Source organism: Trematomus bernacchii, unplaced genomic scaffold, assembly GCF_902827165.1.
Source record: "Trematomus bernacchii unplaced genomic scaffold, fTreBer1.1, whole genome shotgun sequence".
Lineage (NCBI taxonomy): Eukaryota > Metazoa > Chordata > Actinopteri > Perciformes > Nototheniidae > Trematomus > Trematomus bernacchii.
In genome coordinates, this window is record NW_022987973.1 from 20,855,193 (window position 1) to 20,971,126 (window position 115,934).

At 40.0% G+C, this 115,934-nt stretch overlaps 9 protein-coding genes across 12 annotated transcripts in view; 3 read left to right on the forward strand and 6 right to left on the reverse strand.

Moving 5' to 3' along the window:
• Positions 1-3,117, reverse strand: part of nqo1 (NAD(P)H dehydrogenase, quinone 1) — a 4,788-nt gene extending 1,671 nt beyond the window's left edge. Inside the window, exons 1-3 of the mRNA XM_034116303.1 lie at positions 2,934-3,117; positions 681-848; positions 351-481 (exon numbers count right to left, since the gene is read on the reverse strand). Of these exons, the coding sequence (XP_033972194.1) occupies positions 351-481; positions 681-848; positions 2,934-2,937 (303 nt within the window). The 5' untranslated portion in view covers positions 2,938-3,117. The remainder of the gene's footprint in view (positions 1-350; positions 482-680; positions 849-2,933) is intronic.
• A 25,637-nt stretch (positions 3,118-28,754) lies between these two features.
• Positions 28,755-33,974, forward strand: LOC117471714 (interleukin-17F-like). The gene is made up of 3 exons (XM_034116907.1): positions 28,755-28,908; positions 29,019-29,215; positions 32,451-33,974. Exons 1-3 carry the CDS (start codon positions 28,882-28,884, stop codon positions 32,686-32,688), a joined length of 462 nt encoding a protein of 153 aa, XP_033972798.1. The 5' UTR covers positions 28,755-28,881; the 3' UTR covers positions 32,689-33,974.
• Positions 33,975-37,335: 3,361 nt separating this feature from the next.
• On the reverse strand, positions 37,336-40,194 carry LOC117471216 (beta-1,3-galactosyltransferase 2). 2 transcript variants are annotated; one of them, XM_034116064.1, is made up of 2 exons: positions 39,698-40,194; positions 37,336-38,640 (listed from the first exon to the last, which is right to left on the reverse strand). In XM_034116064.1, exons 1-2 carry the CDS (start codon positions 39,720-39,722, stop codon positions 37,550-37,552), a joined length of 1,116 nt encoding a protein of 371 aa, XP_033971955.1. In that variant the 5' UTR covers positions 39,723-40,194; the 3' UTR covers positions 37,336-37,549. The 2 variants fall into 2 exon arrangements, with proteins under 2 accessions (XP_033971955.1, XP_033971954.1); XM_034116063.1 differs by having other exon boundaries at positions 37,336-38,756; positions 39,698-40,191.
• Positions 40,195-49,966: 9,772 nt separating this feature from the next.
• On the forward strand, positions 49,967-58,998 carry LOC117471220 (uncharacterized protein KIAA0895-like). Its single transcript, XM_034116069.1, has 7 exons — positions 49,967-50,155; positions 51,150-51,916; positions 51,996-52,139; positions 53,593-53,725; positions 54,540-54,845; positions 55,618-55,715; positions 56,342-58,998. Exons 2-7 carry the CDS (start codon positions 51,197-51,199, stop codon positions 56,501-56,503), a joined length of 1,563 nt encoding a protein of 520 aa, XP_033971960.1. The 5' UTR covers positions 49,967-50,155; positions 51,150-51,196; the 3' UTR covers positions 56,504-58,998.
• A 901-nt stretch (positions 58,999-59,899) lies between these two features.
• Positions 59,900-70,114, reverse strand: csnk2a2a (casein kinase 2, alpha prime polypeptide a). Of its 2 annotated transcripts, none has more exons than XM_034116070.1 (13): positions 69,852-70,114; positions 66,975-67,354; positions 66,012-66,123; positions 64,108-64,209; positions 63,908-63,958; positions 63,684-63,743; positions 63,124-63,207; positions 62,515-62,625; positions 62,302-62,403; positions 62,073-62,173; positions 61,308-61,456; positions 60,644-60,731; positions 59,900-60,360 (listed from the first exon to the last, which is right to left on the reverse strand). In XM_034116070.1, exons 2-12 carry the CDS (start codon positions 67,079-67,081, stop codon positions 60,658-60,660), a joined length of 1,053 nt encoding a protein of 350 aa, XP_033971961.1. In that variant the 5' UTR covers positions 67,082-67,354; positions 69,852-70,114; the 3' UTR covers positions 59,900-60,360; positions 60,644-60,657. The 2 variants fall into 2 exon arrangements, with proteins under 2 accessions (XP_033971961.1, XP_033971962.1); XM_034116071.1 differs by having other exon boundaries at positions 60,631-60,731.
• A 1,126-nt stretch (positions 70,115-71,240) lies between these two features.
• On the reverse strand, positions 71,241-75,929 carry LOC117471222 (zinc finger protein 319). The gene is made up of 2 exons (XM_034116072.1): positions 75,605-75,929; positions 71,241-74,641 (listed from the first exon to the last, which is right to left on the reverse strand). Exon 2 carries the CDS (start codon positions 74,494-74,496, stop codon positions 72,739-72,741), a length of 1,758 nt encoding a protein of 585 aa, XP_033971963.1. The 5' UTR covers positions 74,497-74,641; positions 75,605-75,929; the 3' UTR covers positions 71,241-72,738.
• Positions 75,930-79,835: 3,906 nt separating this feature from the next.
• si:ch211-146m13.3 (junctophilin-3) lies at positions 79,836-94,633 on the reverse strand. The gene is made up of 5 exons (XM_034116067.1): positions 93,330-94,633; positions 85,925-86,702; positions 84,888-85,012; positions 82,833-84,067; positions 79,836-81,751 (listed from the first exon to the last, which is right to left on the reverse strand). The coding sequence occupies exons 1-5, from the start codon at positions 93,709-93,711 to the stop codon at positions 81,671-81,673; spliced, it is 2,601 nt and encodes an 866-aa protein (XP_033971958.1). The 5' UTR covers positions 93,712-94,633; the 3' UTR covers positions 79,836-81,670.
• Positions 94,634-101,798: 7,165 nt separating this feature from the next.
• psmd13 (proteasome 26S subunit, non-ATPase 13) lies at positions 101,799-108,412 on the reverse strand. Its single transcript, XM_034116662.1, has 13 exons — positions 108,172-108,412; positions 107,447-107,525; positions 106,968-107,002; positions 106,803-106,858; positions 106,664-106,707; positions 106,487-106,573; positions 105,546-105,717; positions 105,368-105,447; positions 105,161-105,286; positions 104,566-104,628; positions 102,870-102,950; positions 102,550-102,666; positions 101,799-102,118 (listed from the first exon to the last, which is right to left on the reverse strand). The coding sequence occupies exons 1-13, from the start codon at positions 108,270-108,272 to the stop codon at positions 102,023-102,025; spliced, it is 1,137 nt and encodes a 378-aa protein (XP_033972553.1). The 5' UTR covers positions 108,273-108,412; the 3' UTR covers positions 101,799-102,022.
• A 6-nt stretch (positions 108,413-108,418) lies between these two features.
• Positions 108,419-113,295, forward strand: sirt3 (sirtuin 3). Of its 2 annotated transcripts, XM_034116663.1 has the most exons (9): positions 108,419-108,665; positions 108,746-108,900; positions 109,027-109,081; positions 109,516-109,704; positions 109,785-110,017; positions 110,129-110,229; positions 110,719-110,880; positions 111,393-111,602; positions 112,318-113,295. In XM_034116663.1, the coding sequence occupies exons 2-9, from the start codon at positions 108,807-108,809 to the stop codon at positions 112,339-112,341; spliced, it is 1,068 nt and encodes a 355-aa protein (XP_033972554.1). In that variant the 5' UTR covers positions 108,419-108,665; positions 108,746-108,806; the 3' UTR covers positions 112,342-113,295. The 2 variants fall into 2 exon arrangements, with proteins under 2 accessions (XP_033972554.1, XP_033972555.1); XM_034116664.1 differs by lacking the exons at positions 108,419-108,665; positions 108,746-108,900; positions 109,027-109,081; positions 109,785-110,017 and having other exon boundaries at positions 109,616-109,704.
• The last annotated feature ends 2,639 nt before the right edge of the window (positions 113,296-115,934 follow it).

Here is a 115,934-nt window from a genome sequence, read left to right on the forward strand (position 1 = left end):
TGGATGGCCTACCTGCCTGTCTGCCTTCCATCTGTGCACAAACTTATCTCGTGCCCTCATTGGTCATGTGCGCGTTCGTGTGTGTTGGAGGAGGGGCTCTGTAAGGAAGTGGCAGATTTTTTCCGGCTGTGTATTTTCAAATTCTAGCGCACTCGAGCTGGTTTCTCCAAAATTACCTACCCCACCTTTAAGTATACTATACCTATCATTTTACTATGTAAAAACAACAAACCAATGAATACATTCAGAAGAAGAGTTTTTCTAAATAGCAGAGCCAGAGTTAGTGTATACATGCTGTATAGAAATTGGGATTATGGAATAATAAAGTAGCAATGTGAGTGACCTCTGACCTGGAAGATGACGAGCTCGGCCTCCTCCACTTTGCGCTGCTCCGCCATGATGTCGTCACTTAGACGGCCTTCCATCCAGGCATGCATGGTCTCATCTCCATACTGGAAAAGCTCTGGATTCTTATGGTCACCTGAACACAACACACTGTCAGAACTTTATTGCATTATTATTTATAACTTTCAAGATTTACTCCTCCATTAGGAAAATAGAGCCACAGATAGGAGGTCAGAAAGAAGTACAAACACATCTTTTGTCTTTCAATTGGATTTGTCGACAATAAAAACTATACTATAAGAGTAAAATAAACTATATAAACTATAGGAGGTCACCGATGATGTCGTCCTGAGTGGCGTTAGCCCTGAAGTTCATGGCGTAGAGGTCAGACACGAGCACCTTGTAGCCCTGGGCCTCCAGCTCCTGCATCGCCACGTCACGCACCGCCGCGTTGAACGAGCCCGGACTCTGGTGGGCATACACGATCAGGGCCGTTTTCTGAGCTGTCACACACACACACACACACACACACACACACACACACACACACACACACACACACACACACACACACACACACACACACACACACACACACACACACACACACACACACACACACGCGAAGTTGTGAAAGAAGCATTCCTGGAGGCTGCCGACGCGCTTTTTGGGGACAGTAAAAATAACAGTAGCATTTCAACAGGTTTTTGATATAATAAAAACTCAAGTTAGATACCGTTATTAATCAGCTGTAAGTTTTAGTTTGTTTGAACTTATTCATTATAATTATTGTACAAAATGGTATAAGAATGCACACTTAAATTGATTATAGTCTATTATCAATTCAGGTTAAGAAACTAGTGTTGCTTGCATCCTATTTTAAAGGCATTTCTTTTTATACTCTACTAAAATGCAACAAAAAAAGGGTTTGATTCTATTAATTTTGTCTTTTTTATTGCACTTTGGCAGCAGATTCCTGTGTAGCTTCAGATCTGAGTTGTCTTATGAGTAAGCCTAATTTATACTTTTGTCGCAACACTATTTTTATATAAGGGTTCAGAGTCTTTTCTTTTTTTCCTGTGTCATATGTGGCAGCACTGTTCAATGTTTCTTGAAAACATTACCCACTGTAGTATGTGACGTGTGAATAAACTCCAACTCTGTATCAACAACACTGTTGTGTAACTTCAGTTTAATACTTTTATGTGTGTAGATTAGAAAGAGGTAAGATAAATGATCTGCAGTATTTTATGAAGTATTAATCGTACAAAGGTCAGTTTTATACAAGTACTGTAGAAGTGTGTATTTACCTGATAGTAGGCTGTCAGTAATGGCTACGCCTCTCTATTTGGACTGGTATCTCGGCAGACTGGCAACTTTAAAAGTAGCTCTCGGTTCAAAAAAGGTTGGGCACCCCTGTTTTAGAGTATTAAACCTCTATAAAAGAAAGTGAAATAACACAATATGCACTCGAAATATTTAAAAGATTCAAATAAAATGTTAATGTTAAAATGAGTTGAGCTGCAGATAAGATGGACACCAGCTGTTTAATGTCCTCAAATGTAAATGTGTTCACATTTTATGTATCATTTTTGTCCATTGGACTGTCTTTAATGTCATTGTATTTATTGGTTTATTCTGATACACACATCTAAGTCATGTCTGTCATTCCAGAGGGATTCCTCCTCGGCTGCTTTTCCTCAGGTTTCTTCTTTTATTTCCCCCACTAAAAGGGGAGTTTTTCCCTTCTCAGAATGGAGGGTCTAGGATCGGGGCTGCTGTATGCCTTACGGACTGTTAAGACCCTTAAGGCATTTGTGATTTGTGAATTGGGCTATATAAATGCAGTTGATTTGACATGACTGGCCATGGAATTGTTATCATAAAAGGTTAAGGGTTGAAATGAAAGCATCAGTAAATAATTTACAAACCAACTTAAAGCCATTTTATTCAACCTGTAAAGGGGAGCCTTTGAAGCAGTTGTATTGAGAGACAAAGCCAGAAATGAACTTCTGTACTGTAAAATAATTTCCTACAAGAATAAACAGCAACTAACAGAAACTTCAAATGAGAATACAAGCACTGGTGTCTCTAATAACCTTTGAGGTTATTTTCACATTAATCTGAATGATAATGCTAATTAAAGTTGATTATTTATGCTTTACTAAAACTATTCTGTTATATTGATATATTGCTATAGAAAAACTGTGACATATTCATTGGTGATAAAAACAAATGAAATGCATAATGAGCATTTTTATTTTTGATATTTTCAGTACATTTCGGTGATAATAATTCTGTCGCACATAAAGGTGTTTGGTTTCTGATGCGTGCTATTTTTCGACTAACAATGGAAAAAAGGCTCCAAAATCAATGCCAAAATGTGCCCGAAGTTTGATTTGTTCAGTGAGAATTTCTTTAGATATCATTACTAATAATATATTATAGTTATTTTACATAATTAAAGATTAAAAATGTTGCAAAATGTGCACAGAGTTTGGTTTGTAGTGCTGATAAGTATCATAGCAGCACTACAAACTGCAGCGGATTAACAGGAAGGGAACAAAGTAAAGAGAATATAGGCTCACCCATGCTGTATGTCTGCTGGATCGGTCTGAACTGTAGAGCTGGTCGCTGGGGGCTCTTATAGGCCCTGTGGTGTTCTTTGCGTGAGAAACATGGTCAGATATCAGATGGATACATGTGCCTCAAGTCACAACTACACACTGAAGAGGAAGAGGGAAAAAAACGTCTGCTGTCAAACTGTAAGACCGGTTTAGTGGAAGGTTTTGAAAGGGAGGAGTGTGTGTGTGTGTGTGTGTGCGTGTGCGTGTGCGTGTGCGTGTGCGTGTGCATGTGCGTGTGCGTGTGCGTGTGTGTGTGTGTGTGTGTGTGTGTGTGTGTGTGTGTGTGTGTGTGTGTATGTGTCAGGCTGTGGACTCGCTGGTGATAAGATTGGTTTCATTTAGCCTGGAAAAGAATGTTTGGGTCACTTTTAAGGGATTATCTGTCGGGGTCATGGGGCTTAATAAACTCTTTAATCCGACTTAATTTCACCTCGTTAGGAGAAAAGTGTATGAAGGCGTCAGTTTAGTAAACCCTGAGCTGTTCGGTCAAGTCCCTGTGTTTAATGTCACCTGTCACCAGTCTCTCTACAATCAGGCAGTTATTACTGACTGGGGGATAAAAGCTGGCAGAGTTTGTGAGAAAACTTTTGACACACTTCTGATACAATATGTTGTTGCTATGAGGCTTCCTTCTACACATATTTAAATATCAAAGAGAAAGTCAAATTAGTTAAATATTATACATTTTTGGACATTACTTACACAATAAGACCATTTAGCGCTTCCATTTAGTTTATTGTATCACATGATCATCACAAGATTAAGTGAACAGCTACTCATATATCATAATAATATATATTGTGGTGGGACTAATGGTAACAATTGGGGAAAACTGCCAACCAGTGTTGCCATGGGGACAATTGGTGTCACCTGTCGGCCAGTGTTGCCAAGGTGACAATCGATGACACATGCTGATCAATGTGCCCGTGGTGACTATATGCTTCACCTATTCAAAAAAACGGTAACAAAAGGTATAACCTAGACCAGTGTTTCCATAGTTACAATCTGAGACACCTGCTGACCACAGTTTCCAAAGTGAAAATTGGTGACACCTGCTGACCACGAGGACAAACACATATGCTGCTGACCAGTGTTTCCATGGTTACAATCAGTTCATTGCAGTAAACAGAGCTGAGCGGTTTGACGTGTTTTTTTTGGTTTGAAAAATGTCTTCTACTATGCATAGCAAATTATTCTTACTGAGATATTGTAAAACAAGATAGCTTTCTGCCCCAGATTAATTTTGATGTCTATCGAAAGCCTCATTTAAAGTTTATTCTGCAGTGAAGTCTTTATCAGTCAAGTCTCCATTTGTGAACCATTTCAATCGGGAGGTTATTGTTAGGCTTCACGTGGAAAGACTGGAGATGAGAACCCGCTATGCAAGCACTTAGACTGAAATTGTGGTGAAGTGTCAAAAATGGGCTTTATTTAGACCACGGCGCAGTCAAGGAGTTGGAGAGGACGCTGAATGGGAATCCTGGAACCAAGGTTCAGACCGAGGCGAGGAACTCAGAGAGGGGAGACGAGGAGCAGGACAGACCAGGGAGGTGGCAGGACGTGGCAGGCGGAGCGGCAGGTGTGTGGATCACTGAAGAATAAACGAAGAACTGGCGAAGACTGAGGATGAGAACCAGGGTTTTAAGCAGGTGCAGGTGAGTGGTGGCAATCAGCGAGATGATCAACAGCTGGAGCGGTGTGGAGACGGAACTCCAAATGTAGGTCAGCCACGCCCAGCTAGGAAGACAGACAACAACAGAGGAAAAAGAGGAAGGCCGCACTGTGGATCCTCACAGTACCCCCCCCTCAACGGGAGCCTCCTGGCGACCACCAGGCTTGTCGGGATGTGCCCTGTGAAAGGCCCTCACCATAACAGGGTCCAGGACTCGAGAACGAGGGACCCAGCATTGTTCCTCGAGGCCGTAACCATCCCAGTCAACCAGATATTGCAAGCCCCTGCCCCGGCGCCTGACATCCATGAGACGGTGCACAGTGTAGGCAGGATGGTCATCGATGATTCGGGGGGGAGGAGGGGGATGGATTCTCAAGGTTCTGGGAAGCTTCAGCCGGACAGCAGAGTGGTTAATGATGCTTTGAATGGTGAAAGGACCAATAAAGCGAGGGGACAATTTATTTGACTCAGTAAGGAGGGGAATATTCCTGGAAGATAACCAAACAGACTGACCTGGGGCGTAAGGGGGAGCAGCTTGTCTGTGGCGGTTGGCTGACTGTTGGTTCCGGGCAGAAGTCAGGAGGAGAGCAGAGCGAGTGTCTCTCCAGATCTTCTGGCAACGACGAACATGCTGCTGTACCGAGGGAACCGCTAGTTCTCTTTCCTCTTCAGGGAACAGGGGCGGTTGGTACCCTAAAGAGGCTTCAAACGGGGAGAGACCAGTAACAGAACAGGTTAACGCGTTATGAGAGTACTCAACCCAGGGAAGATGGGAGCTCCAGGTTGAGGGGTTACGGTCAACGATGCAGCGGAGGGCTGATTCCAGGTCCTGGTTGGTTCGCTCAGTTTGGCCGTTAGACTGGCGATGATAACCGGATGTTAAACTGACAGATGCACCAAGAGATTGACAGAACTCTTTCCAAACCCGAGAGGTGAATTGAGGGCCCGCGGTCAGAGACTATGTCAGAAGGGATTCCATGCAGACGGAAAACGTGTACAGTGAGGAGTTGGGAAGTCTCCAGGGCAGAAGGGAGCTTCGGTAGAGCTACAAAATGGGCAGATTTAGAGAACCGGTCAACAATGGTGGAGTTACCCTGGGAGGGAGGCAGGCCGGTAACAAAGTCCAAGGCGATATGTGACCAGGGACGGCTAGGGATGGGTAGAGGCTGGAGCAACCCTGCAGGTGTTTGGTGGGAGGACTTGCTCCTAGCACACGTGGGACAGGAAGAAACAAACTCCTGAGTGTCCTTGTTGACAGTTGGCCACCAGAAGTACCTCTTAAGCAAGGAGCGCGTGCGGTTAACTCCTGGATGGATGGAGAACCGGGAACTGTGGACCCACTTCGAGCGGGCAACATCTGGAACAAACTGGCGGTTCGGTGGACCGTTACCAGGGTCTGGTTGCTCTCTCAATGCCTCCTGGATAATGTTATTAATCTCCCAAGAGAGGGCGCCAACGACACAGCTCTTGGGCAGGATAGAAACAGCAGTGGGCTCGGGAACGTCAGGTGAGTACAGTCTGGATAGAGCATCGGGCTTAACTTTACGGGAACCTGGACGGTATGTGAGACTGAAGTTGAAACGGCTAAAGAAGAGAGCCCACCTGGCTTGTCGGGAGTTTAGCCGCTTTGCTGATTGGATGTAGGCGAGGTTCTTGTGGTCTGTCCAGACCAGGAATGGCTGCTTGCTGCCCTCGAGCCAGTGTCTCCACTCCTCTAACGCCAGCTTAACTGCCAGAAGCTCCCTGTTTCCAACGTCATAGTTGCGCTCAGCAGTAGAGAGGCGGCGTGAAAAGAAAGCATAGGGATGAAGGATGTTATTGGAATCAGCAGTTTGCGACAAGACAGCTCCCACCCCAGTGTCTGACGCATCTACTTCCACAATAAACTGTTTATCAGGATCTGGCTGGATGAGGATGGGAGCAGAGGTGAACAGGGCCTTGAGTCTGAGAAAAGCCTCATTAGCTTCTGGGGTCCAGAAGAACTTAATATTGACAGAAGTGAGTCTTGTGAGAGGTGCAGCAACCTTACTGAAGTTCCTGATGAAGCGGCGGTAAAAGTTGGCGAAGCCCAGAAATCTCTGAAGCTCCCTCCTCGTAGTTGGGGTTGGCCACTCCACCACAGCCTCGATCTTCCCTGGATCTGCCTCCACTCTGCCTTGCCTGATGATGTAGCCCAGGAAGCTGATCCGGTTCTGGTGGAACTCACACTTCTCAGTCTTGACATAGAGCTTGTTCTCCAGCAGTCTCTGAAGAACCTGGCGGACATGGTTCTCGTGTTCCTCCTGGTTCTTGGAGAAAATCAGAATGTCGTCTAAGTACACAAAGACAAAGCGGTTAAGGAAATCACGCAGGACATCATTGACCAGAGCCTGAAAAACTGCTGGAGCGTTAGTGAGACCAAAGGGCATGACAAGGTACTCAAAGTGACCTAAGGGGGTGTTGAAAGCCGTCTTCCACTCGTCCCCTTGGCGGATACGGATCAGGTGATAAGCGTTCCTAAGGTCAAGCTTGGTGAACAGGGTTGCCCCTTGGAGGGGTTCAAAAGCAGAGGTAAGCAGAGGTAACGGGTACTTGTTCTTAACAGTGATGTTGTTTAACCCACGAAAGTCAATGCAAGGTCGCAGTGACTTATCCTTCTTGTTAACGAAGAAGAACCCGGCACCCATGGGGGAGGAGGAAGGACGAATAATCCCAGCAGCCACTGAGTCGGTGATATATAGCTCCATAGCCTCTTTCTCAGGACGGGACAGGTTGTAGAGGCGGCTGGTGGGTAAAGGGGCCCCAGGAAACAGATCTATGGGGCAGTCGTAGGGCCGGTGGGGAGGAAGGGAGAGAGCCCTCTCCTTGCTGAAGACCCATCTCAGGTCGTGGTAGGTCGCAGGGACTCCAGATAAATCTACTGAAGCAGCAGAGCAGATGGCAGGGTTGGGGGAGACAGAGACAGAAGGCACGGCAGATAACAGACAGTTAGCGAGACAGTACTGATCCCATTCAATGATTCTACCCTTAGCCCAATCAATGTGTGGGTTGTGGGTGCGAAGCCACGGATAACCCAATACCAGAGGTGTGGATGGTGCGGAGATTACCTTTAACTGGATGAGCTCTCTGTGGTTCCCGGAGGTGATCAGTGTCACAGGGTTTGTCTGTTCTGTAACTGTGGAGATTATTTGCCCATTAAGTGCATAGGCTGTTAAAGGTTCATCCAATGGCTCCAGGCAGAGTCCCAGCTGTTCGGCTAGCTCACGGTCCAAGAAACTATCCTCATCACCCGAATCAATGAGGGCTTGGAGGGGCAAAGTCATGGTGTTAACACAGATCTTGGCGGGTACTAGAAAACGGCTCGGAAGTGGGTTGAGATGATGGCTGTGGACTCGTCAGGACCCCCAATCTCACTGACGATCTCCCACGTTTGGGCGTACTGGGCAGTTGGCAATGAAATGCCCGGCGTTGCCACAATACATGCATTGGTTAGCACTCATCCGGCGCTGACGCTCCTCCGGTGAAAGTCTAGCACGTCCCAGTTGCATAGCCTCCTCATGAGAAGTGGTGCGCACGCCGGGTGGCGAGAGGACGGAAGGAGATTTAAACACAGAGGGGACAGAGTAAGTGGAAAAACTGGGCTTACTGTGTGAGACTGGTGGAGTACGCTGTGTCCGCTCTGCTCGGCGCTCCCGCAAACGACAGTCCAGACGGGACACCAGGGAAAATCAAATCTGGGATATCCGCTGGAACGTCTCTAGCTGCCAATTCATCCCGGAGCTGATCCTTTAAACCAGGGGTTCCCAACCCCCGGTCCGCGGACCGGTACCGGGAAATAGCTCTGAGTTTATCGTAATATTTGCAGAATTATAAATATATAAAAATATTTTATCATAATATTTTTATGATAAAAAATAAAACTTTTAATTTTCGCACCTATGCCACCAGTCATATTATTTCATCCAGTAGCTATAGTTAATCTTTCACCCGAAAACCGTTGAAAATGGCTTTTATGATGTTCCGAGGGATTCGGCGGCTCAGCCTAAGGTCTCAGCCTCTTGTGCGCACGAGCATGTTACCGGTGCGCCAAGTAGGAAGAGGAGCGCACAGGAGACAACCGTTTGATTGCAGACTGTTATGTTTATGTGGGGAAATGGTGGTGCATACATTATTTGAGATATATTTCAAACTCGGACTTCATTTTAAGGACATGTCGGCCAGGAGTGTAGAGCTATTTGTTTAAGCACCGGATTGGCAAAACAGGAGAGTAAACCAGTCTGCCTTGATCTATGAATTAATGTCCGGGACTCTCACGGTATCTGCTGCCCGCAGCTGTTTTATAGAAGGAAACCCTCCTTCACTTCATGAAATGGCTGAAGCATCAGGAGGCAGCGGGACGTATACTCGGTAAAGAGCTGTGCCTTTTTACGCACCGCCTTCGCTGTGTTTAACTTAATCAGAACAGTTTAAGAGTGACTGCAGGCTGCTACGTGTTACCACACACACATCTACACACATCGAACTGCCCGATTACTCCCCCTTTTATTAGTTTTATGAAGGAGATGTCCAGTCAGTCACCAAGGCGCATGATGTGTGTGTGTGTGTATGTGCTCTGCTCAGCTCTGTGTGTTCGGTGTGTTTGTGTCTGTCCGACACCGGCATATATGCGGCTGTTCCCAAAATAAATTAGTTTAATCTTAATCTCGATGTAGTGCTAAATGCTGTCGGGAGTGCACCGGAACGAACGACACTATCATAATATCTTCTGAAAACAAATGCCAGTGACACACACACACACACACACACACACACACACACACACACACACACACACACACACACACACACACACACACACACACACACACACACACACACACACACACACACACACACACACACACACACACACACCCTGGCGACCGGACATCTCCTTCATAATGCGCCTTCTCCTCGTTTTCTCAGGATTATCCGTAAATCAACGGCGTGAGTGTGGAGGATATATGCACAGCGGCGTCTTGGTCAACGCCAGGCCCCTTCATAAAGTTTTATCTCTTGGACATGTCTGGCTCTTTCTCCGCGTCTGTGCTTGCTGGGGCAACACAGGACTGGTGAGGAGGGGGGGGGGGGCTGTGGGCCAGTGGGCACCAGTGACCCCCTCCCTGGGCGTAATGCGCTTACGTTTTTTCCGGGCCCCCTGGAGGGTCCCGGGGGACGTGGTGCGCACTCTCCGTCTGCCTATGGGCGGACGGGGGGAGCCCTCAGCACTGTTTTCCGAGCACACTTTTCGCGAGGTAAGCGCGTCAGAGTGTGCTCTGTCAGCCGCAGCCCAGACTTCTCCACGGTTACAACCGAGGTAGAGGTGAGTGAGGTACAGCGGCTGCTAACCAGAAAGCCGGGCAGTGGGGTGGAACGGTGTTGTTGGACGACAGCGTGTGTATACATCGGGGCTCTGTGAGAGCCTGTGAGAGATATAACGAGGGGTTACGTATGGTAACCCTTGTTATATAAGCACAGGCGGAGCCCTCTACTCGGGGCACTGTCTGTCCTATACCGCTCGCTGAAGAGAGGTGTAGGATGACAGTCAGGAGGCGAGGCCTTCTTTTATACGGTGAGATGCACGCGCATTCAGGTAGGCCCGCCCCGGGGCCGGCTACGTCTATAGAAGTCTCAGTAGGTGAATGCTTGCATGATAAGGTAGTACCCATAGAGTCCAGTAGAGGGCGGAGCCTGTGAGAGATATAACAAGGGTTACCATACGTAACCCCTCGTTTCTGAACATGCAACAGGTAAGTGTTTTATTAATAAAAACTAGTCCTATATTTATCTTTCCAATCACCCAGTGTCCTAACCACAGCTGAACTTGCTCTCAGTGAGTTATCCTGCGGTGGATCAAACACGCCTGCAGCACGGTGCGTTTCAGGCAAAACAGGCTGGAATGTGACAGGAATGTTACCTGAACACTTCTCTGTCAGGCATGAGGGAAATGTCTCTGATGAGATGTCTGCAGGTAAGAGGACATTATGTTACTGTTTGTACCAACAGATACAGTAAGAAGTTGGCCAAGTAAGTAAGGCAACTTAATTTTAACACCAAAAAAATCTGTAGTCAAATACCTTACTTTGGTAAAAGTGTATTAAAGACAAACAATTCCTTAAGCACAGAAAGTAAGTACTCATTATGCAGGCAAATATGTCAAGTGTCTCCCTATTAAGTAGGTTTTGAAGTTCAATGCTGCATCAAACGTAAATAATCAAGTAAAGTACAAAAACCTTTCATGTTTGTACTTCAGATCCCAACATTGAATAAATGTCCAAAACTCTCCAAATCCTCCATTGTTTGTAGCCTTTATTTATCCAGGTAAAAATCCCATTGAGATCAACGATCTCTTTTACAAGGGAGACCTGCCGCACAGTGGTTACACATGTAACAAAAAACAAAAAAGGACACATACAACATAATGACAGGGGTACAATTTACAAACTTATTCCCAAAGACAGGTGAGGTCCATAAATATCCTTTCAAAGAAAAAGTACCCAAGGATAAGCAGAACATACCGAAAGGATACTCATTCTGCTGTTAAATGTCTCCTGTGCTTATATTTGATCACATATGACGTATTAGATAACACTGCTGCATTAATGTGTGAGCAGCAAATTACTTTGTAAGTCTGAGGCCATCTGGTGGATCAACGTGATCTCAGCTCTACCATCATATTTGCCATTTGAGCCTTTTGCGTAGTATCTTGTTGCAGAAGGCTTTAACATTGCAACACTAAGTAAAATAAAAACAACTGAGGCAGCTGTTATGACAGTGGTGGTAATATCACAGTTATTACTTTAAAAATAATATTAAACGTAAAAGGTGGGGCTAATTTTGATGACGTAATATACTGCATGGTAACTTGTTAATGTACCCACAGTGAACAATACAGTTTTATCAAAGTAAAGAGTAACATACAAGAGAAATACTCAAGTACAAGTATCTCAAAATGGTACATTAGTTCGCTTCAGGTTTATTCATGTTCCACTTAGAACAAATTGTATTAACGTTGATCCATTAACTTTTCATCGAGCACCATCATCTGGCCAACACTGAGATGTTTCCAATGCTTTGGCTCACGGCCAAATACTTTTAGATCTAATGACATGTTGTGTTAAGGTTGATTAATAAACAATAATATATTATATTGTGATATATGCTTACTTTATTTTAATATATTTAATATGTTATGCTTTATTGCTCTAGTTGATGAAGATCCTTGCGGCTACTTGAACCACTACCCGGAGCTGCCCCTCTAGTTATTATACTAAATTACTACATTTCACCTTTTATTATATCTTATATCCCATAACGTAAAAATAGGCTAGATTATGTTAACATGGTATTAATCAATAAAGGCTTATCTTATATAATTAGCAAGTTAGCATGCACATTTTAGCGTTTAGTTAAAGCACTGCTTTGCTATACAACCTCACAGATCTGCTAGCATATTTTTTAAGCAGAGGTTGGAAGTACATTTCCTCGAGTACTGTATAAGTACAATTTTGAGGTACTTTACTTGAGTATTTCAATTTAATGCTACTCCACTACAATTTAGAGGTAAATACGTTACTTTACAGATTTTGATTAATGATGTGAAATATAATCAACACTTAAATAAGAGTTTAGTTACCTGGAGTAAATTCACAAACTACCCTGCAGTATACAAAACTAGCTGCATCTTTACCGGCATTGATAAACAATTGAATACATCAATAATTATAATCAAAAATATATAATATATATTATTCTGAAATAGAACAATCTGCATAATGAGTATTTTTACTTTTGGTGCTTTAAGTATATTCTGATGCTAATATTGTTGTACTTTTATTGCGTACCATTTTGAATGCAGGTCTTGTAACACAGTATTCCTACACTTTGGTACTTCTACTTTTACTCAAGTATAAGATCTGAGTATATCTTCCACCTCTGTTTTTAAGCCACAGTCTTTGCTTTAAACTCTACGGCCTGCTTGTTTCCTGCCTAACCTGCACAAGGTTAACCACAGTTTAATTTAGGACTTATTATGTGAAGATAAAACTGTTTTCCTGGGTTTCCAGAGACTGCGGCTGAATGTGTACGTCCTTCCTGCCTGTTTCTAGTTCATGCACCTCGGCGGTGACAGTTTTGTTTTTCAGTGTGCCCTGCAGGCCTCTCTAATCCAGACACGCTGAGAGCACACAGCAGAAAGTCTGATCCTGTCGTGTAACTGGATCTCATTATTTCCCTCCAACATCATTAGGTTTTATTCAAAGTGAATGCTGTGCCGGTGTTACAGTCTTTGTTTTTCAGAAACTTTAACAAGCCATAAATATCGGCTGCATGTGGTTCCAAAGGGTCAGGAAAAGGAAAGGGGAGTCAAAGAACACTCCTCTTTAAAACATGTAAGTTGTATGTTGTGCTCATCTCCCTGTGCTCTCCGTTGTCACAAATGTTTTCTATCTATTGGCGTAATGTAGAGTGGATGATTGAAAAAATTAAGTAAATAATTGCAAAATAATTAAACAGACGGCAAAGGTTAAGACAAACCCAGTCTCAAAGGAAAGAGGTTTAAAATGATATACTCCAGAGCAGGGGTCACCAACCTTGTTTAGGATGAGAGCTACTTTCACAAAATAAAACAAGTCGTGAGCTACTTTTACTCCTCTATTATAATTTTTTTGCAGTGTATATATTTAGCACATTTTAACATTATTATATGCTGACCTTTAACCTGTGTGTGCTGTTTGGGTCTGTGGGACCCGTTTTCAGTGTTTACTAAAAGAACATGTATGCAATTTAATTATTTTAACCTGCTTTATTTGGGGATGGACCTCACCTCCTCTAGGGGGGTCCTCACCTCCTCTAGGGGGGTCCTCACCTCCTCAAGGGGGGTCCACACCTCCTCCAGGGGGGACCTCAAATACTCTAGGGGGGATGTTTTTTTAAATGTTGAAGTGAAATGCATCATCTGGTGCACTTTGAGCACAACATGAATTGATGGATACAGCTCTCAACACTCAGATGAAAGGGAGCTGTATACTTTTCAATAATCCAAACATCTTTAGAATATGATCACAACCAATAACAAATCATTTAAACTTGTTTATTCTTATCTTATGTTACCTATAGCATTCTTTCTTTTTATTTATGCATATTTTACTAATCACTCCCCTTTTAAACAGTTTTTTGTTTTTTTTACTGTCCTATAGTACACATTGGAATGATTTCTTACTTTATCTATATTAAATAGATAAAGGTGTGCTCTCTAGCTCTCTCTCTCTCTCTCTCCTCTCTCTCTCTCTCTCATCTCTCTCTCTCTCCTCTCTCTCTCTCTCTCTCTCTCTCTCTCTCTCTCTCCTCTCTCTCTCTCTCTCCTCTCTCTCTCTCTCTCTCTGTTTATTTAGGAGCTTCGACCGGAGAATTCACAAAACAAGTCAGGAGTCAGAGGTCTGACTACACGGTAGAGTTGCCACGTCAATTCTGAAGAGCCTCTCTCTCGATAGACCTTTTAACTAGTTCAGAGAGAGTAATCAACATATTTGGGGAGATAGACTAAACAGCTGGGAACACTGAATCACTTGCGTCTGACACTTATGGCCTCGAAGATTTCACACCTTGGAGTCCACAAACCCCAAGAAGGAAGCGTTCCAGTGTACCCACAACAATAAACCATTTGTGACGAGAGTTGCCCGGTCATAAACTGGTAACAACAACATATGGCTGAAGCAGCCCCTTCTTTAAAGGGGACCTATCATGCAAAATGCACTTTTGTACGTCTTTTATACATGAATATGTGTTCCCCGGTGTTCCAGGGAACTCACCAAGTGTCAGAAAACACAACCCTCTCTATTTTCCTCCATACCCAAATCTCTAAAAAAGGGGCTGCAACGGATCTGATAAAAACTGATCCAGATTTGAACACTGTCCTGACGTCAGGACGGTGGCGCTACGGCTATTGGGCCAACTCCACCAATCAGGAGGAGACAGCCACGGCCATTGCCGTTCGAAAGCGCTGGAGACGCTGTAGTACATATGCCAGGCCTGTAGATGGTGCTGTTCTCACAGAATCAGCCCTTGCATAAACAGAGCTAGAAATTGTCAAATTGAGCAAAATGAGGCATGGCTAAAATGCATGATCTGTTTGGTATTTTGAAAAAAAAAAGTATAAATATGCCTTATATAGGTATGGTCCTACACTATATTATTCAAATATAGCATGATAGATCCACTTTAAGGGAGATAACAGACGTCAGGGTTAGTCATAAACGTCAAAGGGCAAAAGGTGGATATCTAGGAGAATTATTCCCTAACACATACAATTTGTAATTTGCCATGTAGGTACTTTTCACCACTTCTGTTTGTTAGAAGAAAATCAATCAGATGGTTTTGGCCAAATAAACGAAAGTCTGCTGTCCAGTAGCCATGCATTTAAATTTTACATTTCTTGTCCAGTCATATCTTTAATATCAATACAGAGTATGAATTCACAAAGACAGCCATTAATCATTAAAGTAAGTGATATTTGGTCACACACCCTGAACCCACTTATTTACAGGGTTCCTGCAGGTTTCGCCAACTAAAATGTAAGACTTTTTAAGACCTTTTTAAGACCACTTTGAATAGAATTTAAGACTTATTTTCCTATAAAGTATGAAGGAAAATTGCTATGAAAGAAGAAATACGTCCCATTCCCATTGAGTTCTGCAGGCCGAGATGGGTCAGCTGGAGTTGGCGGGACCAGGGGCGTTTCCTGGCCCTGGAAACATTCGGGGCTTAGCCCACAGTTCATTAAGGTACATTAAGGTACCGGGCGCTACAGTGGAATTTTCTACTGCAACACTCCCCACACGCAGATACACAGTACACCTGCGACTGTTACAATGAAGGCTTGATAATCAGCTCACGGCATATAGGTGTAAGCAGGGGTAAAGTGCTATTTTTTATAAGTGGGGGGCGGACCTAACCTCCTCTAGGGGGGTCCTCACCTCCTCTAGGGGGGTCCGAGGGCATGTTCCCCCGGGAAGATTTTTCTTTTTAAATGTTGAAGTTAAAAGCATCAATCTGGTGCACTTTGAGAGCAACATTAAGAGATATGGATACATCTTTCAACACCCATATGAAACAGAACTGTCAACAGATTTACTTTTTCTTTATGGATATTTTAAAAATCACTCCCCTGTGACTGTGTAATGTAAGGTAGCTTCTAGCTTCATATCGAACACTGACAGTAAGTCAACATTTTCCAGAGAGCTTTCTTTGAAATCACCAGGTAACGCTAAAAAACATAACATTTATATTGTATGACAAAGTGTTAATTTAATATCTCTGGCTAGCTATTGCTACTTGCTAACGGTTTAGCTTACCCGCGCGATTCAAAGTAACGTCAACATCGTAGCTGTAATTTATTCTTTGCTTACATGTTCGCATAACTTGGAAGTTTACTGACATTTACATACCTTGTTCCTTGTTGGCTCAAGTGGTGGCTCTGGGGTTGTTGTGTGAGCCACCACTTGAGAATTGTCGTCTTTTTTAAGAAACATTTGTCTTACGTCCATCTTCAAAAACTCAGAGTCCGACTGACAGTTTAAACATTGTCAATTTGTCACAGGATAGGTACCTGTCTGCCAATAAGACACGTTTATTTCATGGATGTATAATAAGAACTGGATACAGCGTGGGAGGCGGGGTCTCGTTCTTTCCTATGAGAGCTGTTCATTGGCGCATGAGGACAAAATGGCCCAACTTTTGAGAGAGCGAAATGTCACAGATTACCCGTCATGCCTGGCTGTCAGAGCAGAAGTACCCATATGTGCGCTCATAGAGCATGCACAGTTGAGTTGCCCCTTAAGCCCCGCCCCCGAGCTCCCACTCTCAGATGCGCGTTCATAAAGCCAAGGAAAATAACTCAGAATAACGTTATTAGCACATTTTACAACTTGAGGACCGAATATTTTTAATAAGGGCTATACAAATGTTCATACTGGGTAGTTTATTTAGTTTAAAAAAAATTATCCAACGATTTACAGACGTCTCTTTCCCAATGTAAGTCAATGGGAAAAAGTATTTCCGGGCCCAGCGACCGATACGGAAGTGTAGTACCGCCGTTTGGCCACAACGAATATTTTCCTCAGAGTCCAGCGCACTTCCTGGGGGCTTAGTTTATTTCCATGCAACTCTCTGGTGATTGGTCTGGTGTCTTGCCTCTGTTGCATTCACTGAACACGGGAAATTACAATCCTGCCGTCCTCTCTAGTGTCATGATGAGGTTCAGGTAAAGCATGGTTAATGTATTATATTATTGAGGGAGAATTGTCCGGGGCCAGGCCAGGCGACGCACCATGGGCGGGTATTTATTGTATCCTGTATGAGGAATGTTACATTTCTGTTGTTGATTCAGGAGGATATCACAAAATATGTTTTCCCATTAACTATTGTGAAAATATACAGCATAATGAACATGAGCAAGGGTGTTGATCAAGAAAAAGGAAACGAGTCACAGAAGTCCTCCATAAACACCATTGTTTAGTTTCTGCTTTTTTTTTGTCATTACATGATTTTAAGGGTGTTTCACATTAAAGGTGCAATACGTTGTTCTGATCCTCCTTCCACTAAGAAATAGGGTGCACAACTTAACATACAACATCTGACACTTGGTGAGTTCCCTGGAACACCGGGGACACATATTCATGTATAAAAGACGTACAAAAGTGCATTTTGCATGATAGGTCCCCTTTAAGTAAAAGTATTAAAGTACTTTTGTTAAATGCACAAAAAAAATATTTTTGAATATTATATTGCAAAAGGAGCAAATCTTCACATTTAAGAAGCTTGAACTGGGAAATAATTTCAAAACATAAAAGTTCTTAATTCCAATTAGTTTTCTTTTAATCGACTCGTGGTTTTAGTTCTTAAGTATAATGTTGAATGGTTTAATCTATACCAAACAATAATATTTTGAAAGTATTTCATATATTGTTTGTAAAAATCTGAATTTATAAAGTAACTAGTATATAAATCTGTAAAATAAATGTATTGGAGTAAAAAGTACAAAACGGTCTCCCAAAATGTTGTAGCGTAGAAGTATAGAGTAGTATAAAATGAAAGTACTCAGGTAAAGTACCTCAAATGTGTACTTGAGTGTGGAACTTGAGTAAATGTACTTAGTTACTTTCCACCTCTAAATTTAGCATGGATTGTGCTTGCTTCATCTGATAGTCAGGTAGGTGTCACCCCTGCTATGTTTGCAAGAGCATGTCCTGAGTTGCATCAGCCACTAAACAAAGGTGTGGAGTCTCCGAAAAAGTGGGCCAGCTCTGTCATTCAACTCATTCTGTGAGTCTAAAGACAGGCAACACACATTTATACTGAGGAGGAGGGGATTTCTGTGACGTTGCATCACCCCACTGACATCATTTGTATTCATGTTACCTGCCAACTATGTGATATAGTGTGGCAGCCAATCCCAGCAAAGGCAATGTTTGTTTTGTTGTGGTAAAGATTTCCTCTCAGGTAACATTACCCGGAGAGACACTGGGATACACATATTTTCACATAAACTGATTTGGTCCCCCTCATTAACATGCTTTTATATACAGATAATTCCCCTGGAAAGACGCTAGAATTGATCATCCATCAATGATATTGCAGGAAAAGACTAACCTAGTCAAGATTGCATTTTTTTTAATTTATTCAGTTTTAAGGTTCACTGTTGACTTTGGAAATTGATGTTTAACTTTACTTTTTTCTGGTTTACTTATTTACTTATCATGGAAATCATGATAACCAAGTGAAACATATTTAATAATTTGCTATAGCATATATAAAAGAAGAACATTTTCTCTATTTGAATTTCCAACACACACACGTTACTTCAGCCAATTTTTGTATGAAAGAGGCCTTCCCTTTCCTGTGGTCTGTTGTATAGGTTTGTGTGCATGTAAATGGTCTGCAAAGGCTAAAATCCCAAAGACTACGCCAGAAGGAGTTTTGGGCTCATCACTCCACAGATTTACATAGAACATTGAGTGAAGATCAGATCACTATCCCCCCCGAGCCTACAGGCGAGCAGCAGCAACATGACGCAGCAGTCTAAGGTATCTCAATTGGTCTCATCGGTTTGTTCACCATTTATGTAAACACATATTTCCAAGACACACCTTTTATAGACAGGAGAGGCTGGTTCAGGAGCCCAGACACACTCACCACTATACATTAACCGAAAATAATAAAATAAACAAGTTTCAATGTTTTGCTATTAGATATGGTATGTTATTGGTTATGGCCATATTCTTACGATTGTATGATTATTGAAATGTATACAGTTCTGTTTCATATGGGTTTTTCCATAGATCTAGTCTCTTTATTTTTGCCCTCAAAGTGCAACAGACTCATGCATTTAATTCCAAAATAAATTTAAAAAATCTTCCCAGGGGAGCATGCCCCCGGACCCCCCTAGAGGATTTGAGGTCCACCCCCACTTCAAATATGTTCACATGGATAGGTTACCAAATACAATTGCACACTTTTTAAAATAGTAACCTATGTCCATATGTTTCTATTTGGGTACTACATGTAAACTATAGGGCTATCACTATGGGCAGTGGCGCTGTAAATAAGACAAGATAAGATACAATGGACCTTTATTAATCCCCGTGGGGAAATTTAGCAACAGGGTGAGATTGACAAACAGGACAGCACAGATTCACACAAGATTAAAGATTAATACACTTAAAGGTGGGGTAGGTAAGTTTGAGAAACCGGCTCGAGATACACTTTTTGTTATATTCCATGGAATGCTCTTAACATCCCGATAGCAATGAATATCTTAAGTGCTTTGACAAAAAATCCATTAAAAAATGTAATCTGTGGAAGCCGTAGTACTGTAGAAAGCACGACCAATCATTTTAGCCGGCCCGGCTAAAATAACTGGATGGCCTACCTGCCTGTCAGCCTTCCATCTGTGCACAAACTTATCTCGTGCCCTCATTGGTGATGTGCGCGTTCGTGTGTGTTGGAGGAGGGGCTCTATAAGGAAGTGGCAGATTTTCTCCGGTTGTGTTATTTCAAATTCTAGCGATCTCGAGCCGGTTTCTCAAACTTACCTACCCTACCTTTAAAGATCAAATGAAAATGATATACTAAGTAACTGTTAAAATAAGAAATGAATTAAATGAACATATATACATATTTGAGTCACATATTAAATATATTTACATGTATGTTTGCTGGTAAAAAGTTATTGTGAAAACAGTGTGAATTTTATGTCCAGTAATTGTGTCACATTGTTGACCCCTTGTTGTGCACAAAGGACTGTCCCAGGCGCTTGGTGCTGTGCCGAAGAGGGATGAGTCTGTGTCTGAACGTGCTCTTCATCTTCACTAGCTCTGTATGGAGGGGGTGGGAGGGGTTCTCTAGATGCAGTCCAGCTTCCTCCTCGTCCTCCCCTCTGCCACCTCCTCCAGATTGTTTAACTCCAACTACATTTGGACTACCTATGTTGTAAATGTATTATCTTTTCAATTTACACACGGCATCTATTGCATGTCTGTCCGTCCTGGGAGAGGGATCCCTCCTCTGATGCTCTCCCTGAGATTTCTCCCATGTTCCCCTGTGGGGTTTCTCTGGAAGTTTTTCCTTGTACGATGTGAGGGTCTAAGGACAGAGGGTGTCGTATTGTCATACTGATATTCTGTACAAACTGTGAAGTCCACTGAGACAAATGTAACATTTGTGATATTGGGCTATATAAATAAACATTGATTGATTGATTGATAATACCCACTTTGAAAACTCTTTGAGCACCTCAGTTTTCCTAAAGGCCTCTACCAATACCCCAATACTCTGTGTTCTTTTTTTTAGATTTGTTTGTGACTAACTAACTGACTAACTGAAGTGGACAGAAGATTACCACGCTAATTTCTAATGCTTATTTGGATAAAATCCAATATACTTATACCTCTTTGGCACAACATCAACATGGTAACCTCTTCACAATCTATTGACAATTCTACTTTATTTTTAGTGTTTTACATTAAAAGTTCAGCCATATCTTTCCCATTGCACAATTTAGGCCAGCTTGCACTTTTCCTTAAAAATCTATGACAGCAGAAGTAAGTCATACGACTCTCTATTTCTGCATTAATGTAGTAGAATTCATCAAATTCCCAATTCTTTTCTAGAGTTTCTCAGAAAAACAGCCCTGTTTTAGATTTGTGGTGTTGCATTTTTCAGCTGATCCAAGAGAAGGTTTATATACTTCATTTACCCTTAGAAAGAGCTTTTCATCTCTTCAATCTGAAGAGTAACCCTCAGATAAAGTTAAAGTTAAACATAATTCTACCTCCATTAGCAGAGTAGCTGTATAAAGAGAATGGAATAGTAGTACTAACGTAAAGAACCTCAAGGTTGTACTAAACTTAAGTCAATGTACTCGGTTACCAGTGAAAAAGTATTTAGATACTTTACTTCAGTAAAGTACTAATACCACACTGTAAAAATACTTAAATTCAAGTAAAAAGCACTGCACTGAGAATGGAACTTAAGTAAAAGTATTCAAGTACTTTTGTTAAATGCACTTAAAGTATTCAGAGAAAAAACAATCATTTAAAAAATATTTTTGAATATTATATTGCAAAAGGAGCAAATCTTCACATTTAAGAAGCTTGAACTGGGAAATAATTTCAAAACATAAAAGTTCTTAATTCCAATTCGTTTTCTTTTAATCGACTCGTGGTTTTAGTTCTTAAGTATAATGTTGAATGGTTTAATCTATACCAAACAATAATATTTTGAAAGTATTTCATATATTGTTTGTAAAAATCTGAATTTATAAAGTAACTAGTATATAAATCTGTAAAATAAATGTATTGGAGTAAAAAGTACAAAACTGTCTCCCAAAATGTTGTAGCGTAGAAGTATAGAGTAGTATAAAATGAAAGTACTCAGGTAAAGTACCTCAAATGTGTACTTGAGTGTGGAACTTGAGTAAATGTACTTAGTTACTTTCCACCTCTAAATTTAGCATGGATTGTGCTTGCTTCATCTGATAGTCAGGTAGGTGTCACCCTGCTATGTTTGCAAGAGCATGTCCTGAGTTGCATCAGCCACTAAACAAAGGTGTGGAGTCTCCGAAAAAGTGGGCCAGCTCTGTCATTCAACTCATTCTGTGAGTCTAAAGACAGGCAACACACATTTATACTGAGGAGGAGGGGATTTCTGTGACGTTGCATCACCCCACTGACATCATTTGTATTCATGTTACCTGCCAACTATGTGATATAGTGTGGCAGCCAATCCCAGCAAAGGCAATGTTTGTTTTGTTGTGGTAAAGATTTCCTCTCAGGTAACATTACCCGGAGAGACACTGGGATACACATATTTTCACATAAACTGATTTGGTCCCCCTCATTAACATGCTTTTATATACAGATAATTCCCCTGGAAAGACGCTAGAATTGATCATCCATCAATGATATTGCAGGAAAAGACTAACCTAGTCAAGATTGACATTTTTTTTAATTTATTCAGTTTTAAGGTTCACTGTTGACTTTGGAAATCGATGTTTAACTTTACTTTTTTTCTGGTTTACTTATTTACTTATCATGGAAATCATGATAACCTAGTGAAACATATTTAATAATTTGCTATAGAGAGTATAACAAGCATATATAAAAGAAGAACATTTTCTCTATTTGAATTTCCAACACACACACATTACTTCAGCCAATTTTTGTATGAAAGAGGCCTTCCCTTTCCTGTGGTCTGTTGTATAGGTTTGTGTGCATGTAAATGGTCTGCAAAGGCTAAAATCCCAAAGACTACGCCAGAAGGAGTTTTGGGAGGGAGACAGGAGAGGCTGGTTCAGGAGCCCAGACACACTCACAACTATACATTAACCGAAAAATAATAAAATAAACAAGTTTCAATGTTTTGCTATTGGATATGGTATGTTATTGGTTATGACCATATTCTTACGATTATATGATTATTGAAATGTATACAGTTCTGTTTCATATGGGTTTTTCCATATATCTAGTCTCTTTATTTGACTGATGACTCATGCATTTAATTCCAAAATACATTTTAAAAATCTTCCCAGGGGACCATGCCCCCGGACCCCCCTAGAGGATTTGAGGTCCACCCCCACTTAAAATATGTTCACATGGATAGGTTACCAAATACAATTGCACACTTTTTAAAATAGTAACCTATGTCCATATGTTTCTATTTGGGTACTACATGTAAACTAGAGAATGCAATTCCTGAAGAAATTGCTAGTGGGAATGCTTTATGCTGAAAAGCTGACGCTAAACTGCTATGCTGAAATGTAATGTGTAAGAAGAAAGTGAAGAATTTAGATTGAAATGATACATGAACACTGGGGGCTTGAATGTGTGATGAGTGAAGAAAAGAAAGTAAAAAGGCTTGGAAAAGCCGCAGAATATTTGAACTGCAAATTTTTGAACTAACTTGATGGTGAATGATATGTCGCCATGGCAACGGCATTTGATGACACCCCATAATATGCTTAGATGCGTTGATGGCTGCATCGTTACCAAACCTGTGAAGTTTTGGGCCGTTTGGAACATTTTCACTGAAGTTATGAGAAAACCGTGTTTCATGGCGAGCATTGTGTTGCCATGGCAACGGCATTTGAAGAAACCCATAATTGACATAGAGCTGTTGAGGGCTGGACCGGTGATATACAAGCGAAGTTTGGGGGACGATCGGACCGTTTCCATTGGACTTACAGCGACATCGTGCTTCATGGCGAGTGGTCCGTCGCCATGGCAACGGCATTTGATGACACCCCATAATACGCTTAGATGCGTTGATGGCTGCATCGTTACCAAACCTGTGAAGCATTGAAGCATTTTCACTGAAGTTATGAGAAAACCGTGTTTCATGGCGAGCATTGTGTTGCCATGGCAACGGCATTTGAAGAAATCTCAAAACTGTCTCGTAGATGTCTTCACGGCTGGACTGTTAGCACACATGTGAATTTTGAGCACTCTTTGAACATTTTCATAGGAGTTAAAGGGACATCGTGTCTTATGACGAGGGATGCGTTTCCATGGAAACGGCATATGGTGAGATTTCAGATTTGGCGTAGAGCTGTTGAGGCATGGACCGGTGATATACAAGTGAAGATTGGGGGACGATTGGACCGTGTCCATTGGACTTACAGCGACATCGTGTTTCATGGCGAGTGGTCTGTCGCCATGGCAATGGCATTTGATGACACCCCATAATACGCTTATGGCGCGTTTCCACTACAGCGCGGAGCACGGTTTAAGAGGGCTGTGACGTCAGCGGCCCGTCTTTGGTTGCGTTTCCACTTGGCCTAGTACCGGCCGGCGGGTCCTAATTCACAGTTTTTCTGGCCTCATAAAATCGTGGGCCTAGGGCCAGAGACAACGAGGCTGAGTCGGGCTGAGTATGCTAAACTAGAGAGAGCATCGCTGGCAAGGGGGCTACAACTACAACAAGATGGACATATTTGACCGTGATTTAATTGTAATACACGTTTCAAAATGATGCCGAAGTAACAACATACTGATACCGGTTAGTAAAAACCATGAATTAATGCTTTGTCAAGTCTGCAGACAGACGGCAGGCGAAAAACCTTTTAAAATGCGTGTTTTCTAAATAGAGATTGGCTAAGCTAACGCAGTATATGCTCCGACCGTCCACACTCACAACAACGGCCTATACAGACATAAATAAAGCAGCGACTGTATTCGCCATGACACAGGCAGTCTGTGGTTTGTACTTGTTTAACTTTTGTCTAGTTTCTGAACATATATGAGGAGCTGTGAGCTCTGAGTGCTAACAGCTAACGGCTGTGTTGTTTTTCTGGGGTTCTCATTGAAGATGACGTCACGGCTCCGCCTACACTGCGTTACTATAGATACTACCCCAGTTCCTAAACTGTAATGGAAATGCGCCATAAAGTGAGCCAGTCCTAACGAGGCCTAGCCATACCGAGCGAGGCCGAGCGAGGCCGTGTAGTGGAAACGCGCCATTAGATGCGTTGATGGCTGCATCGTTACCAAACCTGTGAAGTTTTGGGCCGTTTGGAACATTGTGTGCGTGAGAGAGAGAGAGAGAGAGAGAGAGAGAGAGAGAGAGAGAGAGAGAGAGAGAGAGAGAGAGAGAGAGAGAGAGAGAGAGAGAGAGAGGAGTTGGAGTGATGACATCATCGTGTTCCATTACACAGGTGTTTATAGTTGAGCTAACGAGCTCTGTAGAGATCAAAGGTTTGCATTGTTCTGAATGAGAGATAAACCTCTTACATGTGAACGTTTTGTGGAAGAACTATAACAGATATCTGTGAAATTTCAAAACGTGAAGCATGTCAAGGAAGTTGAGTATCTGAAGTGTAATATTTGTGTACTTTCGGGTTAATAATGTGGCCTTTTTGGCAGTTTAACTAAAGGTGTGCGGCTGCTGCTGTGAGGAAATATCAGCCTGAAATTACAATGGGTTTTAATGGAGACATGTTGAACGTTTTTTGTCACTTCATGCCCTCAAGAGGCATTTTGTTTAATTATTTTTGCTTAATTATTTGTCATTTTTCAAGCTACGAGATGTTTTCCTACGTTTGTCATGAAAAGTTATGTCTCAGGAATGTAGGGTTTGGGAATTATGGCAGTTTTAAAAAAAAATATGAAGGCACATTTCAAGATTTCCTACCCTCTATAGCTGTGACATCACGCACTCTAGTTAATGTTAAAATCTGAAGAAAGCCTCTTTACCAAGGTCTGAACAATGTTTAATATCTTTAAAAGTAAGAATCAGATTTAAAAGTGGTGTTACACGAATAATGTCAGAAAGATGTGTAACATTTTAAAGTTGGAATGAGGTTTCTGAGTGAAAGTATGAATGAGCAGTTGAAGTCGCATGAAGATTGTTCAAGTCTGAAGATTTTCTCCATTGACTTCAATGGTTAAAAATGTGATGAATTATGGGATGTATCTCTGGAATTATGAAAGTTATGAATGATAAAAGTAATAGCCATCAATTCCCGACCGAGCTGAACGTTTTGATGTTTGAACGGAGTTTCTGCGATGTTGAATGCAAGAGGAGAAGAGGTGCAAAATTCCGGCGGAATAATAATAATTTTGTCCGTAGAATGACATATAGTGGGAATGCTGTATCAGCATTCCCACTAAACTATAGGGCTATCACTATGGGCAGTGGCGCTATAAATAAGACAAGATAAGATACAATGGACCTTTATTAATCCCTGTGGGGAAATTCAGTAGTTTAGCAACTGGGTGAGATTGACAAACAGGACAGCACAGATTCACACAAGATTAAAGATTAATACACTTAAAGATCAAATTAAAATGATATACTAAGTAACTGTTAAAATAAGAAATAAATTAAATGAACATATATACATATTTGAGTCACATATTAAATATATTTACATGTATGTTTGCCGGTAAAAAGTTATTGTGAAAACAGTGTGAATTTTATGTCCAGTAATTGTGTCACATTGTTGACCCCTTGTTGTGCACAAAGGACTGTCCCAGGCGCTTGGTGCTGTGCCGAAGAGGGATGAGTCTGTGTCTGAACGTGCTCTTCATCTTCACTAGCTCTGTATGGAGGGATGAGTCTGTGTCTGAACGTGCTCCTCATCTTCACTAGCTCTGTATGGAGGGATGAGTCTGTGTCTGAACGTGCTCCTCATCTTCACTAGCTCTGTATGGAGGGGGTGGGAGGGGTTCTCTAGATGCAGTCCAGCTTCCTCCTCATCCTCCCCTCTGCCACCTCCTCCAGATTGTTTAACTCCAACTAACAGCTTGTTCAGCCTGTCAGCATCCCTTGTGTTGGTGTTTCCACCCCAGCACACCATGGCAACGAATAGTATATTGACGATACAACCAGCAAAACACCCCAAAAAAGGCCTGGCTGGGTGATTAATTCTATGCCTGACTTTTTTAGTCCGGCACAGACTGGGCTGAGTCACAGGTAATGTTCTCTCTGATTTCTCGAGGTCACTTCTTATCTTCCACTATTGTTGACACATGGCAGGACGTCAATGGTGTTAGGGTGAGCAGGTTCACACAATTTGGCCCAAAGAGTCTTACCTGTAAATTGAATAAAAGTTACCGCAGGCGTTTCGGAAGTTAATGCAAACTGTGTGAGAAATCAAATCTTTTTTAAGACGTAACATGTTTCAACAAAATGAATCAGAACTGATTTGAGTGTGAGTGGGAGGATTCAATCATATAGCCAAAAGCACTAAAAGTAGCAAAGTAGCTCTCAATGTAAACCGAATTAAACATACATAAAAATGAAGACAGTTTTTTACAAAAGATGATAATGGAACTGTGGCAAATCCCCCTTCCTGATGAGAATTTACTCAAATTCAAAACAGGAAGTAGGAAGTGCCCTAACCTGTAGGTAATGTTTTTCAATAGCCACATTAGGGGCTTGCTTCTGTATTGGGCATTTGTCTGTTTGCTAGTTGATTCCCCAGTTTAATCCAGACATAACAATCTCAACACATTTTGGATAAAATGCCATGTAATTTAATAAGGCATTCATGCTCTCCAGAGGATGAATCTTTACTTTACTTCTAGCGCCACTTAATATAAAATAAGATTGTTACAGCAGCAAAAAGACACCAGTACTACATAAGAATAGAGAAAGTAAAACTAAGATAACAATATAATATGCAATAAAGTATAAACTTAACAAGAGCATATAAAGACAACATTGAGGATTGATTTTCTGGAAATGAACAAAGGACTTCATTCAAATATCTAAAATAACTTGTCTGACAAGTTATGTTTTGTGTTTTGTTTTTACTTCCTCCATCAACTTGGATGACTTTCAGAAAAAACATCAGGAAGTAAAGGAGCCAAATGAGTATGTGACCAAGCTTTCACTGGGTGTATAAATATAGGCTGCAGAGTATTTATATCGAGTAGCTTGAAAGGGGGAGGACATCTTTAAGGCGTTGCATTACACATGTTTCTCTCGTGACGCTGTGGGATTTTCTCAAAGGTCAAAGTCCAGGGGAAGTTATGCTTTCTCTTCTGGATCAAAGGCAACCGGTCCATTATGATTTATGGAAATAAATGAGTAGGGAAATTCCTATTGGCAGAGTCAGCATATTTAGTGACAGTAGTGACACAAGAAGGACTAAAAATAACAACTATAATAATAAACTAAAGAGCTAGAAACTGATATTTATAATATGATGTTCAATTTGTGTTTTGAATAGACGGTATTGAGAATCAGTCTTTCACTTCAAGAAATACTATTTCTGTTACCTTGAATTAAGTGAAAAAAACGTTTCTTATGACTCCACGGTGAACAAAGAGTTTATATAGTATATCCTATTTGGCCTGTGAACCATGCACAGTCTAACACCATGTAATAAACTGAATGCAAGAATCTGTGTTTATTGATGTATTTGCAACAAATACAACTCTTCCATAAGCTTGTAATCATATTATATCTAAATACACTAGTTATGATTACATAGGATAACATGTAAGTTCTTGATATACACAAATTATGGCAGTAATGTACCAATAATGGTCCCAATAATACTGTAGTCTGGTGCTAATGAAAACAGGAGTGTAAAAATAGAACAAATGAAGATTGATCTAAAAAGGTTATAAATAATATTTTAAAATATGTATTTCTTTGCCGTAGAGATATGCTCATTTGCTGTTCCTGCAATTATTATTTTAATCTTTATTGTTTTTTTATTTGCACGGTAAATAATAATAATAACAGATATATAATAATAATAACATACAGCCATTTAAAAACATAATATGCAGCCCAACATGCTCAGCAGATATGGCAGACCCTGTGTGTAAAGTATCATTTACATAAAGGATGATTGTTGTTTTTTTCAGAGACAACCAACCCGGTGCGGGGGGGGGGGTGCTCACGTTCCTCTCTTTCTCGGAGGCAGTGAGTGTTTCTCAATGTTAAAGAAGGATGCTCCAGAGCCACTATTTCAAGGATGCTACGTCATCGAGTCCCGCCGAAGGACTGTTCCAATGTCCAGGCTCCTTGGAATTCTACCGAGCCCTACCAAGGAAGCGTCCTCGACATTGAGAAACACCCAGTGATTCAGCTGGAGGAAATACTCTGATTGTCCATTCAAACCTGAGCAGCCCTCATACGCAAATATAGTGTGTGTATATATACTGGCTGCAATGGAGCGGCCGGGCACAGTCGCACCTCTCCGGGTTCAACATGACATCATCTGTCAGTCTACAAACGGTAATATGAAAATGAACCAAAGCGCACGAGACAAGATTTGCTGTCATCCTGAAAATTGTGAGCTGAAGTGTCCACATTGTTTTTAATATTTTGTATCTCAATGTTTATAGATCTCCATCGGCTTGCTGCTGATCTTCAATACCTTCATTTCTCCCTCTGCTGATGGGGATTTGAAACCCAAGTTGAAGTGCATGTCTGTGAACGACGTGAACCAGAAAGCTGAAAGGTTTCTGGTTCACAACCGGAGCAACCTGAGATTCCCTGAAAAATCTCTGCAGAACCGCTCCTTGTCCCCGTGGGTCTACAGGTAAGTGGATCATTAGTGACAACATGCAGCTACGGCTACCGCAGGAGGACAAAAGCGCTTACCGTTATCATGACTGAGCAAGAATCACTGTCTCTCAAAAAGAGGTGTTCTTCATTTTAACATTACTGCAGTGTAACATATTCAGATGTTTACTTAATTAAAAGTATAGCAATACATAAATGTTGCAAGTAAATGTCCTGTATTCAATATATCAATGGAGCGTACTTAAGAAAATACAAATACTTATACTAATAAAAGTACTCAGAATGGCCCATTTCCAAATCATACATAGCCTACGGTACTTCATAATTGTAATAGTAAATATAAACAATTAAATAATAGTGAAAATGGTGTTTAACTTTATTAAACAAGCATTATTAATTAACTATGATTATAAAGTTCAAACAATAATAGATTAAAACCTTAATACAAATTGTAAACCCGATTTCAGATAATTGGGAAGAAACTTGAGAACTATAGTTCCAAACAGCAAAAATAAATATTGACTGAGAAACAAATCTCAAAAGTTATTCAAAATTGCAAAAATTAATCCTGAATACAAATCCCCAAATTTCCTCTACTAATTATAATAGAATGCCTCTTTTATAGTAAGGAATTGTGTATGAATGGAGGGATAAATGAGTTAATATCAGCCCTGCGGATGTTAGGTTACCATTAGGCAAGCATAAACTATTTCTGGAATAGTAAGAAAATCTGCCCTGTTTTTTTTTATTACAGCTGGGTTCAGAATGCTAATATACAACAGTTAAGAAAGCTGCCATTCTCTACCTCTCTTAAGGCCCTGACACACCAAGCAGTCACCAGAGAACTCGCCGACGCCGACTGTTGCGTCGCCCTGTTCTCCTGCGTCTTGGCCATGCCGAGCACGTACGAACTGCGCATGCGTGAGTGGCAATAACTCTCCTTACCAGCAGGCGGCGGTAGTGTGTATTCGTCATTCAAAAGAGGCAACAACCGGAAGACAGAGAAGAAGAACAGACTGCGTGATATAAACAAACAACAAATAGCGTGTGCGTTCCATTTTCACTCTCGTCCATCGAAAACATGTTTCGTGCGGTACTGGAGCTATCAGCCATTGGAGTGTTGCTTGTGGAAGACCGCTTAAATCGTTTGTTTACGTCCCTCACTTCCATTTCGCTTCTCATGCACTGATTCGCTAGCTGAACAGCCAATCAGAGTGATTTCTTTGGCCGACTGCCTGTGGCCGACGCATGGCCGATTCAACATGTTGAATCGGCCATGCGTCAGCCATGAAAGGCCAAATAAGGCGTGTCACGGCCGACGGTGCGGGACACACCAAATTGAGTTTGGGCGACAGGGCACGCTTCGTCGTCCGACTAACGAAAACGGCCGATTTTGGCCTGGTGTGTCAGGGCCTTTAAGCCCTAAAGAAAGGGCGTCGTCCAACCTGATTGGACGAGAGGGGAAATGCATCCAGGTGCTCTCTGCAGTGGCGGCGCCAGGGTATGGCTGGGGTAGGCTACAGCCATACCAAGAAATGGCTTAGCCCCACCTTAGCCCCTCCATGAAAAATGATGTTAAAGTAAGCAAAATAAAGTCCGCCAACTCGCGCAGAGTAAATTGCACAGACAGCAGTTAGTAAGATTGATTTCAGTAGCCACTTGTCTGGAAATACCGAAGACTAGAAACGGTTTTGAAAACTTTTGTCACGTAGTGATCGTCTTCTCAATAAAACATCTTTGATAATGTCTTCTGGCCAATCAGAATCACGATAACGGCGTGGTGTTGTTGCAGGAAGTCCCGACAGAGAATACTTTTGCTGTAGTACATCTCTATATACATCGATACAACACGTAATGAAATAAGACCCCACGGTTTGATGATTGATAGGTGTGTGGGCTGTCTTTCATTTTGACACACAGGACAATGGGGGCTATCCACCCTTATCCACAATGTAAAGTAATGCACACAGCCTCTTCCCTCTTCTCTCCTGTGAGGAGCAGCAGGTTCAGCTTTCAGAACAAAGTAACAAAAAACAAAAATGGCATTCATTTTTTTAAATGTGTAGTAATAGATTTTTTTTTTTTTCTTCTCAAGAGAGTACCAGAATGTGTATTTTATGTTAGTATTTCAAAAAATCTCTTTTTCTAGTCTTTACTACAAGACAAATGTGCCTTTTTATTTCATACAGTTCAATTTGGATTGAGACAGGGAAATAATCTAAACCTCACGCGTGGCGTTTCACTGTCAAGGGGGGCGATATAGCGTGTACAGCAGGGCTTCTCAAACTCCGGACCAAGGTCCGGATCCGGACCGAACTGCAAATCAATCCGGACCGAACCCTGTGTCCCATTATAAAAAAAAAAAAAAATATTCAGATTCTGATAAATATATGTGCATCATTGTGTACGCGCGTCTTGTGTTCAAGGCATTGGCTACAGACAAATAGTGCCATTTCTCCCACTAGTTCAAGCCATCATACTGTATGTATGTATTGAATGTGTGTGTGTATATTACAGGGGCGCCGTTTGCCGACAGGCAAGGCAGGCAAGTGCTTGGACAAGAAGGGGGCCCCCAAAGAAAGTAGATTAAGAAGGTCCACAGCAACGACAACATGAAACACCCTTTAATTTACTGCAACGACATGTCGGGAAACCCCCTCAATGGGGCCCCATGCATAGAGCGTCGTAAGAACCAGTTTCGTTGCTCCGCTCCGGGGGGGGGGGGTGACTTTACTGGCATTGATCCGGACCAGTGACCTTGTATAAAGTTCACAAGTGGACCTTTAATTAAAAAGTTTGAGTACCCCTGGTGTACAGTATGTAATTACATTGCAAATACTGACTTGAGCCCCACCACTGTATGGGTTAGCCCTACCATAGATTACCCAACACAAATACTCTGGAGCCGCCACTGGCTCTCGGTTCTTAATTAGGGGCCAACAGGTGATCTGGATAACCTCCAATCAACTCAGGGCAATTGTGTCATTCTTTTAAAAAATAATGTTTTTCTTCACCGTGTTCTTGCTAGTTTTGCTCAAGTAGAACATCTGAGTGTTTACTGCCCAAATACTATTAACTCTTTCAGTGTACATTTGGAAATGGGATTATAGTTTCTGATAAATTGTGAATCTGTCCTATGAACAGACTTTTCTGGGCTAGGGTCAGTATCATCACATAGACAGTAAAGAACAATTTACAAACAGAAATCATTCTGATTATTCATGTCTGTCAATCTGATTGTCTCCCATCAGTGTAACCCGAGACGACAACAGGTTTCCTCATGAGATCCCCTTTGCCAAGTGCCTTTATAAAGGTTGCTTCATCAACCAGCGTGAAGACATGAGCTACAACTCTGTTCCTGTGCGTGTTAAGCTGACCATCATGAGGAAGACTCCATGCAAACGACACCCAGACAGATACAGGGTCAAACGGGATTCTATCATTGTCCCTGTAGCCTGCACTTGTGCTGTGCCCAGCTACACTAAATGATCAAAGAAACTATCCTGATCACATGATGCAGAATCTTTTTTAAAGTTAAAGTGAAAGCAGAACTTGTGGGTTCAGTTCCTCAAACTAATAGGAATTACACCAGACATGTGTAAAGACAGGGATGGTAGGTTATTAGCGGTGTAACTCATTTGTAAATATAAAGAGTCATTAAGAAAGGATCGGACCTCCAATATCTAATGCTGTACCAGATACTGGTACAATATATCAATGTTAGAGCAGCATGTTACTGTTTTACATGCTTGAGATAGGGCAGATTTCCACGTATATGTTTGCTATTTAAGTCCAGTGATTCCCAACCTGGGGGTCCAGTCCTTCCAAATAGTCTCTATATACGATTTTTTGTTATCGTGTGTACAGATCACATCAGGTTCATGCTGCCAGGAAAAGTGAAGCCTTACTAAAACCTGCATTCTTCCAAATGGCCAGCAGGGGGCGACTCCACTGGTGGCAAAGATAAGTCTAATATAAGTCTGTGAGACTACTTCTCACTTGATTTATTACCCTAATGACTTTATGGTCTCGTTTCAAGTCTTCTTCAGTGCAGCAGGATGTTTGTTTACTAAATGATGGCCCATTTAGAGGAATAAAGGGATACGTAAATAAAACCATGTGAGAAGTTTAGAGCAGAGTTTTTGTATAACTCATAGACATCTGAAATGTGCATGTATGTAAATGACAAGCACCTTTAAAGCTCAGTTAATTGTTCAATACATTTAACTTGTTTATTTAAATAATCAGCTGTGACTATTGATAATCTCATGTGCTATTAAAAAGAGAATACACGTCTCTCTCAAAATGCCAAGCTATAAAAAGGACAGTATTAGACACATGTTAAAGTTACTTTAATTTTTCAACCACACTTTGAATATGTGTTTTGTGTTTCATACGAAGACTCGTTCAGCTAAATGAGTTCAGGAATACTTTTTTTATTTAATTTCTTTTCTAAAGCATACTTTTTTATTTATAGAGTCATTTTATTGCGATCAAATGTAATGAAGATTTGATAACTATGACAGTGTCAGTGAATTAAGTTACTTGATTTTAAAACTGTGAATGTTGGCCTCTGCTGGATGAAGGGTGTAGACACCTCTGCAGGTTACAGATGTGAACAGTTCATTCACTACTTTAGATGTATTGAGAGATTGCCTTGCACTCTTTTATTTTTTATAAAGTATTTGTACTTTCGACTGGCACTTTTATACTATTTTCTATTTTTCATCTAAAATAACTATTAGTTATCGATGGCCAAGCTGCAATATATATATTTATATATATATATATATATTTATATATATATATATATATATATATATATACTATGTTCAAATTCTACTACTGGCTGCTTATTTGTATTGCACTACCCAAGAACTGTTATAAAACACTAATAATAAAAACATAATATGAACTATAGTATTTATTGTTGTGTTTGTTTACATTCTGGCGAGACAACTTAACATGCCATCTTTTTTTTCCTATGATGTATGGACATGTATTTGTGATGGACCGAATGGATTTAAAAATATGTGTTTAATGTCATTGTGTTCAGATTTCAAATGTGATGATAAGGAATGTTTTTGAGCAAAATGCTCTGTCCAAAACAACGGGAGAAAATAATGTTCCAAAACTGTTTCAAAATGTTATTTGAAAAAGCATTTTTTTTATGATGTGATTTCAAAATGTAGGGGAATAACATGATCCGGATTTTGGATCCAGGACTATTACTTTTACAAAAGTATTAGCATGAAAATATATTTTTTTTTAAATACTTTTAAAAATACTAAGTAGATGACTGATTATTTAGAATTATGCTTATTTCAGAATAATATAAATTATATTATTGGATTATAATGAATGATCAATAAGTTTATACACCTAGTCACCTTACTTTATTGTTGAAGCTAATAATAAGAATATTTGTATTTATTCTTTTACTGTATAGTTTATGTTGGTTAGCTTATAGATTTTCTTTTACCAATAATAATGTATCACGAGTTATTAGCCGACTTTATGTTGTATTTATCAGTAAGTAACAATTTTCTCACCCATTTATTTCGCACACACGAAGAACAGAAAATGAAACACTGAGGTCTTAAATGTGTCATATTATTCAGTAGCAGTTCACAGAAGGTCAACATGGTGTCTCTGCATGACAACAAGGAGTACAAACTGAAAAAGTAAAACAGACCCTTGTACTTCCCTTAGGGCTTCTTCCCTGATACAATTGTCACATTTCACCAGAGTATTATAAACTGTACACAGAGTATGCTGAATTCTAGGAAATCTGCATTCATTCATTACATACACATAATAAATATCATGGTTGTTGAAGTGATTGGACCTCAGGTCACGTTGCAGCAGAAGATACAGTATGTAGTCAACACTAGAGACCATTTTGCATTATACAGTTTTATTTTGAAAAAGCGGATGGCTTTCTGGATGACTAAATGACTACCTTTCTTTCTTTATCTTACCAATAAAAAAATAACCTTCATAAATATATATCTCCCTCTTTACCAATATTTAAAAGTGCTTTACAGTAGGTACAACAGGACAGATTAAGTCTTCAACCCACCAAAGACTGAACCTAATCCTAGACAATAAGACTAATGATAAAAGTAAGAAAAACCAAACTCCTAACTAAATGAAAACCAGCTAAATTATAAAAACTTCATATTAATATTGCAAAAGACATTTATATATATTACTAATGCATAAGCACTTGTATATTAATTCATACATTTCAACCATTTAGTAATAATAAAGTAAATATCAGTTGCATTAAAATGCACCACATTAGTTTGAAAATCCAGTTGCATAAAAAACTGAATTTCCGACTCATGTAATTGTATTTCTCATAGGAACATGTCTAAGGTGTAGTGCGATGCTATATTTGCACGGTGCTATTCAAACAGGCGACAGAAAGGAAAACTAGAAATGTTGAAAGACACATTCCTGTTTTTCTTGTGAACTACACATGCCCTTCCACTCAGGCCTGGTTTGTAAACGTCCCCCTTCAGGGACCAGTTTGTCGAGTGCTTTCACATACCTATTTCAAAAATATAGCAACAAACATTATTTCCTTCTAGACTTCTATTGTACTTGTACTAGTCTGTACTTCATTTTCCCGCGCATTGCCAGACTGAATAAACTAAAGCGCGGAAATGTGGTGGTGCAATATGTTGTAACAATGTCCCAAACTAAAGCAATACAATTGATCTTTATAGAAAAGGTTGAGTCTTTAACACCTCTCAGAAAGAGGTGGGGTTATTTCAGAACAAAGGCAAGGTTTCTGGGGCTCCAGTTTTTATTGTTTTCTCAAAGGCCTCAAACCTTTGAGTGTCTCATAGTTCCTTCACTTTTGTGCAATTTCCCTTCTTCTTCTTTAATCTGACCAGGAAATATTTGGCAAAAAAGTTCAACTAGTGCCTTCTATAGCCAGCTAAGGGAGATTTTTCCAGTGATAAATGAGTGGAGCTGAGAGAGAACTTTAGAAAAAAAGATCCTGGAGTGGGCCTTCCCCCCCGAATCTCTACAACATCTGGCTCCACCCCTGCTCCAGAAACTCTTCTACAATCTGAAGCTTCTGCAGCCAAAATAATAGCTCCAACTAAACAGATAAGGAAACTGTCAGATAACCTTACAGGAACATTTTTCCGCCTGCATTTTATCCACTGCTAAGCAACATTGCAGGATATTCCTAAATGCTGTCACATGTCCCAACATGCCTTGTGCTGGGGAGCATTTCTCAGGGTTTATACAAAGACAACAGATGGCACAGAGCCTTGATGTGGCTCTACCAATGTTACAGTATGTATTCAAGGCTGTAACGTGTTTTGGTTGACAACCAAACGCCTAACAAACTTTATTTGTTCAAGCAAACTACCTACTACATATCAGATTACTATGCTTTTAGCAAACATAAGTCTATTTCCTTCATCTTCATTCAGCAGCCCTGCAATTGAGGGCGGAGAGGTATGTCGTCCTTCATGACTTGCCTTAGTGCCACTTTCTCTTTCTTTCTCTTAAATCATGGGATTGATTTAAAAAATGTAAATGTATACATGTTGTGTACATGTTTAACCCTTAGTGACTGGACCCTACTCTTCCATAAGTGGGTCAAAAAGGACCCGTATTAGAATAATATGTGTTTTTATGCCATTTTTGTCATTTTGGTTAAGAAAAATCACTTGTATAATATTTAGTATTATATTTTGGTTCACACTAGAAATATTTTATATTTAATTTTTCACTATTTATAATTTTAGACATTTATTTTTACATTTTGAAAAAAAAACGAAATTCCATTTTTGACCCACTTATGGAAGCTTGGGGTAGTAATACAAAAACTACAATTTCTTAAAATGTATAAAATGTAAATAAAATATTTGAATGGCATGATATCCAAAACATGTTTTTTGAGGAATAGCTGGAATATGAAATGATAAAAAATGTAATTACAAAGATACTTCAAGAATACCACCTCACCGGGTCAAAAAATACCCACTTATGAGCTTGGGGTAGTAATACGAAAACTACAATTTCTTAAAATGTAAATTAAAATTTTGAATGGCATGATATCCAAAACATGTTTTTTGAGGAATAGCTGGAATATTAAATGATAAAAAAATGTAATTACAAAGATACTCTAAGAAAACCACCTCACCGGGTCAAAAAAGACCCACTTATGCATCTAAGGGTTAACCCATTTAGATGTTTTTCCTCCAGTATTTTTTTATACTGGACATAGAATGGCAATCATTACCCAGCATCTGCCGTATTTTAGATTCAGAATTGTTTGTTGCTGCTTAAAGAAAAATGTCATGTCTTTTCTTTCAACATTTCAGCAGTATGGACCTGGTTTTTTAAAGTCTTTCCAATCCCTCACACGATTAGTGTCATGATGTGTGGTGGTGGCTATCAGCCTGGAGTAAGCACAGCGACTGTACCGCACAGGAAACACTTGGAAATATCCCCAGTTTGGGGGTTCCGCTGGGGGGATGCCCAAGTACTGCATACACAACCCCAAATACACGTCTTCAATGTAAATAGCTTTGACATGTCTGGATGCCAAAATAAGCTTTTTAGGGAGGTCAATAGACAAAACGTAGCCCAGACCCAAAGCGTAACGTGGGTATACTGACGAAGAGTAAAGCTCCACAGGAACGAACCACTTGGATCGCGGATCTCTTAGAACTGCTGCTCCCATCGCCACTAGTCCGGTCATGTAGTTTGTCTTTGGAGCACTTGACAACATATGAACGAGTTTTGGCACATTCAGGAACATGTCAGAATCAATCTTCATGGCATATGATGTGATGGTGCAGTGGGAGTCCAGCCACTCCAGCATCACCATGGTCTTGATGGTCAGGTTCTTGTAGCAGTCCAGGAAGTCGCTCTGCAGCAGGTCGTGGTGCTCTCGGCTCTCCTGCAGCAGCTGATCCTGGAGCTGCTGAACTCCCTCTCCGGTTTGCAGCCCCAGCAGGAAGAACAGCTTCACCACTTTGCCCAGTACCAGACTTTCACCTCCCCAAGTGCTGCGGATGATGTCCCGATGCGCCCTGTTGTGGAGCGCCACGGGAACCATCAGAACCAGGAAGGGCTTCTGCTGCTCACATGTCTTTGGCTCGTTCATGATGAAGCTGTACTTATATGGGTATTCCACTAAGTACAGGCCCGGAGATTTATAAGGAACTGGTGATGGTGGTATAGTTTTTGCCAACTGCTGAGTCACCACTGAAGCTTTTGTATTCGTGGCAGTCCTGTTGGTCATGTTGGTTGCTGTGATATTTTCAGTTTGAAGAAGGACAGTTGAGCCTGACTGAGTTTGGAATCCAGTCAGTTCAGATGGTAGTGGGCCCACGTTTTGTCTGTGATCTTTAAATGGAATCCACCATTTTGTTGGGATCCAGTCAGTCGTCATTTCTTTTATGTCTGTGCAGTAGAAAAACAAAACTGCTGTGAGCACCAGGATGAAGAAGAAGCAGTGGCGCCGTGAAAAACACCTTCTCCTGCTTTCTGGCACTTTCACAACATCCACCATAACCTGGCTGAGAGCAGAGACATGAGACATGGAGCAGGGAAATTAAGTTAATTTACTCAAAGACAGTTACCATTTACTTTATTAAAAATATAGTCTAAATCCACTGGTAAATTATAATATATTGTTACTCCTACACACATGCAAAGTCATTCGTATGAACCGGTATTGATTTACATATATATGTGTGTGTGTGTGCGTGTGTGTGTGTCTGTGTGTGTGTGTGTGTGTGTGTGTGTGTGTGTGTGTGTGTGTGTGTGTGTGTGTGTGTGTGTGTGTGTGTGTGTGTGTGTGTGAGGTCAAAGGTACAGACAGCACCACCTAAAGATTATATGAATTGTCACTCATCATTATATTACTTTTTAAAAGTTAAATGTATTTTTTTTTGTAGGTTATTCTTATTATTAAGTTAATTTAACATGCTGCGTTGTGCTGACATATAAACTTGCGTTATGCTTCAGTCATATAATGTGCTATAGCAACATGCTATTTTTTAAAACAAGTCTATAATCCTTTAAGGTGCAAGTAACTGGCTGGTTTTCGAATATTAGCATTCTATGTCCCCTTTAATGCTAACACTTTTTCTTTCACTTTTGAATGCAGGACTTTTAATTAAAAAAAAGCTGTATGTCTGTGGTATTCCCACTATTACTTAAGTCAAATCTCTTGGCACTGGCAGACAATGTATTATCAGTGTTTTAAATGTAACAATATATACGATTTTGTACATGATAAAATGCTAGTCATTCATTGCAAAGCAGCTACAACACAAGTTATTTCTTAAAGAACGTTTTACAGATGAAACGCCCTACCTTTATATATTTCCATTAATACATTTTACTCTGACATTTATCTGAACATAAAGAGTGCCTTCCTTCCTCTTTTCTGCCTCCTCTTCTTGGTAGAACCACTTCGTGAATAAAGAAAAAACAGTTTGAAAAGCTGACATACCTCGGTTCTCTGTCAGCAAAGCCATTCTCCAGCATGATGATACCCCCGCCGTCCTTTTTTAGATTAGTAGTAGAAGAAACATCACGCTGAAAAATTCATGGCTTGACTTTTTGAGGCATTTACTTACAGGTAAGTGTAACTCACACCTGTTACGACAAACAGGAGCGGTAAAGGACATACAAATCAGATCTCCAAACATTAAGTCCGGATCCTGCCATCTCTGTAACTGAGGGAGACACTCCAGTTGTCTAGCCAGCCCCTGGGTCTATCATGTAACCATGGCACTGCGGCCTCTTTTACCTGCAGGTATAGCCACACCTTTGTTTGCTCCACCCATTGGGTCCGCTAGTGTTGTTTTCCCTCTAAGCTTGTAATGCCTGCAACCACAAGAGGCTTTAGGAACACCTCCTCTCAACTGAAACCAAGGGTTCCGTACTTACCTGCCATATAGTAATCGTTGTATTAGGAACAACATGCAGGAAGAATTCAAATAACATCTTTCAGGAAGACCCCTTCATAATATAAGATAACTTATGGAGAGGACTGGGTTTTGTCTCACAGTCTACATTAATGCTACTTTCTTGTTCTCCAATTGGTATCTTGTAACAATAGGCTGTATTCGAGTGTGTGTGTGTGTGTGTGTGTGTGTGTGTGTGTGTGTGTGTGTGTGTGTGTGTGTGTGTGTGTGTGTGTGTGTGTGTGTGTGTGTGTGTGTGTGTGTGTGTGTGTGTGCCTCAGGATACGAAAGGATCTCTGCAATTGGTATCTTGTAACAATAGGCTGTAATAGATTTGGACATAGACTGTGTGTGTGTGTGTGTGTGTGTGTGTGTGTGTGTGTGTGTGTGTGTGTGTGTGTGTGTGTGTGTGTGTGTGTGTGTGTGTGTGTGTGTGCCTAAGGATACGAAAGGATCTCTGCAATTGGTATCTTGTAACAATAGGCTGTAATAGATTTGGACATAGACTGTGTGTGTGTGTGTGTGTGTGTGTGTGTGTGTGTGTGTGTGTGTGTGTGTGTGTGTGTGTGTGTGTGTGTGTGTGTGTGTGTGTGTGTGTGTGCCTAAGGATACGAAAGGATCTCTGCAATTGGTATCTTGTAACAATAGGCTGTAATAGATTTGGACATAGACTGTGTGTGTGTATGTGTATGTGTGTGTGTGTGTGTGTGTGTGTGTGTGTGTGTGTGTGTGTGTGTGTGTGTGTGTGTGTGTGTGTGTGTGTGTGTGTGTGTGTGTGTGTGTGTGTGTGTGTGTGTGTGTGTGTGTGTGTGTGTGTGTGTGTGCACTACATTTATAAACTGAACTTTGGTTATTTTTGGGGGGTTGTAAAGTTGTGGTTTGTCTAAATAAATAGAGGTAAGGAAGTTATATAAATACTAGTATTTACCTTTTACCATGCTGCATAAATCCAACAGCTAAAGTTACTTCAACATATCGCCCAAGTGAGGTGGTATTCTATCGGGATGTTAAGAGCATTCCATGGAATATAACAAAAAGTGTATCTCGAGCCAGTTTCTCAAACTTACCTACCCCACCTTTAAAGTATCTCTTTTGAATATCAAACACAGCAAATGAAAAAAAAGGCCAAAACTGAAGGCTGAGTTTTCAAGCGACCTTGTTCAGAAAGACCTTTTCTTTTGACGCCATGGGGGCTTTGTAAAGGTGTCAAGACTTCTACTGTTCAAACAATGCAAGGACTTGAGTGGGGGTGGGGCGTTTGCCTGCTCTGAGTAACACCTGTGGAAAGCACAGCACAAAACATACTTCAGTTTATAATCTCATGTGAATAGTTTTACACCTTGAAGTGGCAATGATACTTTTTTTACATTGATCAAGACATACATTTGTTGTACAAAAATGAAAGCATTCAAAGTATTCTACCAATGAATGTGCACTTGGGTGGATTTGAGAATTGATTGAATTCTTTGTCTTCAAATGAATTGCATTTGCTGGTACAGTGCTACATCCCCACTTCTTCAGAATTGCTTCATGCTAATGAGTAAGGGGACTTCATTTCGGACAGAAAGCCCATTGTTGATCTGACTGCATCTTTGAAAAACCATTATCCCTAATGGACGGGAAAGGGGGTAAAAAGCCAACAGGTAAATCCAATTATATTTTCACAAATGTGCCTATTAGATATCTTTATGATCTTTTAATCATCTGGTCACTCACACCCCACTTATCTATTCAATTGGGAGTCTTGTTTCAGTGTGCTCAATAATGTGATACAGAGGCTCACAATACAGAAGTTCTCGTATTGGGGTGCCAACAATCACTGGATTTTCTTGAATCACTGGATAAAAAGTAGGCGAGTCAAAAGGTAAGTTTTTTCATCAACCCAATAGCCAACATCTCCCCCGTCAACACATCATGAACAAGAACACTCTCCTTTTGTGTTGATAAAACGTTTGTGACTCAGTTAGAGATTAACTTGCAGGTGCACTCGCTCTCACAATCATGCCAGCTGACGTGGATGATTCCTTCAAACCAGCACAGTCTTGATCAATCAATGATTAATCCAGTTAAAGAGTGACAGAGTTCGATGTTTACACAAGAAACATACTTCTCGTTCCTCATTCTTGGAAGGGAATATTGTTTAACATCTCGTGACAGTTGCAAAGTGAAACCTAACATGTGTTGGTTGTCTATGCAAATATGTGCATGCAAATATTGTCATGTCTTTGAATACAACCAGTGGTGCAAGAAGAACTCAAATATTTTACTGGACGAAACAGTGACTTAAAAGCCTAAGCATTGCATTAAGTGTTTTACCTTTGTTAAATTACAGTATAGTGCTTTAGTGCCAGCATTAAACTACATTTAAAGAATCATTCAAATAGTTAAATACTCGTTATTTGATTGAATAATTTGCAGCTGGTAAAGGTGGAGCTCATTTAATAATAACTTTATTGTATTCTATATAAATGTATCAGAATGTATTGCTGTTTATATTTGGTATTAATAATCTATACCTGTGTGGCAGCGTGGGGCAAATTACTACATTTTATTTAATGGTTAAAGAAGCGATAAGGCAGAGACACCCACTGGACCCACTGAAACACCACCTGGGGACTTGCACTTCAGGAAACAGGCATACCGTAGATGATATACCAACACAAAAAGAATAAACCAAGGCACACAGATTCTTTTTATTGAATTCAACCAAAAAAAGAATCCAGAAATAAATCATTGCAGAAAGAGTAACAACATTTTAATTAGTGACCACAATATATTATAATTAATATTCCTTTCATTAGTTGTTAGGGCACGTGCACTATATCAGGGTGTTTACATATCACTCCAACAGGTGCGCATGACAACAAAAGGCTTCCAACACGAATATGCTCTGCCAATTTGATGGATCAGAAACTGTTTTAAAAAGCAGTTAATGAGTATGTTTTCAAAGAGGCTAAGCTGTACATGTTATCAATTAAACTGCGTACCTATATCACCCACCGTGACAGAGTCCAAGCACACAGCCTATTGAGATCAAAGGCCATTAAAGTCCCTTGTCAGGCGCTGATGAGGAAATAGGTGTGTGGAGGGTTTATTAACTGAAACCAGAACACACTGCTCCTATTCTGTCTGTGTTATCAAATAATACAAGTGTTGATGAAAATGAAGGTAGCTCAATATTGTGCTTGAGTAAATTAACTTATTTACTATCTACCACCATGCAAATCTGATGTGTTCATATCCAAGGATTATTTTTTATTTGTAATCCAACAAGATTTAAACAGAGATATAAACTGTAAGAAACTAAATCCGACCATACTGATTTCAGATACTAAACAAACACATCATGGCAGAGATGATGAACAGCATGTACGTCAGCTCTTGTTTGGTTAAACCGATTGATGAACAGTGAAGAGTGGAGCCCAGTGGTGTGTAAACAATGTTTTCTGTGAGTAACAGAAAGAGTGTTCAAGTTCAAGAAACCATGGATAAAAGCGTTTTTAACTTAATGTAAGTTAAAAACACAATTATTTTATAAGCTGAGTAGAAGTAAACATGAGGTTTCCTCAGAGTAATGTATGGATTTAAACAAATGTCAACGAAACTGATTTCAAAATAATTCAAAGGATTACCAGTTGCAGAGTAATAAAAAACTAAAGTTCAATTTGAATTGGACCCTTTTTTTTCTGGTTATCTTGGTAAATCACATTCCCACTGTTGACATTTCGCAAATGTATTTTATTTGGATCATTTAAAGTCATGTATTTCTGAAATATTCGTATAATCATTCTTATGGGAAAGGATAATTTAATTAATTTCAAGGTTGGAAATAGAGAGTCCTATGTTGGATTTATTAATAGTTCAGATTGGATTTTAAAATAAAATAAATACTCTATTATATACTGTAGTGGGGACGGGCCGGGCGCCACGAGGGGGCAAAAGGGGGCATTGCCCCCTCAGTTGTCTTATTTGCCCCCTCCCTTTGAGCATCATTCATCCATCGAAAAGTAAAATAAAAGTCACAATTATTAAATAACTTTAAATAATGATTTTCCCCAACACACGTTACTATGTCTAGATCAGATATGTGGGCAGGCAGTCAAGCAACGTGTAAAAAAGCCTCAACCCCAAGTGAGCTTGTAGTCTGTGTGCTTAGCTGTAAACACAGTCGGATGGGTGACCAAAACGTCCCGTTTTCCGGGCAAAGTCCCCTTTGGTGGCCGGTACCCGGTTGAAACTCCCGAAAATGTTCCAGTTTTTGAATGTGCGTTAAAAAACATAGAGCAAGGTGAAATAAAATGTTACATGTCAGTAAAAACAGAGTAACAGTGTCGTGCCTGTTTGTAGCGTTAGCGTATTTCTTCTACTACTTCTTCTTCTACCTATCTTCTTCTTCTACCTCTACTTCTTCTCCTTCTTCTTCTTCTTCTACTTCTACTTCTTCTTCTTCTTCTTCATCTACTTCTTCTTCTTCTACCTACTTCTTCTTCTTCTACCTCTACTTCTTCTCCTTCTTCTTCTTCTACTTCTACTTCTTCTCCTTCTTCTTCTTCTTCTACTTCTACTTCTTCTTCTTCTTCATCTACTTCTTCTTCTTCTACCTCTACTTCTTCTCCTTCTTCTTGTTCTACTTCTAATTCAATGTACCTTCCCGTAAAATATTGGACAAAAGAAAGTCGGCTAGTAGTGTCAACTAAATCCATAGTATTACAACAAAAGTGCTTTAAACGAGGTAAATTACGAATGTATGTTCTCAATCGCCAAGTACGGGATTTAATATTAAATTAGTTTAGATTAGATTTATTGTCCCCAGGGGGAAATTCATTTTCACAGCTCTGTAAAAACAATATGAAATCGAGAAAAAATAAGACAGACAACTACAGATAGGACCACACATGATGGTTACTTGTTATTATTTAGAGCTGCCTGTATGGATCAGGATTTTGCCAAAGCGAGCCCTTTTACTATAATAATAATATGTTATGTTACGTATTATATAAACCGTATTCAGGGTCGGCCCTAGACTTTTGGGGGCCCTAAGCGAGCTTTGGCCCTAGCGCGTTCTCACTACACACAACCAACTTTTGTCTTATGATGTTAGCATAAGCACACATATTGTATAAATAAGCATGTAAACATTATGGACCGAACCTCCTCTAGGGGGGTCCAGGGGCATGCTCCCCCGGGAAGATTTTTTTTTAATTTTGAAGTTAAAAGCATCATTCTGGTGCACTTTGAGAGCAAAATTAAGAGATCTATGGATACATCTCTCAACACCCATATATGAAACAGAAATGTAAACTGATTTTTCTTTATGGATATTTTACAAATCACTCCCCTTTCAAACTGTATTCTTGTTTTGTCATACAGTATTTCATAACTGTTTTTCATTTATTCTCTCTGGCTGTCCATCTCATAATGTTCACATAGAAATTAGCTGTCAATAGGAATATCATTCAGAAGAATTATAATTTCATGCAAAAATCTGTCACAAAAAGAGGTTGCACATTTAAATTCAGGTGTTGTTATGGCAACGTCAGTGGCCAAACAGCCACATTTATTTACTGCTGCAAATACGTTAAAACATGCTGTCGACACGTAAAGCAGTGGCAACTATGCCACCATTTCAGCTGACTTTTTCTCACAACTACTGTCACATAACATCCATATATTTCAGTGCTAGGTTGATGCTTAGCTAAGCTAACTATGAAACACTTTAACTGACAGGACTCAGGATCAACTGTGTACTGTAAGGTAGCTTCTAGCTTCATGTCGAACAGTAAGTCAACTTTTCCAGAGAACTTTCTTTGAAATCACCAGGTAACGCTAAAAAACATTACATTTAGATTGTATGACAAAGTGTTTATTTAATATATCTGGCTAGCTATAGCTACTTGCTAACGGTTTAGCTTACCCCCGCGATTCAAAATAACGTCAACGTAGCTGTAATTTATGCTTTGCTTACATGTTCGCATAACTTGAAAGTTTACTGACATTTACATACCTTGTTTACCTGGCTCAAGTGGTGGCTCTGGTGTTGTTGTGTGAGCCACCACTTGAGAATTGTCGTCTTTTTTAAGAAAAAATGTTCTTATGTCCATCTTCAAAAACTCTGAGTCCGACTGACAGTTTAAACATTGTCAATTTGTCACAGGATAGGTACCTGTCTGCCAATAAGACAGATGTTTATTTCCATTCAACTCTCTGGTTGGTCTGGTGTCTTGCCTCTGTTGCATTCACTGCACACGGGAAATTACAATCCTGCCGTCCTCTCTAGTGTCATGATGAGGTTCAGGTAAAGCACGGTTAATGTATTATATTTTTGACTCAATAATATAATACATGATTTTGAGAGTAGGCAATCTAGGCATATTAACACAATTAATTAAACATACTTATCACGGCGACGGTGTACTGAGATTATTTTTATTTTTATTTTTTTGCTAGGGGGCCCTTATGGCGCATTTCCATTGCAGCGCGTAGCTCGCTTTAAGCGTGCCGTGTCGTGCCGTCCCCTTTTTTGGTTGTGCTTCCACTAGGCCTCGTTCCGGCGCGGCACGGCGCGGGGCCACTTTTTCCCCTCTTTTCTGGCCCTAGAAAATTGTGGTTCTATCGGGGCCAACAAACAGGGCTGAGTCGGGCTGAGTATGCTAAACTAGAGAGAGGAGCGCTGGCAAGAGGGCTAGAACTACAACAAGATGGACATATTTGACCGTGATTTAATTGTAATACACGTTTCAAAATGATGCCGAAGTAACAACATACTGATACCGGTTAGTAAAAACCATGAATTAATGCTTTGTCAAGTCTGCAGACAGACGGCAGGCGAAAAACCTTTTAAAATTCGTGTTTTTCTAGATGGAGATTGGCTAAGCTAACGCAGTATATGCCCCGACCGTCCACACTCACAACAACGGCCTATACAGACATAAATAAAGCAGCGACTGTATTCACCATGACACAGGCAGTCTGTGGTGTGTACTTGTTTAACTTGTGTCGAGTTTCTGAACATATATAAGGAGCTGTGAGCTCTGAGTGCTCACAGCTAACGGCTGTGTTGTGTTTCTGGATTTCTCATTGAAGATGACGTCACGGCTCCGCCTACACTGCGTTACTATAGTAACTACCCCAGTTCCTAAACTGTAATGGAAGCGCAGCATGAAGTGAGTCGGCCCTGTTAAGGCCCAACGCGGCCAAGCCGTACCGAGCCGTACCGAGTGTGGCCGAGGCCGACCGTGTAGTGGAAATGCGCCATTAGTGGCTGCGGGGCCCTAAACGGCCACTTATGTTGTGAGAAGGAAAAAAACTTGGTGTGTCAATTAATTACATTGCCAGTATTTTTCGTTGTTGTGAAAAAAAAATCGCCCCCTCGGATTTTTGAACAGCCCCCTCAGTCATTTCATCCTGGAGCCGGGCCTGAGTGGGGAGTATTTTATTTCTTATTTTCAGATTATTGCTCATTTTTAAGGTCCTTGCCCTTCTCTTTGTATACGCCTAGTGATTAATAGATGAATGTTGATGTATTTGCAAATGTAAATGTGATGTAAATTGCAGTGTTAAACCACAATATATTTGTATATATAGACGGCTGGTGATTGCTCATGGCTAATATTTGACCAACTATCATACTTTTATTAAACACCACAGAGGACGTTATTATCTTTACATGTTACATGTTATTGAGCAATGACGTAAAGCAAAGGAGCTACAGGTGGCAGGAGCAGGTTCTAGGGCTAAAACTATGCTAATGCATAGACACCAATCGTAAGTGTGCAAACATATGCTATAGTCTATGCACTTTATCCATCCTTATAGCCTTATGCTACAGGTTTATATTTGGAGTTGCTCAACATACACTCACTGGCCACTCTATTACACTTTTTCAACTGCTCGTTAACTCAAATATCTTAGATAGATAGATAAATAGATACTTTATTGATCCAACATTTGGAAATTCAGGAGCGGCAGTGTGTTTAAGCATTAAAAATATGTTTTGAAAAATTGAGTAGTGGAATATTATGGAAGCCTGTTTGCGCCACAGGAAAAAAAACAAAAACCTGTAAGTCAATATATTGACTTAGCTATCTCAATATATTGACTTACTTTCTCAATATATTGACTTAGCTATCTCAATATATTGACTTACTAACTCAATATATTGAGTTATATATATATTTTTTTTATTGAAACAATTATGTCAAATACAGAATAAGGCACATAGACATCAATGTTCATCATATAAGCGGTACAACTTCATATTAAGGTACACAAATTCACCATCAACTAGTTGTTAATTAACATGCATATTAGCAGAATATTGGCTCTTTATTAGCCATTATAAAACACTTATTAATGCCTTATTCTACATGACCATATTCTACAAGTAATCTGTGTATGTTACACTTGCATGTATGAGATCATTAAGTGCCTTGTAACTTCTTCTTTTATAGTTTCACTCCGTTTGAATGTCAGTGGACTGCAAATAAGTCAATAAAGGAGCATGGCTGCTCATTCCCTGGCTCTCAAAAGAGTTTGACTGGCTGTTTAATCTGTGTTCACACTGAGACAGTACAACACATAGAGAGAACAGTACACCTATTGTACATACAAGCAGGTCACACAGTATGATCACAAATACATAAACTCTGTTAAAAATCAGTTTTATTAAAAAGTACAGGCTGCATATATGTTCTCAGCCTTGGAGAAACTTGACATGTTTTGGTACATGTGTCTGAACCTCTCTTTAGTGGTTCATTCATAAAACAGATATTTCAACGTGAGCCTACTTTGTTCATGTACTGTTGAGGTTAATTTCAGTAGTTGCGTGCTATAATGTATTTACAAAGTGTGAAGAGGAGGCAACTTTAGAATAGGGAACCTGTTCAGGTCAATTAGAGTCAAACTACTAGCTTATTGGTTATGAACAAGACTTCACTTTAAAATAGGGAACATGTTCTTAGATAGAAATACCTAATTAGAGTCAAACTACTAGCTTATTGGTTATGAACAAGACTTCCCTTTAAAATAGGGAACATATTATTAGATAGAAATACCTAATTAGAGTCAAACTACTAGCTTATTGGTTATGAACAAGACTTAACTTTATAATAGGGAACATATTCTTAGATAGAAATACCAAATTTTGAGTTATTTAGACATATTGAGGAGAGCATATTAAGACCAAAGCTCATGTACAACAACTTCCTTACTTGCAATAAATAAGGACTAATTAGAGGGTTATTGAGGAAAAATTCTCTAACTAATGGCTTATTACTTGTAGAATATAGTCATGTAGAATAAGGCATTAATAAGTGTTTTATAATGACTAATAAAGAGCCAATATTCTGCTAATATGCATGTTAATTAACAACTAGTTGATGGTTAATTTGTGTACCTTAATTAATATAAAGTTGTACCGCTTATATGATGAACATTGATGTCTATGTGCCTTATTCTGTATTTGACATAATTGTTTCAATAAAAAAAAATATATATAACTCAATATATTGAGATAGCTAAGTCAATATATTGAGATAGTAAGTCAATATACTGGCTTACAGGATTTTTTTTTTTTTCCTTTGGCGCAAACAGGCTTCCATAGAATATAGTATAGACATGATACAATAAAAATAAAAAAAAATGGAGAAAAAATAAGATAAAATAAGATGTGAAAATAAGACATAGTGTATGTTTAACATAAAGAAAAAGGTCAAACATTTCTTCCATTTATTTTAATTTTTTTAAGGACGCAACGGGTAGCGTCATGACGTACAGACGTACCCGGCGTAACGCGTCATATCTTCCAACACAACCGCCGCTTCCTTCCTGGCCGGCCCAGGCAGGCGCCTCAGGCCCCGCTCCTTACTGAACCGCTATCCGCTAATTATCATCATTCCCCGGCAAACACACAGCCTCCTCGGCCCGGTTTGTGGAGCTGCGGCCGGAATGAGTGAACGAAACGGCAGGCATCTTTAAAGAAGCCTGGGACTCGCTGTTCCTCGGTAAGTAAGCTTATTTATTTAAGTTTGTGAGTTAAAGGGCTCTTTAAGAGTTGTTTTGTCTTCAGAATGAATCACTGTGTCTGTTATTTGGTCTACTGTCTCCATGGAGAATTCAAAATTAAACTGTATTCTGTTCTTTCATGTAATAAAAGTAACTGTTAGCTTAGTATGTTACTAGTGGTTAGCTGTATACTTATATGATTTCTGATTTATGATGGGTGCTTTGTTCCTGTCCAGACAACATGGACTGTCTGTTTCCTGTTGGTTAATCTGTGTCCATACATACTGACACATTCACTGACATGCTTCTCAACTGTAATCTAATTAAAGCATCAGCAGTGACTGACATCAGCCTCATGTTCTCCTCTTTCATACCAGCAGCAACAATAAGCAGCATCAGTGGTGGATTAAGTACATTTACTCAACTGCTGTACTTAGGTAAAAATGTGTGGTACTTGTGTTTACTTGAGCTTTTCACTCTTATCGTTATACTTCTACTTCACTACATCTGAGAGGGAAATATTGTACCTTTTACTACACTGCATTTGTCTGACAGGGATGAAGTGTGATACAATTCTCCTATTATTTTAATAAAGTATTTAAAAGCTTTTTTGCTTCAGCCTCCCCCTGGATCAGCTGGAGATTGCATCATAACAAAGCTGAAACCCTAATTTATAATACATTCTATTTTCAAAGATGATCTCATAGAATTTCTATATACAAAAGAGTTACAATTAAAACAACATTACATATCTTCAGAAGAAAAATGCAACATACACCTAACGGTAGCAGTTGTATTAATCCAAAAACATAATATATGACATTAACATTTGAACATATTTGCGCAGTGACTGCTTTTACTTTTTATAATGTAGGTTTGAATGCAGGACTTCCACCACGTGTAGTGAAAGACATCAACCCATTTTCCTCATCTGTCACACAAACACCATCACTCGCAACAATAAGCAGTATGCATGAATCTGTGTCCCCACAGCGTTGGGGCTGGAGGAAGGTTGAGACTGAGGCGTAGCGGACGTGGTGATGGTGTTAGACTCAGTTGAAGTCTTCATGGATCAGGTTGAGGGTGAAAGTGTTGGGAGCAGCAGGGACCTGATGGAGCCAAACGTCCGAGCAGATCCAACCAAAACCACAGGGACGCCCACACCTCCCGCCAAGAAGAGCAATGATGCCAAGAAAGAGAAGGTGTCCCAAAATGGACTTCCGACCGAGACGAACAGCAGCCAGGCACAGAGGAGGCCATCATCATCATCAAAAGGCGGGGCTACTCCAAGACCGCTGCTCCGCCGCCCCCTCAGCCTGGAGATGACACCCCAGCGGCTGAGAGGGTCTCAGGAGCAGATGGCAGACAGGCGGATGGTGCAGCCCCCTTGGCGCAGTGGTCCGGCCGCCCCCTCGCCCCCCACACGCAGCCTGACCAGCCCGAGCCTGGGCGCAGGATGGATGCGGCGCAGCGAGAGCACCTGCTCCGTCAACTACTCCCTCGGTCTACGAGCCAGCAGGGGGCAAATGCGGCCTGCCACCTCCCTGCCACACATACCTAAGGGGGTGGCCGGGAGGTCACTGCCCACATCCTCCAGGCCCTGTCTGCTGGTGGCCCTCAGGCCTCTCAACCTGGAGCAGGAGAAGCAGACTTTCTTCCAGTCCGACTACAAGTACGAGCCTCAGTTTGAGTACGCCCAGCCGGAGCCGAGGAGCGTGTTGGACAAGTACCGAGAGGGATCCGGCCTCTTCCTGGAACAGGTACAGTACTGCACATCCGCACATATCACCTGTGAGTTCACATGATGATGGTGATGATGATTTTTATGTTCCACTGCAGGCGGTTGGGATCATGGAGTGTGTCCTGAGGAAGTTTGGCTGCTATGAGAACTTCGAGGTGGTGACAGGCGGCAGCATCCTCCCTAAAAGTCAAGTCTGGGCTGCTGTTCGTAAATATCTGCAGAAAGAAGGCTGCGTGGGAGAGGTGAGTGACATGCAGCACAGAGACTTAAACAACAGCAGGTATTTTGACGTCCAGCAGGAAAAAGCAAAGGTTTTGGTTTTATTCAAGTGACCCACATTTAGGCCCAAAATGCCAAAATGCCAATATGCGCAAACAAATGCATTAAGTCAGAGCTGCCTTGCTCATGGACACTTCAGACACCCCAGCAGACGAGCTACCCGTCCAAACTCTGTATTTTTCGATCCGGGCAGGGACTTAAACTTGTGACAATAATGTTCTTCTTCTTAATTGAATTGTTATTATTCACACCTGTGGTTTGATATATGTCAAAATGTGTGCAGAGTGTAGTTTGATAAAGGAAATCCAGTTAAGAAACAATTTCTCAACATCTTGGATCTCATTTAACAAAACAAAAAAAACACAGTAGTAAAAATGAAAGTATAAAGCTTGCAGTGTTATCATCAATTGGCACAAGCTTTAGACTTTACTGTGAGAACTTTATTAAAGAAAGGTGTGTTACTACTAGTGATGTCTTTAACACATAATACATTGTTGGTGGTTGGTGTGTTTATTCAATGTTCCAGTGCAAGATAACTTTCTCTCTGGGCTCCAAATGTTGTCTTCAAGAGTGAGTTTATTGTCTTCACCGTGTTTACCCTCCCCCTGACCTGCCCTGCTAAAATCACCCCCTTATCGTCCTGCAGTGAGATTTGTTTGATGTTTTACCACCTGAACCTGAGCTTGGCACAAGTACATCACATATAACCACTAGCACACAAATTCAGCCTCTGGATATAACACGACTCAAAGAAAAGATTAAATGAACGTGTAGATAAATCTGAAAAAATATGAGGAAAAACAATGTAGGCATAACTTGACTAATAAACAGCAGAACATTTGACAATTTAAATAATTCTTAATTTGTTAGTTAGTTGCAACCATATACTTATTTTGCTGAGAAGTATTGAATTAGTCGTTTTCAGGTACTTCAAGATGTTAAGGTAATCCACTACATCTCAGTGGGAAATAATCATATTTTTTCCCCCATAACAACTATTATTCCTCACATTATTTAATACTTTTCAGATTAAGATTTGACATAAAAAATTATGAAGAAATGGTGTAAAATACAAAAAAATGTCAAAGATTAAACCAATGTTTCCGTCTACTATGTCACGGAAGTAAACAAAGGAGTCCGATTGGTGCATTTCAGGCAGGTGTGTGGGGGACAAAATTCCTCATATAACACATTACAGGAAAGGGAAAAACCCCAAAAAGCATAATAGGGCCGCTAACAAACTAGGTCCGGCCTTGAGCAGCTACAGTTAACCTTTCTATTTGCCTAAGGTGGAAACTGTACATTTAGTTCTGATGGAACACTCTGACTGAACAAAGTTTATCTTGGCAAAAATCCAGCCAGGATTTGGAGGAGGAATAAGATATCATTAATAAAGATGTGTGTGCGTGTGTGCAGGTGGTTGTGCGTCTGTCCGACGAGCTGCTCTCTCAGGCGGTGATGGTGGTGGAGAGCTGTCGCCCCACCCTGACCATCAACCTGGCCGGAGCTCGGCAGTACTGGCTGGAGGGGATGCTGAGACATGAGATCGGTACGCTGCCGCTCAAACACAGAGAATCATATCATTAACAAAGTAGTCGGATATTTAATTAATCATCAGACACAACAGGAATCTCTCAGTGAGTGTATTTGCAGAAGGTTTGAAGTTCAGAGTTGATTCATTCAGGTTTAAAAAAAGTTTAACAGTTTTTAATCTTTGTTCTCATTGACAAAATAGGGTTACACAACGACATCCTTTAATGCTGTACAGGAAAAACATTTAGTGTAACTAGCAGCTACAGAAACAGTGGTGTATTCACTGGGTGGAGAAGAAAGAGGAAAACAATGGAACATGTTGACATTTGATCAGTAGGCATCACTAAATTCACCTTAAACTGACCTGATACAAATAACATTAGCATGCTGATATCTGACCTGTTTGGAGAAAAAGAGGGGCACAGATGACATTTGGATAAAGGTTTTTTACCAGCGGGTTGAAAAGATGTCTCACAAAAGCAACACAACCAACCTCATATAATGAAATAGTATCCCAATAACATTTCCGTAAACCTATCAGTTAGGTTAGCATCAGATACTACCTTCTCATAACAAGGCCACAGAAGAAACAAAAAACAGAACTAAACCAATTATAATAGAAGGAAAATTAACTTTATGAATACTACTTGCTAAAAACATGGTAGAAATAGATAAATAACCTGAAAAATGTAAAGAAACTAAGAAAAACGGCATAAAATAATGGATACAAAAATAAAATAAGTCAGAAAAAATAGAAAGTGAAAAAAAGGGAAATAAAATAACCAAAGATGCCATGTTGATTGACTCATGGCCCTTTATGCTCTCGTCAGGCACACACTACCTGCGTGGGGTGAACAACAACCTACAGCCGTGGTGCACCACTGAAGGCAGGAAGCAGTTCGGCCTCAAACCGGCCAATCCCACAGAGGAGGGCCTGGCCAGCCTGCACAGCGTGTTGCTACGGAAACAGCCCTACCTGTGGCGTGCCGCCCTGCTGTACTACACCGTGTACCACGCCGCCAGCATGAGCTTCAGCCGCCTCTTCAGCCACATCGCCCGCTTCGTACAGGACCCCGACGTCCGCTGGGAGTACTGCCTGAGAGCCAAGAGGGGGCAGACGGACACCTCGGAGCCAGGTCAGCATACGCACGCACGCACGCACGCACGCATGCACGCACGCACGCGCGCACACACACACACACACACACACACACACACACACACACACACACACTCCTTGCATTGTTTGAACAGTAGAAGTCTTGACACCTTTACAAAGCCCCCATGGCGTCAAAAGAAAAGGTCTTTCTGAACAAGGTCGCTTGAAAACTCAGCCTTCAGTTTTGGCCTTTTTTTTCATTTGCTGTGTTTGATATTCAAAAGAGATACTTTAAAGGTGGGGTAGGTAAGTTTGAGAAACTGGCTCGAGATACACTTTTTGTTATATTCCATGGAATGCTCTTAACATCCCGATAGAATACCACCTCACTTGGGCGATATGTTGAAGTAACTTTAGCTGTTGGATTTATGCAGCATGGTAAAAGGTAAATACTAGTATTTATATAACTTCCTTACCTCTATTTATTTAGAGACACACACACACACACACACACACACACATACACATACACATACACATACACATACACACACACATACACATACACACATACACATACACATACACATACACATACACATACACATACACATACACATACACATCCAAATCTAATACAGCCTATTGTTACAAGATACCAATTGGAGAACAAGAAAGTAGCATTAATGTAGACTGAGAGACAAAACCCAGTCCTCTCCATAAGTTATCTTATATTATGAAGGGGTCTTCCTGAAAGATGATACTTTTATTTGAATTCTTCCTGCATATTGTGTGTCTGTTTTTCTCAGGTTGCTTCAGTAAAGATCAGGTTTACCTGGATGGGATCCTTCGTATCCTTAGGCATCGAAGGAACATTGACTTCAAGATGTTGACTTCTTTAGGCAAGGTCAGTGTCGTCAGCTTCAAATAATAAGAGCCTTTGTTCCTAATACAACGATTACTATATGGCAGGTAAGTAAGGAACCCTTATCTCTAAACCGTCTTTAAAAAAACTATTTCAACTTCTGGGAATAATTAAGTAGATAAACAACTTTAAACCAGGTCCTAAAATATCAAAAGATAACAATACATAAAATATATCCATGTCTTATCGGTGTTTGGATTGATTTGAAAAATGCAGACTCCTGTACAGATTTAAAGAAGGGTGATGTGCAGCTTCTGACTCCTGCAGGACGTTTTCAGTATAAAATGTAATGCTATAAACTGAGAGGTCGCAATCAATTATTTTCTGTTACAGCTTCATACTGTAAGTCTGTAGCATTGTCCTGGAAAAAAACAGCCCTTTTTTCAGCTCTGTGAGGATTTGTGATGCATTATCCAAAGAAAACAAATCTGAAAAGTAACTAAAGCTTTCAAAATGTACTTCTGACAGTGATGTAGTAGATAGTTGAATTAAATTAAATTCTCAAATACCTTTTTAAATATGTACAGAGTTTGAGAAAATGTATCCCCACCACTGTCCTGGAGGTGTTCCCCTCCACTGATGCACCTTCTTCTTCTTCCTCTCTTCAGGTGTCTTTCGAAGACGTGGAGAGGCTGCGTCCCCTGGCTGTCCTCCCACGGACCAGAATCCCTCACTTCATGCGGGACCAGGAGCGCTACCTGCAACACCTGGATCACATCGTCTCCGTCAACGAACTGGACGATTCAGCGCTTCAACACCTGCTACCCTGAGACCCCCCCCGCACCACCTGAATCAAAGAAGAAGACGTGGAGGTATAGAGACTAGAACACGTGGTGTGTTCGATATCACTAAAACAAATCAGTATTATGCTTTATTTGAGCAAATTTTGTAAAAACTTGAATGTTACGAACAAAAAGGGACAAACACACTAACACCTCTATCTACATTTTGTCCAATTGCATGTGCCCTCCTCGCCTTTACTCCTATTATGAAGTTACCTCAATACTGCAACTCTACGATGTAACCAACATTAAATATGTAGACTCATACATAATCACTGCACTCAGCGCCTGTACAGGACACCACTAACATGTCATGTACAGATTTAAACATAATCACATGCTTATTTATGCAATTATTTAAGTTTTTTACTTTTAAGAGAACACAATGAATGTCTCTGGTCTTAGCTTTATACCTTTTTTATTTTATACAGCATTGCTTTTATGCCTTAGATATTGTGCATTTTTAAAAAGACACCAAGGACGGACATATTATAAAACCCTGGGGATATATTTACTGAGACCATGAATCATTAAGTTGTCAAGTGCCAGTGGACTTGGTGAAGTATTTAAGCTTTCCCAGGGTGCTTTTTAAAAATATCAGTGTTATTAAGAAGAAAATCAGCTCTTACTGTCTAAGCAGTGTCCTTGGTGGTCTTTTCATATCAATAAGCTACTGTGATGTGACCCCGTCCCCGAGCTCCCCCTCTGCAGAAGCCAAACCTTCTCATGCTAAAGTGAAGGATATTTGTTTTTACAGAAATGTAGATGAGAAGATTAATATCAGTCTCATGTAACTGCTAGCCTGGCTCTGTCCGAAATATAAAAACAACAATTGACAGTTGGCCCTACACTGAGCATTGATTGAACAATCATAGCTTAGAAACTCAAATGTATCCATTGAGGCTAGCTCCATAGGGCTCGAAAGAGATAGATATGTTGTTTGCAAAATTGGTCTTACTCAAACCAAAAACAGAAGAACCAGGAGAAAGGAAAAGGTTAAATAGTGTTTCTTTGCTCAAGCGTTAGCATGCCTCCAATCTCCAAAGCCAAGACGCATATCATTAACTTATCATTTTTGTTTATGTAGTTAAAGGCTACACTCATGACCAAAACATCCACTGTGCAGTCCTTTATCACAGTGTTTATGCTCATTTTAGCGGCTCTGTCCCGCTCCTTAATTTAGAGACATTTACTTTTCAGAAGCGGTTCCAGATGTTGCCATTAACACATCAGTTAGAACCTCATGATAGCCTTTTCCTGTGAAGATAAAATCATGATGTTTAGAAATACATTTGTGTGAGAATGAGCGGTCAGAACCTACAGGTTTTCTAACACAAGGACTAGCTCGATCTACTCTAGCTAGTAAATGCTAATTATTGGCTTTAGCATCAGTCTTTTAGCACGATATCATGTGTACATTCAAGTGCATTTAAGAAACTTTACATTATTATATATCTACAATGAGTTAGCTATTCATAACTTTATTTTAATTAATGGAGCTAATGTTAGCGTAATAAGCTAATTACAGCCTGATGTATAATACAAAACTTGTACTTTTCAGAACAAAAGCAAAGAGCTGGTTTTTTTCTGTACTTTTGTATAAAATCATCAATAACTCTGACGTTGAGGAAGGAGGGTTTATCCCAGTCAATTGGCAACCAGAAATATTGCTGCAAATAACACTACATAAAAAATGGAATTTAGAGCTACGCTAGCTGTTTTTATTTATGCTAAGCTAACCAGCTGTTGCTTCATATTTACTTTAACACCAGCCATGTCGATACTAGTGGTATCAATCTTCTCCTCTAGCTCTCTGCAAACTAAGCCAATGAGTGAATTTGCAGTAATGTATAACTTTTCTTTTACATGTAAAAAAAGTGCCAAAGCGGCTATTTAAATTCACTGTCAGGCTTTTAGAGAAGCAGCCATTCATCATGGTTCTTCACTCAGGCATGAGTCACTGGCTGAGGGGAAAGCGGGGGTGTTGTGGGTGTGCCTTCGATGGGTGTAGAGCTCATCTGCTGTAGCTAGCTGTGTGGTTTTAGACTGCTTTTTATTATGCGTTTGACACTTGAAACTTCAGATGTCAGTCAGGGCATTCAGTTTGGGCCAAGCCGTCTTTGAGCTGAAATAAAGCTGGGATGTGGGCTAAACAGCATTAGTAGTTCCAGTTTTTAACTCAAAAATACAACTTGACAAAATGTGAATTCTACTCATGTGATGCATTTGAAATACTTTGGATCCAAAGACCATTGTGTAATTGAACAATTGATTCTGCTGTGTTTACAAATTCAGCCATTGGGTAAGCAGATGTACGTTTTAAATTGGAGCAGGTGGTCGTATGCTGACCTCATCAAATCATTGCCCTGGATTCGCCGAAACGAATGCACCTATTTGTAACGCACGAATGTTGCACAAGTGTTTTATGTTCTGGAAAACATCTTGAAGTTCCAGTTTATTTATTAAAAAGTACACACATTTAATGAGCTCTCTGGTCTTTTTCATAAAGCATCAAAACAATCACTGCTGACAAATTCACCTAGGAAATGTTTCTTGTGTACATAAGACTGGACCCTGTGAGCCCCACAATTGAATACTCTAAATGTGACATTATGCATAATGAGTACTTATATTTTAGTAACACTTATACTTACTAAGCAGGACATTTACCTGTAGCTGTAATATTGCAACTTTTACTTTAAGTAAAAAAATCTGATATCTTCTTTCACTACTGGTAAAATCTCGTCAGTCTGCAGTCGGATAGAAAAAAACGTTTTATACTATTATATATTAAATCATCAGATTATAACTCAAACATTAATGTAATAGCAGGATTGTACTCTCTGGTTGCTGGAGGTCATTTCTGCTCATGTTTTGGTTTTGTAAAAGTAGTGAAAATAGTGGGAAATGCCATCAAGTTTGTCTTGCTCAGACCTCAACATTAATACAAATGCATTACAATTAGGAGAAAAGGTAGTCTAGAACCATCAACTGTTCTTACATGAACTATTACTTGTATGATCAAAGTAGTTTTCTCTCATTGACTTATTGATTGTTGCAGCTACACTTGAATTAACTGTTGGGTAGTTTTATTTAGAACTAAACATCACATTTTTGTAATAAACCTTTCATATGTTCTATTTACAAAAAAAACGTAATTTGTTAAGTCTCTAAAGCTGTCAGACAAATGTAGTTGAGTAAAAAGTACAAATATTTCCCTCTGAATTGCAGTGGAGTAGAGGCAGAACGTGGCATGACAAGTAAATACTCTGGAGTAAATGTACTTTTCCACCACTGCTATCTGGATTGTAGATTCGGCCATTTGAAAAACAGAAAAGGTGGAATTTCACCTCTTTCTGAGTCAATGAAAGTCCAACACACGCATCTTTAAATAAAAATGGTTTATTCTCTTTCAATATAGCTTTTGTTCTATCCGTAGCAGAAAAGAGCCTCCATGCCACTCAGTGCTAAAACTGGATCTCAGGTCACCACAGCATCGTAATGACGGACAAACGTCTTACGGCACAACACTGGCTTGATACTGATCCAACAACAGTCACTTTGCTCATTTTAAAAACGGGTTGGGGGTGTTGGGAGGCAGGAGTAGGAGGAGGGTTGAGGAGGAGGGGGGGGTTTGGATCTGATTTCAGACCTGATTTATCTGTGACTCGGACCAAGCAGCTCAGACCCCCCCCTCCCCCCCTGGACTTTGTTAGGAGAAAGTTTAATCCGTGCGTGTTTTGTGTATGCTGCAAAATTGACATCTTGCTCCAGTATGGCTGTTGATGTGGAGGCAGAGGTTTCTGCCACGAAAAGGTCACAAGTTGAGGTAACGAAGATTCTTCCTGATTGGACGAAAGAGGGACGATAAACAGACTAAATGTCAAACAATGATCATCTGATAGATTTTATAATAAGGAGAATTATAAAAAGTGCCATGCGTTTTACTGAGAGCTGTTTCTCTGAGTTTACTATGATACAAATGGGGTAGACATAACGATAAAAAAGCGTGTCAGTATATACAATTCAGAACAGGACTCAAACACATTAAATAAATATTAAAACCATCATGAAAATATGATTGATATATAATGATATGAGTGTAAAATACATACATGCGTGGATTACCTGCTCTCTGGTTATCATGTTGCATTGGAGCTGCTTATGGCCTTTGTGCCGTCTGTGTTGGCATTTGCCTGTTCCTTCACCACAGGATCTGATGGGGAAACATTTGAATTTTTATTATCATTTACTGTATCTGATTTACTTATCCAGACCTCAGGTAAATGAAGTAAATACAGGTACGTATTTGTCCTGGTGCCCGACCAGTTTTATAAACATGCAGCAATGTCCATAAAAGGACATAAACATACCAGTGGAACCAGACTTGTAAAATGTGATGTGATGCCTAATTTATGTCAAGTTTAAAGGAAGTGTGTAACTATGAGTTTACGAGGCGATTAAGCTCTTTGGAGTATGGAATTCAGTTTGATAAGGAAAATATAATTTACTGTACACGTTTCATGTTCTTTCTTCATAATTTCTTTTGCAAATGTGGATTAGAGCGGGAGAATCCTTGTGGCTGGATGTGATCTGATTGCAGAGGTGAGAGCTAAACAGACTCTTTAATCTGGACTGATATTTAAAAGTGAAACTAAAATGTACCTCAAACACACACAGCGTTTTTAACAATAAGTAGGAGAGGAGAAACTAGATCTGTAATCTATAATTGACTGGTGGCAGTATTTAGAAAACATGGATTCTGTCCGTATGTGTTGGTGTGAGTACTAACAGAAGTATGGGTGCTGCATGGCCTCGGCAGCGGTCAGCCTCTGCTGGTGGTCGTAGCGCAGCAGCTTGTCCAGCAGGTCCAGAGCCTCCGGACTCACCAGGTGCTGGTTCTCCGACTGGATGAACTGCTCCCAACGCTTCCTCGTTTGTCTGCACACAAACATTGATCATGACTAAAATGTCTCTTTTTTTGTTATGTGAATTAAACAGTTGTGGTGACAATCTAATAAGATTAACAATGATGGTGTTTTATTAAAGTGTGACTGTTAAACCTACAATACCAGGACACTGATACGGCTAAATAGAATTCAGCCATTGTTCACTTTATAATTTACACTTGTGCTTTTCCTACTGTCAAAAGGTCAGCTGTTTTGAGTAGTTTACATATACTAAATGCTAAAATCTGATTTATGGAACCAACTGCACATTTCTTAAATACCTCAATTTAAAGGATATAATTACGTTTTCATTATGCAAAAAGGTAAGTTTGTTTTTAAACAGAGCAGATGTCCAAACATGTTACATCAACAGTGGATCAAATGACTAAAGGTAACATGAAAGGGGAAACTGACCATTTTCAGTACTCTAGTCTTATGACGCACAAAAACAAAGCAGCTAAAACAATGTAATACATAACATATTTAAGATAAATATGTTGTATAAAACTGCATCTTTGACCAAATACATTGCCAAAGAAACAACTTGTTCACGTATTGTGTTTTGAATATATTTGATTATGTTTCTGGTAATAAATCCTGATACTCACTGTCCCAGCAGGTCTTTGAAGCGAGTGTCCAGTTCTATGTGATATTTGTGCAGGTAACCAAAGAGCTCATCGGTGCCCAGAACTTTAGCAATGCGGACCAGCTGGAAGAAATAACAAATGTAATCCCTTAATTACATATTTTGGATACATTATCAAGTACAAATGCATATTGGTTCCAATATTTAGTTCTTGATTTTACATTTGAGTGTTCAAATAATAGACTGGTCACCTGGTCGTAGTTGTCCTGGCCGTGGAAAAACGGTTCCTTCAGAAAGATCATGCTGGCCAACATGCAGCCTAGACTCCACATGTCCAAACTATAGTCATACATCTGGAGGGAGGAAATAAGAGAAAATCAGACACAAAGAAACGATTTAAAAGAAGACAAGGACTTGTGTGTTTTGTCCTCATTTGAAGAGTAAATATCTGTAAAAGCACTTGCCTGATAGTCCACTAGCAGCTCAGGGCCTTTGAAATAGCGCGAGGCCACCCTGACGTTGTATTCCTGAGCGGGATGGTAAAATTCTGCCAAACCCCAATCTATAAGACGCAGCTGAGACACAGAGAGGGACAATTAAAACGTTTTACAATGCAGGGTAACATTTCAGCGTCAATCTTTTTTTTTTTTATATCGCAAATTAATTTAACTGTTTATTTTCATTGGAAATGTTACTACTAACATTTTTAGGTTTATTCATTATTTTTTAATGCACATTCTTACTTTAACTTAAGTTTATTTATTATGATTTATTTAATCTCCTTTAAAAATCAAGCTAATGTCACAACACCCAATTTCCCCTGGGATGAATAAAGTATTCTGATACATTTTTGTGTGTGTGTTAGATCGGCCACAGCTGACTTTTGGGGTGTTTAACAAAATGAAGGATATTATGACATTTTTAGGAATGTTAAGATGACTTGGAGCTGGTGGCACCTTGCATGGCAGCCAAAGCCGCTGTATGAATGTGTGTGAATGCTCACTTGAACATGTAAAGCGTCCTGAGGGGTTGTAAAGAATGGTAAAGCGCTCTAAAAATGTCGTAGCCAGTACCTTTCTCATCTGGTGGTCGATCATCACATTGTGGGGCTTCACGTCCCGGTGCATGATCCCCATACTGTGGCAGTAGTCCAGAGCCTTAGAGAGGAGACAGAGACACACAGTCAACACTGCAGCCAGTCTGTAACAGTCCATGCTGCCCTGCTCTCTCTTTATCCTAGTGGGTATCACCGCTCCAGATTTCTCTTCTCAATGATTAAACAAAGTCAGGACTCCTAAAGACTCATAAAGCCAAAAGGAAAATAACTCGGGTTGTTTTCATTATTGATTGCTAACTTGATTGTATTTTGTTCTACTTGATTAATCATTTATTCAATAAAAATGTCAGAAAATAGCAGAATGCCTAAGATTACATGTATGAAACTTCCAAATCCTGTCTTTTTACAATTTTCTCAGCATTAGTCTGCTTACTGTCTATTACTGAAGATAACCCTACAAATGAACGTCCACACTCGCAGGTTTTTGTTTAAAAGTGGTAAACAACGATGAGTATTCCATAAATAAGTCATTATAGAATTTAGATAAATGGAAAGGTAGACAAAATGTGTTTTTACCTTGAGCAGCTCATACATGTAGAAACGGATATCATAGTCAGTCAGCTTCTGGTAAAGCTCCTGCAGAACAACAATGTTTGGAGAAATGATAATAAAAAAAAAACAGTGAGCAGCTCAACTGGTGTCCATACACAATACACTCTTACTAGAGGGTTATTATGCATGTTATTAATAATGATACCAATGGTAGTTCTATACGTATGATGACGGCCAAACTTAAGTACCTTAAAATCTGTGTTATTGATGCACTCAAAGACAAGCGCTGGTGTTCTGGACTGCAAAGAGAGGACAACACAAGGCTTAACTGAGGACAGCAGCAGGTAGGTGGAGATCATTATCACACACTCACACACACGGTTACCAGCATGACTGGATTATCTCCACTGGCGGGCCCACATGCATCAAAGGGATGGATCTAACTCACCACCGGGTCTTTGACCGTGTCCACCAGGCGGATGATGTTGGTTCCTCCACGCAAGTTTTCAAGAATTTTGATTTCACGTTTGATCTTCTTCTTCTTGACGGGCTGCGGAAGAAAACAAGTGGTTCAAAATACAACAATATGATGAAATAAATAAATGTACGTTTCTAAATTGCCCCCTATGTTTATATAAACAGAATTGTGTGAAATAAGTCATTTGTAGGTGTTTTTGTATTCTCACTTGGAATTTACCAACATTTGACCAGCAGAGGTTGCTACAGGGAGACTCTGAGACTTCTTATTGAGTACAAATTGGTAAATCAGCATAACCCACCAGACCAGAGGCCTGTACTACGAAGCCGGATTTTCGCTTAGCCGGCTGACTTCAGGGAAAACTCTGGGTTTCCGGTCCTACGACGCTGGTTCTCTTTTTAGCGGGCTAGATCTCCATGGTAACTTATGCTGAGCGGCTAACCTCCTCGGGAGGAGGTTAGGTTGCAGGCTAAGAGATCAACTCAGTGAAAGCACCGCCTGCTGACCAATCAGAGCTCCGTGTGCGGAGTTTAAAGCGATCAATTCATATTACAGGATAGAGGAAATACAGAAAAACTGCTGTTGCAGGAAAGACTGCCGGCAAAAATCACCGACTGAACGTGAAAATTAATAGAATATCCCCTCCCATCTTCAGAGCAATCTGACTATTATAACAATAGTGTTAAGAAAGCTTACTTAAATATCTGCCACAACATAAGTAACCGGATCAAAGTAACATTATGTACAGTCCGCGGCACTGTGAGTGCAGACGTCGATGTGTCCCATTATCATTCATATCATATCACATCATAATGTATCATATATTTCCTTATCCGAGTCAGCTTCTTGAGCCGTATCTGGCCGTGCAACACTCACAGTGTCACATACTGTATGCAGAAGTATTATTTTAAGCAACACATTAAGTTGACGAAACACTCGAGTCAAATGTAATTAAAGTCAGATCCACTCGTGTCTTGGACGGGGCAGTGATATCATAAAAGTGTTAATGAACGTATTCAAACGCTTTTTCTTTTACCAGCTGTATTCACCTTGCAGGTGCAGCTATGTGGCTTTTATCCTGGATAAAGTGTTTAAGTCATGGATGTTTAAAGTTTAACGTCTTCATATTTGACTAATATTAAAGTTCACTTTTCATTCAGGAAGTATGACGCTGCGCTGTCAGTACGCTTGTCCATGTTTGTGATTGGTCGAATGCTCCAAATACCACCCCTTTCATGTGAACGCGCACCTAACTAGATAGGACACGGCTGGCTTGAGCGATCCACTTGATAACCAGCGTCGTAGTACAGCTTAGCGAGAGCGCGTATGTTTTGGATTAGGCCAACCGGCTAACTCAAACATATCCAGGTTAGGTTGAACCGGCTTCGTCGTACAGGCCTCAGATCAAGCGAACGAAAAAAAGAAAATAAATTGTATTTGCCTGCTACAGTGCTGTTGCTCAATACTGGAACAATCCCTTAGACACAAACTCATTGGAAAATAGGAGCTAGTTAAAGAATAACACAGGTTTCTTCTAATGATAGCAGTTTGTATTGGACAGCGCCATATATCTTATCAATATGCTCACTTTGTCCTACAACATGTCACTGATTGTCATTGACGTGTAGACAACAAGGATATTTATACTGGGAAAAAAATCGGAACACTTTTGACCGGATTTGGATGGACGGGTGTAACTTTATATTAAAAGAAATCCAGATAATAAGCTAAAATATACAATGTAAAAAACTACATTGTAACAGTATATCCAATTCAGAAAGATTTGAAAAATAAATGTAGAGTCACGACTGAGCTGTCCAGACAGTTGGAAAAAAAGTTAGGAAAATGTCACATAAAGGAAAAATAACACTCACCTTGAGGATTTTCACCACAACTTTTTCATTGTTGGTCACATTTATGGCCTCGAACACTTCACTGTACTTCCCTCGACCCAGTTTACGCACCAACTGATAGTTGTCTTGATTGCTGAGGAAGAGAGGAATATTTAGCTCAATTTAAACAAAAATATATCTTCATGAGCAAAAACAACTGTCTCCTTTTTAAGAAGACTAGTAAAAAAAACAATAAATTACTAACCTTTCAAAAATGTATAACTGAACACTGTCTGTTTTAAATGTTTGTTACTGAAAATCCTTAGGTTTGGACTCTTCACATTTGTAGATGTCACCTGGGTCTCTGGGAAATTATACCAGGCATTTTTTCAATATTTTCAGACAAAAGAAGTGTTATATATATATATTCAATAGAATTACAGCTTAACTGTAACTTTAAATATTTTAAACGAGTGACCTTAAAAGTAATGTTTAAAATCCAAAGTTGAGTTCTCAAATAAAAACAAAATGTTTGGTTGACAGAAACTCATGCAAATAAAATCACGATAATAACTTTGTCTCATATGAAAGACTGACTTGATTTTCTTAATTTACAGTAATAAAGTATATTCAAACATCATGCATTTGTATTTTATATACAGGTTTTTATATAAATATCTCATTTCTGTTTGTATAAGGAAATGCAGTAAAACAATGTACACTTTAAGGACTGTCTTCGACAGGCTGCTATCTTTTCAAAATCTATGAAATGCTAACACTGTCATAAAAATTGTCCCAGTAAAAGTATGTGTTGAAAACAAGGATATATATATATATATATATACAGAAGACATATTCTGCACACAATCACATTAGACAAGATTTCGATGGACGGCTGTAACTTTTTTACACAAAAGAAGCCACCCGCTGTGAGCAGAATGAAACAATATTTTGAAATGCAGCAATGGAAAAGAGCCAATAAATAGTAAAACACTGTAACTGTACCTCCAGTTTGGCACATGCGCGTCATAGTCCCAATACTCTCTGTTCTTCTGTGTGTTGACATCGGTGTACACCCGAGCCTTGCTGCTGGCCGGCGTGGATCCGGGCATAGCTAGCTTCGCGGCTCCGTGTCGAGGACCTTTACCTCCCTCTGAATGCTTCGTGGCTCGATACTGGAAGGCAGCGCAGCGACTCTCCAGAATTTGTGGCTCTAAGAAGGTCTCTGTGCTTTGCTTACCATCGGCTTTGGCTGCTTGCGCCCTCTGAGGAAAGGCGTCAGGCCGGTGTGATGCAGCGGTGGTGCAGACTGACAGAGCTACGATGACCGAGTGTGTGAAGCCCCTGAGCAAGATGTTAGGCAGGATGGGATGAAGAGCCGCCAGCTGCAGGAACAAACAGGGAGAAGAGAGAGAATAACCTGGAGGCATTAATAACAATAGGTCAAAGTTGCCTTCTGATTTGGAAATAAAGCAAATAATACTTCTTGTATGTAGGGCTGCAACAATTTTTTCTATGCATTTATTGTTTTACATGGATGGTTTGGACTGTAATACAGTTGTGAAGTCACACAGAGCAAAATATACTACCTATATCTGGCTGCTTTAAAAATGCTACTATTTATATTTTCTACCTTGAGATTGTACTTATTTGAGTACAACGGAGCCCCGTGCCCCGTGTTTTTTTAATATATATATATATATATATAGCATCAAATTGCAACTGAAGTAATCTATCTACGGTCACTTTTCACATTGAACATGTGCTCTTTTATTAAATAAACCAAAACGCTTTCATTTTAAGTCGTGAGTTTAGTGTTTTTGACCCTAAGAAACACTGATGCATTAATCAATAACAATAATCCACAGCTCCTCTCTCTGCTCCAGAGGATTTAAAAATATATATAACCCCCCCCCCCCCCAGGCAGCACCCCCCCAAAGCAGTAAACCTAGGGGAAACACAGAATGTTGTTCCCTTTGCTGTTACATTGTAAATGTACCTGCTTTGCGATGAATAAAGGATTTCTGATCCTGATCATCTGTCACAAAAACCAAAGATTTCAAATTAAAAAATAGGCACCGATTCAATTTTGATTATTGACAAATCAATTAACTTATCATTGCGGCTCTACAGTGTTATACTCCAAAGCTGTAAAAATGAGCATGAGAGTAACACTAATTGATGATTTAAAGATTGGGATTTGTTCAAATTAAAAAAGAAAGATTTCACTACCTTTTCTCAATGAAGACCACAGTAGAGTGAGTGTAGACCAAAAACGGCCGCCCTTTGACTTGTTAAACCTGGACTAGATTAACATGGAGACCCTACAGAGTGCTGCAAACCCAGAGCAGTATTTTTGGAACTGTCTGTCTTTTGCTTTTTTTTCTGATGAGGCCAAAATCAGACAAGGTCAACCTGAAAAACCACTGCACCTAAACAAGGAGACCTTGTACACAGAACAAACATCCACTTGGTGACACAATGTATTGTCAGGTTGTGTAACCCTCCAAGAACACAGCTTCCCCATGCTCACAGACTATTTTATCATAGTCCTCTTATAAGATAACAAATATAAATGGTAATGTCACTGCTTTTTCACAACCAATACCATCTTAACTTTAAATCTAAAACACTGTACTGAAATGTGTTGAACCTGTACTTGATACACTTGGGGATTCTTAACTCTTTATACACAGGTTCCAATTTAAGATAGTGACGCTTTTATTCTATTTTTTATTTAATGAAAAAGACATGGGCAATCTCCAACTAAAATATCTTTGAATTGACATAGCTCTCGACAAATGTATTTTGAGTTGGTCATAGATAGACAATGTTAACATTTAGAATCAAAAGAATCATAGGTGAATCCTTTATTTTATTTCCATTTGACTATCTTTGTGTATACACTAAGACCCTCTTCTTACACATAAATATGAACACCTAGTTTCAGAATGGGAACGGTTTATTATCAGAAGGAAAACCCCCAACAATGCCAGATCATTCGTAAATCTGGATGGATTAAAACAGAACCGTTAGATTTGTGATTAATCCTATTTTTAAAAAGAGAAAATCTATCGTTTTTTCTCATCAAACCTGGACAGGGTTAACAATTATATTCAATGAAACTGTCTAAATCTCCTTTTCATATAACATCAATGCATTTTCTCTATCCACATCACAACAACCCAGGGTTAGACAAAGTATAACTGCAACAGACAAACATAAATGCAATTCAGTTTCAAACCTCGGTTTAGGTTTGTCGAAGCTTTAAATACCTCAACGAAAAAGGTGTGATTTCACATCATTTTCTCGTTTGGATCACTTTAGACCAGGCCTAGCTTTATTGAAAACCAGGTATTTGAACTTGTAAAACCTAAACTAGATCAGCTTGGAGACCCTTTACTATAATGTGTTATGGTAAACCCATGTCTTATCTAGTTAGCACCTAACCCAGCCAACAGTTTAATGTAACTACCTTTAGTTAACGTTACATTAAACTGTGTGGACCCCGTCACGACACGGGCTCTCCGGGGCCTTTTTCACCGGCAAAACAGGTGAAATTTGCACTTAAATTAGAGATTACTTAACAAAAATAATGTTGGTTAGCGCCCAGTTATCCTAAAATGTAGACATATCTGTGAGGACTTACACCATATGCGATATTTCATCCTACGCTAACTAGCTAGTTACGGTGACCTAGGCTAGCTTACTTAGCAAAACATAAAATCAAAAAATGTAAACCTTGAACGAGAAATACACTATCATACAAACTGTAAGGGATTTTAAGGTCAAATAGACACGTATAAACTACAAACAGCTCATTAGTGTCGACATTTGATAAAATGTGAGATCAATAACGGGGGCTAAAGTTAGCCGGCTAACCTCGTCGTAGAAATATCCGAGCTCACAGGAAGTCCGCCCGACATGAACGTTAGCTCGTTAGCACCTCGTTAGCCGTGCGTTGCTCTCCGTGCAGCTGGTGCAGCAGGTCCAGGTTTGAGGACAGTGATAATATGTGTGTATATCAGCAGTTTCGGTGATATATTAATTTCCTCGGATGGGTGGTGGAGGTACATTTAGCAGCGGTTCGTTAGCAGAACCAGGATGCTCTTCCCTCTTGCGGTAAACATCACCCGGATGTGAATCAAAAGCTCAATGACCCGAAAATGCAACAAAAAAAAGAAGCAATTAAACATACCTTGGAAATAATAATAATACCAAAAAAAGAGAAACGATTTTTTGTAAGAATGTATTTAGATCAAGATGTATATTTAAAGATGTAGATGCTCCATTACTTTTTGAAAGAAAAAAAACATATATATAAATATAAGAGCAAACAACACAACACAAACAAGGTGTTAAAAATACTTTTAAAGCATATTAACACACATTAAAAAAATAGTATATATGTATTACATTTTAGATTAGGTGTTACTACTCATAATAGGATTAGTGAAACTGTACATAAATGCTAAATCAATTATCTGATCTTTTAATTTCTTTAAATTTAAAGGAATTCAATAATATAAATATATATATATATATATATATATATATATATATATATATATATATATATATATTAATTGAATCTTGTTTTATGCTCTGGTCATTTGTCAATCAATAATATATATATTATTGATTGACAAATGACCAGAGCATAAAACGTGATTATTGAAATCTTGAAATGTTAGGTTTTGGAGAATAGTTTAAGTTTTGGATGATCACATCTTTAACAAGAAGTTGTGATTAAATATTTGATAGTGCCTCTAAAAGGTGTTTTTCTTAGAAATAAAAAGAGGTGTCCATAAACAATCTAAGAGCTCGCTGATTATGAAATCAAATATTCTTTGTTGTTGTGATGACTGTTATCTGTCTGTTATCAACAGAAATTCAGCAAATGCTTCAATTGATCAGGATCTGAGCCATTGTCTGTACTCGCCAATACTTATTCTTAATATTTTATTACGATATCTACAATTAGCCTACATTCATTTATTCACCAAGGCAGCAGCAATCTAAATGGTTGATTAATATGTAACTATTTTGCTAATCAATCGTTTTCGAGGAAAATTAAATTCAAAGACATAATTTTACTATATTCTAAAAATGTTTTTGTCAGTAGATAGGGATTTTATGAGAAAATAATATTGCATATAAAGTGAAAATAATGTATACCTTATGATGAAAGTAGGCATCTCTAATTGAAATCATCATACATATACATGTTGTAGAATTGTCTGTGATGGAAAAAATGTACAACTTTTTTTTTTAATAAGGGTGGTTTATTTTTAATTGTCTGTATACAGTATGAACAGGAGTCTATATTGATATCCTTATGTGTAAATCCAACGCTTCATTAAACTTGTTCACCTCCCAACAGGAAGTTTTGAAGCAGACCCACCAGGACTTCAACCATGGCACAACCACACAGTCCCATCCCACCCCTCCCCGCTGTATTTCCCTTTCCCCTTGATTTGTAAACCTCAAAAACCTTCTATTAAATATACTGCAAAGCTTGTGAATATAAAAATCCACACAGTAAACCAAAGTACACAAATGTTTTACCTTATGCCCGACATAAACCAACACATGATTCGTAACTTTGAGGCTACTCGTATTTATCTGCTGAACGTCTGGGGCTAGGATCCCATGAGGATGTTCCAAGGCAAATTCTTAAAAAACTTAAAAAATAATATTACTTTTGTTAAATCTATCGCACAGTAACTAATGCAGCTAGTTTGTGGCAAGTGAGTTATAATATAATGCTTTAAAGTCTTGTCGGGTTAAATCTTCCGATAATCCATGTGGAATTGAAACTAAAATGTCTCGCAAGATACTGCAAGCTCATTCATAGTGAATACAAAAGCAGGTAACATAAGCACTATACAGTTTTCAATGTTTACATAAGCTTATACACACAATCTATAATATAACAGAGTAGACTATGCCATGAATCAGTAGTCATAAATATTACATTGTGCATATTCTATTGCACATGTCAAGTGTTTGTATGACATGAAAGGTATGGGTTAGTTACCTAGATGTCGTTTGTTTTAATACAAAGATGCAACAACACAGAGTTCATAGGACACGGGCTATACATTTTCACAAATCCACTTTTTTTCTTCTTCATAGGATGTTTTCCTAAATAAACCAAACCTATAATACAACAGTGATATTAAAGTGTGATAAATATTCATGCACAAACAGATGATACTACCTAAGATCTAATATGTGAAAAGATACTGCTGCACAAGCCAGCCGCTGTATACGGATGGGAGGGAATTATCGGCTAAACTGGACGTGACGTTACGAAAAAAAACACAGAATGAATCGGTACAAAAAGGCACATGGATCTCAGAGGAGCTTAGACAAGAGCACACACACACACACACACACACACACACACACACATCTGACAACTGTCTGGAAGGTCTTTCCATCATTCTCAACAACAGAATTAACAGTTACAAAACAGACGATCACATGCAACCACAGAATAATGTCCCGCACTAAACAAAACCCAGATCTTACCATATTGTTACACCTTTTTGATTCGTTTTTTTCCATGTGTTCCAAAATAAGACGGTTATTGACGATGATTAAACAACAAAGAATGAGGATGAATTCAGTCATGACTCAACAAAAACATTAAACTAATTAATGGTTCTTTGTTATACACTACAAATGGGGGAGCGGAGGCTGGCATAAGTTCCTTCGAGGGTGAATGTCATGTTTGCTCCCCAGGACTGAAGAGCAGTTCAGTTCATGGGATGCATTGTGCTTCAGGGAAACTCTCCCCCTCAGCAGTGTGCTGGACTGTGTGCTCCTGCAGTGCTGTGAGGTCAACAAAACGCTCCCCGCACCACACACACTTAAACTGTGTCTCCCGCGAGTGCACGCTCTGGTGCTTGGCCAGGTGCTCGCGTTGCTTGAAGCTCTTGTCACAGCTGGCGCATTTGAAAGGCTTCTCCCCTGTGTGAACTCGGCGGTGGCGCTGCAGCTCGGAAGAGTACCTGAAACGTTTTTCACAGTCGGGACATTTCAGTGGCTTCTCGCGGGTCGGGTCGCAGCGGTGCTGAACAAACTCGGAGGAAGACACAAAGCGCTTGTCGCACAGGGAGCATTTCAGCGGCTTCTCTGTGCAGTGAGAGTTCTGGTGGCGCTGCAGCGTTGAATTCTTTTTGTAACCTTTGCCACACACCTCGCACTTGTAGGGCTTCTCGACCTCCCCGCCACATTTGTGCCTTAGCAGTTCTCCTGATTGGCTGAAAGACTTCTGGCAGGACGCACACTTGAACAGACTTTCCATGCCGTGAACCTGCTGGTGGTAAAGCAGGTGGGATGGCTGGAGGAACCCCTTGTCACAGAGGTTACACTTGAAGGGGCGATCAGCTGGATTTTTGTGTGTGCGTCGGTGGCGTACGAGAGCGTACTGCTGTTTGAAGCTCATCTGGCACTCCTCGCACTGGAAAGGTCGCTCCTCTGAGTGCGTGCGTTCATGCTGCCGCAGATCAGATGGGCGTTTGAAGCTCTTTCCACAAGAACCACAGCGGAAAGGTCTCTCCCCTTCCGGCTGGCACTGATGGTGCAGGAGCTCCGATGACTCCTTAAAGTGCATTTCACACAAATTGCACTTGAAGAGGTGCTCGCCTGAATGAGCGTACATGTGCCGCACGAGATGAGAGCGGTGCTTAAAGCTCTTCTCGCACACGGCACATTTGTACGGCCGCTCGGAGCTGTGTGTCCGCTGGTGGTGCGCCAGATGTGAAGACTGGCTGAAACTTTTATCACAAGTGTCACATTTATATGGCTTTTCACCGGTGTGCACTCTCTCGTGGCGGGTTAGCTCTGACAAATGCCTGAAGGACTTATGGCACACTGAGCACTTGTATGGTCGGTCTGGTGCAGAGGCCTCAAAGGAAGGAGGAGACGAGGCACTGATTGCTGCACCGTCACTGGACGTCTCACCAGTGGAGGGCTGCTGGGGGTTGGCAGCTGACAAGGTTGGCGAGTTATTTCCAGAACCTGGCCGGTATGTTTTCTCACAGATGGAGCACTTCATTGGGTTGTTTCCATTGCCATGCGAGTTGTGATGCTGGGCCAGCGAGGTGAGCAGAGAGAAGCCCATCTTGCACACACCGCACACAAAAGGCTTCTGCTCCACCTGCACACACTGATGCTCCAGCAAGTCCGTAGCCTGGCTAAAGATCTTCATACACTGGGTACACTGGAAGGATCGGTCTTGGTTCACCATGCACTGGTGCTCATGAGGGTTGGCCAGGTGAGAGATGTCATGGCCACAGGCTCCACACTTGTGCCCTCTCTCGCCCCCTACCTGTAAGGAGGGCTGCTGGGCTTGAACAATAAGCTGCTGGCCGTGCTGGGGTTGTTGCATGGAGGCATCTTGCTGCAGGACCACTCCATACACTGTGCAGCCCAGAGAGTTTTCAGTTCCCGGGGGGAGTGTGTGCACAACCGAAGGTGGAGCCACTGCATGTTGCTGCTGCCACGCCTCCGTCATCCTTCAAATTCGCAGCTCTCTGGAGATGAAGGGGGTTTCAGTGCTGAACTGAAGAGGGTGGATGTGTTTTAATAAATGGTAGCCAGCACACTGAGAGGCTGAGTGCTATATCTGCCCTTAAAAACGTCGTTTAAGGTGTTAATACCTAAAGGGGAAAAAAAACAAATTACTAAGTTGAATTTTCTGAGTATGAAATGCAGGGCTGATAAGCTGCCAGTTTACATTACAATTATATATTATAAATAGCAATGTAAAATAAAACAACACTCATTCATAACGTGTGTTTACATTTCATCCAGAGGAGGTCCTCTAGCCAGTTTCACAATATTGTGAGTGGCTGATCAAGTCTTGTAGAATACAATTGAAAGAAACCACCTAAGCTAGCTTGAGGGGCCTGCAACTTATCCTCCAGTTATTCAGGAAATATATCGTTAAGTGATATGTACACATTTGTATCAGTAAGACAGACCGTATGGTGTCGTTTAGAGAGCTGACGCACTTTCTATAAACGGAAATAAGAGAATAACGTTTAACCTGAATTGGGCTCGGTCTATTTCCTGAAATACCAATCAGGCACGCAATAGTCCCCTTTTTCAGTGTAATGTGTATTGAAAACGTTTGCTACGCAATGCAAATGTCTTAATCATATCTATATTTCTTATCTCGGGTATTATTATTTTTTCTGCAGGTTTATTTAATGGTTTGGTTTCTGTTCCAGGATGTAGCTCCCCGACGTTAGCCTGTCAGCTTCGGCAGCGACGCTAACAGCTAACCGCTAGCTCCAGCTAACTGGCTTCCTCCGAGATTATGATCCGCTATTTCACACATTAATAAACATTGCTTTGTATTATCGTCCCGATATCACCATCACACAATAACAAAAGCACAAAAAGGAAAGGCGACAGAAGCGAAGAGCCTTGTGAGCTACCGTCGCTTCGATTGCCGCTTTCTGAAAGGCCACAATAACCGGTCGATACGAAGCTCCGCTGTAAACGGACCCCAAATCAGACTAGGCCTCCCCGGAGCTGCGGGGGGAAATTCACCTCCTCTAGAGGAGCCTCGCACATCTGCAAATAACAACATTTGCAATCTAAAATAAAAAACATACCTTACTGGACCCGCTTATCGGTGCTTTTCACTGCCGTCTCTCGCCTGAGGTCGACAACCTTCGGTATATTTAGGACTCGGAGGACCGGCGGTGGAGGGGATGCGGTTGAAGCCGGACGCCATCCTCCTGCAGACGGACGGACACCGGAAGCCGCCACGCAGTGAGCTGTCGCCGCGGATCTGCTGCTTCTACAGCCGCTCCATCCTGGAGGTACACTCAGGAGTCCCCAAAACAGCCCTGGGTGGAGATTTCCTGCTTTTTGAGTTAGTTTCAAGGGCATCCAAACAAACACAATACGAGCCGAAAAGATTTTTGCAAATGTAATTCTACAATCTGACTGTAGGGGGGAGTGTTTCTCTTCTTCAAGCATCGTAAACACTGTAAAATCACAACTGTCATCCTCACCGATTTTCAGATACTTGTTCCATAAAAATCACTTAAACAACTTTAACAGTAGTAAGTATAGCCTTAAATACATTGAATGCGTAATGTCAGCCCTTATAGTAACATCAAGAGCTATTATTCTCCTTACAAAATCTATTGTGTGTTTGCTGTGGTAGTCTACACACACCTTGTTGTAAAAGTTGAACTTTAATTATATTAACATGTAATGAAAAAAAAACTAATATTTGTTTACTAAATTAAACTACCAAACAGTAGGCCTATTAAAAAAATAGTTGCACCAGTAACAGCATTCAATTAAACTAAATTCAGCTTACTCATGAAGGCATCAGTCATACTGTAGTAATCCTAATTATGATAAAGTGTAAAGTGGCATTTTAAATAATGGTATTTCACTCACCAAAATATACCTGAATTATTATTTTAACACTGTTTAAGCGGGATGAGTCTAGACCACAGCCAAAGTTGATGTGATTCTACTGCGAAAATTGTCTTTAAAGTATTGTACAGAACTAAGTTACTCAAGTACTGTACTTAAAGGTAGGGTAGGTAAGTTTGAGAAACCGGCTCGAGATCGCTAGAATTTGAAAATACACAACCGGAGAAAATCTGCCACTTCCTTTTATAGAGCCCCTCCTCCAACACACACGAACGCGCACATGACCAATGAGGGCACGAGATAAGTTTGTGCACAGATGGAAGGCTGACAGGCAGGTAGGCCATCCAGTTATTACCTACCCCACCACAATTTTGAGATACTTGTGCTTCACTTGAGTATTTCCATTTTATGCTACGTTGTATTTCTACTCCACTAGAATTCAGAAGTAAGTGGTGTACCTTTACTCCACTACAATTATTTACTTTAGTTACTTTACAGATCTGGATGAATGATGTGAAATATAATTAAGTGTTAAATCAGACATTAGTTCCACCTGGAGTAAATGCACAAGCTACCCTGCAGTATACAAAGTCATTCAAACTAGCTGCACCTTTACCAGCTTTGAGAACACTTTAATGATCAATCATTATAAAACATATCATATATATTATTCTGACATGGACTAATCTGCAGAATGAGAACTTTTACTTTTGGTACTTAAAGTGGACCTATCATGCTATATTTGAATAATATAGTGTAGGACCATACCTATATAAGGCATATTTATACTTTTTTTTTTTCAAAATACCAAACAGATCATGCATTTTAGCCATGCCTCATTTTGCTCAATTTGACATTTTCTAGCTCTGTTTTTGCAAGGGCAGATTCAGTGAGAACAGCACCATCTACTGGCCTGGCATATGTACTACAGCGTCTCCAGCGCATTCGAACGGCAATGGCCGTGGCTGTCTCCTCCTGATTGGTGGAGTTGGCCCAATAGCCGTAGCGCCACCGTCCTGACGTCAGGACAGTGTTCAAATCTGGATCAGTTTTTATCAGATCCGTTGCAGCCCCTTTTTTAGAGATTTGGGTATGGAGGAAAATAGAGAGGGTTGTGTTTTCTGACACTTGGTGAGTTCCCTGGAACACCGGGGACACATATTCATGTATAAAAGACGTACAAAAGTGCATTTTGCATGATAGGTCCCCTTTAAGTATAATGTGATGCGAATACTTGGGTACTTTTACTTGAGTAAAAGTGGCTTATATGGCATTTTAAAAGGTTATCAAAGGAGATAGACAAAAAAGTTTTGCTAATACAATATAAATGAATTGAAATAGTTACGATTAGTAATGCTTGATTCATCAGAGATTTCATATGTTTCAGGGCTAAAGTTAAACTCCCTGGCTATAGCTACACATACAGGTTTTAGTTTAGTTTATTTTGACTTGATGTATCGTATTGTATGTATAATTCTTGGTGTCTTTAATGTTGTTTCCAAATTCTACTACTTTTACTCAAGTACAAGATCGGAGTACTTCTCCCACCTCTGGTATTGTACATATAAAACTGCAACATGATATATCCCATATCCCAATGGAAAAAAAGCAGTTTTATTGTATTATTTTAAGTTGATTCAGTCATCTCAGTCCAGGAGAGCACTCACAAACCTCATATTTATTGAGCCATCGTGCCATTATTTAAATATATTTTATTAAATCAATGAAACTACCCAACACGAAAGAAAAATGCTTCCATCAGCTACAGCGTTAAACATTCTTCTGCGTACACATGAATGAATCAATGATAATAGCCTTAAATTATAATATAAAATAATATTGTTCACAGGCCATAATGTGTTTGTGTTTTTTGATTTTCAAACTTTCCGCTGACACTTAACATCATTTTAAATATCTGGTTTATTTTAAGGCTACTTGGGTTTAAAAAAGGTTTTCACACACCTCATATTATTGGAGTTCCAAGAGCTATTGCTCTGATTCAGCCGTTTGTTTTAGCCATGAAAGTCTTCACACACTCTGATGGTTAAATAGGCGCAGGAATCTTGCATTTTAGGTTTCAACTTAATTTGCAAATGAAGGTGGGCCGTTTCACTTTAGTTTGATGTAAATCAATAATTAAGCCTGAAATTGTGAGGGACTTTTACCCTAGTTCTACTCCACTTATTTTGAGAGGTAAATTATTTACTTTTTGATTCATTCTTCAGCTTTAATAACCCAATCCTTTGCATTCAGATTAAAAAAACCTATATTGGGAAAATGGTATATCATTGTTTTTTTTCAGTTAATTGAATCACCTAGTACATTATTTAGAATTGCTGCAATATTAAAATTCAGTCAGTGATAATAGTCTATTATTATAATATACACTATATTGTATCACTCACAGAAGGGTGAGTATATTTTGGATAATAGGTAACCTGACCTTCCATACTTTAAGAACATTTAGCTGATCATATATATTTTTTATATACAACCGTCACATCAGTAATGCTTGTATGTTCATATAAGGCATTTTAAAAGTTTATCGAGGGAGATAGAAAAAAAAATGTTGCTAATACAATATAAATGAATTGAAATAGTTACGATTAGTAATGCTTGATTCATCAGAGATTTCATATGTTTCAGGGCTCAAGTTAAACTCCCTGGCTATAGCTACACATACAGGTTTTAGTTTAGTTTATTTTGACTTGATGTATCGTATTGTATGTATATAATTCTTGGTGTCTTTAATGTTGTTTCCAAATTCAATAATCATAGCTTTTATTATAATATATATTACAATATATACATTAATGTACAAGTATTAATGTGAACAGATTTATTTCAGTTCAGTGGACTCATCACAACTATAATGCGTACAGCCTTTGGACATATTTCAGTAGCAGATGATCCATGTAATAAATAGAGTGTTTGTCTAAGCCCATAGGGTTGACTTTACCATTCAATGTCATCACAGCAAACAATATGTTTCTCTTACTGCAGAAAACTAGCTGTCCAGATAGTTGTTTAATATATACCTACCTAGTGGGTACGCACCCATTTTTGTATAACCAGCAGCATACCATACATGTTGAACTATTCCTTTAAAAGGACATACTACAACAATAAAATGTGTGCTTTCCTTACCTGCAGTAACCTTGAATCACAGTGGTATTCATCACTAAATCTTCTGAATGTTGCCTTTAGAAATGTAATTTGTTATCATGGGTAAAATCCTCTCCCACAATGCATGTGATGTTTTATATTTATATTGCTATATGATGCTCTATATACGTTTTCTGGGAAATCTATTGAAAAACAGTTTATATATAAAATAACCACATTGACCAGAATGTCGGTTTCATTTGTTATGATCTTTCCCACCTATATAAAACTGAAGCAATTTATTGAGTAGTTGAGAGAGCAGGAATAAACCACACCAAACTCGTTAATTTCAAACATTTCATTATTTTCTCCACATTAACTTCGAAACAACCTCATAAACCAAAGAGTAAGAAAGAGCATGCTCGGGCATGCAATGATGTCACAACATGATGATGCCACTGGGTGCGAAGTATAAAACATACAGTAGCAGAGAGTTTCTTTTTATATCATTCATAAACTCGGGACGTTTCGGTAATCCACTGAGAGTTTAAAAGCTAGCGTTTATTTTACACTGCTCTCCATGTCTCGTGTAGCCTTGTGTTGCTGGATTAAAAGAGACGAGAGGGAGAAACTCACAAACCGACACCAGATTGAGCAGGCTGAACAAACATGCTGAAAAAAATCTCATCCGGCCCAAAGAGTGTCTGGAAATGACACCGTAGAAACCCCATTTTCCCTTTTGACTGGTCCGAAAAGGGGGACTGGGAGAGAGACAAAACAGTGCATGCCATTTCAGGGTGAAAGGGAAGTTTTGTGTTTGTGTGTGTGTGTGAGTGTGTGTTGGGCAGGAAAGGGGGTTGGGTGGGGTTCAAGGTTCAAGGTTCTCTATTGTCAAACTAACATAGCTACAGAGTAATTATGTAGTTGAACATCTTATGTCACAGGCTTCACAGGCATGTCACAAGGGTCACCTTTTTTTAATGTCGAAGTTCTTCGTCTCCTCTTAGCCTGGGTGTTTAATTATCTCGGGTCGGGGTTTTTCTTTTTAAATAAATTTGAGACGGAAATGAATAAATACGAGGCACTCAGCATTCTCTCTGTCTTGCAAACTGCAAAAAAGTAACAAACTTGAATAATAATGACACATACACATATATAGTAGAATTAGTGGTTATAACATAACAGTCTCAAGGCTGTACAAAGGCTCAAGGCTGAGCCCTCCTCAGTATGTCAGCAGTTTAATGTGTATGTGTTGTGTTTTTCTTTTGCGTGCGAATATGTTTCACTTAACAATAAATTCAGGAAGTTCCTCGAAGTTTAGACTCTTGGGTCTTGGAGTGTGTTGGTCGCTGATGAATCTGGTTCGGTCAGATTCTGTCATTTTGATTGGACGCAAGGTGGCGTTGGCGGCTGACTTTCCAAATCTGCCGCCATGCGTGATAACCAAGATGGAGTGCATACGAATGAGGACAGAACAGTGATGTTAAAGGGATATAAAATGCACTTTTAAAACCCCACACAGCCTCATGCAATGGTTGTGTGTGCAGTTCGTAGTGGAAAAAGGAAAAGAAGAATGACGGAGCCCTTTAAAATGGATCTACTCTTGCAGCATAGTTCTGTATGTAGCGCATAGTGCGAATAAGGGGTAGAGACTGGTGGATGGGGGCCAAAAGGGGAAAGGGTTCAAAGGCAAAAGGGGTAATTGTCTGTAGGGTTTAGGATGATGTGTGTTTCATGCTTTTGGTTAGCATGTTTCTCATGATAACCTAGGAAACAAGGGTTGCTATATTCTTGTCTAGAGTCATGGAAAAATGGGCAAAACTGCCTGTGCCATCTCCAGTCCATGTAGCAGGAGCTGATGGACATCCGTGCATGTGTGTCCCAATACACCACGCTAGTTTAAAGCTGCACTCTTCCTTTTTTCTAAATAAACTTTCTTACTTTCTTTTTCTATGGTTGCAAGCTCAAAATAAGCATTCGAAAAGGAACGGTGCTTTCAGAGGAACTGAAACGGGCTTCAACAGAGGTGAAAAGACCGGAAGCAACAATAGAAAGGCTCTGCTGTGTCCGTCACTCGGGCTGCGGGCTCCAGTCGAATAGGCAGAATGTCCATCTCAGCAAGTAATAATATAATATACCGTAGTTATCAATAAGTCTTAGTAGATCATACCTGTATAAGCTTAAATAAAGAAGTGAATGAAAAGAATGGCTACTCCAATATTGAGTAAAATGACCATAACCACCAGAATAGAGCTGGAGCCCTAAAAGACAAGAGAGGAGAAAAGAAGAAAGAGTTTAGTTGCATGAAACAAATGGCAGTTAAAAGTGCAACAAGTATTGTTTTTTATTGTTTTTTTCATAACTTTTTGTCATTAAAAGAGATCCTACATTTTAACTTGAGCAATATACCAAAGGTTTATGTTACATCCACCAGGCTTTTTGATGTGGAAAATCCATGGATTGATAAAGAGAACTGGATACAGCATTGGATGCAGGACACTTTCATTCCTGTGAAAGTTGCTCAGCGGCGCATGAAGCCAAAATGCCCTACCTCTCAAGAGCAAAAGTTACCGTATTTGCTCATAGAGCGGGTGGACTTGCGTTTTTCTCGGCTCAGTCAGATTAATGGAGAGAGAAAATAACTGGATTCTGCTTTTAGAGCATTTTAGACACGAATGAATTAAATCAGGGCTTTAAAAGTGTTTGTACTGGGATAGTTGATTAAGTTAAAAAAAAAATATCCAATGATTTACAGACATATCTTTCCCAATGTAAGTCAATGGGGAAAAGTATTTTTGGGCCCAAATGACACTCACACAGAAGTTGTAGTACCACTGTGTGGCCACTATGAACATTTGCTTCAATGCCCGCCGCACTTCATGGGGGCTTTGGAAAAACAGCTCTAAATTCGACCTATACCCATGAGCCTAAGCCACCATTGCTATGGACAAGAAGTCTCTCTTGATTCTAACAAACTCAACATGTTTGTGTGGAACAAAATATTACGTCAAAGTCGATGAATTCAACAAAATTGATTCTGAAATCAAAATGTTCGAATCATACACATTGTGGCTTTAAGCATAATTAATACTGAATAAAGAAATGTCACCATTTATATTGTCTATTCTTAGCAAGAATAGAATAAATGGTGCCTGGATGTTATTAAGTACTGACTGTTGCATTACTCACGTTTTTTTTATGAATGCACAAAAATGTAATTGTTCCAAAGGAAAAGTTATATATTTATGAAATACATAATTATTTGCTTCATCAGTATTTGTCGAGTTATTTGTTTATTTATTAATAATGATTCAAAGCTAAACTTTGATTGTGATGACTCACTGAGTTTGATTTGAGGGTGAGGTGCTCTCCTTCCTGCTCCAGAGTGATGGGCTGAGACTTGAGGGGTGGGGAGAGGGTGAGGTCCCTGTGCAGCGGCCACTCCTCCAGCTCTGCCCCCACATTCAGGTTGTCCAGCATCTGTACAGAGTCCATGGATCCCTCTCTGACCGGCCGAAGGCCCCGGGAACGCAACCTGTTGTGTTTTGAGGCCGGGGACTCTGCTCCCAGCCCCCGAGACTTCTGTGAGTCCGGGCACTGGAGCCTCATGTCAACCGTATAGTCATTGATCCTCTCCTCGTCCTGTTCTGTAAGGCGCGAGTGGGCCGGGCTCCACCTAAGGGTGCTTTCAGCAGTCCAGCCCCCGGTGAGGCCATCTAGCCTTTGGTCGATTACAGCATGCTCACTAAGCTTGTGGTTGGAAGGGTTGTGCTGCTTTGGATGGTGGTTGGAGTAGACATGCTCTCGAGGGTTGTAACTAGAAGAGACGTGGTCCTTTGCATTGTGATTTGAGGAGATATAATCTTGGGACTTGTGATTGGAAGAAGCATGCTCAGAAGTCTTGTGATTGGAAATGTTATGTTCCAAGGCCTTGTGATTGGATAAAATGTGCACCTGCGGCTTGTAGTTGGAAGAGGCATGCTCGCAGGCCTTGTGATTGGTGGAAGAATGATCCCATGTTTTATGATTGGATGACGAGTACTCCCTCGACTTGTGATTGGAAGAGGCTTGCTTGGAGGGCTTTTGGTTGGAGTGCTCCCACGCTCTGTAGGAGGAGGCGTGCTCCCGAGACTTGTGATTGGATTTCTCCCGCGGTTTGTGGTTGGACATTGGGGCTTGCTCATGGCCGTTGATTTGGCTCTCCTGCTCCTCCAGGAGGGAGGGTGTGGTGGAGCGGCTGCTGCCTCCGCGATCTGGATACATGTCATCAGTCCAATTGTTAGCCCCGCCCCTTGGCAGATCCATGCCCCGCCCCTCCACCAGCACCTGGATCTCAGCCCCGCCCTGATCGTCCACGGCGCTCTGGCGCATAAAGCAAGCATTTCTGGGGCGATGGGCGTGTTTTCCAGGGCTGTGGGGGGGCGAGGTGGGCACGCTCAGCACGGGGCTGAGATCAGGTGTTATTACAGGCGGCGTGGTGTCCGGCGTGCACAGCTCCGGACTGTCTGTTCCCGTGGAGATCACCTCATGGTCTTTGTCCTTGGCGTCCTGGTGCTTGGGCCTCTGACATTCGAGCCCTGTGAAAACAGTTGGAGAATAACACCAGTGAAGTGATTTGGCACCAATCCACGCCAAGTCCATCAGTGTGTATGGTGTGAGTGTGTTGTGCTGGTGTTTGTGAGTGTTATTAGCATGCAGGGTAGCAAAAAGAGAGAAAAGCTGCATACAAACTGGATCTGGTGCTGGCAGTCACTGTTGGCTTAGAGGGGATTAACTAAGTGAAAACACTTGATTTAGTTGAATTCGCAAAGGCTTTAATCCTCTGTAGTCTATTATGAGATCAACCTGTATGTAAACACTGAGCCATACTGAAAATCCACATACGATAACATTTTTTAAATAATTCAGGCATTACTTATACACGCTATTATCTAGGTTTTAAATGAAGATAATGAGTCTTATTCTATTAGTTTCATAATATGCTGCTTTTAAAAAAAACTATTTAGTCACGACTTATGACTAATTGTTACAATCCTGGTCTCTCAGGGGGGGAAATGAAGCCACATAAAAGTGGGCAGAAATTTGGCAATAAAACTTAAAGGATGGGAGAAAATCCAAAAGAAAAATTATACTGTATCATTTTGAATACAATGTATTAAAAAATCTAAGATGCACAAACAGAATAAAACATAATGTTATTATTATTATTATATATTTTACATAAGAACTAGTGGTAATATAAAATAATATATATATAAATAAATAAATAATACATATACATTTGTCTGTATATTATCTATGTAATTCTGCACTTCAAACACCTAAATGAAATAGAGCAGCATGTGTGAAAGTGCACATTAACTTATAATTGGACACTCTTCTGTGTGGTCCACTCACCGTTCCCATAGATGTGAAAAGAGGGAGAGAGCTCTTTGGCAGCGATCCGGGCCAGTCGACACTCCTCCATGGCCTTCTGCGCCACTCCTTCCGCCGCCTCTGCCTTCCCACGAGCGTGGCTCATCCTGAGCACACAGGTAGAAACACTGCCGTCAAACAGGCTGCAGCTATAATGCTTATTATCCACTCTGAGTTTCTTTTTTTAGACTTGTTTATGCCAAATATTCTCTCTGCTTTAAATAAGCACCTGGCTATTTTTTAAGTCACATCCTCTTAATCTGTTTTTACATATTCTGTTTACATTTGTTTATCATTTTGGTACAGAAACAAATCCATATTTGGTGCCCATCTCCCACATGTGTTGCTGAAAACAGAGGTGGAATCTAAAGTATATTTTATTCATGTTCTGTACAACTTTAAGGTATTTGAATAGTACCAGTTTTCACAATTTATGCAACTTTATTCCTCTATTTTACTACATTTCAGAGGCAAATATTGAACTCCACAACATCAAATTTAAAAGTGTTAGTTTTCAAATTAACATTTGACAGATTTTATTTTGTTATGCTCAGAAGGGTTGTAAAATACAATGTGGTGCTGTAAAAGACATTTGAACAAATTAACAGCAATGGTTACTCAAGATAATATGAACACCTTGTTGTTAGAAGTTTTATTAAACTATGTTTGATCAAGCAAACTACACTCGTCAACTGTAACACAGTGGAAGTGTGCATATACTCGAGATCTTCGTTGCTAGCTAAAGTCACAATTTAGCCATTAATATTAACAGTTTGTGCTATCACGATTTAATGTATCAAAGCTTCTGTTTAAGCTTTGATACATGAAAAAGTTAATTGTTTCTACATGAAACTGCTCACATCAAGGTCTGTGGATAATCTTGAGTAACCATGTCATGATTTATGGACATTTTACATACTTTTATCTTGATTACAGGGCTTTTCACAGTGTTAGCTACTTTCACCTAAGTAAAGACTCTGAATACTTCTTCCACCACTGCCTAAAGGTGAGCACGTTACCTTGACATGGCGATCTCTGCTTTCTGCTTCGAGATGTCCGCAGCCTTCTCCGCAGCCTCCACAGCCCGGTCCACCTTCTCTCTGATCTTACTGGCCCTCAGTGGGATCAGGTTCTTGCGTTTTCCGCTCACCAACGTGTTCTGCTTATACTTCCCTTCCTCTTTGGTGCCATCCGGGAAGGTGGTGCATCCGTACCCATGCCTCTTGTTTCCCGCCCATTCCCCCTCATAATGCAAGCCGTCTGAGCGCCGGCTCACGCCCCAGCCGGCCCTCTGGTCGCTCCGCCACTCGCCAGCATACATTTCAGTGACAGTGGCGTCCACAGGGGCTCCTTGTTCACTCTCACTGGCGTTGGAGTGGATGTCCGATGCAGCAGAGCTGACGGTGCTCATGCCAGCCTCGCTGCAGAAGGAGCTCTGTTTGCTGAGCTGACTTGCCAGCGAGCTTTTGGACTCTGAGCGTCGCAGCTTTAGTCCACTCAGGATGGACTGACGGAAGCGGCCTTTCCTCTTCCTCTGGCGCTCAGCTTCACTCGGAGCCATCAGAGCAAACCCCCCTCGGCCCACGGGGCTCCCTGCCAGGCCGGCCACCACCCCATCTGTTGGCGTGGCATTGCCGTCCTCCAGCACAGCCGGGGGGCCGTGGCTGTGCTCGGAGCGGAGGGAGTTTATGGATGTTCGCAGAGGGAAAAGGATGACAGCCGCCATGCCGTACGGTACACTCTGCCGCACGCCATAGCCATGACGCATCCCGGCCAGCCACTGGCCTTGGTAGGTTCCTGAAATACAAGCAGACACAGTGACAGTCAGTTTTGATCTACACTTTGGTCCAAACTCAAATTCATGTTTCCCAGAAGGGTTAGGGTTAGGGTTACCATTGAGTTGAGTGGCTCGTTGACAAGCGTTTGAGCCAATGAACACAGCCCTCAACCCAGGCAACCCCAATCATTAAACCTTGGCAAAACCAGTTGGTAGTGATTTGCATGAATGTTTACATACTCCTTGTATGGATATTCATGGTAGCCAGAGGATTAATCATTCTTACTTCAGTGATTCTCCATTTTTGTTTTCTTATTACACCACCATGAGGTTGACATTTGTAATTTCCAGTGAGACGTGTCAACATGTATTGAAATGAAATGTGGTTCAGACATTCGTGTTCCCCTGGGGATAACATCTTGTGCAATCATCAGTTAAAAACATACATTGGTTTAATATTTACAATATATATATTTACAATTAAATACTTGCAAAACAAACCTTGCTCCTGTACAAAATGTAATGATAATCCATCCAACTGTTGTAAAGACATTTCACTAAATGCAAAGGTGTCAAACTGAATGAGTAGATCACCAGCAGTCATGTCAGCAGCATTCTTTCTCTGGCTATTGTTTTTACGCCCATTCATGGAAATACAGTAGTATTTGTAGTTGTAGAGATTGTTCAGTCTGAACCAAAGTTGTGGACCGAAAGACAGACCAACTTGCTGCTAGCTTGGTGCAGGAGAACTAAAGTCAGACAGAAATGGGCAACTCCCCTGATGTGGACTTTTCAACGTGTTATAGATGAGTATTTGCCACGTATAGTATTCCAGTGTAAAGAAGAAGCATTTTGACATGTTATAATTATTTTGCGTTTATCCTTCATTTGTTTGAAGGTTTATGTTGTTGCTACCCACACCAGGGATAAAACCTTTGACATATTTCACTGACAAACTGAGACATGTTAGCACCACATTTAAGCTTCCAACACACCCAGAAAAACACCAGATATATAGCATTTCCTACATTGCAGGAAAGCACGTACGCACTTTTGAAAAAACTGGAAATGCCAGTGCTAATTTTTACCCAGTGAATCGGAAATCTTTGTCCCTGAGCTTCTTAAGATTTGGCAGATTGCAGAGACCAAACAACATACTACAACAGGGAAAAAGGATTACTGTGTGTGTGATGTGTGAATGGTGGAATAATTCTGCTATTTACACAACACAAGAGTAGAGCGTTGGGATGAAATCTTCCTTGTGAATTTCTTCCAAACTTCTGAAAATGATCAAAATATACAATAAAACCTTTTTGATCTGCACACATTTCTAAATAATGCCCTTCTCCAGTCTCCTCATAAATATACATAAACACAATTATAAACATCTAATAAACTGCCAATGACACCCAGACCTCCTGGATGAAGGTACCCAGATAAACTCAAACAAAGATCAGGTCTGCTGTGGGGAAAGAACACAATTACACCATCCTCTCCTCAAGTCCATGAGAGGGTCAGAGGTCAAGAGGATCCACAGTTTCATATTACTGGGCAGGACACTCTACTGTCTCCTGTTCAACACGTCAGTTTCATTTACAGGAGCGCCCGACAGCAGCAGCCCCTGCTGACAAAGCTAAGAGAGTTTTATGCCATGAAAGGTATTTGAACAGCTGTCTACACTGTCTTCATCCAACCTGTGCTGAGCCTCAGGACATCCTGAACAGACTGAATCTAGCGCTGTGTCTAACGATTATTTTCTCAATGAGTCAATGAAATGCTTAGTTTGTAAGTCCTATATTCAAACATATTCAGTGTACAGAGATATAAAACAGGACTAGCAGAAGATTCCCAGCTTTGAGAAACACTGCAGCTTCATTGGATTTGTTTGAAAAGTTACTTTAACGATTCATTGATTATCATAGTTGCAGATACATTTTTAGATTGACTTATTTGTTACTTGTTTCAGCTCAAACTTAAACTATGATTTAAAAAAAAAAGAACAAATGTTTTAGTGTCTCTCTGAGTAATTTTCATATCAGATACTGTGTAGTTGGTGGCGGGGACTGGAGCTGTTCATGGTGCTGAAATAATTAGAGACATAAAAGTTTACGATGAACCATTCTGTTCTCTATATTTTTGGAAAAATAAAAACTATCACAGTTTTTGAACATGTATAATAAACAATAAGTATTGTAAGTATTTAAAAAACATACTGCAGTTGTTATGATCAAACTTCATAAGCTTTCTGTTACTATGTTTTAACGCCAGACACATTTCTTTCCTTTGTGCATTGCATTCTGGGAAAATAGGATCCATCAATAGCACACAAAAAAATCCATCTGTTTTTGAGTGAAGTTCATGTTGGCAGTTTTCCAGTGTGCTAAAGCCCAGCTGCTTGTGTTATTTATGTTGTTTGTTGGTATTTCCACATATAGAAACAATATCAACTAAGATAAGGTTATAAAGCAGTATCAAATGTTAATTCATTGATGCCTTCATTTTATTATTATATATTCGTCCAGTTTATACTGAAGTCAGGAATTGGGTCGCATCCCGTATGCTGTGTCCTAACTTGATACTAAACATTAGTTTTGTTTAATTTAAGTAAAGTCCAAACAGTCAGTATGCCAAATAAATACAACGTGTCTTGTTTGTATATGCTAGACCAGTGCTTCTCAACTTCTTTCAGTAATGTACCCCCTTTGAAACATTTTCTCAGCCAAGTACCCCCTGACCGACCACGGACATTTTCGATAGAAAAAGCCTATATAAATAATTACAATATAATGATGTTCCATCAGTGTGTGATTTATTAATTCCTTCATGCATGAATAACAACAAACTAAGGATATTTTCATCTTTATGCAGGAAAAAAAATTAAAACAGATTTTTCCAAGAAGTTTTTCAATTGAAGTAATATATGTTTAACAAACCAATGAACAAAATGACATATTATGAACAACTATAAAATACAATACACAAATTTGACATGTGTATATTCCTGGTGTCTGCAGGGTCTTAAAAAGTATTAAAAGTTGATAAATCAATTTAGCGAAAATTAAGGCTATTAAAAAGTATTAAACGGCATTTTCCAAGGTATTACATTTTGTAGCTTGTTTTCAATAAGTATATAAATGGTCCAAAGAGGTTGTATTCTACAGTCTGCCTGAATGTAATCATTGCGTAGGTGTGTAGTGGGATTCTGTGTAGTTTATTTATGGCATCCCGTTGGATTGGACGTCATCTGAACAGGACATCGCACGCTCACTGCTTGATAGCGCGCGGAGGTCCGTTTACGCCGGTTGTTTAACAACATCGTTATGGGGAAATGCAAGTTTGCGTCCAAATGGTTGGAAGATAAGGAGGAAGGACAATCAATACTGTATATAGTAAATGTGAGGTAAAGTGTGTCGCCAAGGTAACCGGTTAAAACTCAAAGTGGCGATGAGGTCTTAAAATGTATGGAAAGGGTCTTAAAAAAGGTCTTAAAAGGTCTTACATTTGACTTCAGGACTCCTGCATATACCCTGATATGAGGACCCCATTGGTGGTTCTAGGAATATTTTATATAAAATTGTGTTTTCTATTTAACTTATTGTACTAAGATTACTTTTATAATCATGCATGGTATTTTTTTAATTAACCTTTTTTTTTTTTATCTCATGTACCCCTGGCAGTACCCCAACGTACCCCTAGGGGTCCGCGTACCCCCATTTGAGAATCATTGTGCTAGACTATAATCTCCCACAATGCCATGCAATAAAGGAAATAGAGAGGCGAAGTCCCTCCCCTTCCGGTGGACCTCCATGGGACCTTATTTCGGAAAAAGTATGTATTGAAGTCAATGGAGAGAGAAAGATTATCTTTCGATCCCGTTTGAATTGTGCCACGAATTACACATATGCTGTTTGTCAATTTAAAAGATAATTTTGCAAGTCAAAAAAATAAAAATGTGTCGTAAAACTGTGAAGTAACACATTTGTTTGTGTGAAACGCTCAATGAACTACATCTCCCGTCTCGCACCACACACCAAGACGGCCGTCACGTTGGCACATTTCACCTCTTTCTTTCAGAATGAGGCGAAAAGTGTTAAAAGAGGTGAAAATCACTACAAGTATGGGCATGTTGAGAGCTGTACATACACACAAGGGGAGTTAGTCGGTTCCGTAAGAGCCAGCATGCGGGACCGGGATTCTGGGATTTGTAGTCTTTCTAGTTGCGTATTTTTCATAGTCTTATATTTCAACAGTTTTACGACAAACTGTGACTTTTTTGACATGGAAATGATTTGTTAAGATTGACAAACATCATATGTGTAATTCGTGGCACAATTCAAACGGAATCGAAAGATAATCTATCTCTCCCCATTGACTTCAATACAAACTTTTTCCGAAATAAGGTCCCATGGGTCGGAAGTAGATGGGCGGGACTTCGCCACTCTATAGAGGAGCCGCTTAGCTGCAAATGATGAAGTGAAACTGGATATTGGTTAAGCAGCCACAAAAAGACCAGAGAAAACAAAGCATTACTGTTTTCATCACAGTGTTGCAGCTAATACAATTCTCCTTTTAATGACTGTATATACTGCTGGGTTATTATTTTCTATAGTTATATGTTTGACTCTGCAAACTAACTAAAGTTATCAAATGTTTAGTACAAATGTTAATATATCCCTCTGAAATGCAGTTTAGTAGAAGTATACAATGAAAAGTAGAAACAATATGCTAACATTAGTAGGCCTATATCAGCTGTATAGATGTAGTATGTTAACACATAGGGAATATCTACTGTTTAGTGAATACTGTGAGTTAGTACTTGTAAACGATCATTTGAGTAATTCACATGTTCTCATTTAACGACACTCCTTTTTAAAGTGTATAAAGTATTTTGAATGCTGTTTAGACCAGGAGCTGTCCGCGGTGCTGAAGCCAGCCCTGGACTGTCTCTGTCTGCATGAGTTCTATTTTATGGTTTCATTATCATTTTTTAATAAGGGCTGGCTGAGTAAAGAGGACTTAAAGTGATTGTGCGTGTGGAAACAGCGACCTGCACATTTATTGGGTTGTGGGAAATGTGTCAGCTGGTGCGTGCTACATTCATCTGTCGGCGGACTTCCACGTGAGCGGAAGAGGGGAGCAGAGATGTCGCGTGACGCAGTCTTCTTTTTTAAATACTTTTGTCGCCTCAGCCTCTTTGTTTCATATTTTAATATCTTACTAAAACAGTAGCATTTGCAGGTTAGCCTCAATGCACTTGCTTGAATCCTCCACCTCTCGGTAAACAACACCTTCACCTTCAGTGCAGCGCGCGCACACCCACCCACCCACACCCCGTGTTTTTATTCCACCTGCATCACTTATTGACCTGGCTTTCATTATCCGGGTCCTTCAGCGAATCTCGGAGGCGGGCCGTGCGGCCTAGTTCTACTAAGTGGACTGACAGTGGCTGAGAGCCAATCAGAGAGCAGAGGAGCCTCGAGCTGGTCTCTAGTGACACGCTGACCTGCTGTCTCCGAGTTACCATGGCGACAGGGTGTGATGCAGAGGGGTGAAGGTGTGTTTTTAAGCATCTGTGCGTCTCTAAACACTAAACACAGCAAATGCTGAGATTTCAAATATTAGAAATCCACATATTTCTTTAACATCTATATCCTGTTTCAAAATAATCAAATGATTATGAAGGCTGGTCCGTCCCACAGACCTCCTCATGTTTTCATGTGGTCATGGCCAGATTATGAGGCTAGAGCCCATGTAGAAGGTCCCACAACCCTCGTAAGCTAGGGTGCAACACCTAGACTAAAAGAGATGTGCTTGGGTTTTAAGTTTTTATTTTGCATCTTCTGTAGTCGTTGTGTGTCTCTTTGTAGTCATGTCTTCTTTTCTATCTCAAAGTAGTTGTTTTGATCTATTTTTACTATTACAAGATGACTATTCTAAGTCATCTTGCTTTGTTGTTTTTCTGTTTTGTCTCCTTAATTGGAGTCGTATTTGATCTCCTTGAATTGTGTCTCATTGTAGTTGTTTTGTGTATTTGTATTTTTTTAAGTGTCTTTTTAGTCATGTTGTGTTCCTTCCTAATAATTAGTTGTCTCTAGTTGTTTTGTGTGTCTTGGTAGTTCTTGTGTGCATATATTTGTATTCCTTTTGTGTATCTTTTGGCTCATAAATATCTTTGCCATTTTTTTTCTATCTCTTTATAGTCATTTTGCATGTAGTCATTTCTTTCATTCTGGAGATGTAGATGAACTTTCAGGTGCTTTTGATTGAACAACCTGCAGCTGAACTTTATACATGTTTATAGCTTCCTGCCACAGCAGATCCACACTGTCACACTGATGTTAAACGACATACTACAGCACACCATACATTATAAGGGTCCACTGAACCCTTGAGCCTGGGCTCTGTAGGCCTGCTCAGTAATCCATGCATGCATGTGGATGTGACCTACATGTTATTTATGTAGCCTACATTGGAGATGTGTTACAGTGGAATTTAGCAGCAGGCTAAGTAAGTTAGTCGCTCCACTTCCAGCCTGGAAATCAGTCCAAGAGTACAGGTGTTTTATCCAGAAAAGTCACAGGTCTATATGAACTCTGAACCATTTCTTTTTTTACATGTGAGCAGGAAATGAGTTTTAGCAGCCTTACCTCCATCAGAGTATGTTTCCGTGCCGTATCCATCCTGCAACCCGTTGCTCCATGTCCCCTCGTACCGGGCCCCACTCGCCGTGCTCTCCAGCTGCCCGTAGCGACCCTTGAACCCCTGCGTCCACTCCCCTCTGTACTCCCAGCGGCCCTTGCTCTCCACTCCGATGCCATGCCGCTTGCCCTGCGCCCAGGTGCCTTGGTAGTTGTTCCCGCTGGGCCACGTGTACACGCCCAGGACCTCGAAGCCATGGCTCCAGGCGCCCGCATACTCGCCCTGACCCTGGGGCCCCGTGCAGACCCCTCGTCCATGGGCCTTACCCTGCTCCCACCCCCCGCAGTACGACCCCCCGTCATCAAAGTCAAACCTGCCTCCAGTGGACATGCATGAAACAGGTTTAGGCAAATCCTTAGAACGTCAAGAAAAAACAAAAACAAGGGCCTGGTTTACTCAGAAGGAGCAAAGAGGGAGGAGGCCTCGCTTGAATCTGGTAGCATGGAGGGCCTCGGCTCTCCCTCTCCTGTAAGTTTAGGATGTAAAAGACCGGCTCGTCGCTTTAAAAGCAGCAGGACGTTGCCCCGAAGAGCATCGCCTTACGATGGAGAAGCAGTCTAAGCCTCAGCGACGGGTCTGGAGTGACGAACGCAGCTGCTGTGCATGCTGCTTCCCATGGGCATGCAGGCTCAGAGTGCTTCTCATCCTCCTCCTCCACTTCCTCCTCCACCTTCCTGCTACACACAGCCTCGCAGCCGGGAAGCTCGCCGTCCCGTCGCCTCAGCCGGTGCAGCGGGGTGCTCCAGACAAGCGAGGCCTAGGCTTTTCCAGCCGTCCCAGAGGCCCACAGAGCGGCGGTGGTGGCAGCAGCAGTGACCGAGCTCAGCTCAATCAGACATTACAGCATCCACACGAGCCCCGCTGCACCAGCTCACAGAGAGGGAGACAGGACAGGGATGCTGCTGCACTGGTACGCCATTACAAAAAATAATCTGAGAAGTAGGAGCTTTATAGCATGGCCTGGAAACAAGGCTCAGAGACACACATACATAACCACACACAGCCTCAGCCTCGCACACACACAGACATAACGGAGAGTGAATATCTCCTCTTCCTCCCCTCTGCTCTGCTGTGATCTCAAGATGAGCCTCCCCTGGAGATGAGGATGTGCAGCAGAACAAAATAAATTATTCCTCTCCCTTTCCCTTTGTCCTCTCCATTTCAGCGATCGCCCATAACCTGGATTGTTGTTGTATCCCAATTCCACCAAGTCATCTGTCCTCCTGTTTTTTCGGCCTCACTCTCGCTCTCTCTCTCTAAAATCTGCTCATTACAGGACTGTTCCACCCCAGCCAATACCCCTCCCCCACACACACTGAACACACACTCCTTCTCTCGGCTCTTAAAGAGATAGAGACGGAGGGATGGTGCGTATAGCTGCATGCACGGAGCTCGCTGCTCTTCCCCTTTGGGGATACAGCCTGCTTTTCCTAATGATCCAGCCTCATTTCACTCTCTCCTCCTCCGAGACTGAAATCTGGTCAGTCAGCAATCTGTTTCCCTAATAACTGGAGGTTTGTGAGCTCATTGATCCTGTTCCACGCTCTCCCAAAGCTAATTGTTGTTGCTCTTTTTCACCATTATCTTGTAAGCAAACCAATGGACGTTAGCTGTCACTTAAATAAGCTTTATTTGACTCAGACTGACATTTAAACATATCATTCATCTGCCTGTCATTATAATATATATGGGAGCTTCACAGCAATCTATACTTTCAGAGTAGTCACATGGTAAACATTTGATCTAGTCGATAACTGGGGCATGATGGTATTGGAAATCCATCTCTTATCGAACACATCCACCGCTGGATTGATGGTGACCAGAAATTGGTGTCATACCAGATTGACACTGGCTGTGTCAGTGTTAACTGGTTAAACTGGTAGAATTGTCTTTTTAAAGTTCACATCTGCGTTATCTTTATTGTGTTGCAATGCAAAAGATTACAAACAATTCCTCAATGGTTGTCACAATCAAAACTTTTTACAACTGGTAATAGAGTCAGGTAATTACAACAAGTCAAGCATTGATCACATTACAAGCAAATTGCATTTATTTAAATATACGTATATACATCAAAAAATGTAATTAAATAATAATAAATATCACATTAGTTTAATATGTATATTATGTTCAACATAATAGTCTGTAGATAGATACATATAATATACAGTACTTCAATTATTATTAAAGAAAATACTTATACTTATACTAATATTGATCAATATATCCAAAAATATATTTTTTGTTTTTAATCTATTATTTATTTATTGAAGTGTTCATATTTAATTTGTAAATGCATTGTCAATAACATGACTTAATTTTAAATTGTATATCAAAATGTATCACTCAATTTATATTCTGCATTATTCATCATGGATCTGCAATGTAATTAAAGCTGTCTGCAAAAAGTAGGCATCTAAAAGTGTACAGTGGAAAAAACCAGTACAAGTGCAATTATTTCAAAGTTGTAGTTAATTATGGTTCTTGAGTAAATATACTTACCTTCCACCATTGGAGATCATAGTAACTCTTGCACCTCTGTACATGTGAAGGCGTCATCAGTCATGTTGCACCTTGCAGTGAATCAGAGTTTATGTGATAACAGTGAAAGCCGTGAAGCAGATTAATGAGCTGCTGTCTGCACTGCATACGTCACCATCTGTGTTCCTTCTCCTCCTGCTTTTCTTTTACTTGCAGGCTGACAAAATGACATGTTCACGGTGATGGAAGAAGTATTCAGATCTGTAACTTAAATGTTCAATTTGTAATGTCTTACATGTATTAATATATTTTTTTATTGCCAATGGGTGAATTAAGGGTAACGTAACTTTCACCTTCTCGTTTGCCTAACAGTCTGTGAACTGATATCGCAACACAGTCTCACGGCATTTAGTGTTATAGTCACTAAATTAATCTATTGATTCGTGTTCACCAACACGATTTCCCCATTTTTTTCATGTCACACAGAACGATTTGAAAAGCAATGCCTGCACCAAATAATAACAAATTAGAAAGAAAAAAAGATTAAAAAAATACAGATTTCAGTATTCTGAGGCTCTGAGCCCCATTTCTTTTCCTCACTGACGGCAAAAAAACTCCGACATTATACTATGCACGAAACAAACTACCAATAGAAATACATTGCTTTTAAAATCGTGTTGGTGAACACGAATCAATAGATTACATTTATTTCGTGACTATAACACGAAATGCCGTGAGACTGGGTTGGATATCTATGTAACGACTCAGGCCTATTCTTCTTGTCAAAATCTAAAAGATGGAACGTGCCGAGTGTTCCTGTGCTTTGCCTCTCTTCAGCTAGCCGCAAGCCGCTAGCTAGCTCTTGTCATATTTGTGGTCTGACAAACTAGAAATGAATGTATCAAATTAATTTCCTGTATTGCTAGTTTCCAAGCTACTGTAGCAGTAATACTTTGTATAACTTTATATTAATACATTTTGGGGTTGGGTTTTAGCTGGCTAATGTTTGCTAGATTGCAGACACTGCCAAACTGTAGCTAGCTGTAACGGCCCGTCCACACAGCGGCTTTGGAAGCTTCTTCCAACGCTTCTGCCCATTCATTTTGAATGGGGTGATGTCACTTTTCGCCGAACTGCATTGTGGGAAGCAGAGCGGAGCTTTCCTGGCGTTTCAGGCTGCAAAAGTTGAGCAATGTTCAACTTTTGAAGCTTCTGAAGCTTTCGGTGGAAGCGTCAGCCAATCAAATCATATGCCAGTACAAGCTCTAGCCAATCAAACCGCTGCTTGTGTGTCAGGGGCGGGAGATTCATGTGATTGGTTGTTGGTCGAGCTTCAGACACGCCCGCCGGCAAGCTTTTTCCAAAGCCGCTGTGTGGACGGGCCGTAACTGTACTTAGCAAAATACTGTTTTGAGTCTGCTACTTCATCCAGTCTCCCTGGCTGATCTTTCCAGTAAATTATCCAATTGCTTGTTTTAACCACACATCTTATTTAAGGTTTTGAACCAAAAACTCACTCAAAAAATGGTGGACGTTGAGAAAAGGGAACCAGCTAAAATGCTAACTAATTTCAGGCATTTGGAACTCATTCCTGCCACACAAGCACCTATTGTGATACATTGGGAGAAACCAAGCATTGCGGCACCTGGAATTTTTTGCCATTTCAGTAAACCTTTCTGATTAGGATTACTTCATTCCTAATTTATCAGCATATTCTTTTTTAGGAGCCGATTTATCCACAGAGGTGTCCTCCTCAGCAGTTTCACTTTCAAAACCAGTGTTTCCTTGGTGAACACCAATGGAGCAGCTACGAGCTACAGGCTAACGAATGCTCCATCTGTTTCTTGGATAACTGAAGTTCCGGGGACGATGACTAAAATCCTTTATTTTGTAAAAACATATAGTTAAAAACAACCAGGAAATAAAACGTTTAAAAATGTTGCTTAATACTGTATACAGGTCAATTTATGACAGCTTCTGGCAGACAACCACAATGCTGAGGCGTGTGCAAAGAGGGACGACACCATTCAAGGGAGACCAAAATAAACGCACCGTTATCTTGATTAATTCTCTGGTTTTGAAAATAGTTTTAAAACATTTAGGATAAAACAAGTACACAACTCAACGAAATATATAATATAGGTCTAGTAGTTTATAGGTGTATTGTGTATTTAAATAAATGCTGTAAACTTTTAAATAAACTTCCTTGGACTCTTTTCAGTTAAGAAATCCTAACAGTATAAAGTGCAGAATTGTAAAACATTATACCTCTGTTTGAAAGTAAGCGGACTTATTTCAACACCTGTGCATTTCTGAAATTCTGCCACTAAACAAAAAACAATCTCATTATACCTTGGTGTTAGATCCTCAGAAACAAAGGGAGCTTCTTTCTACAGCCATTATTCAGCACCAGTGATCATTAAACATACTGGGAAAATCCATCCCAGAAGCTCATTAAGGATGAGGTGGTGACCAGAGCGTCTGTCGTGATATTGATTTTCAAAATATCAATGTCTTGTTCATGGCCCTAAAATGCTCTCTCTAAAAACATAAGAGTTAAAGCTGTAACGGTCCGTCAATAAAACGATTGGTTGAGCAACAGAACATTTATCTTACTGAATCTACTGCTTTAAAATGTGAATATCTGCTGGTTCTCAGATTCCTTAATTAACGTTTTTTATATGAAAACATTGGATCTGGCATCTCCTAGTAGCCATTTTTCAATTTTCAAATATGTTTTTTGGCACATGTATAAATGATAAGTCAAGAGAGTAATTAGTAGATACAGTGCCCTCCAGAATTATTGGCACCCCTTTAGTAAAAATGAGCAAAACAAGATGCAAAACATTTATTTATTGTTTTTCCTCATGATATTTCACTCAAAAATATTCACAAACAATCTTACCTTTTCACTGAAGTTAAATTATTAATAACCCATAAGAACCCGGACCCATTTCTACTTTTGGGAAAATTAAGGGGAACATCATTTAGACTAAATAGACCACCTAGAACACATTTCTGACAAGAAACCCCCCTAGTGTCAAATATCTGAAATGTGACATATATGTCACATTGGGCTTTAATGGTAAAATAACTCTTATTTTTAACTTAATTAATGAGGATGATTTTTTGGTTTAAATTAGTTTGAACATTCTTTGAATTGAAGAATAAGAACATATTAACTCAATATATAATTGAATCAGCTAAATTAACTGAGCAGATCATAATAATATTTCTAATTGTACATATTATGTCACTTTGGGTTTACTGTGAAAGTTTAGGGTTAAAGTCCCGATGTGACACCAGTGTCACCGCAATGTTTATCTAATTTGTTTCATATCAATTTGATCAATAAATGTTTCCACAACAGGTTAAATGTAATAAAGGACATGTTATGTAAGCATTTTAATTCTTAAATGGCTTGAATTTGACCTTTAGCAACAAACAAAAAAGCTTTTGAAATGTAGCTCGTTCTGTCACATGTGTTAGTCTGGCACATGGACATCTTGGACATCTTGTTATGGGAACACAAAATCACATGACCTGGACCATGACCCACCAGACTGTTCAGTGTGTGTCACTTAGGGACTTCATGAGATAAAATAAAGGCTCAAGCTGTATAAGGAACTTTCCAGAACATTTAAAGTTCATGTGACACCCGTGTCACGGTGGGTCCTTATGGGTTAAATAAATATTTTTCTCCAAAACATGTGTGCCACAATTATTGGCACCCCTAGAAAATCCTATGATTAAAATCTAACTGAAGTATATTTCCAGTCATATCTTACATTTGTAGGTTCACCTGTTTGATTAGGAACTCTTAATTGGTCAACCATGACTTCCTGTTTCACTGGGGTATTAAAAGGAGGTGACACAGGCCAAAATTCCCTTTGTCATTCATCACTATGGGAAAGACCAGAGAACACAGTGATGATCTGCGACGAAAAGTTGTTGAGCTGCACAAATTAGGAAATGGATATGAGAAAATCTTGAAACTGTTGAAAATGCCCATTTCCACTATCAGGGCAATAAGTAAGACGCTTAAAGCAACAGGAGATGTGAAGAATCAGCCTGGAAGAGGACGTGTGTGTACATTCACACCACACAAAGTGAGGAGGATGGTTCGACTGGCAAAAGAATCTCCAAGGATCACAGCTGGAGAATTGCAGAGGTTAGTTGAGTCTTGGGGTCAGAAAGTCTCCAAACCGACCATCAGACATACATCATGTATCACCACAAGTTGTATGGGAGGGTTGCCAGAAAAAAGCCATTGCTGTCAATTAAAAACATACTAAAGCGCCTACAGTTTGCAGGACAGGGTTATATGGTCAGATGTGACCAAAATAGAGTTTTTTGGCAACAAACGTCAAAGGTGGGTTTGGCGTAGACAGAAAGATAGCCATACAGAAAAGCACCTCATACCCACTGTGAAGTATGGTGGTGGATCTTTGATGTTGTGGGGCTGTTTTTCTTCCAAAGGCCCTGGACATCTTGTTAGGATACATGATATCATGAATACCAGCAGATATTAAATGAAAACCTAACAGCCTCTGCCCGGAAGCTTAAAATGGGCCGTGGTTGGACCTTCCAGCAGGACAATGATCCGAAACACACCTCAAAATCTACACAAAAATGGTTTACTGACTACAGAATAAAGGTTTTGCCATGGCCATCACAGTCCCCGGTCCTAAATCCCATAGAACATTTGTGGGATCAAATCAAATCAAGTTTTATTTATATAGCACATTTTTAAACGATTTTTGGTCGAGCCAAAGTGCTGTACATATAATAAACATACCCTACAGTAAAAACACTTTACAGCAAATACAACAGCACCGGACAGGATGAGCTGAAGAGGAGAGTCCACAAGCGTCAACCTCAGAATCTGAAGGATCTGGAGAGATTCTGTACGGAAGAATGGTCTCAGATCCCGTGCCATGTGTTCACCTCATCAGGCATTACAGGAGAAGACTCAGAGCTGTAATCCTGGCAAAAGGAGGCTGCACCAAATATTAAATGAAGGGGTACCAATAACTGTATTTTTGAAAAGAATATTTGTTTCATGATAAGAATTTAACGTTTCTTTCAATTATGTTGCCTCAATTAAAGGTTCGATTTTTGTTAATATTTTAGACATTTTTTGCATCTTGTTTTGCTCATCTTTCTAAAGGGGTGCCAATAATTCTGGAGGGCACTGTATATCAATAAAGATAATTGTGAGTTGCACCCTTGTTCTAATTTGTGGGCACTATTTGCTTTATAACTCCATATTTAAAGGATGTTATACTAATCATTTCCAGTTTGTTAATAAAAAAGCATTGTGTTGTTTGTGAGGTAGATTAACTAATGTTTTCATTATAGATAAGAAAAAACTGTGGGAAATGCCTCATCGTCATAGTGACAACTTCACAAGGACTGTTTTGTCGATCCAACATTACAAACTGTTGGTGAGTTTATTTAAAAAATCATATTCTAGTACTTGAGTTTATGTACCTAGGTAATATTTAACCCCTAATCTTAAAGTGAAGTGTCAAAGAAAGTATGGAACTCTAATCACTTGATGTAAAGAACTTTATCCTATTATTTAGTTTTCTTGGACTAATGTCCCAGTGTTCCCAGACTTGATCGGCAAGTGGTCTTCAAAGACAAGATCAATGTAGAATACAAATAAATATTTATATTAAGAAAGTGAACTGTAATGACTAATAAACGTACAATTGGATCTATAGCCGTCAGTTATTTTTTCTTTTAAAGAAATATCGACCACTACATTAAGACAGATGTACGTTGAAGAAAAAATATATACAAATACTTCAAATTGTCAATCAACAGTGTTCATTTAGTTTACTTAAGTACATTAATGCATAAGTATATATAAATGTATACGGCATGCACATAAGACTTACAAAGACGCACATAAATAAATAATACAAAAGTGAGTTTTTCTGGTCATTTTTATTCATATTTTAGACAATGTTTTTAAAGACCATATGGTGAGGATAATAATGATGCAACCAGTTGTTTATTTGTAAAATACCAGAGTGTATTTTTACAGGTTGGTATAAAGCGTGAAGAATCAACATCTGATAGAAAGACAAACAATACAAAACAGAAATCTTGTGATGAGGTTTCCTCCCTGGCCTGACGGGGAGAAGGGGGTCTAGGTGAGGATGTCGTGGGCTTGTTGCTCCACTAGCATGGCCATGTTCTTCACGTCTCCGCACCAGAAGTCCAGACGCTCCTTCATTCCTTTGACCTAAAAACAAAACACAGCAGGCAGTCTTAACTTCCCCTTCTGATCCAATTGTACTTATTTATACAGATACCCCCTAATGTCAAATCCCCTTAGTTTATTATTTCCAATTTCTGACAGTTGTACTTTGTCCCACTCAGCTTTAGGTGGCATTACTGAGCCACAGCAACGCTCTCACTCCTTACTAGAACAAATTAAGTCTTAAAGCTGCTTTAAATTCTCTGATCATTTCCCTGCAGCTGCAAGGGTAAAAACTGTCTGCTGCTGTGTCACCATTTTGGATTAATTCCCTTACTGCCATGTCCTGCACTGTGAACACATGCGCAGAGTCTGAATTTCGACTGTGTAGCGTTGTTTTGAAATTGCACATCTAGTGCAAAATATTATATAATAATAATAATAATATAATATAAAATAAAAGGGGAAGGACTAACCTGCTGCAAGTCCAGCACCCGGGGCTGCACCCAGGTCATCTGCACCTTCTGGTCCACCTCATCAATGTTCCCTTTGATCAGGCCCACAGACAGAGCCTTCATCACCAGCAGCTCCACCTGCAGGAGACGCTCCATCAGTTCACTTTACTTCAATACTCGCAAATAAATACATTTTCATGTCGATAAAAACAAATGTGAAAACTTATTGGGTCTCCGGGGTTGGAAAAGCAAGGTGAAATTGACAAACTGTATTAAGTTGGATCGTGGCCTTATTGACATCTATTGATGGGCTGATTAAATGTACTCGTCATCCGACTCACCTCATTGACGGGGATTATGGCACTCTCAGAGATCTCGGTGAAGGTGAGCTGTCTGTGGTTTGCAGGACGAGTGAAAGTCATCTGGAAAAGAAAGGACACGTTTGAAGTGATTTAATATTCCTGTTTTTCAACCTTCACTGTGACATCACTTCTGTCACATGAGACAGGTACGAAAACATGACGACTCTTTGAACAAACTACAGTTAGTCAGTGTATATTATTTGTGTGACCATCAGACTATCTAAGAGAGCGATTATTCCGTAGTCAGACCAGGAAGAGGCGCAGCAAAAATCAAATAAGGGTCACTTAAAATATTACTGAAATCTTGGTGACAGAGTCTGGGGTAGTGTGTGTGACTAGTTAGCCGAGTCTAGGGATGCTCCGATCGATCGGTCACCGATCGAGATCTGCCGATACTCACTCTCTACCGATCGGTGCTCTCTAAACATGCCGATCGCGAGAGCCGATCGCATGACGTAAAATACATGACACTTTTCTCTGTACGCGGCAAAACAAGCTCGCCAAAATGGCTTCACCGGTCTGGCAGTATTTTAAGGTGTCCGAAAAAGACAGTAAAATAGCGGTATGCAACGTGTGTGAAGCAGAAATCCTGCAGCTCCACCCGCTGTGACGGAGCGGTGAGCGGAGCGACACACAAGAGTTAGACCTAACACACTTAGCTATTTTATCTACCTCTGGAACAAGCTAAACTAGTTATAAATATATTTATTCTTCACTGTCGGGTCACTCATTACTGGATCAGTGAGCTGCATGAGACGATACTGACAGGCTGTCAGGAGAGGGAGAGAGGGGGAGAGAGAGAGGGGGGGAGAGAGAGAGGGGGGGAGAGAGAGAGGAAAAGAGAGCGCTTCCGCTCATTTCTCCCGTGTTATTATCCAAAGTGAATGTAAACTTGAATAATGTACATCATAGTCATCATAGTCATCATAGTCCGGCAGTGGCTCAGTCAGTAGGGGCTTGGACTGGGAGCCGTAGGGTCGCTGGTTCAAGTCCCCGACCAGACCTAAATATGGAGTGTGGACTTCTACTTGGAGAGGTCCCAGTTCACCTCCTGCCCTGCCGTGGTGCCCTTGAGCAAGGCACCGGACACCCCCCTTCCCCCCCACTCTCATTGCTCCCCGGGCGCTGTACAATAGCTGCCCACTGCTCCTAGTACTAGACTCCTTGTACTAGGATGGGTTAAAAGCAGAGGCCAAATTTCACTGTGTGTGCTGTGTGCTCTGCATGTGTGACCATTAAAGAGGGTTTCATCCCTCCCTATTCTATTCTATTCTATCATTTGAATGTAATAATTAAGTTGATTGTTGTTTGTGGAAGCTCCAGTGAATGAGCCCCATTAACTGAGTTTTAAACATCACTTTAAATAGAAGATTTAAAGTGATGTTTAAATCTTCCATTTAGGCCCCGCCCACTCGATCGGATCGGCCGATCGGAGCATCCCTAGCCGAGTCAGTTAATTTCAGTTAATTGCCCTCACCGACTCATTGCAATCCATGTCTAATGTGGATATGTTTATAAATGTGGGTTCTTCCTGTTTTTAAAATTCTACGGTTTGTAATTGATCAATGGCACACATTTGTATTTCCAAGATGAATCCTTTGCATGCGTTTAATTCATGTCTGCAAGTGAATGCATTGATCCATTAAAATAAAGTCTAACTGGTTTTCAGTCTCACCTCCATCACGCAGAGCAGCTGGATCTTCTGCATCAGTTTAGCCTCATGTGCTGCAAGGTCAGGCTGGGAACAAGACAAGAAAATAAATCAGACAGTTGCCCAGTACCATGGATCATGTATAATTCTTTAACCTGGTTCAACATATTCCTGTGCTACGAGTCGGCCTTCATACTGATGGTATCTTGAAGGTTGACATGTGTCCAACTTGGCTCAATTACTTATTGAAGGGGTTTTGATCCGAGCTGCTACATACACAGTTATAACAGAGCTAAAACAGGCTTATCTCACCAATCAAGAATACAAAACAAAATGCTTGACAGTCAACAGATGTCCACCCAACTGTACTTTTGAAGAAAAAAGAAGCAGGAACATTTTATGGAAGATTGGCATTACATCCCTCTAGAGATTTTGAGAATCTTTGTAAAAGATAACTGAAGCTGCATACTAGGGAAGTTCTGCTTTTAAGAGTCACCCATCTGCACCTTCAAACTGCATGCACCCCTCAAACAGAGGCTTATTTAAATGCTAGATTGACATCTATTTGAGTTGATGATCCTAAATGAATCTGTTGAGCTGTTATAATAATGTTAATCACCTGTTGGCCCCAGGCAGACTTGAAGCTCTGGAACTTCTCCACATTTCCTCCATTGAAGGCGTACAGTGTATCGATGAGCCACTGTTTGTCTGTGTTCCTCAGGGTCTCCAGTACAGGATGCATCAGCTGCAAGAACACAACAGCAATCGTCAACAAGAGCTCAACAGCGCTAATAAACAACATGATGAATACTGTGTTAAAACCCACAAGCTCTCCAAAGTTGTAAACTCCTTCTCCTAAGAGTCCAGCCAGCCCAAGTGTGAACGCCCGTTCCTGCTTCTCCGTCTCTGTGGAGCAAACAGCAGCATTAGATCGGCCAGCCACACAAAATACTTTCTGTTCTCCTTCAGCCTTAAAACAAGTCTAGGTGTTTGATGGTGCTCACCTGGCAGGTCTTTAATTTCCACACATCCGAGGTAGCGCAGAGCGTCCTTGTAGTAGGAGGCGTGGTTCCCGATGATGCGGTAGTATTTGCTGGAGAGATCGTAAAACCGTCCGTGGACCGACGTCACCCCGGGCAAGTTGTTCAACATTCCCTCGACCTCTTCAATGAGTTTCTGGACGTGCAGCGACAAAGAGGGAATATGTGCTTATTGTGGATCATATTTCTTATATTTTCATTTGGCTAATTATTTTATCTTTATTTATAATTCTGAATACTGAAAAGCTTCAGATAAGCTAAACTTTGAAGTGCTACATACAATGATATTTTATATTTATATTTTATTGACTAAGGAGCAGTTTAAACAATGGGTTAATAAGTCTGCCACGGAATATTTGTAAACTTTCTGTTTTAAACAGTGTCAAAGAAGAATTAAACTAAAAGTTTCTTTTGATTTTGTACTCCCTTTGATTATAACATGCTTCTGTTTTGCAAGCCATGTATTATTTTTCCCTTTGAAATGTTAGGCTACTTAGAAATAATACCATCATCCAGCATGTCATTTGTACTAAGTATTTTATAATAAGGAACACTTTGATCAGACTTTTCCTTACTTAAACTCAGGGTTCTGTGGATTCATAGTACTGATTCCATAAGGATTCTTTTAATCCCGGGTCACATAAAATCTGCATCCGGTTTTTTTTCCTGCTTTATTTGTGTCTGTGTTTGCCACCTTTCTCAAGTTAATTCAGTAAGAAAAATTATGAGTTGTGGATGTGTGACTTTGATGCACTGCTGTTGCTTTGTTTAACGGTGTTACCGACACATCACACAGGCACCTTACCAGCAGCTAGGCGTTGAATATGCGCAATAACGGGTTATATGTGAATGAGGTGTGAGGTTTGTTTTGCATCTGGGAGAGAACAGAGTTTTGGAGCTTTTACCTTTGTGGCAGGAAGATCGTTGATCTCCAGCTTAAGTCTGCCGATAGAAGTCCTGCAGAGAATGGCGGCTTCATCGCTGCTTTTCACCTGAAACAGAAAGAGACATGTTTAAGTTTGTTGTTCAATTCCACCATTAACAGTCCTTTTTCTAAATGTTTGAAGTTGTTATCAACTCACCTTTTCCCGGGTCTTTTCGAGAAAGGTGATGGCATCATTAGGATCTGGAAACAATTTTTTTTTTGTTAATACTAAGATATGAAAGAAAAGTATTTTTTGCTAGGAAATATATCCTTTTGCCTGTTATGTTATTTTGTACCTTTCATCTGTCTGATAACATACAGTATCATCTCCATGAGGGACAATGGGTTGATTCTGGTGAGAAAGCAAAACACAGATTAGCATCGAAACAGGCAAATGTCGGAACATATTTAACTAGAAGGTAATAATGACTAGAATGAGTGTTAGATATACTTTTTCTCACCTGTGTTCAAAGTCACTAATGAAGTTGTCATAGAGCTTTAAAAAGGAAAAAAGTAACGATCAGATCATAGAAAATATCAATCTTGTTATAGAGGAAACAAATAATAATTTACATTACAGTTTATCATAATTTTAATCAGTGCCAAGGCTTCAAGTTATACGGGTTCTGAATTTATCTTTTGCAACTCAGACATAAAACGGCAGCTAATTGGATATTTATGAAAATAAAAACTGTAAATAAACAATAAAAAATATTTCAAATTACAAAACAATAATGCTTGAACGATTCGGTCTAAAACCCTTAAACATAACTTTATTGTCATATCGTAATATAGGCACCTTTCAATCTATCATGATACTGATTTTAAATATTTCACAATACATGCTATGACACTTTGACATACAAGTGCATACTGATTTAATGTACATCCCAACTCATATCTCGTGGTAGTCTATCATAGGATGCGAGTATGCAGTTACCTGTATGAGGCCATCTCCGGTATCAAAGCAAGGATCTTTAACAAAGTCTGACAGCCTGAGAGTCAACTGATGCCACAATCTGTCAAAAAAATTCAGATAACTGATTGAGAATAACTTTTAAAATTACACACATACAATCGTCTTTAAATTCATTACATGATTTGAAAACGTCTTCTGACACAGTATAAAATGAAAGGTTTCTAATATCTGTGTCTCCAACTTCCAGGTTGCTGGACTGTTTGTCAAGCCAAGTAAGCTTCTTTTTTTAAATGTATTTGACTAAAACAGAAATCTGTAGACGATTCCTTTAAACTTCATGATTTTCAGTCAAACCTTCACGGTGATATGTATGACCAAACAGCACTACATTGAAGTTATGATATTCAGATGGAGCAGTGACTAAGGACTCATCCATATCCCCGCTAGCAAACAGCTAAGAAAAACATGTTATTAACTTTAATCTAGTACTGGCCTAAATCAATAGTTTGGGTCTAAAGCTTTTAACCGTTAAGTTATGTATTGGTCACCGAATGAAGTGTTAAACAAATGAAACATTGAAAACCGAGTTTCAGCTCTGATATTACTGAAGAAACTTTCAGCTAGCAAGCCAACCCTGAGCTACTGCTAGCTCTGTGCATGACTCAGCGGGCATTTACAATGAATGAGGGAGCTAACGTTAGCTAGCCTAGCATTAGCAGGACTAGCTGCAGTATTACTCGTTTTACCTTTTGTTGTGAAACTCCTCCAATGTGTGCCACTCCGTCGCCATCTCCGGCGTGGAGCTGTTGCTCTGCTGCTGTTTGAGGAACCCGCTAACATCTCTCATAGTGGAAACAAGACTGTAAACTATTAATTTAAAATCTGAACTGATGGGTTTTGCTGAATCTTCGGCTAACGTTAGTAGCCAGTCGTGTTGTGGGTCTGCTGCTGGGCGCAAAGGATGATGGGAAATGAAGGAGGCGTTTCTAAAGCTAGCTAACGTTAGCTAACATTTGTTTGGACATTAAAGTGGATTTTTTTTGTAAGCAAAACACTTTAAATGTATCGCACAGTTAGTTATTTTTTAATTGTTAAAGGAATTAGGTGATTTGGCTTGGTAGAAAGCGACCGTGCTGTTTTGTGTAAATACATGTAGCTACTCTACATGTACATTAAGGTTACTCACGTCCGAGTCACAAGGAGGTCAAAGGACGACAACAAGCATTATTGTCATTATTGGGTAGGCAGCTAGTCATTAGTTACATATTTTCTTTTGTTTTAGGTGGAGACACTGTGTTGACAGCTCTTTTCTGTTTGTAGGTATCCTCTTGAGTCAGTTGCAGTCATGGAGTAACACTCTGGGAGCTGTTAAATTTGTGTTATGGCTTCTTTAGCGAGCTCCTCATTAATATCACCTGTCGGACTCTTCAGTGTGCACCTGTGCTCAAGAACAAGCAGGACGCTCTCTAAACACGGTTGGTGGAAAACCATAGAGTGCTACCTTAGTACACACCTTAGTAGTTGTTAGTATCACAACTTTATGATAAAAATAATAGGAAGTATTCTATGATTAATTGTGACAATGTTTTTTTTTCAAATAGTTTTGTGTCAAAGGAGTTGGTGCCCTGGTGCAGGTGCATCATCAGCTCTGTGCAGGTATTTAATGCACATGTTTTTCCATAATAGTAACAAAAACCACAAAACATTGCCATTTGTGAAGTTGCAACAAATATTTTTGTAATTAAAGTATAACACTTGAGATAATGGTTAATGAAACAATGACGAAGGATATGATCCAAAAACTAAAAGGGTCCCTTCTAATGCTAATTTTCAGAGAAACTCCCTTTGGGATTTTAGCCTTTGCAGACCATTTACATGCACACAAACCTATATAACATACTGCAGGAAAGGGGAAAACCCCAAAAAGCATGATTGAATTGGAGTGGTGGGAATACAAGAGGGATTATAGTGGGTCAGTGTGGTCCAGGGTTGCTGCAAACCGATTAGGATCCATCTGCTCTTACTAATGTGTATCATATAAAACATTATTGATCAACAACTCTCCTCATCTTAGTTTTGCTTCTTCATAGACAAACAAACTCTCTCTGGTGGAATGGGACTCGAGGGTTTCTCTCCCGGGGTAGTGGTGGTGGAGGTGCCTCCGAGGAGCAGCAGACCCTGGAGGACCTGGCCCAGAACATCAGAGAGCAGCAGTACAAGAGGGTGGTGGTGATGGCTGGAGCCGGGATCAGCACACCTAGTGGCATCCCAGATTTCAGGTAAAACAATTAGACATGTTTTCCAGTATTGAGATAAACCTGTTAATATCAGGTGTATTCAGAAGATAACCCTCTCACAGGTCTCCAGGCAGCGGTCTCTACAACAATCTGCAGCAGTATGACCTGCCTTATGCCGAGGCAATATTCGAGATAGGCTTTTTCCATCAAAACCCAAACCCCTTCTTCGCCCTGGCCAAAGAGCTGTACCCAGGGAATTATCAGCCCAATCTGACCCATCACTTTGTACGGCTGCTTCACAAGAAGGGTCAGCTCCTCAGGATGTACACCCAGAACATCGACGGGCTGGAGAGGCGTATGTGTTTAAATTATTTAGCTGTTTTTGTTTTGTTTTTGATCCTATAAAGAAATAACTGCACATCATTGGTCATTTGAAGCCTAGATGTTTGTTTAACTGTGTTTCAAGTGGCAGGGATTCCTCCTGAGATGTTGGTGGAGGCTCACGGTACTTTTGCCACCGCCACCTGCACGGTCTGCCTGAGGAAATACAAAGGAGGAGAGTTACGGGTGAGTTTAAACCCAAACACTCATTCTACACATTTAGCTTTTATATTTTTAAGAATATTAAAAAGAAATGTAATGATTGTGTCCCCTGTTAGCCACGGTGAATATTAAGTGCAAAGTGAAATCTTTCTGTTAAATTTAATTTTTGGTAAACTGTGTTGGGAGTTCTGTAGACACTGTTGATCATTTGTGCATGTATTTGTTTATTTACTGTCCAACATGTTGTCTACTCATGTTATCATATCTTCACATAGATGTCCTTTAAAAATAAATAAAAAGTCTTCTTTCTTTAACCAGTTTTTCACATCAGATAAGGTGTTATAATGATGTTTTGAAGATCAGTTACGTTTTTTAAGTTTAAGTTACAAACATGAGGTGTTTTCAAATCTTAGTAATGTCTTGTTTTCCTTTATTTTATTGCAGTTTTACTAGGATTTTAGATTTGTAATGTAATTATTATTCACTTTCCATCTTGTTTCCGTGTTTCCTCAGTCAGATGTGATGTCAGGTGTCGTGCCGAAGTGCCCCACCTGTAAAGGCGTGGTGAAGCCCGACATTGTGTTTTTCGGGGAGGAGCTTCCGTTTAACTTCTTCAAGTATCTCACAGATTTCCCACTGGCAGACCTCTTGATCGTCATGGGAACATCACTGGAGGTGAGCGCCACAGATTTTAAACTACATCTTGCTACCTGTGATCTGACATTTTCCTAGTATAAACAATATGTTGAAGGGACATAAGTGAGGGACAGGTTCAACACTGGAGAACAAACATTGAAACTGACAGTTGTACTACATGCAAAATCATTTCTTTCTTGTGTCCAGATTTCAAAGTTCAGGTTAAAAAAAAAAAATCCCAGTGGGCCACCAGGAAACCTTTTCGTATACAAAATATGTAAAACAATGTTTTATCAAAGAATACGTCTTTGTTGCCATTTTTGCAATATATTTTTTTATATGATAAGAGGGACAGGGTTTTATGTTAAAAGTCAAATAGTTGTACTTTATGTTGTTGAGATTCTTGGTTGTAATAACTTTGCTTCACTCTGTTTTTCTGTCTGCATCATCACCATGAATAAAGAAAAAATACCCCCCAAAATTATATTTGTCTGGCACCTTACAACAACAAGTCCTCCTTAAAAGCTGCTGTTTGACTCTCTGCACTGCAGGTGGAACCCTTTGCCAGTCTGGCGGGGACTGTGCGCCCCTCTGTGCCCCGTCTGCTCATCAACAGGGACCGGGTGGGTCCGTTCGCCGGGCGCCGCAGTCCTCATGATGTGGTGCAGCTGGGCGACGTGGTCAGCGGTGTGCAAGCCCTGGTGCAGGCCCTCGGCTGGACTCAGGAGCTGGAAGCTCTGATGGCCGCTGCTGCTGAGAAAGTGAGTTATGATTTTTTGCTTACAAGCTCACACTTTTTTATGTCCCCAGTTTGTGTGGCTCTGCACTCAGGTCCATGTATGTTAAATCAAATAGCAATTAAAGTTGAGGCCTTAAAAAACCAAAACAATAAGCTGAATAAGTTAAGTGATACATCTCTTTGTGACCCCTTTTACATTACACAGGATAATTTCATTTAATATTTATATCAATAGTTAATGTATCACTAAGAACTAGCTTTTTATTAAACACTGTCATAGAGCTAAGTGTACATTAGATTAGATTCAACTTATTGTCATTACGTAGTACAGGAACGAAACGGTTTCTCTGCATTTGACCCATCGTAGTGTTAGGAGCAGTGGGCTGCCATTATGTACGGCGCCCGGGGAGCAGTGTAGGGAACGGTGCCTTGCTCAGGGACACCTCGGTAGCACTTGGTCTTTCCGGGACTTGAACTGGTGACCTTCCAGTTGCCAAGCCAAGTCCCTATGGACTTCGCCACCACCGCCCTATTACCTGTCTTTATCAACATTTAGTGTCTTTGGCCATGTATCTTTAGTTTTGTGTTGTGCGTGCCCCAAAAAAGTAAAAACAGAAATAGTTTGACTGTAAGCAAAGCAAACCAGCTATGGGTACATTTGTTGCAGTAGGAGTGATTACTTGTAAAGTTTCAAACAGGAGCCACTTTGATGTTGTTGTGTGTACTTTTATCTGCAGGCTGCAACAAAGACAGAAGAGTGACGAATTCACCGCATCAAGTTGGAGGTTTGACTTTATTATCTGCACTCGCTGTAACGAAAACACCAACACTGCAGGACTAAACCCAGACTTCTTTTCTTACTGGGGCTCATGTGGTCATACTTGTTTGATGTTTGGTTATATGAATCGAAACTCACGGACTTTCATATAAGGAACTGCTACAATGGAAATGCAGAAATGTCTCTCTTATTTTATATAAACAGAACACAGGTAAGTGACATGCAGCTATGATCAAACCACGGAAAAATCTAACTAGGTGTATATGTGCAATATAATATACTGTGCAGCTGATCTTCCATGTTGCGTTAACTATAAGAAAAACGTGCAGTATTATATCGTATTTATTGTTCTTTAACTTGTAATGTGTCAAAACTTTAAGAAAGAAATACGACATTTCTTGAGTAAGAAACAACCTTGTTAATGGCCGTTGTTTGAATAAGGTTAATTTATCCAACTGGAATCACTTTTTGGAATAATTCACATTTGGTGCTGAGGTGTTTTTAATGGACTTCGGACAAGAATGGAGCTCTATAGCACAGAGATAGAAGATATATGTTGGTCCTTTCGTGGGATTTGATAGTATTATAACCTGCAGAGGGAGCCAGAGGACTGCCTTTGGTGTGACAAAGATCCCTGTTTCAATTTGAATTCAAGTGGCGGTTGGTTTTATAATACTGATAAAGGGGAGGATATTGTAGTTGTCTGTGAAACGATACAGAGTAAATCTCTAGTATGGTTTACAATATCTTAATTAAACTGAAACAGCAGCAAATGTCAGCGGAAATAAAACCTTTCATTTGTAAATGATCAAATGACGTCAGTTGGGTTATCATGTTATGATAATTGCCTATCACTGTACACACTGCATTATGTACTGCATACTAAAACATCTTTATTAATGCATACATTAAAAAAAGTCATACCTGCATTTATAAAGTATTGGCTGTTTATTGTAAGATATTGTGTGGCATCCTAAAACTGTTATTTTCCAACAGCTTTGGATGCTACAGTGACCTCCTGTTGGCCTAGTTGGATGCTTATGATTGCACATTGATAACCTACATTATACAAGTCTATATTAGCTCAGACTTTACAAAAGTTAAAACAGAGTCATGCACATCTGATTTAAAGGGGCCCTATTGTGCTTTTAGGGGTTTTCCCTTTCCTGTAGTGTGTCATATAGGTTTTTGTGCATGTAAATGGTCTGCAAAGGCTGAAATACCAAAGTCAATGCCAGAGGGAGTTTCTCTCCAACACACACCCCCCCCACCTTAAACGCCTCCATTGGACTCCTTTGTTTACCTCCGTAAACACACTCACGTTTCTATTGCCTAGCGATCCAAAACATTGTCCAGGCTAAGGGGCGGGACATCTCTAAGTGGTTGACGAATCATAACAGAGCCGGCCAGCTAACCAATCAGAGCAAACTGGGCTCTGGTTTCAGACAGAGGGTGAAAAGAGGTGCTGCAGCACAGGCAGTATGAGAAAAATAAAGAGCTTTTTGAACATTAGAGCAAAAGATTCACTAAAGATAGGATGGAGAAGTGGAATCCAGACAGCCAGTCAGCTGAGTCGATACACAAATGACAGATTTGCTGGATGTGTAAGTTTCAAATACAAACTGCAATGCTCTGATGCAGACGATCATTAACCTCACTATGATAATTGTCACCCAGGTGCCTCATGTACATACTATATCCCAAATATGATCAAAGCCTGGATAATAATGTCTATGTATACATCAACTTTTCCCAAGATGTCTCACACCAAGTGACTAAGTGTGACCTGTTCTTTGGGGTTCTGTAGTCATGCAGACTTTAACAGATTTGATTAAACTCCACACCTGCTGCAGTTTTTTTCAAGACCACTTTCACACCTTGCTCCAATTTTCACCTCTCTTCCCCCCACTGTTGCTGCTGCTGCTGCTGCTGACGTCCATGATAAGAAAAAGTGTATTTTATCACTGCATGATATCATCTTCTGCAAGGGAACTTTTCCCTTTCATGTAGGTATCTATGTTCTTCTTGAAGGGACTCGAGTACTAAAGCAAAAGTTAATATCTGTACATTTCACTTCTTTTTTTCTTCTTCTTATGCTTCTGAATGTGCCTCCAGTTGGAATTGGGTTGAGAAGCACAATAACAACCAAGGCACACAAAACCATCAGAATGAGATGCAGAATGACCAGAATTGAACCCAAAATATCTTAAAAGTGATGCAAAACTAACAGAATGAGACCCAAAAGGTCTAAAAAAGAATGCAAAATGACCACAATGAGACCCAAAACAACTACATTGTTAAAAACGATGCAGCCACGTCATGTTTTGTGTACAGTATGTAGAAACGCTGGGCCCGTTGCTTGTGTCCAGGGGCTTATTGTCTCAGTCCGTCCATGCGATAAATGTAGTTTTAAAATTGGCATCGGAATGTGGCTCATCCAAAATGTTAAATGAAAGGTCTGTTTGCTCAGCGTGATGCCGTCTGGCACATGAAGTTATCTCAGATAAAAAGACAAGATAGTTTGACAACATTGACCTCCAACAGAGCTGACGACATTACAGCCGAAGGCCACTGGAACATTTATAAAGATGACACCATTTATTAGAAAGGTTTCCACATAAAACGTGGATATGGCATACAATAGGCACAGTCAGTAACCAAACTACACACTGTGGTGACAGGCAGCAATGGCTTCAATTTAAGCCAGCCTGCCACCCGGGATATTTTCCATTTCAAAACAGAACCACTTTTTTTACAAAACTTAAATTTAGTTTTGTACATTATAGCAACTTAAACATTTAATTCATTATCATGTAAACATTAGAAAGCAAACTATCTGATATTCATCATCACTTAGTAAACAAATACAATTAATTTGTCTACAGTGTAGCTGATTTTACACACGTACTGTAATATTATGCTATGTATTTACGTAGCAAAAGGAAATGAGATGACTCAAAATTGGAAATTGGTGCCACCATGACAACAAATATTTTGAAACACTTTCTCGTTTAGTATGTTATTTGACCAACATCCTTGCCACAACATATAGAAATTACAAGGACATCTATTTCTCGCAATTACTACATACCAAATGATTTTGTGGAAAAAAATGTGTTTTGAATTAAACATTGCTGTTGGTAGACATAATAAATGTTTCCTTTTAAAAAGGAAAAGTGTTATCATGACAACACCATTTTTCTTTTCATTTCAATACAATAAGATCAGGTTGTTAAGCAAGACAAGTCTGATGTTATTAAAATGTTTTGAGTAGATTTTCTGTAGCAATGATAAAGGTCTTAAACGTACAGAAAGCTGCATCACAATTTCACATGTGGCAATAATGAGAAGTAGCCTATATGTTGAACATGAAAATAATGAACCATAACCTGTTTTAGTATTTATTTTTTTGTTTTACGGTGGCAGGAGTTAACTGCCACCGTAAAACAATTAGCGGGAAGATAAACGTTCCTTTTTGCTCAGTGAGGAAATAGTTGAAACAAAGGGACTCCTCAGCCTCTGTGTTGATGAGTGTAACTCAAGGTTCACTGAGAAGGAGTTTAAATCCCATGAACT

Coding starts and splice junctions, on each gene's coding strand:
- psmd13 (XM_034116662.1), bottom strand. CDS start 108,272: ATGAGAGATGTTAGCGGGTTCCTCAAACAGCAGCAGAGCAACAGCTCC. Junction 107,526..108,171: donor GAGGAGTTTCACAACAAAAG/GTAAAACGAGTA, acceptor TTTTTTTGACAG/ATTGTGGCATCAGTTGACTC. Junction 106,859..106,967: donor ATTAGTGACTTTGAACACAG/GTGAGAAAAAGT, acceptor CTTTCTCACCAG/AATCAACCCATTGTCCCTCA.
- sirt3 (XM_034116663.1), top strand. CDS start 108,807: ATGGCTTCTTTAGCGAGCTCCTCATTAATATCACCTGTCGGACTCTTC. Junction 110,018..110,128: donor CATCGACGGGCTGGAGAGGC/GTATGTGTTTAA, acceptor CTGTGTTTCAAG/TGGCAGGGATTCCTCCTGAG. Junction 110,881..111,392: donor TCATGGGAACATCACTGGAG/GTGAGCGCCACA, acceptor TCTGCACTGCAG/GTGGAACCCTTTGCCAGTCT.
- LOC117471220 (XM_034116069.1), top strand. CDS start 51,197: ATGGTGTTAGACTCAGTTGAAGTCTTCATGGATCAGGTTGAGGGTGAA. Junction 52,140..53,592: donor AAGAAGGCTGCGTGGGAGAG/GTGAGTGACATG, acceptor GCGTGTGTGCAG/GTGGTTGTGCGTCTGTCCGA. Junction 53,726..54,539: donor GATGCTGAGACATGAGATCG/GTACGCTGCCGC, acceptor TGCTCTCGTCAG/GCACACACTACCTGCGTGGG.
- csnk2a2a (XM_034116070.1), bottom strand. CDS start 67,081: ATGCCCGGATCCACGCCGGCCAGCAGCAAGGCTCGGGTGTACACCGAT. Junction 62,404..62,514: donor AGCTGCTAGTGGACTATCAG/GCAAGTGCTTTT, acceptor TCCTCCCTCCAG/ATGTATGACTATAGTTTGGA. Junction 61,457..62,072: donor TTCAAAGACCTGCTGGGACA/GTGAGTATCAGG, acceptor GTTTGTGTGCAG/ACAAACGAGGAAGCGTTGGG.
- LOC117471222 (XM_034116072.1), bottom strand. CDS start 74,496: ATGACGGAGGCGTGGCAGCAGCAACATGCAGTGGCTCCACCTTCGGTT.
- LOC117471216 (XM_034116063.1), bottom strand. CDS start 39,732: ATGCTGGAGAATGGCTTTGCTGACAGAGAACCGAG. Junction 38,757..39,697: donor TTTGCTGACAGAGAACCGAG/GTATGTCAGCTT, acceptor CTCTGCTCTCAG/CCAGGTTATGGTGGATGTTG.
- si:ch211-146m13.3 (XM_034116067.1), bottom strand. CDS start 93,711: ATGTCCACTGGAGGCAGGTTTGACTTTGATGACGGGGGGTCGTACTGC. Junction 86,703..93,329: donor GGAAACATACTCTGATGGAG/GTAAGGCTGCTA, acceptor CTTGTATTTCAG/GAACCTACCAAGGCCAGTGG. Junction 84,068..84,887: donor TTTTCACATCTATGGGAACG/GTGAGTGGACCA, acceptor CTGTTTTCACAG/GGCTCGAATGTCAGAGGCCC.
- LOC117471714 (XM_034116907.1), top strand. CDS start 28,882: ATGACATCATCTGTCAGTCTACAAACG. Junction 28,909..29,018: donor CATCTGTCAGTCTACAAACG/GTAATATGAAAA, acceptor CAATGTTTATAG/ATCTCCATCGGCTTGCTGCT. Junction 29,216..32,450: donor TTGTCCCCGTGGGTCTACAG/GTAAGTGGATCA, acceptor GTCTCCCATCAG/TGTAACCCGAGACGACAACA.